This window comes from Nicotiana tabacum, chromosome 8 (assembly GCF_000715075.1).
Source record: "Nicotiana tabacum cultivar K326 chromosome 8, ASM71507v2, whole genome shotgun sequence".
Classification (NCBI taxonomy): Eukaryota; Viridiplantae; Streptophyta; class Magnoliopsida; order Solanales; family Solanaceae; genus Nicotiana; species Nicotiana tabacum.
In genome coordinates, this window is record NC_134087.1 from 201,041,193 (window position 1) to 201,156,794 (window position 115,602).

At 38.7% G+C, this 115,602-nt stretch overlaps 2 protein-coding genes across 10 annotated transcripts; both read right to left on the reverse strand.

Moving 5' to 3' along the window:
• Positions 1-49,058: 49,058 nt before the first annotated feature.
• On the reverse strand, positions 49,059-51,198 carry LOC107775481 (transcription factor MYBS3-like). Its single transcript, XM_016595215.2, has 3 exons — positions 50,766-51,198; positions 50,086-50,282; positions 49,059-49,525 (listed from the first exon to the last, which is right to left on the reverse strand). The coding sequence occupies exons 1-3, from the start codon at positions 51,061-51,063 to the stop codon at positions 49,211-49,213; spliced, it is 810 nt and encodes a 269-aa protein (XP_016450701.1). The 5' UTR covers positions 51,064-51,198; the 3' UTR covers positions 49,059-49,210.
• Positions 51,199-60,248: 9,050 nt separating this feature from the next.
• LOC107775482 (putative acyl-[acyl-carrier-protein]--UDP-N-acetylglucosamine O-acyltransferase, mitochondrial) lies at positions 60,249-80,206 on the reverse strand. Of its 9 annotated transcripts, none has more exons than XM_075220045.1 (11): positions 80,075-80,206; positions 79,866-79,963; positions 78,230-78,354; positions 78,039-78,147; positions 77,641-77,733; positions 77,436-77,552; positions 77,253-77,336; positions 76,821-76,925; positions 75,297-75,383; positions 75,089-75,220; positions 60,249-60,797 (listed from the first exon to the last, which is right to left on the reverse strand). In XM_075220045.1, the coding sequence occupies exons 1-10, from the start codon at positions 80,160-80,162 to the stop codon at positions 75,101-75,103; spliced, it is 1,026 nt and encodes a 341-aa protein (XP_075076146.1). In that variant the 5' UTR covers positions 80,163-80,206; the 3' UTR covers positions 60,249-60,797; positions 75,089-75,100. The 9 variants fall into 9 exon arrangements, 5 of the variants coding, with proteins under 5 accessions (XP_075076146.1, XP_075076142.1, XP_075076143.1 ...); XM_075220041.1 differs by having other exon boundaries at positions 80,069-80,173; XM_075220042.1 differs by lacking the exon at positions 60,249-60,797 and adding an exon at positions 60,827-63,139 and having other exon boundaries at positions 80,069-80,173.
• Between the last annotated feature and the right edge of the window lie 35,396 nt (positions 80,207-115,602).

A 115,602-nucleotide genomic window follows, 5' to 3' on the forward strand; every position in this document is an offset into this window, starting at 1 on the left:
TCTTCCTCCAATAGGCCTCTCTCTGAGTAACGGGGAGAAACTTCTCCAGAAAAAATGCTGAAACCTACTCCCATGACAAAGATGGCGACTCGGTTGGCCTGGCTAAGCAATAATACCTCCACCAAGTCTTGGCGGATCCAGATAGGGGAAATGCAACAAAATCGACCCCATTGGTCTCAACAATGCCCATGTTCATAAGAACCTCATGACAGCTGTCTAGATAATCTTGGGGATCCTTAGAAGTTGCATCGCTAAAAGTGTTAGTGAAGAGCTTGGTAAACCTGTCCAATCTCCACAAGGCATCTGCAGACATAGTCGCTCCATCGCCGGGCTGAGCCACTACACCCGGCTGAACCACCATAGCTGGTTGAACCAATGGAACCTGAACCTGGGGAGCTACTGGCTCCGGAGTGCACGTAGCAGGAGTCTGGGCCCCTCCTCCAGCTTGAGAAGTGGCTGGTGCTACTGGAAGAAACCCGTTTGGGTGACAGTCTCCATGAGGCCCACCAATCGGACCAGAGTGTCCTGAAGAACTGGGGTGGCAATGAATCCCTCTGGGACCTGAGCTGGGCCCACCGAAATTGCCTGGGGTGGAACCTCATCATCAAAGTCAACCTGAGGCTCCACCGCTGGTACTGCTTCTCTGGGATGAGCTTTGCCCCTACATCGGCCTCTAGTACGGCCTCGGCCTCACCCTCTGCCCCTCATAGAAGCTGCTGCTGGGGGCTCAAGCTGCTGAGCGGTAGATGAGGAAGTACGTGTTCTCGCCATCTGCGAAAGAACAGAGTAGAAATTCAATTAGCATTGAGAAACAAAACCGCACGACAAGAAAGAACAATGTGAAGCTTTTCCTAACTCTGTAGCCCTTGGGGGATAAATACAGACTCCTCCATACCAATCCTTCAGACTCTACTAAGCTTGTCCGTGAGTTGTGAGACCTATGTAGCCTAGAGCTCTGATACCAACTTGTCACGACCCAGATTTCCCACCCTTGGGAGTCGTGATGGCACCTACTAATGAAAATTAGGCAAGCCAACTCTTAACTATCTTTTATAAATTATTTCTTTTATCAAATATTAGTAATCGCATAAAAAGAATGACTGAATTAAATAAATATGTGAAAGACTTAATTTAAAGTGACTGAATGTAAATGTGGAATCCAACATAAATCTCTACCCAAGAACTGGTGTCACATTACTCACAAACTTCTAAGAATACTGAATACAATCGTCTAAAAGAAAATAATAAATTGTTTGTCTCGAATACAATAAGATAACAGACTAAAATAAAAGATAGAGGAGACGACGGGCCTACGGACGCCTGCAAGGATACCTCGATGTCTCACTAGTCTGACTGCTCACACCCGCGCTACTGCTGCTGTTGTCCGAAACCTGTATCTGTGCAAGAGAGCACAGAGTGTAGTATCAGCACAACCGACCCCATGTGCTGGTAAGTGTCTAGCCTAACCCCGGCGAAGTAGTGACGAGGCTAGGACCAGACAATCAAATAAACCTGTGCAGTTCAAGTATATATATATAGACAACAAAGGAAGTACTACTTGTGCAGTTCATGTGTAGTTCAAGTATATATACATACAACAAAGAAAGTACTAGAAGCAACCAATCAATGTGGGAGGGGAAACATGCTGTGGGGAGGTAACAGTTTCAAATAGAAATATTCAATAAAAGAAGGAGACAACAAAGTCATAATATCAACAAGTATCAAAAGGAATCGACAATTTGCATGGCATCACCCTTCATGCTTTTACTCTCTTCCTCACCCAAGCAATATATAAAATAAAACTGTACACGACATCACCCTTCGTGCTTTTACTCTCATCCTCACCATATCAAACAATACACGGCATCACCCTTCGTGCTTTATCACTTTTCCTCACCCAAACAACAATCACAGATAAGGGGCAAGGAAGTAAATTGGATAATAATCGGGATTCCAATAAGGGCACAACAATTAACAATAAAATTCCCGGCAAGGAATATATCAACAATTCCACAATTATCTCGGTAAGGGAATAATTCGATAATTCTTTCTCTTTCTTTCATTTATTACTTAGTAATTCATTTTATAACTTGAGCCAATGCTCCTCTAATATTAAATATCACCATTTCTTTCACATGCATTTCACAACATATAGAAGTCATCATTTAATCATGGAAGATATAACCAAATTCGAACATTCGTGATATAAGTACTTACGGTCATGCTAGACACCAACGTATAGATACTTGTCACCATGTCTATACGTTGTACTCGACAAATAGCAAGTAGCAATTAAGACTCAGCTCTTATTCCCTCAAGCTAAGGTTAGACCAAACACTTACCTTGCTTTGCAACCAATTCAAAATTTCAACAAGCCTTTGCCTCGCGAATTCGTGCCCGAAATTCTCAAATCTAGTCATAAACAATTCGATTAAGTCAAAAATTATAGGAATTAATTCCATATGAAATTCTACATTTTCCATTTAAAATCCGAAATTGCACTAAAAATTCGCCAGTGGAGCCCACGTCTCGGAACCCAACAAAAATTACGGAATATGAAACCTCATCCAACCACGAGTCCAACCATACCAATTTTACCAAAATCCGACATCAACTCGATCATCAAATCTTCAAATTAAACCAAGACGGTTTTCAAGATTTTCCCAACTAAAATCACCAATTAAATGCCAAAACTAGTAATAGATTCGGGTAATCTAACCAAAATTAAGTTAAGAACACTTACCTCGTAGTTTTCTCTAAAAATATCTCGAAAATCGCCTCTCCCCGAGCTCCAATCTGCCCAGAATGTTTTCGGGGTTACTGTTTGTCACACCTCCTTTTTACCCACGCCACCGCAAAGGGGCGCGGAGGGAGTTTTTTCCAATTAAATGACAATTGAAACGGGATTTATTATTAAAGGATCAGAGTCGCCACTAGGGAGATTTATGGTGTCCCAAGTCACCGGTTGAATCCCGAATCGAGGAAAATATTGACTCTGTTTAACAGTCCGCGCACCAGAAATCCGAGTAAGGAATTCTGTTAACCTGGGAGAAGGTGTTAGGCATTCCCGAGTTCCGTGGTTCTAGCACGGTCACTTAACTGTCATATTCAGCTTATTTATCTAATTTTAATACATGTTGAACCTATGTGCAAATTTAAACTCTTTACCGCTTTTATTATTATTATTTTTAATAAGAATTGTGACGTCGCAAAAATACATCTCGAACCACGTCACATCAATGCACCCGTGGTTATCGACACATTTTGACTCCGTCAAGATTTGGATTTGGGTCACATAAATGTGCACCCGAGTTTCAGAAAGTAAATTATTAAAAGCGCGCCTAAAGTGACTAGCGCGTTATTATTTTGGGAAAGCCATGAAATTCGCTAAATGGCTCGTCCCAAAATCTAAGCAATCAATATATACATTTAACGAGGGCCCCGTGATTTATTTATTTTGTTCGGCGAGGCTCGTCTCATTTTTATTTTAAAAGGGCAAACCTAAAACAATCTATAATTTTCTACTTTATTTGTCTCTAAAAAATAAAAATAAAAAGAAAAAGTCCTAATTAATTAATATTACAAAATCGGGCCTCAAGTTCAAGTCCGGATCCAAATGAAAGGACGAACCTTTTAATTTGAATCCACTACCTAACTTAAAAGCCCAGTCCATCCTTAAGTACTAACGTGCCAATTGCCATATTAGTCTTGGGCCCAAAGAGCCCAAGCCATAAAATTCGTGCGGGCCAACCGTGAATTTTCAGTGGCCCGAAGTGGGCCTAGGACTAGCGTAGTTCAAATAAACAGGATTAGGCCGAGAAGATCGCGGGATAAGCATTTGCACACCACAATTACTCCAACTCTCCAGAGTGTGTTTACCAAATAGTAATAAAATACTACAACGTACGCTCATTCAAATTAACTACTTACTCATATCCAATTATCATGACCAATTTGTTTGGTCAGTGCTAATGGTGCCTGCTTATTTTAAACAAGTTACTGATGATGCCTAATGATATTACTAGGCTAAACTGTTGATGCCTACTGATATTAAGTTTAACTCGAAATCAAACTTGATGACCTATCATACATTTGCAACCCCAATCATGTTCCTGAATTTGATTTTTTAACAGAATAGTGCTATACTAAAGTGAGAACTATCTATACTAAAGCAGTTGCTAGAAAACCATGAATTCAAGTAGTCCCAAAACAAACCAGCGCACATTCGAATATTCTGATGCTTCTGTTTCTAAATAAATTATTGTCCCTAACTAGTTTCCCACTTTGACATGAATCACTTATAGCAGAACAAATCAAGAGTTCAAATAACTTCATCTAGTACTAATTGTTATGGTAAAGCAAACTGACAACCTAGCAGCTCAAATTTGGAAACTAACAGCATGTCAACATGAGCATAGTAGTTCAGTAGCTCTTAATTACAATCCGTGTGTATCCACTATTCACATTATACAGACACATAATAAATATCAACTAGGTATAAATAACTGACAATTCATCCAATTGTAAACAACAGGCAGCCTACAAATGAACACAAATCTGTGAATATTTCCATTTTTCAACTCCAAGGAGCTACATCAAGGCGATTCGAAAACTGTACCTGGAATTGGAACAGAAATAAAGTAGAAGAGAGATCAGCAACAGCAGTAATACGAGCAGCAATACAACAGCAGTTCAACAACAGCAGTTGGGAGTTCCAAACAACTACCGACACAGCCCAGAAAGTTTGTAAAAGACCAAACAGCAGCAACCAATATCACCACAAACAAACTCAACCAAGCATATATTAAACCCGAAACTGAACCAGTAGACCATTGAACCACTTAAGCAATCAAAGGGAATCGGATTCACTGTCCAGAATTCAAGTTACTCCTACAGATGCAATGAAACAGTATCTTTCTTTTTTGTTTTCTCTTTTTAAACTCTCCAGCCCTCTCTTAAGATTTTCAGCCCCCCTCCCCCCTCTTTATAGCCAAACTTCAGCCCCTCTCCAACTCTAAGGAGCACTTGGCTCATTAAGAAAATATTTTCTGCCCATTATCTTCTCTAAGACTCCACTAAGGTCTATTTTTGTCCCCCATTAACCCTTGTCTTTCCATTATTTTATTCAATGGTTATGGGTAGTGCATACTTTAATTAAATCCCCATTAGGTCTCCCCATGTTATTATGTTTTGTTCTCCACTAATACTAAATAATTCATTAGTTTAATGGCACTTTAGTACCCTACTGTCAGACCATTCAATTTAAACCCATTTCAAACCTTTTAAAACCCCAAAATACCCCCTTAAACCCTTGTGTATTACTGCCATGCCCTAAGCTTCATCGATCTGTTTTCTAAGTTACAAACCTAATAAAAGACTTTTAACTGATCACTAAATACTACAGCTATAACCAATTCACAATCAAATTCAAACAATGATTCAATCAGAATTGAAGCAGTATGAATCAAAATATTATCAGGTTATACTAACATTCAAGCATGTAAAACTAATCGACGACACTTACCCAATCGACTATATGAATTACAGCACATACAATTAGTAGCAAATCAGAACCGAACAGCCACACAGGTGATTCGAATCGTATTGATAGAAACAGGGATTCATAATAAAACTTAGATAATCGACGACACTCATTCAAATCGATTATATAGTTTTATCACATTTATTGACCATGACCAGAAAAAGTTCGACCAAATAAAGGGTCATTGAAGGCGGACAAAATCAATCGACAAAAGAAATGAAAAGTCAATAAAACTAAACTAAACAAATAAACAGATATAAACACATACAAAATGGAACCAACAGGACAAGAAAATACCTCAAGAACTCGGACACTATATGATCCTGACTTGTACTCTGACTCAGACCTTTTTTGAGGTTGAACGGACCTTAATCGAGTGTTCTCAACTGAGAACACTTCGACTAAGGTCCAATGGACACCCAAATTCCTTTTCTTCGGACAAACCTCAACCTTTGGTTTTCTAGGGTTCTTGGGGGTTCGATTTGGGGTTCGAGCGGTTCTGGTCTGATTCGAACCAAACCAACGATGGTTTGGTCATGATGGAGGTCAAGGGGCACCAGGGTGTGAGTTCAGGGCGGATTGGGGTAGGTCCAGGTTTTGCTCGAATCTTCAAATGAAGATTCGAGAAGTTTGAGGATGATTCGAAGCAAACGGGTACTGGATTTGGATTGGGGTGGTTAGATGTTCTAGGGGTGTTAATTTGGGAGTCATTGGACGAACTAGGGTTCTAGACTAATTCTTTGATCTGATATTCGAAGCAGACGGTGATGATTTGAGGACAATGGAGGGTAGATTTGGAAAGAGGAGGGCGTGGTGGTTCAGGGGTGTGAAGATGGGGGTCATTGGACCACCGGAACCGCCGTGAGGCGATTTCCAGTGGGAGGAGATCGGTTGGGAAAGGTTGTTAGAGACGAGCTCGTCTCTGAGCTGTTAGAGATGTTGGAGGGTGGGGTTTGGTTTGGGGGGGCTGGGTAGGATTTAGGAATATATACGATGTGAGGGATTTAATCCCGACCGTTAGATCAAATAAGATCAACGGCTAGGATCAAGGAGCTAATCAAATACGGTGTCGTTTGGTTTTAGTAGGGGATGGGGTGGGTATAGGAACAGGTAAGGGAAATGGTTTGGGACCGTTGATCAGTTTAAATCAACGGCCCTGATCAGGGCTTCCCCAAAACAATTCTGTTTGGGGTGCCTTTGAGATGGACTGGACCGAGGTCGTTTGGGCCTATTGGAACGGGAAAAACGGGGTGGGTCTAGGCCCAATCCGACTTTTTTTCTTTTTTCTTGTTTTATTTGTTTCTTTTTCTTCTCAAACTAATTTTCCAAATTGAAAACCAAAATCCTACATTGATTTATAAATCAAATTAACTTATAAAAATGCTAATTAATTATCACACATAATTGATTAACAAATGGGAAAACAAAATCGCACAATCGGACATCAAATGCTAAAAATGCACAGTACATCATTTTTGTGATTTTCGTTCTCGCAAAGACAAAATTGTTTTAATTAATTCCTAATTGTAACATTAAATCCTAAATGCACAGGCAATATATATTTTTGTATTTTTCTTAACTAAAGTAGAAATAAACATGCACAGACAAAAAATACAAATAAATCACAAAAAACACAAAACTATTTTATTTTGAATTTTTGGGAGTAGTTCTCATAGAGCAAAAATCACGTGCTCACAGCTGCCCCTCTTTGTTCGAAAACACAAAGAGTTTTTGTGCAAAGATAAAGTGAGCCGATACGAGCAAATTTTGCCCGTTGGAATACTCCGTGTGAAGCATTTTTGAAAAGATTTAACCGAACCTTTGCTTCAAAGGTTTCCTACATATCCCTGGCTAGAAGGGAATCAGGTTAATGTAGTTCGGGACGTTTTGGTAGCTGGGACTACCATGGGACTGCATCTTTGCTGTTACTGTTGCTGCACGCTGTTGCTACTGCTTTTCGATCTCCTTATTACACCATTGCTATAAAGAAAACAAAAAGCTAGACTAGACTAATGATTACAGAATCTTATCTATCTTCGACTTGCTCTTGTAGTCTTCTTTCAGATTTCTGGAATGGGATTCATGTTGGAGGTATTTTTGTTGTAACCCTCCGCATTACTGACTTCTGGCTTGATCTTGAAATGTATTCCTCTGTTCTGCAGGCGGGTTCCTGACTTCAAACTCGAAATTTATTCCTCTGTTCTACAGGCGGGCTCCTGACTCCAACTTGACTTTAAAAGATAATACGGCCTCCATTCTCCAGGAGGACTCCTGACTTCTTCAACTTCAAATATGACAACCTTCGTTCTAACAGGCGGGCTCCTGACTTCTTCAACTTAAAATATAACAACCTCCGTTCTACAGGCGGGCTCCTGACTTCGACTTGAAATTGTAACAACCTCCGTTCTAACAGGCGGGCTCCTGACTTCAACCACAACTTGAAAGTATAACAACCTTCGTTCTACAGGAGGGCTTCTGACTTCAACAACTTCTTAAAATGTAACACATCCGTTCTTAAGACGGGCTCCTGACTTTAACGACTTTAAAAGATAATACGGCCTCCATTCTCCTGGCGGGCTCCTGACTTCAACAGCAACTTTTAAAATAAAAACCTTCGTTCTACAGGCGGGCTCCTGACTCCTTTAACTTTAAAATATGACAACCTCCATTCTACAGGTGGGCTCATGACTTCTTCGACTTAAAATTAACAACCTCCATTCTACAGGCAGGCTCCTGACCTCAACTACGACTCAAAACGTAATACCTCCATTCTCCAGGCGGGCTCCTGACCTCAACTACTTCTTAAAAATATAGCACCTCCATTCTCCAGGCGGGTTCCTGACTTCGATAAATAATTTAAAGATAATACCTCCATTCTCCAGGCGGGCTCCTGACTTCAACTACGACTTAAAAGATAATACCTAACTTCAATTACAATTTGAAAATATAACACCTCCATTCTCCAGGCGGGCTCCTGACTTCAACAAATTCTTAAAATGTAACACCTCCGTTCTTCAAGCGGGGTCCTGACTTTGACCACAACTCAAAAAATATAACACCTCCATTCTCCAGGCGGGCTCCTGACTTCAACGAACCTTAAAATTTTAACACCTCCGTTCTTCAGGCGGGCTCCTGACTCCAACAACAACTTTGAAAGTAAATCAGCCTCCATTCTCCAGGCGGGCTCCTGACTTCCTCAGCAACTTTGAAAATAAATCAGCCTCCATTCTACAGGCGGGCTCCTGACTCCAACAGCAATTTTGAAAGTAAATCAGCCTCCATTCTCCAGGCGGGCTCCTGACTTCAACAGCTTCTTAAAATGTAACTCCTCTATTTTTCAGGCGGGCTCCTGATTTCAATAACAACTTAAAAATGTAAATCCTCTATTTTTCAGGCGGGCTCCTGATTTCAATAACAACTTAAAAATGTAAATCCTCTATTTTTCAGGCGGGCTCCTGATTTCAACAATTTCTTAAAGATATAACACCTCCATTTTTTAGGCGGGCTCCTGACTTCAATTTATGACTTAAAATGTAACACTTCCGTTCTCCAGGCGGGCTCCTGACTTCGGCTTGAAATTGTAACAACCTCCGTTCTACAGGCGGGCTCCTGACTTCAACTACAACTCAAAAATGTAATACCTCCATTCTCCAGGCGGGTTCCTGACTTCAATAAACTTTAAAATATAGCACCTCTAATCTCCAGGTGGGCTCCTGACTTCTTCAACTTAAAACATAACAACCTCCGTTCTACAGACGGGCTCTTGACTCCTTCAACTTTAATTATCTTCTTTCAGAACTGCTTCCCTCAAAGCTGGTGTTTCGTTCCTCTGAAAACTATTGGGGATAACACTGGTGTTTTATTCAAAAATATGTTATTTTCCTTCTTCAAAGACTACTTCCTTTAAAGCTGGTGCTTTCCTGCCACTGGAACTACTTCCCTCAAAATGGTGTTTTCACTTCTCTGAAACCTGTCGGGGATAACACTACTGGGGAATTATCTTCCTTCTTTAAGACTAGTTACTTTCCTCCTTTTAACAATGGTGGGGATGGCACTAATTCAAAAATCACTGCCCTTAAAACTTGGGTTATCTTGCTTCTTCCAAGATTGCCTTCTTTAAAACTTGTATTGCCGTCTCCCGTATACTGCTGGGGATTCCACTTCCTTCAAAACTTGTGTTATCTTCCATTTTCCACAAGTGGGTATCTGATTTCAAGAAAATTTTAGCAATGAGAGAAAATTTTCTGCCCCAGTTTGATAATCTTCTTTGTGGCCATGTCTTCCCGCTGTCAATAACATTTCCTTTCCCTGCTTCAAATCAAAAAAAATTTGTTAGTTTAAAACGTGGTGAGTGGTCGTGCCACTCCTGCTGGGGATGGTTTTTCCCTTCTTCCTTTCCCTGCTTTGCGTTTTATTACAAAACTTGCTAGGGATGATATATTTGCTGGGGATGATAATCCTGCTGGGGATGGTTTTTCTTTTCTCTTCCTTCCCCGCTTTGGGTTGTCCGACCATCGCGGAACTTGGTCGATAATCTGTCAGAGTTGTTCCTGCATCTCGCAAATCTGCTAGGGATCCTCTTGGAATCTAGACCCATTCATCATTTGGTCTTGCGACAAACTTCTTTTCGCTTTGTCGCCTTATCTTTGGCCTGTCCTATCCACATTATGTTTTTTGCCCCATCTTGGCAACTGGTAATAAGCTCTGAAAATCCTTTTAAAAAATAAACTGCTGGGGAGATAAAGTCTTTAAACCAAGAAATGAAAAAATGATGATTTCAAAAGATAGAAAAAGAAGAAGTCTTTCTGAACAAATGTTGGGGAAAAGGAAAGAAAAGAACTTATCTAAATGATATAACTGATCCCAACGATCATGTCGTGCATTTCGGATTAATCAACCCAGTCTATTTGTATCAATCAATCTTTTGGGACGGCCTCATCCTGTTGGGGATAAACAGGCACTCAACTTTTTGCCAACTGCGGATCCTTTCCGCCAATCTTGTCTTGTCGCCTCATAGTGTCCTTCGAGGGGTTTTCACTAATAAGACTCTCTCATTTCTCTCAACTCCCGTCGTCATATGGTGCCTGTGAAGGTTTTCACCGATAAGACTCTCTCATTTTATTTTTCTCAACTTCCGTCGTCTTAAGGTGCCTGTAGAGGTTTTCACCGATAAGACTCTCTCATTTTATTTTATTTTTCAGCTGGGGATTGGAGTGTTACCGATATGACTCTCTCTGCTGGGGATTCTTTCGGCTATCAATTCATTTCCAGTTTATGATCCTCTTCTCTGTTGGGGATCAGAGTGTTATTCCTGGCTTCCGTTTGCATGACTTGGCACTTCTCGGATACTGATCGGGAGGTCTTTTTTGGACATCAATATGGGGTTTTGTGTATGGCTAAAAGAAAAAGGGTAAAAGGTTCGAAATAATTTTGATGGGTAAAATATTACAACTCTTGGAATCAACTTTCTTTCCCAAAATTATAAACACAACTTCTGCCCCAGTTTTTCTTGCTTGGGGATTTTTTTTGTTTTTGTTACACTGTGACCGAGCCGTGAGGCGCCTACGTATCCTTCTTTGAGGAATCAGGTCTAACATAGTTCCCAATTCCTTTGTTTTTCTTGTGACTTTTCTTTTGTCTTTATTATCATTATTTTTCTCTTCTTTTTTTCTTTCGTTTTCATTACTGATTCCAAAAGAGGGGTATGAAAGAATAAATAAGACTCAAAAGGGGAAGCAAAGGTTAAAGCGTTTGGATAGAAGAAAGAATTGCCTCCGTCATTTCATTCTCCGATAAATGCCAAGTACAAACAAACAAACATCAATTGCAATCAAAGGAATTACACATAATATCTCTTGACTGCATCAGAATTGATAGCCATGTCGATGCATCTTCCCCCGACATATGTTAAACACAGAGCATCATTGGACAACACTCTGGTTACAATTAATGGCCCTTGCCAATTCGGGGCGAACTTGCCCTTTGCCTCAGCTTAATATGGGAGGATGTGTTTCAGCACTTGCTGGCCCACTTCAAACTTCCGGGGGACCTTTTTGTTGTATGCTCTTGCCATTCTCTTTTGATATAACTGGCCATGACACACAGCTGCCAATCTCTTTTCATCAATCAAGTTCAACTACTCCAAACGGGTTTTGACCCACTCGTCATCATCAATCTCAGCCTCAGCGACAATCCGAAGGGACAAAATTTCTACTTCTGCCGGTATCACTGCTTCAGTTCCGTATACCAACAAATAAGGAGTTGCACCTACTAAAGTACGAACAGTAGTGCGATAACCCAACAATGCAAATGGTAATTTTTCATGCCATTGCCTTGAACCTTCTACCATCTTCTGAAGCATATTCTTTATGTTTTGTTGGCTGCCTCAACTGCTCCATTCACCTTGGGACAATATGGGGTGGAATTGCGGTGTGTAATCTTAAACTGTTGACATACCTCTTTCATCAAATTGTTGTTAAGATTAGCATCATTATCCGTGATGATCACCTTTGGGATTCCAAATCTACAGATGATATGGGAGTGAACAAAATCTATCACTGCCTTCTTGGATACTGACTTGAAAGTTTTAGCTTCAACCCACTTAGTGAAATAATCGATGGTCACCAGAATGAACCTATGACCGTTGGTAGCTGCCGGCTCAATAGGTCCAATGACATCCATCCAGGCAACAAATGGCCATGGTGCTGACATTGTATGCAATTCTGTCGGCGAAGAATGAATCATATCTCCGTGTATCTGACACTAATGGCATTTCCGCACGAAACTGATACAATCACGCTCCATAGTGAGCCAATAGTACCCTGCTCAAAGAATCTTCTTCGCCAATACATATCCGCTCATATGTGGCCCACAAACTCTAGCATGTACCTCTGTCATAACTGTCGTGGCTTGACTAGCATCTATACATCTCAGCCATCCCAAATCTGGGGTTCTTTTGTACAACACTCCTCCATTAAGGAAAAATCCATTTGCCAATCGCCGAATGGCTCTCTTTTGATCTCCGGTGGCCTGCTCCGGGTATATCCCCATCCTGAGGTATTCCTTGACATCATAAAAGCATGGCTCGCCATCCATTTCTTCCTCTATCATGTTGCAATAAGCATGCTGATCACGAACCTGGATATGCAATGGGTCAACATGAATTTTGTCTGGGTGGTGCAACATCGATGCTAAAGTGGCCAAAGCATCGGCAACCTCATTATGAACTCTTGGGAAGTGTCTGAACTCCACTGATCGAAATCGTTTACTCAGATCAAGCAAGCATTGTCGATATGGTATGAGTTTCAAGTCTCGCATTTCCCATTCACCCTGAATCTGATGCACCAGGAGGTCCGAGTCTCCCAAGACCAAGACGTCCTGGACATCCATGTCTGCAGCTAACCGTAAGCCTAAAATGCATGCCTCATATTCAGCCATGCTATTGGTACAATAGAAACGCAGTTGTGCCGTAACTGGATAATAATGTCCTGTTTCAGAAATAAGTATCGCTCCTATTCCAACTCCTTTCGCATTTGCGGCTCCATCAAAGAAGAGCTTCCAACCTGGTTCCTCAGATAATTCCAACTCATCTACATGCATCACTTCTTCATCAGGAAAATAGGTCCTCAATGGCTCGTATTCTTCATCAACAGGATTCTCAGCCAAGTGATCGGCCAATGCTTGGGCTTTCATGGTCGTCCTTATCACATAGACGATGTCGAATTCTGTGAGTAATATCTGTCATTTCACCAATCTTCCTGTGGGCATAGGCTTCTGAAAAATATACTTCAGTAGATCAAAGCGTGAAATGAGATAAGTAGTATATGATGACAGACAATGCTTCAATTTCTGGGCCACCCACGTTAGGGCGCAACATGTCTTTTCGAGTTGAGTGTGCTTAACCTCAAAACCTGTAAACTTCTTGCTGAGATAATAGATGGCTTGCTCCTTCCTTCCTGTAATGTCGTGTTGCCCCAGTACGCAGCCAAGCGAATTCTCCAGGACCGTTAGATAAAGAATTAACGGTCTTTCCGGCTCAGGTGGAACCAACACAGGTGGATTTGATAAATATCCTTTGATTTGGTCAAATGCTTCCTAACATTCTACCGTCCATTCTACCGCAACATCTTTCTTCAGTAGTCAAAAAATGGGTTCACAAGTTGCTGTGAGTTGAGCAATAAACCTGCTGATATAATTCAACCTTCCCAACAGACTCATTACTTTTGTCTTGTTCTTCGGTGGTGGCAAATCTTGGATGGATTTGATCTTCGACGGGTCCAACTCAATGCCTCGCCGACTGACGATGAATCCCAATAGCTTTCCAGATGGAACTCCAAATGCACATTTGGCCGGGTTGAGCTTAATATCATACCTTCGAAGTCTTTGGAAAAACTTCCTTAGGTCTGCTACATGGTCTTCCTAATGCTTGGATTTTATGATCACATCGTCCACTTACACCTCAATCTCTTTGTGTATCATGTCATGAAACACAGTAGTAATTGCTCTCATGTACGTTGCCCCAGCATTCTTCAAACCAAATGGCATTACCCGGTAGAAATAAGTCCCCCACGGCGTGATGAAAGTCGTCCTTTCCGCGTCTTCTTCATCCATTAGAATCTGATGATACCCAGCATAGCAATCCACAAAAGACCCGATCTCGCGTCCGGCACAATTATCGATCAAGATATGGATATTGGGTAATGAAAAGTTATCCTTTGGGCTTGCCCTATTCAGATTGCGGTAATCGACACACACCCTGATCTTCCTATCTTTCTTCGGTACTGGCACCACATTGGCCAACCAATCAGGATATCGAGTGACCCGAATAACCTTTGCTTGCAGCTGCTTGGTTGCTTCCTCTTTAATCTTCACACTCATGTCTGTTTTGAACTTCCTCAATTCCTGCTTGACGGGAGGGCATACTGGGTTAATGGGCAATTTGTGAACCACTAAATCCATGCTTAACCCCGGCATGTCATCATACGACCATGCAAAAACATCTTTGAACTCAATAAGTGCTTTGATTAGTTCTTTCCTGATATTCGGTGCAATTTGGATGCTTATTTTAGTTTCCCTGATATCATCTGCATCCCCTAAATTGATGGCTTCTATGTCATTTAAGTTGGGCTTGGATTTCTCTTCAAACTGGCTTAACTCTCTGTTTATCTCTTCGAAGGCTTCATCCTCATCGTATTCTGATTCATCATCATAATCGACCTTTTGTACAATTAGTTCGGAATCAGATTGATTTTTTAGACTAGGTTGAAGATCCGTTGTGCATGCCATGTCATTAGAACCAATATAAAGAGAACTGTTCAGAAAGAGAAAAGAAGAAAACAAAATTAGAACAAAATAAGAGGAGAAAAACTTTCACTTTATAAAAATACGGGATAACAGAGTTTCACACTTTGTCGAATACAAAACAAAACTGGATTACAACCCTGGAATAATCCAAAAACAAGAAAGAAAAATCAGAGCCCACTACCAAGACTCCCTCCGGGTAGGAAGGGGAGTAGCCATCCAATTGTTGATATTTGCCCTAGGCCCCACAAACTGTACATCTAACCTACTGGACCCTTCTCCAGCTTCTATCATGTTGACATCGGCGAACAGCCTTTCAAAGCCCTCATTCAAATCTCCATCTGGCCCAATCAGTGGTCCGAGAACTTTCGGGACCGACAACTTTCTGATACCTGCTCTGACAAATGATCTGGATAGGCACGGGATTGGCTTGGGAAGGACCCAGACTCTTTTCTTCAACTTTCGGGCCTGTCTCACATCCGCCGTTGTAGGCTTGAACCCTAACCCAAAAGGTATCCAGATTTTTGGGGAAAGAAACCGGCTGAACAATACCTTGAAGATCAGTCCCTAAACCTTTGCCTAGCACAAACCCGTTCTTCAACATCTCCGAGGCTACTATGACAGTTGTAGCTGCTATTTTGGGAAGTGGGATGCTTTCACCCTCGGGAACTTTGTCCACTGAAGCCGTATCGAAAACCTGGTAAACCCACGGTCCCTTATCACCATCAGTCTCTATGAAAGGTATGATTTCATCACTTACGGCGCTTGTATTGTCTTCCCCATGTACTATGATCTCTCGCCTATCCCACTTGAATTTGACCATCTGATGTAATGTAGAAGGCACTGCTTTGGCGGCGTGGATCCAGGGTCACCGCAACAGAAGATTATATGACATCGCCACGTCTAACACTTGAAACTCCATAGTGAACTCGACTGGACCAATTGTTAATTCAAGTATGATGTCACCCACTGTGTTTGTACCACCACCATCAAACCCTCGAACATAGATGTTGTTCTTGTGAATCCTGTCACTATCGACCTTCAGTTTGTTCAATGTGGTCAAAGGATAGATATTGGCACTGGACCCATTATCAATCAGTACTCAAGTGACTACCGAGTCTTCGCACTTTACGGTCAAATAAAGGGCTCTATTATATTTTGTACCCTCCACTGGCAACTCGTCATCTGAAAAAGTGACCCTGTTGACTCGAAAATCTTGTTTGCTATTTTCTCCAGATGATTCACAGAGATCTTATCCGAAACATGGGCTTCGTTCAGAATTTTCATCAATACCTAGTGATGCTCATCTGAATGGATCAACAACGATAACAATGAGATCTGTGTCGGGGTCTTCCTCAACTGCTCCACAATGGAGTAATCTTGCGCCTTCATTTTCTTTAAAAATTCTTCTGCCTCTTCCTCGGTAACTGGATTCTTTGTCGCTACTGGATTGGCCCTTCTTAACTCTGCGGGAGAGAAACACCTTCCCGAACGAGTTAACCCCTGTGCCTCACATATTTCTTCCACGACCTCCTTCCCCTTATGCATTACCCTTACTTGACTGTAGCTCCATGGCACAGCTTTCTCGCTGATTATCGGCAACTGCATTACTGGCCTGATAACAACTGGTCCTGTACATGCCCTCTTCACAGCTACTGGCTTGCTTGATATCCCTTGCACCGTTACTTTGACCGGCTCTGGATTCTTGGCAACATCCGACGAACTCTTCCCCATCACCAACACTGGCTTGCCTTCTACCTTTTCCGACTGTACTACTGTTTTTCCACTGATCGACTTTTCTTTCGAGCTGGCACGGATCATTATTACCGTTTGTGAGGGCTTCTTGAGCTTCCCTCCTTCGTGCACTAGTTCGATCGTGTGGGCTTCATGGTGTGCCGGCAACGGGTTCTGATTTATGTTAGGTGCCTCTGGCTCCTAGACCTCGATCCTATTTGTGTCAATAAGATCTTGTACGGCAGTCTTCAACTTCCAACACTTCTCAGTATCATGCCCGAGAGCCCCCGAACAATATTCACAACTTACTGAGTGGTCCAGATTTTTGGGAAGGGGATTTGGCAATTTGGGCTCCACAGGACTCAATAGGCTTAACTGCCTCAATTTGTGGAACAGATTAGTATAGGTTTCTCCCAGCGGAGTGAATGTTCTCGGCCTCTGCACCCTTTTATTCCTGAAAGTCTGATTCCCACGAAAACCCGCTCCCGAATGATTCCTATAGGCCCTTGGTGGTGGATATGTGTATTGTGGAGGTGGATATGTGTTTTGTGGAGGTGGATATGTATTTTGGGGAGCCAACGCGCACCATTGCGGGCGAGCCGTAGGCTGGGTGTAAGTTTGGGCGTAATGGACAGAGAAGTGTGGCTCTTGTGGTGGGTAGTAGGGCTGTGAAGGGCTGTATGGAATGTGTGGGTAATTTGAGTGATGGGGTCTAGGTTGGTAGTGAGGGGGGAACCTCTGGATCTGGACCAAGCACCTGCCTCGACAGTTGCGACATCTTCCCTTTTCTTCTTTCCGAGCGCATCTCCCGTGCCGCTCTAGATGGCCTGAGTGGTTGTTTTAATCGCCGAATAGCTCAGGATTTTATTGGACTTAAGTCCCTCTTCAATCATACCGCCCATTTTCACAACTTCGTTGAAAGATTTTCCAACTAATGTCACCAGGTGACCGAAGTAAGTTGGCTCCAAAGTTTGCAGAAAGTAGTCCACCATTTCCCCCTCTCTCATCGGAGGATCAACTCTTGCTACCTGTTCTCTCCACCGGAACCCAAATTCTCTAAAGCTCTCTCCCGGCTTCTTCTCAAGTTTCAGCAATGTGAGACGGTCAGGGACGATCTCAAGGTTGTACTGAAAGTGACCTACAAATGCTTGTGCTAAATCGTCCTAGGTGTACCACCTGCTCAGATCCTGTCTTGTGTACCATTCCAGTGCAGAACCGCTCAGACTCTGAACAAAGTAAGCTATCGGCAGCTCGTCTTTTCCCCCGGCCCCTCTCATCTTACTGCAAAACCCTCGCAGATGTGCCATTGGATCACCGTTCCCCTCGTACATATCAAACTTTGGCATCTTGAACCCTGCCGGCAATTGAATGTCGGGGACCGGGCACAGATCTTTGTAGGCCACACTGACTTGGTTGCCTAACCAATGGATATTCATGAAGGACTGCTCCAGGCTTTTAAACTTTCGAAGCACTTCGTCTTGCTCTGGGCTCTTAGCCGGCTTTTCAATCTCTACTGGGATCTCGAAGTGAGTATTATAAGTATGAGGCCCGGGTGCTTTGAAGGTTGGTTCAGGGGGTAATATTGGTTATCGTGAGCCTGAAACAACGGCTCGCTGGATGATCTTTGAAGCATGGCTGGTGGGGGTGCCACGAAAACAGGAATATTTGGTGGAGGAGGGTTCTGATTGGGTTGTGAAGCTTGGGGATCATAAGCATTTCTTCCCTGATAGTATTGGTGATTGGGGAAGCTTGTCAAAGGGCCGGGGGGAGGGTATTCCGGCGTGTGTCCTGGTGGGAGAGTGGGAGTAACGGGAGGGCCAGGCACTTTTTGTACCCTAGATAAGGCCAACTGCATTTCTTTCATCTCCTGTCTCATCTTATCCATTTCCTCCTTCAGCATTTGATTCTTCGTCCTTTCATCCTCGACACTTTGGTGTGAACTAGTCATGATTTTTAGTACGGGCCCTTTGGATCTTGTTTGGTAATGGTAATCTGCTAGAACATTCTAACAAACTAACTGGTTCGAAATCTCTGAATAAACAACAAACTTGTTAGCGTTAGAGTTTAACACATATTGCAATTTCACATTGGGGAATGCAATGTTCCTAGGCAGTTTAACCATTTCTAACATGTCTTTGCTTCGACTGCATGCGTCATTCCGGCTTACTTTGTTTGTGCCTCGTTTAAGTGTTTCCGAAACTTTCTTTATCTCTCTTTTTATTTCTTTCTTTTCCTTTCTTTTATTCACTTTGCCTTTTTTTCTTTTCTTTTTTTTTAGTGGTGGTCGAATCTTATGTGGATTGCCTACGTATCATGTCCCCGCATGAATCAGACTGTGCGTAGTTCTGCCCTATAAGTGCGAAAAACAAAAAGATAATTTTTTGGAAATTTTCGATTTTTCATTAATAGACATTCTATTACAAACCAAATGCTTTTTGGAAAGGAAAATAACATACACGAAACCAAACCAAGTACGAACTCAATAACTACTGACATACTCTGATGCAAAATAATGACAGACTCTAACAGACGACAGACTCTAAGAAAAAGAAAATGCAGATTCAAACTATGAACACATTAAAGTTTTAAATTTAGGTGTCCGCGGGGCGTCATTCGGCCTCACCGCGGGTTTAGGTGCAAGGTTCCTTTACAGCTGTTCCAATTCATACATGAAGTGCTTCACAATTATCATCACCGCCGAGAAGAAGGTAGTACGGGTCATGTTTTCACACTCCCAACATTTCCTGGTAATAGCACGAGCAATAGTCAGAATCTTGTTCCTGGTTCTGTCTTTCTCTAGGAGTAGGCGTTCCATCTGATCCACTCTAGCCTTCAAAAACCGAGAATCGTGCATATGTTGTTTCCGTAATTGCTGTATTTCATCTTCCATCGAGGCCATCAGATTATAGCAGTGTTTACTCTCGGTTTCAAAAGCCTTAGTTTGTTTAGTTGTCTCGCCCTCTAGGGTGGTCACCTTCCTTTTTAGACTAACAATGGTCTTTTCATAATCTTTCCTTGCCTGCTGTAAGTATTGTGTGCGCTCTTTTGTTCTCTTCGCCCATTGTGCCTGGAGTTGTGCTATGGTATCCTCAGATTTCTTCAAATCATCCCGGCACTCACCGATTTCCTTTTTTAACCCTTTTATTAACCGTTCATCCGACCGGCTCCTTTGTTGTTTGTCAGCATCTCTCCTCATATGTCGGATTTGGGCTTTCAGCGCCTTGTTTTCTTGGGCCAATTTGCTCTTTTCTCCCCGATCGACTTCAACTCGCAGACTATTTTCAAATTCCAGGTCTCTAATCTGTTGCCTCAGCTTGCCTATTTCTGCCCTGTAACACTCTTCTTTAGCTAACCAATCCCTCTGTTCTTGCGACGCCTGGACGAACTCCTGGAGATGGGGCCTTTTGGCCGGTCTTCCAAACTCAATTTCTTTCCTAAACCAAGCAAGGTATCCCAGCGAAACTTCACACTTGGTCCGATCACGTACACATGTATTGGCCGTTAAGTATTGACACTCGCTCCAAATTTGTCGGACTGCTACTTCAGGAAACTATCCATTGGGCCCGATGTCGACTACTTGGTCACTAAGATCTTTATCTTTTGGAACTATTTGGCATCTCCCCAACTGTCTCAAGACTCGATATGGGGCATAGGGTTGAATACTCCGGAGTCCCATCAAAAGGAAATGGGGTCCAGTGGCTGGCATATATATGATTTCATCCACAAGCAACCATCCTAGTGTCCACTGTATTTGGCTGGCGGTGAGGGTCCGAAAGAATGATGTTCGCGCCGTAACTTCCTCGGGTAGACTGACCCCCTTGATTTTTGTATAGAACTCTTCTATGCAAGTTTTCTTCGAGGAACCATAACTCAAGAGCTGGGAACGGTGGTAGAGATGCTCAGTCATCCATATTTGTAGCAACAAGTTACACCTCTCGAAAAGGTTCCCTCTAGCTTTGCAGGCTGTGAAAGCTCGGAAGATATCAGATACTATCATAGGTGTAAGAGTGGTTTTATCTGGAGTGAGCAAGATACTGGTGACCTCGGCTATTTTCACATCAATGTTTCCATATTTCCTTGGAAATACCAAAAGGCCCAAAAAGGTTATCATAAAAGCCACTCGTCTATGCTCGTCCCATTTCTGACAGCTACTTTTGCTGCATAACTTGTTACCCGGGTTGTTGAATCCTCCGACATGACCGTATCTATCGTATATGAAGCGCGGATTACAAAAACCTACGGCCAAATCTAGGTTATGGACCGTCCTGGGTATCTTTAACGAATCTAAAAACTGATGCATAGTGAGAGCTCTTGGAGCAACCAGGTACTTTTGCCTCAACGGAACTTCAGCATTTCCGATGTACCCGGCTATTTCCTCCAAAGTCGGAGTGAGTTCGAAATCAGAGAAGTGGAAGACATTGTGTGTCGGGTCCCAGCAGGTGACCAAAGCTCTTATGATATCCCCCCGAGGCTGAATTTCCAATAAACCCATAAGACCTTTTAGATATTTCTTGACCTCATCTTGCCCTTCGCCACCTAAATCATCCCACCATAGCCATAACTTGAAAGGGATTTTAGTCATTATTGAAAAGGGTTCATTTTGCATCGTGCTCGTCCTGCACATTTATTAAGGTGATTAAGAAATAAAATTTGACTCAAGAAATTGACTATTTTTTCATTTTTCACAGCTTAAGAGGAAGATCTGGTTCCGCACACGGCTTTTCAACACTTCGGGTACGAAGATTTTAAAGTTAGGTGAATCAATCAGTCAAAAATCCAAAAATGACTACAAGTAGCCGTTTATGCAAAGTCAGCCTTCCGGCGTCTCTGTCGGGAACATTCGGCTATTCGTGCCAAAAACGGCATCACCCGACTTATTTATGTTGACAATTAAAATTTGACATTTTTTGGCTATTTTTGCAAAAGGGGAGGTTGGACCCGATGAGGGTTTCCTACGTATCTCGCACCCTGTGAGAACCAAACCGGCATAGTTTGGGTAGATAAAACAAACTTCTTTTGAAATCAAGACTCTTTTTAATGGCAAATAAAACCATTTTTCATAAACAAAACCCCCTTCTTTTTTTTCATTTTCTCAAAAATTCGACAGAGTTTCGACGCTATTTGGACATTGATGATTTTTTCAAAATAGGCGATTAGCTACCTCTATCTCTCTTTCCTCAAAGTATTCAAGAGCCGGTCAGCATGCAAGTCCGAAACAACAAATGCACAGGTAGCAAGTTGGATGCATCAGGATGGTCTTTTGTCGCTTTGGTATACCTGTCCTAGACAGACCCAACCCTTGTGTTGAGCCTCCAAAGTTAAATGCACATGATGCAAACAAACGTTCCTCCTAGGGATCCGGCATGGAGCTGAGTTATTCTAGGTTCATAACCTGGGTATTTGTTCTAGACTGTGTACCCGAGCGGACAACTCGAGTCGAGGAGGGGGCTACGTACCGGGAACCAAAAGGCCATCCGGATTAGTAACTTGTCCGGCCCTCTTTCTTATTTCAGGTATTGACACTAACAGAATAGGGAGTCTCGACCAGCAAGCTCATCCCCGAAGGTAAGAAAATAAGGGTTTCGGCACAGTTTATATACAGTTCAGATAATATCAAAGCGGTAAAAGCAGCATTTAGCACATTAGGCCCAAACATGTAACAAAATCAGATAAAGCCAAATATAACAATTTATCTAAGCTCGAATTCTGAACCCTGAACCAGAGATTCTGGGTTATTTCCCGAGCAGAGTCGCCAGAGCTGTCACACCTCCTTTTTACACGCACCACCGCAAAGGGGCGCGGAGGGAGTTTTTTCCAAATAAAGGACAATCGAAACGGGATTTATTATTAAAGGATCAGAGTCGCCACTTGGGAGATTTATGGTATCCCAAGTCACCGGTTGAATCCCGAATCGAGGAAAATATTGACTCTGTTTAACAGTCTGTGCACCAGAAATCCGAGTAAGGAATTCTGTTAACCCGGGAGAAAGTGTTAGGCATTCCCGAGTTCCGTGGTTCTAGCACGGTCGCTCAACTGTCATATTCGGCTTATTTATCTAATTTTAATACATGTTGAACCTATGTGCAAATTTAAACTCTTTACCGCTTTTATTATTATTATTTTTAATTAGAATTGCGACGTCGCAAAAATACATCTCGAACCACGTCACATCAATGCACCCGTGGTTATCGACACATTTCGACTACGTCGAGATTTGGATTTGGGTCACATAAATGTGCACCCGAGTTTCAGAAAGTAAATTATTAAAAGCGCGCCTAAAGTGACTAGCGCGTTATTATTTTTAGAAAGCCATGAAATTCGTTAAATGGTCCGTCCCAAAATCTAAGCAATCAATATATACATTTAACGAGGGCCCCGTGATTTATTTATTTTGTTCGGCGAGGCTCGTCTCATTTTTATTTTAAAAGGGAAAACCTAAAGCAATCTATAATTTTCTACTTTATTTGTCTCTAAAAAATAAAAAATAAAAAGAAAAAGTCCTAATTAATTAATATTACAAAATCGGGCCTCAAGTTCAAGTCCGAATCCAAACAAAAGGACGAACCTTTTAATTTGAATCCACTACCTAACTTAAAAGCCCAGTCCATCCTTAAGTGCTAACGTGCCAATTGCCATATCAGTCTTGGGCCCAGAGAGCCCAAGCCATAAAATTCGTGCAGGCCAACCGCGAATTTTTAGTGGGCCTAGGACTAGCCTAGTTCAAATGAACAGGATCAGGCCGAGAAGATCGCGGGATAAGCATTTGCACACCACAATTACTCCAACTCTCCAGAGTGTGTTTACCAAATAGTAATAAAATACTACGACGTACGCTCGTTCAAATTAACTACTTATTCATATCCAATTATCATGACCAATTTGTTTAGTCAGTGCTAATGGTGCCTGCTTATTTTAAACAAGTTACTGATGATGCCTACTGATATTACTAGCCTAAACTGTTGATGCCTACTGATATTAAGTTTAACTCGAAATCAAACTTGATGACCCATCATACACTTGCAACCCCAATCATGTTTCTGAATTTGATTTTTTAACAGAATAGTGCTATACTAAAGTGAGCACTATCTATACTAAAGTGGTTGCTAGATAACCATGAATTCAAGTAGTCCCAAAACAAATCAACGCACATTCGAACATTCTGATGCTTCTGTTTCTAATTAAATTATTGTCCCTAACTAGTTGCCCACTTTGACATGAATCACTTATAGCAGAACAAATCAAGAGTTCAAATAACTTCATCTAGTACTAATTGTTATGGTAAAGCAAATTGACAACCTAGCAGCTCAAATTTGTAAACTAACAACATGTCAACATGAGCATAGCAGTTCAGTAGCTCTTAATTACAATCCGTGTGTATCCACTATTCACATAATACAAAACACATAATAAATATCAACTAGGTATAATTAACTGACAATTCATCCAATTGTAAACAACAGGCAACCTACAAATGAACACAAATCTGTGAATATTTCCATTTTTCAACTTCAAGGAGCTACATCAAGGTGATTCGAAAAGTGTACCTGGAATTGGAACAGAAATAAAGTAGAAGAGAGATCAGCAACAGCAGTAATACGAGCAGCAATACAACAGCAGTTCAACAACAGCAGTTGGGAGTTCCAAACAGCTACCGACACAGCCCAAAAAGTTTGTAAAAGACCAAACAGCAGCAACCAATATCACCACAAACAAACTCAACCAAGCGAATATTAAACCTGAAACTGAACCAGTAGACCATTGAACCACTTAAGCAATCAAAGGGAATCGGATTCACTGTCCAGAATTCGAGTTACTCCTACAGATGCAATGAAACAGTATCTTTCTTTTTTGTTTTCTCTTTTTAAACTCTCCAGCCCTCTCTTAAGATTTTCAGCCCCCTCCCCCCTCTTTATAGCCAAACTTCAGCCCCTCTCCAACTCTAAGGAGCACTTGGCTCATTAAGAAAATATTTTCTGCCCATCATCTTCTCTAAGACTCCACTAAGGTCTGTTTTAGTCCCTCATTAACCCTTGTCTTTCCTTTATTTTATTCAATGGTTATGGGTAGTGCATACTTTAATTAAATCCCCATTAGGTCTCCCCATGCTATTATGTTTTGTTCCCCACTAATACTAAACAATTCATTAGTTTAATGGCACTTTAGTACCCTACTGTCAGACCATTCAATTTAAACCCATTTCAAACCTTTTAAAACCCCAAAATACCCCCTTAAACCCCTGTGTATTACTGCCATGCCCTAAGCTTCATCGATCTATTTTCTAAGTTACAAACCTAATAACTGACTTTTAACTGATCACTAAAGTACTACAGCTATAACCAATTCACAATCAAATTCAAACAATGATTCAATCAGAATTGAAGCAGTATGAATCAAAATATTATCAGGTTATACTAACATTCAAGCATGTAAAACTAATCGACGACACTTACCCAATCGACTATACGAATTACAGCACATACAATTAGTAGCAAATCAGAACCGAATAGGCACACAGGTGATTCGAATCGTATTGATAGAAACAGGAATTCATAATAAAACTTAGCTAATCGACAACACTCATTCAAATCGATTATATAGTTTTATCACATTTATTGACCATGACCAGAAAAAGTTCGACCAAATAAAGGGTCATTGAAGACGGACAGAATCAATCGACAAAAGAAATGAAAAGTCAATAAAACTAAACTAAACAAATAAACAGATATAAACACATACAAAATGGAACCAACAAGACAGGAAAAATACCTCAAGAACTCGGACACTAGACGATCCTGACTTGGACTCTGACTTGGATCTTTTTTGTGGTTGAACGGACCTTAATCGAGTGTTCTCAACTGAGAACACTTCGACTAAGGTCCACTGGACACCCAAATTCCTTTTCTTCGGACAAACCTCAACCTTTGGTTTTCTAGGGTTCTTGGGGGTTCGATTTGGGGTTCGAGCGGTTCTGGTCTGATTCGAACCAAACCAAAGGTGGTTTGGTCATGAGGGAGGTCAAGGGGCGCCAGGGTGTGAGTTTAGGGTGGATTGGGGTAGGTCCAGGTTTTGCTCGAATCTTCAAATGAAGATTCGAGAAGTTTGAGGATAATTCGAAGCAAACGGGTACTGGATTTGGATTGGGGGTGGTTAGATGTTCTAGGGGTGTTAATTTGGGGGTCATTGGACGAACTAAGGTTCTAGACTGATTCTTCGATCTGATATTCGAAGCAGACGGTGATGATTCGAGGACAATGGAGGGTAGATTTGGAAAGAGGAGGGCGTGTGGTTCAGGGGTGTAAAGATGGGGGTCATTGGACCACCGGAACCGCCGTGAGACGATTTCCGGTGGGAGGAGCATGGTGGGGGAAGGTTGTTAGAGACGAGCTCGTCTCTGAGCTGTTAGAGACGAGGGAGGGTGGGGTTTGGTTTGGGGGGGCTGGGTAGGATTTAGGAATATATACGATGTGAGGGATTTAATCCCGGCTGTTAGATCAATTAAGATCAATGGCTAGGATCAAGGAGCTAATCAAATACGGTGTCGTTTGGTTTTAGTAGTGGATAGGGCGGGTATTGGAACAAGTAAGGGAAATGGTTTTGGACCGTTGATCAATTTAAATCAACGGCCCTGATCAGGGCTTCCCCAAAACGATGTCGTTTGGGGTGTCTTTGAGATGGACTGGACCGGGGTCGTTTGGGCCTGTTTGAACGGGCAAACCGGGGTGGGTCTAGGCCCAATAAGACTTTATTTTTCTTTTTTCTTGTTTTATTTGTTTCTTTTTCTTCTCAAACTAATTTTCCAAATTGAAAACCAAAATCCTACATTGATTTATAAATCAAATTAACTTATAAAAATGCTAATTAATTATCACACATAATTGACTAACAAATGGGAAAACAAAATCGCACAATCGGACATCAAATGCTAAAAATGCACAATACATCATTTTTGTGATTTTCATTCTCGCAAAGCCAAAATTGTTTTAATTAATTCCTAATTGTAACATTAAATCCTAAATGCACAGGCAACACATATTTTTGTATTTTCTTAACTAAAGTAGAAATAAACATGTACAGACAAAAAATACAAATAAATCAAAAACAACACAAAACCATTTTATTTTGAATTTTTGGGAGTAGTTCTCATAGAGCAAAAATCACGTGCTCACACTGTTCACGCATTTTTACTGTTCACGGGGTACTGTTCATGGCTACTGTTCACGGGGGTACTATTCATGGCTACTGTTCACGGGTACTATTTCTGCAATTTTTCTAAGTCCGAAATCACTCTAAGACACCTACGAAACACTCCCGAGCCCTCGGGGCTTCTAACCAAACACATACACTAACTCAACAATATCCTACGAACTTAACAGTGCGATCAAATCGCCAAAATAACGTCATATACCACGAATTAAGCTTTAAAATCCAAGAATTCTTTCAAATTTCATAAAACATCAAATTTTCCATTTTGAGTCCGAAACACGTTAAACAACGTCTGTTTTCAACCAAACTTTACAAAAAGTGCTTAAACCATATATAAGACCTGTACCAGGTACCAGAACCAAAATATGGGCCCGATACCATCACTTTTTAATCAAATTTCATTTCCATTTTCCTTAAATATTTTCAGAAAATAATTTTACTCAAAAATTCATTTCTCGGGCCTGGGACCTCGGAATTCGATTCCGAGCATAAGCTCAAGTCCCATATTTTCCGACGGACCTCCCGTGACTGTCAAAGCACGGGTCCGGGTCCGTTTACCCAAAATGTTGACAGAAGTCAAATTTATTCATTTTAATATCAAAACTTAGCAAATGTTCAGAGAATTTCATATTTGATCTTCCGGCTACGTGCCCGAACTGTGCACGCAAATTGAGGTGACTATAAATGAGATTTTTAAGGCCTCAGAAGCTCAGAATAGATAAGAAAACAGGTGATGACCCTTTGGGTCGTCACAAAAATGTACCAATTTACATACAAAAACAACTAAAACATAACAATATGAGTTTTTGTAGATCAACTGTGTATACAACACAAAGTTATGACAAAAATGAATATAGAAAGAAGAAATATAGAAAATATAAACCTCGATACAACAAGGGATACAACAGAAAAAATTACTATCTTAGAAAATCATCAGCTAGAAAACCCTACCTAGATAGGGATAGACATGTTAGAAAGTATAGAATAGATTGGAACTATAAAAACAAACTAGAATGTTTTACTTGTAGTAGTGTAGAACACTTAGCAAATACGTGCCCAAAAAGAATTAATAATAAAATAAGAAATTCACAGTTAATAGAAGATTTTAAAGAAACCCTAATAAATGTAAATGAATATATGTTAGATAACGAAAGTATATACTCTATAGTAAGCGTAGATATAGAAGAAAAAACACAAATAATACCTCAGAATCAGAAGAGGAAGAATTAATAAATGAGATAGGATTAGAAAAATTAGATTTAGAAGAAAATACCTTTGTAAACATATCAGAGGAATGTACCAATAAAGTTGAAAGAAATAAAGGATTAGATAGAATTAGTGTTTTATATGCAAATGGTACCCTAGTAGAAATAAAAGAACTAAATGTAATTTATGCTATCTAGAAGGATGTATTTCATGTATAGAAAAAGATTTTGAAACAAAAATAAATAAAGAAGAAAAATACCAAGAAGTAAATGATCATACCATAAATTTGAGAATAATGACATTAGAAGCTAGAATAAATGAACTAGAAAAAAAAATACAGAAAATGGAAAAGGGAAAAGAGAAATTAGAAGATATAAAAGAATACATAATAACAATAGAAGAAGAACTAATGAGTATAGAAAATTATAATACACTAATATGTAATGAAGATAAAAAAATTAAGTACAATAAAGATTTTAGCAAGAATCAAAATAGAAGATTATGAAATAGAAACGTTAGCCCTAGTAGATTCCGGGTGCACAAGATGTATAATAAATAAAAAGATAGTTCTCCCAAATCTAATCAAAACCTTAGATAAGCCAGTTGCAGCTATACAAATGGATGGAACCCATAATATATACAGGCATTATATAGATAAATCACATATTAGCTTTATAAATACATGTTTAGATTTCTATAAACCTAGCTACAAGGTAGACAAAATATCGATAAGAGACTTAAACATAAATGTAGACTTTGTACTAGGATTAAGTTTTATATTACATAATGATGGTAGTTGTCTACTCAGTAAAGATGGAGTAATATTCTTTAAAAATATTACACAACAAACAATAGAAACTGCAACCAGGATAAGAACACGACTGAACGCAAGCCAGAAAAACCTGCAAGAAAATCAAAAAGAATGTTGTAAAGAGTGTAAAGATAAAAATACATGCTATAAGATTAAAGAAGAATCTAAAACCTTAATGCTAGAAGAAAATGAAGATAGAGATATATTAGAAAAAGACTATACTTTAATAGATATTGAAACAGAATTATACAATTTTAAAACAGGACTACAAAAAATAGGAATAATAAAGAATGAAAAGGATCTAGATAATATAATAAAAATATTAGATGAAATAAAAATAATTGGAGAAAAACCTTTAAAACATTGGGAAAACAATAAAGATATGTGTAAACTAGATATAATTAATCCAGAATATATAATTAAAACAGCCTCAATAGAAGCTACAAATCAAGATCTAGAAGACTTCAAAATTCAAATTAAAGAACTTATAAATTTAGGAGTAATAAGAAGATCCACTTCTAAACACAGGCCAGCAGCCTTTATTGTTAGAAACCATAGTGAGATAGTAAGAGGAAAAGCAATAATGGTAATAAACTATAAAAGACTTAATGATAACACTAGAACAGATGGATATAAGTTACCTGATAAAACAGAACTAATAAATATAATACAAGGAAAAAGGATATTCAGCAAGTTTGACTGTAAATCAGGGTATTGGCAAGTAAAAATGCATGAAGAAAGCATTGAGTGGACTGCATTTACTTGTCCAGAAGGACACTTCAAATGGTTTGTAATGTCGTTCGGACTAAAAATAGCTCCACCAATTTTCAACGAAAAATGGATAGTATATTTGGAGAATATAAGAGATTTGTTTTAGTATATGTAGATGATATATTAGTATTTAGTAAAGATATTAAAGAACATTTACAGACAGTATTTTTGTAGATAATGGAATAATAATTAGTAAAAAGAAAATGGAACTACGTAAAAATTATATAAATTTTCTAGGAGTAATCTTAGGGGATGGAAAAATTAAATTACAACCCCATATAGCTAAAAAGGCCCTAGAAATGACAGATAAATTAGATAGTACCAAAGAGCTACAAAAGTTTTTGGGTATAGTAAATTATGCGAGAAATTTTATAAAAGACTTAGGAAAAATAGCAGGACCATTATATGCTAAGACAGGATCTACAGGATAAAAATATTTTAACACAGAAGATATTAAATAAGTACAAAATATTAAAGAAAGAATAAAAAATATTCCTGATTTAAATATGCCACTAGAAACAGACTACTTGATAATAGAAACAAACGGTAGTTTTGAAGGATGGAGAGCAGTTCTAAAAGCAAAACCAAATAAATATAGTGATAAGAGCACAGAAAAAATATGTGCTTATCAAAGTGGTAAATATAAAGAAAAAGGAAATATGAGTAGTATAGATGCAGAGATATTAGTTGTAATCTACAGATTAAATAGTTTTAAATTATATATATTAAATAAACAAGAAGTAACAATTAGAACTAATTGCGAAGCCATAGTTAAATTTCACCAGAAGATAAACGCAAAGAATAGTAGTAGAAGAAGATGGTTAAATTTTTTTGATATTATACCAATATATAATCTGGTTTTTGAACATATTAAAGGAAAAGATAATAATTTAGCAGATCAGTTAAGTAGGCTTAAAATTACTGTCAATTAATAAACAAGTATTTTACATGTACAGCATGAGACCAACAATTTCCAAGACTGATGACAAAGGAAAGGGCATTCAAGCCTCACCCTCAGATAGATACTTGCAGACAGTATTAGGTAATCTTCATTTTAAGCCACATCCTTTGGGAGAACAGACTAATATGGAAAGAATAAATTTTGGAAAACATAACTTAATATTTTTTCCACCATCAAACATGTCATTTAGAGTCCTACCAGAATGTGTCATAGACAGACCTCAACGGTGTTTAATTGATAACTTATGGATAGCATATAACAAGAAAGACACTAAATATTTTATAGCGTCTCTTAATGCCTTAGGACAATATTTTACGGATAAAATCCAAGACAAAAGATTTAAGTATTATGTGGTTATACATGGTAAGATAAATGGTATTTTTCAGACATGGTTAGAAGTACTAGATTCCATTAAAGATATAGAAAAACCACTTTTTAAAGGTTTTAATGATTTTACTGAAGTATTAGATTATGCAAGAGGAATACTAGGACCAAACTACTATATCTCCCTAGCACTCAGACAAAACCCAGAAAAAACTCCGCAATACAACATCCGAAAAGACAATGACAAGATAATATTCTGTGATCATTGCTCATCAATGACAGAAGCCTTTAAACGAATAAACCAGGAAAATGAAACCCTGGCACATGAGAAGACAAAGCTTATGGAGCAGGTAAAGGTATTAGAACACAGGGTATAAGCGTTGAGATTTGAATTATCCCAGACTCAAGTTATTTCTCAACAAGACACAGAGATGAACAGCCTAAAACTGAGTTCTCCATCTCAAACAAAAATGGATGAGAAGGGTGTGGATTCCCCAATGAATGTAGCAAGATCCACTGTATCGGATAATGATACAGCTAGTCCGGTTCAAACGGTAACCGGTAAAGACACATCAAATCCGTTTATGGCTGTCACTTTGCCAAAAAATGAAGATGAAGGTCCATTGAGAAGAAGACTACCCAGAACATTAACACAGGGAGAAGTGTTAAAAAAGAAGAGTATAATTTCAAAAAGGAAAAAAAATAAAAAAATAGAAAATATAATCAAACAGACATTAGAAAACTTTTTTCAAGAAAAGGAAGAACAAGACAAACACATGGTTAAGAATCCAAGTCCAAGTCCAAATCCAAATCCAAGTCCAAATCCAAAAAGGATCCAAAGTTCAGGAGAAGATGATAACTATGAAGACAACCTAAATTATCAAGATGCTCAAGATCCATATGAAGATGAGTCAGAAATGAGTTTTGATTCAATAGTTATACATAATTTAGACACATAAAAACAAAGTCTCAGTTAAACAGCAATTAAAGAGCACCAAAGACAAAGGAAAAGTAACAAAGCTGGTATACAGAGCAATAACGTTAGCGTACCAATAAGAAAAACAAGAAGGTAAAGAAGATGTGACAAGAAGAAATGCTAGTTGTGCTAAAAGACAAAAGTGACAAGTGACATAAAGTAGAGAAGATGCGACAAGAAGTAATGTTAGTTATGCTAAAAGACAGGTTAAAATTTTGAGTGGAATAAAAAGTTACAAACACGGAAGGAATCTCCGACCAAGCCATGTGAAGATGGGGCCCAATGAAGTACCCAGGCTGGACAAGATAGATTTCGGAAGAGTTTGGAATCCATTTTTCAAATCTGTTCAAAAATTTAGCTATAATGTCACGACCCCAAACCGGCCCAGTCGTGATGGCGCCTGAAGACAAGGTCAGCCGACACAACACTCACCTTAACCCTTTAAGCATTAAGAGTCATTTTTAAGTCTTTATATTAAACAATGTTTCATAATAAAATCCTAGAATAACAGTGCGGAATAAAATACCATCCCGACATCGGGGTGTCACTAGTCATGAGCAACTATCAAGGCCTGAATACAACAAAAGTCTAAAAATGTACTAAATACAGTAACAACAATGAGGGGAAGGAAGCGGTGCTGCGAACGTCATGCAGCCACCTTGCTAACTCTGATGACTCCGCGGCTGAGCTATCAACACCCGCTACCGGGTTCCGATATACCTGAATCTGTACATGAGGTGCAGGGAGTAATGTGAGTACTCCAACCCAGTAAGTAATAAGAGTAAATAAAGGCTAAGCAGTAGGAAACAATGAATCCACATTTACGCTGGGTTCAATAAACACAACAGGCTTTCAAATCATAATACGAGTCAATCTTCCCTTTTAAAATCCAGCTTTTAGTAAAAATCATCTTTGAAATACCTTCCAACAGTTTCAGTAGGGGTTCAATACCATTTAAAATAATAATAGAGATTAAAGTCATAATTGGCCCATCGGGCAAAGCATAGTTCGTAAAACAGCCCCTTGGGCAAAACAGTAATCACAAACACTTCATAACTTGAAAATCTCAGTGGAAATAACCAATGTTAAATCAGTGATTAATTTCTGAACATCTCATAAACCCCAGTTTAAATAAAAGTTATTTTAAAATATTTGTGCAACTTTTCGACAGAGGCTCAATATAAAGATGAGTGAAAACAGTCAATAAATCAACATATTCGATAGAAACCCATTTTAAGAGGAGTGAAATCAATTAGTCCATAAACAGGCCTCTCAGGCAAAACACCACTCATATGCATGTATATATCTATCGCCTCTCGGGATAGCCTCTCTGTCACTCGTGACTCAACTTTTACCAATCAGTACTCGTACTCAGCATTCACGCTCAATTGGTACCATATAGTAACCGCTGCGGCGTGCAGCCCGATCCGTATATCTCTCACAATAACTGAAATCAAAGTAACCACTGCGGCGTACAGCCCGATCCATGCATCGCTGTGGTGCACAACCCGATCCATATAAATAGTCGACTGCGCTCACTGGGGGTGTGCAGACTCCGGAAGGGGCTCCTACAGCCCAAGCGCTATATTGCTGCGGCGCGCAACCCGATCCATATAAGTATCGCTGCGGCGTGCAGCCCGATCCATATACATACATATATATATATATACATTGTTGCGGCGTGCAGCCCGATCCATAGATATATAATCCTCACAACTAGGCCCTCGGCCTCTCTCAGTCATTAACCTCACCATCAAACTCTCAGTCTATCTCAGTCATCAATCTCACAATCAGACCCTCGGTCTATCTCAGTAAAACAGGGAACTCAGCCCAAAACAATTTCCACATGTTAAGAATATAGTGATAAAGCCAGATTTGAGCAATAAACAGGTAAAACATGATTGAGAATATGCTTTCAAACAAATAGAGTGAGGAAAGATAGTAAAAATGCCCCTAAGGGTCTCAATAAGTCGGCACAAGGCCCCAAACATGGCATACAGCCCAAATATATAATAATGTCAAACAATTAACTATCAAATACGCATTAAAATATTCGTTCGGGATGGACTAGGTCATAATCCCCAGCGGTGCTCTACCCCACGCTCGTCATCCAGCGTGCAAGTCACCTCAAAGTAACACAACGACGTATAATCCGGGGTTTCAAACCCTCAAAACAGTATTTACAATCATTACTTACCTCGATCCGGTCCAAAATCTAGCCCGCGATGCCTCGCCCGCACGAATCAACCTCCGGATGCTCCAAATCTAGCCACAATCAGTACATAATCATTAAAATATGCTAAGAGAGCGAAGCCCACTCGAAAATATCCAATTTAACATCAAAATCCTAAAATTGCTCAAACCCGACCCCTAGGCCCACGTTTCGGAATTCGATGAAACTCACAAAATCTGACAACCCATTCAACCACGAGTCCAACCATACCAAAATTACTAAATTCCGATAACAATTCGGCCTCCAAATCTTCAAATCTTATTTTCAAATCCCTAGGTCCAAATCCCCAATTTACACCTCAAAAACATGTAATCTAGTCGGATTATTCGATGATAATTCAATATTATGGAGTAGAAATGATCACAAGTGACTTACCTCAAGATTTCCCATGATTTCTTGCTCAAAAATCGCCCCAAGCCGTGTTCTTTCACCAAAAAAAAAGGTCAAAATGAGTAGAAAAATGCAACAGCTTTAATAAACATATTCTAGTCGCTAAAAGAGCCATTCTTGTCGCTAAAAGTGACAAATCTGGTCGCTAAAGGTGCACACCAGATCCTGATGCACCAGCAATGTTTAATTTCACTAAAAAGGCTCTAACTCCATCATACGAACTCGGAATTCGATGATTCTTGTTCCTATGAGTCACAAATAATGATACGAACATAGTCCTTCAATCGAAACTCAATTCGGAGCTCGTTTGCTCAGTGCGATATCCATTTCGCTCGTTAAACAATTAACTCATGATTCGCGTCAAAACTCCAATCGCGACTTGATGAAATTAGACCAAACTTTCCAAATCACACCTATAATTCATTATTGAAATTTTGGAAGTCTCAAAATCAAATTTCGATCTCTAGAACTAAAAATGGACCTTTGGATCATTACATGCTTATGCCCAAAATGGCAAAAATCTTCCAAAAACTCTTACAAAACTTATCCTAGCCTCATGAGACCCCGACCAAACTTGCCAACATAATTCATAACATCATTAAAACCTGTTCCAATCATCAAAACACCTCAAAAAACATCAGAATACCCAAAACTCATCGAATTCAAGCCTAAGTTTCCAAAACCTTTCGAAATACACTTTCGATCAAAAACCTGACCAAACGATGTCTGAATAACCTGAAATTCTGCACACATATCACAAATGACATAACGAAACTACAGCAACTCTCGGAATTCCATTCCGACCCTCGGGTCAAAATCTCACCTATCAACCGGAATTCGCCAAAATACTAACTTTGCCAATTCGAGCCAAATCCTTCCACGAACTTCCAAAATGCATTCCGATCGCGCTCCTAAGTCATAAATTACCTAACGGAGCTAACCAAATCATAAAAAAATCTGATCCGAGATCATATACAAACAAGTCAACTCTTGGTCAAACCTTTCAAATTCAAAGCTTTCATTTAAGACTGTTCTTTCAAATTCCTTCTGATTTTCCTGAAAACCAAAACCATCGATCTACATCAGTCATAATACATCATACGGGGTAAGTCATGACCGAGAACTGGCGATCAAAGTACAAAAGCTCAAAATGACCAGTCGGGTCGTTACATCCTCCCCCACTTAAATACACGTTCATCCTCGAACGTACTCAGAGTTGTTCTAAAAGCCAACCAATAGTTGAATAACTTTACCATACATAACCCGGGGGTGATCCCACATCACCCTATCTCATATAGGTGTGATAACACATAGAAGCTGAAATTACACAACCCAATCTAGCCCATGAATCATAGAACCAATTTTCACTTCTGAAACCATCAATACGATCAAAACTTCACACTCATACACTGAATAGGCCCGAGCTAGCTGTAATAGCCCATGTCTGCAACCTCAGGGGCAATTATATGATATACCACATAACTCAAACACTCATAGCGATAACTTCTATTCACAGCAGCTGCACATAACAACCGAATACCGACAGAAAACCTCTTATCAACTAAAGTCTCATTCTAACACTTCCATATACTGCCAATGATAAATGAAACACGCAATAAACCATAACCATTTCTCAGATCAACCACTCATAAGGCCACTTCTCCTTTGGCAAGGACCATAGCAAATTTTTAAGCCGAACCTCAATATTTATCCTCCCGACATGCTGAAATCGAATCTGTTTGTATTCATTAAAGATCCCAACGATCTTCTCTAATCCAACACACTACTCTGGTGACATGACACATCCGTACAGGCCTAAAACACCACTTGCATAATACACGCATCAATAAGCAATGGTCCGAACATACTCAAATCATGAAAATGACTCAATTGAAAGAGTTGTACCTCAAGCTCACCAGTACCGCCACAATACAAGGCTGAGAACCCGTCTCGCATTGTAGGAACATAACACACGAATCTAACCCGCAAGGTCATACCTCCACATAACTTCGTTGTGATGCGCGATCCTATCCAACATTGTTCCACATGAAACACCTCAAGTCATTATGCTTGAAATCGAAAGCCACACATAATTTGATGTCTAGAACCAAAGAAATCATTACACCCATGGTGAAACAAATAACATATACCACGCACACCCGATAGGACATAACCAGTACGCCATTCACCGAGCAACACCAAATTACTCTTCCCGCTCGACTTCCACTATGAAACCCTAATAGAACTGCACCATATGTGCCTATAACCAACAAATCATAATGCCTCGCAACACAGAAAGGTAACTTATAGGTCTCCCTAGATTACTAATAATCTCAATAACAGACGAATAAACACACACCTCACCATTGGCAACTCGAAGTCAACCAAGCCGTCGTGATACAGAACACACATCTATATAGGTCTACTAATGACGGAATCATAGTACATACTAATATCTGAATAACTTACCCACATCTTGCCATTCACAACCACAAGCTAACCTGTATATGAGAACTCCCAGTCTCCAAGTCCATAAAAAACACGAATTACCATATTTGATCCCAATTCCGCCACTCTCATATATAACTCACCTCTAGTACCCAATCATCACATGAGAGATACTCTAAGATTTTCTGTGCTGCCAAGCAAATTCGAATATCAGCAGCCGATCTGACGAAAAGTGTTGCAATACTACCGAAGTACCATCAACTTAATTACATTGCCTCTTACGGGAACATATACCCTCGTCAATCACCTCAATTAGCATTATCATTTCCCTAATCATCTTCAGATCATTTCTCAAATCATCTGAAGCTCATTTCTCTAATTATCTGAAATTGCCCACGAAACACCCGTAGAAACTCAATATCTCATAAGCATCCAAAGAGTTAATCATATCCTCACCATACCAACTCGGCCTACTACCAAGATACCCCAGCTATATGAATTCCCTTCTGATTTACCTTCAACTCGATACTCATTCTTGCTATAACATTACAATTCTTTCAACCCAAACTTACCACACGGAACCCAAGCGTAAAGCCACATCGTCTAAGGCTCATAAGCTGCCGAATACTTTCTCAGATATTCCCACGAGCACCACGATCAAAATACTTTATCCTGAAGAGACTTTATGCGAATCTAAATCCGCTACCTTTACCTTCATGATACTGATACATAGAATCCCATAATTACATAGAAGTTCCACAAGTCTTGAACCCTTCCAATGAAAACTCGATTTCTAGCCACATATACTACTTTGAGATACCTAATTGTTACATGTAGAACACATTAGAACCTTTCTCGAGAGTCATTCACACTATTCCAACTGCAATTAGCCTGATCAAATGAACAGACCACTCGTACCTCATTAGCAATCTGACACCGCAAGATGTAGCCTTATCTCAATACAACCAAGCAACCTCCTGCTCTATGCACCGAGCAGCCTTTACCAATGATAACTCAAGACATCCCGTGATTTTCTTTCTCCATAAAGCATAGTATAACCTTTGTCAAAATCTTCCTTTACTCGATCCATTCTCGGTCTCAATTTTCGCAAGTCATAGCTAATTCACTCGCACGCCTCAAACTGAAACCAACATAGCACCTAACCGTGCAATCAACTGCTCACAGTAGACTCCCCTACTTGGCTCGAAGCCATAGATCAAGATACCCTCAATAACTCATAACACTTTTACTCTATTGATGCCACAATACCATAATGAGATTAAACTCAAATCATTTGTAAGCTTGTGAAAACACAGATCATCCAGTACTATAAACCTTCTGCAAATCTCGTATTCATCCCCACAACAGTTAAGCTCACTCTCTTAAGCGACCCGAAATTTCAAATTTCAACACGTACTTTTCACTTACACATGAGATCTTCTAACATACACATAAGGATCACACCACTTCAGAACACTCCGCAGGAGATAACCCGCCTGCTTCGCCTCAATATAACATTTCTGTATACCGTCCACCGTCATACACATTACACAATCGCTTAGTCTTCCTGAGTCTGAACTCATACCGCAACATGAAATTTACTTTACTCCAACTAGGGGACATGAAAAGATTCTTCACACGCCCATAACTCGGGGCTACACATCCAATCACAATGAAAATCAAACACTTAATAGTTCATCTATCATCCAGCAGACCTTCTTTGTCACTTCTGTATAGTTTTATGTTTCATGTTCATATGATCGATTATTAGATATCACTTTTAGTATATGGTTAGCTTCCCAATTTCTTAACAATTATGATGGATTAACCTGTAAATTCCTAGGAGAAACTGGTTAAGTAAAACCCGAAGACAATTAAGAAGGGTATAAGTGGTTAACCATGGTCGGGGTGAGGTTAAAGAAATAAGAGTTAAGGAAAGTGTTAAAATCTTTAAAAGATTGAGAAGAAGAGATGAACAGAGAAAAAAAAGTAGTAAAGGGGTAATCTCAGTTCACAATTTAGATAATATGGTAACTATACAAGTCTATAGAATAAGAGAGAGAGTACCGAGTAGGATTTTCACAACATAAGAGTTTAATCGCAAAAAAAAATTATTGTTAATGTCCAATAATCGTAATAACTATACAAATCCAGAAAGCTTTGCTAGGAGCCTTAATCTCATTTCATAATTTAGATAATATGGTAATTATACAAGTCTATAGAATAAGAGAGAGAGAGAGAGAGAGAGAGAGAGAGAGTACCGAGTAGGATTTTCATAACATAAGAGTTTAATCGCAAAAAATAATTTTATTGTTAATGTCCAATAATCGTAATAACTATACAAATTCAAAAAGCTTTGCTAGGAGCCTTACTCAAATTTTGGAAGAATTCATATTAGACATAGAAACCGGATTTTATTCGATAGTAGATTTGGTCGTACATTTTATATATATACACAATACAATAGTAGTATCTGTTCAAATATATATAGAAAACAACTGCATTTGATATTGGTTAATATTATCATACCATCAATCATATCATCTATACCATCTAAGAAGACGATTTTAATCATATCATCTATACCATCTAAGAAGACGATTTTAATTATCATCTATACCATCTTAGAAGACGATTTTAATTTTTAACCTTAACTTTTTAGACAACTTTAACTCTATACCCCCTCTTATATTTAACCGTAACTTTTTAGACGACTTTAACTCTATTCCCCTCATATATATAGAGTTTGGCTTGTTCATTTTTTTTCTTCAATACCATTTGTAATAATTTCCCTGCGATATATATATCATTTGTAATCTTTCCTTCTTTGCTAAGCCGTGGTGGATAGAGTTATTCGGTAACTGAACTTACGTAGAGTTGTCTAGTAACTGTGTTGCTTCCATTTAGCATTAGAAATACGCGTAATCGGACCTACCTTTATATCTATTGGAACCATATTCACCTCTTTAAGTAAATCGTAAATGTTATTCTAACTACTTTTTTCGATCCTTATCAACATTTCATATAAAAGTTATTGTCTCAGTAATAGTATACCTGTCCATGATAAACTAAAATTATTGTATCCTAAGGTCCCAAGTTAAGACCAATGAAATTATTTCCAACTTCACAACTTAAACATAATTAGAGCTTTGAATATGTGTGCCTTTATTGCTCACATAATGTATAGTCCCAAAGACCAAATCCTTAACCCCTATGCCTTTCATTGTGGGGGAAGGTGGACCTAATAGAAAGTTTCTAGTCTCTTCTGTGGTCCTATGCTTTATTAATTAAATGAATCCAAATCACAAGTGACAAAAAGAATGGCTTATGAATATATTGATGAAGACAGAAGAAAAGCCAGTGAAAAAAATAATTTGTTTTGTCTGTAGCATGCTACTAGATCTATTTCTCAGAATGATATATTAGACCATATTCCTAAGGAACTTACTTTTTTTCATTGAGGAAAGGATGGGCAACAGCTAGGGCAAGTCGTGTTGTTTGAGTCTTGTTGGACAAAGTTATCTGATACTTATACATGCTAGTGAGAGATAACAAATACACCCGTGAATTAGTCATGTATTTGTCTGAATGATGAAGCAGTGGCAGTTGACGACTGACCATATGCAACTCTTGATTGGGCCAGAGGGTATACCGCACAATGACTAGTGCAATTTACGCATTTGTTGGTAGAGGGTTCAGATAAAGTAAGTAGATCGCAAAGAGACCCAACATGCATTTTTTTTATATTGGGTTCTTTCATTAACTGATATAAGTTCTTTCATTTTCTTTTTATGCACACACTGATCCGAACACTACAATTTAAAAAAAAAAAAGGGGGGGGGAGGGGGGAGGAAGGAGGGGGAGTTGTGGTGTCAGTGCATAAAGAAAGAGACTAATCAAGCAATTCGAAAACAAGCAACATAGTTACATTATGGAGTTTGAAGACGAAATTTATTGGATAATGAACAGTGATTGACAAAAATACAAAGAAAAAATAGTGGAAATATTAATCATTTTGACAAACTTAACTTTTTTTCAAAATATTTAACATTTTAGCAACAAAAGAAGCATTTAGTCCTTCTCTTTTTTTGAATATGATGGAAAACAACATCTGGTTAGAATAGATAGATTTATAATGTGCATGGTGGTAGGATTGTCGTTAAGGGGATTCAAAAAAAAGTTAAAAAATTAAAAGAGGCAGTGATCAGTGGGAATGGAACGAGTAACCTTACAAAAGTTTTATACCCTCTTGACTACTGAGCTATGTTGTTGGGTTGTGTCAAGGAAATTCAAATTATAATATATATAAATACAAAATAAATTTTTGTCTTATGGGTACAATATAATTTTCCAGTGAAGGGCGAACTCCTCCCGCCCCTAAATCCCCCGTGCATGATATTGAGTATGATTTAAGAAAGAATATTCACATGCATGCAAATATTTCTGTAAACAGTATATGTATATATATTATCTGCCCTAAACTTTAAATCAGTGACATCACAAATGTGTAATTGGAGGTAGCTAGGGAAAAGGGGAAAGTTTTTTATCCTCTAAAGCAAACATATGTATAATGTAAATTTAGATATCTTGAGGGTTTTGTGACTATTTCCTATTCGATCGTATTTTCTTTCTTTAGTAGTCTAAACTTTACATATATATCATTATTAATACGAAGGTGACGAGAAGGACCAAAGTGTATTTCCTTAATTCTTAATAAAAGGTTTCAAACTCATATCCTAAATGCCGCAAGAATTCAAATTTAATCGGACCTCGATATAAATATCTACCCCACATTGTATTTCTTGACAACTCATTGATAGTAATAGGTATTTAACACAGTGATTCATGTTGGTTCCAAAGTCACTATCTCTAAAAAGTGAATGTACGACCTCATGACAAACGACAGGTATTTAAGCAGACACAAGATTTATTGCAAATGCTAAAATATGCCCCCCCCCCCCACACCCACCCCACCCCAACCCACACAAGAAAATGCAAAAAATATAAAGATGTGTGTGTGTTTTATATGTTTCAACGATTTTACTGATTAATTCTGCTCGAATTAGATACTAGAAACCATGAAAAAACTTGTACTCCATTTGACCGTTCTTTTAAAATCAGCTTATTTTAAAAATTATTTTCCTAAAATATACTTATGTAAGAAGCCGTTTGTATTTGGTTAATCATTTGAGAAGCACTTTTGTTAGGACCGAAAAAAATCAGGTGTCATGCGGAAGCTAGCAAAGCAAACCTTGAGCAACGATAAATCCAACAACAAAGAGAAATATACAAAAAGAGACACAAACATATAACGGACGAATCTTCAATTTATAGAACTCCAAACATTTTCCAGCAAGAAAAGGGACTAGTCAAACATGGAAGAATTATAATTTCTTTTTATAAAAAGGAAAACGCAATTATGGTAAATATGTTGTCCTTTCATTCAAAAGATAGGAAAATCAAATATGATAAGAAAATCTGGACAAACATCTAACAACGACAACCTTTTATATATGATATCAATCAATACTTATTAAATGGGGTTATATATAATCACTTTCTAAGTGATCTGATTGGATAATTATTTTTTACACATACATATAATTAACTTAAACACATTTCTAAGAAGCAAAGGAAAAATAAGTGTAGAGAGAGGGAAAAAAGCAATAACAAATTGCAAGCAATGAGATAGGTTGAACAACCGACAAGTCTTTGAATCTGGTTCATATATTATTCCTTCTACTAGTTAATACTTAGGTCCAAACCAGTCTTGAACATAAGATACAGGATCCATAATTTTGTAAAATTAATATTATAGTGGTCCATTGGCCTTTATCAAGTAATGTCAAATTATTTTATCTGTATTTTGTAGGCAGATATGGTACAATTATTCATTGTTTCCAATTTATACACGTTTCAGGAATGTGGTTTTTTGTTTTTTCTCCAATTGCTTTATCGTATTAAATCTGGAGTAAAGGTGATGTATGGACCCTTTGTGTAGGTAAAAGTTGACCCCATAAAATCCAAGTATATCTTATTTTTAGATATCATATCATATAATAGCAGACTTGAAAAGTAAGAGATGTTGTTTTAACCTAAAATATCTCCTTCCTGTAAAGCTTCAAAATGTTTATAGGCCATTCGTTTTATTTTATAAGACATTATTGATTAAGTACGATATTTAACAAAGTAAATATACGAGGGTCTATCGGAAATAACCTCTAATGACATATATAGTATTCATTTGACGGGTTCAATTAAATCCATAACTTTTTATGCGGAATATAAATTGATGTGTAAACATTTAGTAAAACTATAAAAATAGTAGATATGAATTTATAACTTTAAAAATATAATGAGTTTAAATTTTGAAAATATTAAAAATTGAACCAATATAATTTAAATCTTAAATCTGCCTCTGTCTCTAGCCTCACAAGGTAGAGGTAAGGTATACGTACACTGTACGGGGGGCGGATCCAGCACATTAACTAGCAGTTCCCGTGAACGCAGTAACTTTTGTCAAGATCCTGTATTGATATTGAAAAATCCATTAAACGTATAAGAATATTTAGCTTGGAACTCAGTCCGCAAATCCAGTTATTATATATTATATGTTAACTTGAGATTTCTTTAGGAACCCATAAACTTACAATTCTGGATCCGCCTCTGCACTCTACCTTTTCCAAACATCACTTGTGAGATTATACATTTATACTGGGTTTGTTTTTGTTGTTGTTATAGTTGTTGTATTAACGTCAGAATTTATGATCCTATTTCATGACCTTTTTATAACTATAAAAGAATATCATTAAAAATAAAATAAAATAAAAGTATAATGGTATGATCTTTCAAAAATAAAGAAGTGTCATTCTTCAAACTTTCGACATTTTTGAAGGAATAAACAAACAAATTAAAAAGCCAGAAGAATGAGAAGAAGAAGAAGAAAGAAATCTAGTTATGTTTGAATTACTTGAAACAATTATTTTTCAATTATTAAGAGATAATTGATATAGGCTTTTTATTTTGGTGTGTCGGATATCAAAATCCTAAAGGGATAATGAAACCTTTACAACAACAACAACAACCCAGTATAATCCCACAAGTGGGGTCTGGGGAGGGTAATATGTACGCAGACCTTACCCCTACCCCGAAGGGTAGAGAGGCTGTTTCCAGGAGACCCTCGGCTCAAAAAAGCAATAGGAGATGATATATTAGTACCATAAAAATGCGTAATAAAAATAACAACAATATATAAGAGATATGAAATATGAAATACAGGATACGAAATACGAAATACGAAATAGATGGCTGGTATAGTACAACTAGAAGGTAAAGCCCTGCATCAATAGACGACCAATGGCATTCCTAGTCTAACTCCTAACTAGATAGTCTCCCTCTATTGTGCTGTAAAAATATTCACACTCTCCCCTAACCTACAACCTTAATGCTCGACCTCCATAATTCCCTATCAAGGGTCATGTCCTCAGTAATCCTAAGTCGCGCAATGTCATGTCTGATCACCTCTCCCCAATACGTCTTAGGTCTCCCTCTACCTCTCCGCGTGCCCACTACAGCCAGTCGCTCACACCTCCTCACCGGTGCATCAGTGCTCCTCCTCTGAATGTGCCCGAACCATCTGAGTCTTACTTCCCGCATCTTGTCCTCCATGGGGGCCACACTCACCTTCTCTCGAATATCTTCATTCCTAATCTTATCCATCCTTGTATGCCCGCACATCCACCTCAACATCCTCATCTCTGCTACTTTCATCTTCTGGGTGTGTGAGTTCTTTACCGGCCAACATTCAGTTCCATACAACATGGCAGGCCTAACCACTGCTCTATAAAACTTACCTTTTAGTAACGGTGGCACTTTCTTGTCACACAGACTCCCGACGCTAACCTCCACTTCATCCACCCCACCCCTATACGGTGTGTGACATCCTCGTCAATCTCCCCGATCCCCTGAATAACCGATCCAAGTTACTTGAAACTACCTTTCTTGGGAATGACTTGAGAGTCAAGCCTCACTTCAACTCCCGCTTCCGTCGGCTCAACTCCAAATTTGCACTCGAGGTATTCCGTCTTCGTCCTACTCAACTTGAAACCTTTAGACTCAAGAGCATGTCTCCAAATCTCTAGCCTCTCGTTGACGCCGCCTCTTGTCTCGTCAATTAGAATAATGTCATCAGCAAATAGCATGCACCATGGAACCTCCCCTTGAATATGATGAGTCAGCGCATCCATCACCAGGGCAAATAGGAATGGGCTGAGCGCAGACCCTTGGTGCAACCCCGTAATAACTAGAAAGTGTTCAGAGTCGCCTCCTACTGTCCTAACCCGAGTCTTAGATCCATCATACATGTCTTTAATCGCCCTAATATAGTTACTCGGGACCTCTTTATCCTCTAAGCAGCTCCATAAAACCTTCCTAGGAACCTTATCGTACGCTTTCTCCAGATCAATAAACACCATGTGGAGATCCTTCTTCTTATCTCTGTACTGTTCCACCATCCTCCTAATAAGGTGGATAGCTTCTGTAGTAGATCGTCCCGGCATGAACCCAAACTGGTTGTCTGAAATAGACATCGTCCTTCGCACTCTCATTTCTACCACTCTCTCCCAAACTTTCATGGTATGACTTAGTAATTTGATGCCCTTATAGTTGTTACAGCTCTGGACATCACCTTTGTTCTTATACAACGGGATCATTGTACTCCACCTCCACTCTTCAGGCATTCTATTAGTCTTGAATATAACACTAAACAATGCAGTAAGCCATTCCAAGCCTGCTCTACCCACACACATCCACAGTTCAACCGGAATTTCGCCTGGCCCGGTAGCTCTGCCCCTTCTCATCTTCCGCATTGCCTCCATGACTTCATCGATCTCAATGTCCCTACAATTACTTAATTCATGGGTACTGTCGGCATTCCTTAATTCCCCAAGTATAATATCCTGATCCCCTTCTTCACTTAGAAGTTTATGAAAGTAGGTCTGCCACCTCCTCTTAATCTGGTCATCTCCCATCAAAACTTTGCCGTCATCATCTTTTATGCACCTCACTTGGTCCAGATCCCGAGTTGTCCTCTCTCTCTCCTTAGCGAGTCGGAATAACTTCTTCTCCCCACCTTTGTTCCTTAGCTCCTCATACAGACGAGCAAAAGATGTCGTCTTAGCCTCCGTCACTGCCATCTTCGCCTCCTTCCTAGATACCTTATACCTTTGACTGTTCTCTCTCTTCTCCTCCTCGTCAGTGCTCCCTACTAACATTAGATAAGCCGCCTTCTTTGCTTCCACTTTACCTTGTACAACTGCATTCCACCACCAATCTCCTTTGTGTCCACCATAGTGACCCGTAGATATCTCTAACACCTCTCTTGCCGCCTTTCTTATACAGTCCGCCGTCGTCGACCACATTGTGTTCGCGTCCCCACTACTTCTCCAAGCTCCCATTGCCGATAACCTTCCTTCCAACTCTTTATCTTTATCCTTAGTTAAGGCGCCCCACCTAATCCTGGGGCGTCCTTGTACTGACCTCTTCTTCCTCCTTATCCTAATACAAATGTCCATCACCAAAAGCCTATGATGCGTTGAGAGGGTCTCACATGAGATAACCTTGCTGTCCTCGCACAACCTTCTGTCGCATCTCCTGAGGAGTAGATAGTCAATCTGAGTCTTCTCCACCGAACTTTGGTAAGTAACCAAATGTTCATCCCGCTTCGTAAAACTCGAGTTTGCAATGACTAGATCGAAAGCCTTGGCAAAGTCCAACAGCGCAATGCCCCCTCCGTTCCGCTCTCCGAAACCAAATCTGCCATGCACCTCAGTGTACCCACCTGCAAATAACCCAATATGACCATTGAAATCTCCTCCTATGAACAACCTCTCAGAAGGCGGTATACTACGAACAGTCTCATCCAACCCCTCCCAAAATTGCCTTTTAATATCCTCATCCAAGCCTGCTTGTGGTGCGTACGCGCTAACGACATTTAAAGTACCCTCACCCACCACCAACTTAATAGTCATTAGCCTATCATTCACCCGCCTGACCTCTACCACGGACTCCCTAAGATGGCTATCTACCAGGATACCCACTCCATTCTTACCCCTCAGGACACCAGAGTACCACAACTTATACCCATCCACGTTTTTCGCCCTCAATCCGACCCACCTAGTCTCCTGGACACACGCTATATTAATCTTCCTCTTCTGCAGGATTTTTGCTAACTCTATGGATTTACTCGTTAGTGAACCTATGTTCCATGACCCGATTCTCAACCTATAGGCTCCCTTTCCCCCTTTACCTCCCCTGCTACCTGACCCACCCCCTGAACCCCACCCCACACTCTGCCCCACCCGAGGACATGCCCTTATTCTATCATCCCAGACTGCAGCCACTACACCTACAACAATCTAGAGAAGACTCGCTAGTGCACAACGTACACAAATCAAACTAGAAGAAAACACGTGGTAACTAGTATCCTAGTTTAAAGGTTTAACTATTGCGAAGTAAAGTAACAATAATTTAGCTAACACCAAAAAGGAAACAGTAAAACAGGAGGTACCAACTCCCGATAACAAAACTTGTGGCTGATTTGCTGTGCTCGATGTATTTGTACGCTCCCGCCCACTTCCTACCACCCTTGCTGACACTCGCCCAGGTTGCTCTCCTTTGTCAGTGCTCGTGCGCCCAACTTGTCTCCAATACTCCGAGAATTCCTGAAAACACAGAAAATACCACGACCCAAAAACCAGAAGGAGTTATCACCGCTACCACTGGTAAGCAAAGAAGCAGAGCAAAACGATTGCTCTTTTTCAATTGAAACAGATGCACCACTTGCAATATGAACAAAGACAACCCAGCGAAGCAGCCGCAGATTCAGCAATCAACTATCAATCAGTGGAATGTTGGCAGAGGAATTGTTGTGTCTTACTCCTTAACAGATAAAAATGAAGTCTTTTTACAGAAAGCAAGAACTTAACCCCCAAAATGAAAAGAAAAGGATACCTTTGGACAGAAAGCAGGAAATGAGCTTTCCGTTTGCAATGCCTTTATAAATCTCAAAACAAAATCAAGATTCTTAATTCCCCCAACCCAAGATCTGATCTTTCCACCCTTTTAACAAGAAAATGAGCTTCAAAAACTCGCAAGGAAGAAAAAACCCAAAATTTCTGACGAGAAATTTGGTAGAAAAAGAGTTTTTTTTTTTTTATCTGGGAGAAAATTTTAGGGACAGTAGAAAGGCCAGCCAAAATACAATTATTTTGACCCTTTCCCCCAATCTGTATTAAATTGTTTGAATTGACAACTCTTTTATTGTGGAAATAAAGTGCTCTTTAAGATGATAAGCAAGATTAATTTGTCTCATTTGTCTAGTGGAATTCCATTATTTAGAAGAGTTTTCATCTCGTTATTACCTAGTACTAAAAGTTGAACTAATTAAATACATAAAAATCATGCCTTGATAATGTGTAACAGCCCATCCCGCTAGTGATATTATCCGCTAGCGGGATAAGCTGTTACAGATGGTATCAGAGTCACTCTTGTGTCAGCCTTGCCGATGGTGGGTCAGAGTTCAATTGAGTTTAGGCAAATCCCGGTTAGGCAGGGCAAACCTCAGTGCTGAGTCTAGACGAATCCCATACGGTGGGGGAAAACCTCAGCGAGGACGCTGAATCCATAAGAGGGGGTGTATGTAACACCCCAGACTTTAGACAGTATCACACATCGGCAAAACACAAGAGGCATGCTTGGTATATAAGTTAACAAGCCTTAGAACCTATTGACGCGTTTTAAATTCGTGAGGGCCTAGGCCCGGAGCGGACAATATCACTAGCGGGATGGGCTGTTACATAATCGATATTAATACTAGCTAGAAAGCCAATATTTCTTGCTAGTTGAAAATTTCGCATGTCTATTTTTGCAAATTTAATATATTCAAAATGTAAAAGGAATTGAGAATATTCCCTCTTTCCTCAACTTTGATTTTTAGAGGTATTGGTCTCTCTTTACTCTTTGTATTTTTCTATTTCTTGATAAGTTTTAGTTATAAAACTAATTAAAGACCAAATGTACGTAGAGGTGATTGTATCAAATCTACAAAAATACTTTGTTCTTGAAAATTAGCAAAAATAATTGAAGCTAGAGATGGAGAATTAGAGGTGTAACCTATACTAGTAATACCATGATCCTGAAAATTCATACATTATTTACCTAGGGAAAAAAAGGGTAAGAATACATCCATTGTACTAATCACTTAATAATTAATTTTACTTTTAAATAGAGGAAATAATTAGGAGTACAAGTAATTAGGTAACTGTAATTGGTCCAATATTTCTTGGAGCTGAGAGACTTAGCTCCAAATCAAGAGCTCCAAATGAAGAAATTGACTTATTTGGCACTGAATAAATCTCTTCAGGTTGTTGAGGATATTCACTCCTTTGATTATCTTTGCCAATTGGCATATCTTCTCCAAATGAATTTAAGTCTAATAATGATGCTCTAATTTCTTGATAATCTTTTTTTGGTACGATTTTTGTGTCAAGACAATTACCAAAATTATCTGCACGCTTGAACTTCATGGTTATGGCATCAACATGCATCTTGTTGTTGTTGCTCCTTGCCTATCATGTTTATAAATAAGAGTTAATTCTTGTACTGACAAATAATAATTACATCTCAATATAATCCGAAATAAATTATGGTCGGTGCATTATATGAATTCTCACAGACCATATTACTTCACTTAAACTTATCCTAAGCCAATATTATGCAAAAATCTCTATAAGGTCATCTTGCACTATGGTATAAAAAGAATTATTTGCATGATCATGTCACCTATAAGTCAATTACAAGTAAGTCTCTATAATAAACATTTGCTAATAAACTCGTAAATTTGGTAACTAAACAATTATGACAAGTTAAACTGCACTAATTCTATAAAGAAAAAATAATTATCACTGCATGTAACTTAAATGTTATGTTGCTCGGATCCTCCAAAGATGGGGTCGCACTCATGTTAGATGCTTCAAATGCATTATTTCTTGAGAATATCATACACAAGTATGGCGGTAATTTTTGAAAGCTTCAAATAACATAGCTTAAATATTTCTTGAGAATATCATACATAATTTTTGAAATTATGGATAAAAATAGTTGGTGTCATTAAAGCAAAAATATTTACCATGTCAAATAGGCTGGAACGTCGTTTCTTTTTGTTGAGACTTGAATGTCTTAGAAAATACTTTTGAGCATGACTTGCAACTTGAGTTGGTGTCCTTGTTGTCACAAAGTTTCTTGAAATTCCTCTCCAATCTCCTTTTCCTAGCTTTTCTAGTCCAATTAAGAATTTTCTGTGTTCCTCCTCTGTCCATGGCGCTCCTGTTTATCCAATATAAATGAGTATCAATAATCACATTATCACTATATGAATCATCACTATCATGCCGTTCCATTTAAGTTATAAATAGATCTCGTCCTCCTAGATTTCCCGAAGGTAATGCCAATGTGAATTTGCTCACATTGTCAATCCAAATATAAAAAAGGTGGGTCGTGATAGATTGACAGCAAACCTAAAACTAGTCAATTTATGAAAAATTCTCACGGTTCATAAAAAATGCATGTCTTTGTGACACTACGCAAATAGGAGAAATACGAGTGAAAGCTGATGATTCTCGGTCACTCACCCCCAAGTGATGAAGCCAAAAATTCAATAACCTTTGGCCATACATGCCCCTCCCCTCCCACACACACCCAACACCCAACACCCCCCCCCCCCCCCAAAAAAAAAAGAAAATATTTTGGATATGACCTTAATTTTGAACCAAAGGCAAATAAAATTACAAGTATGAAAGTATTACATACCTTTCTTTCTTTTCTCAACACGAACTACAAGACCATCAGAGAGATAACCATTATTAATTGAAGTACTCTTTTCACAACTTTCATTAACAGAAGGAGATAAACAATCCAAACTAAAACTTTTCTTCAAGTGAATAGAAGAAGAAGAAGATGATGAAGCATTATTAGGGATATCAAGTTGCACTCCAAAAAGCTTTAATCCACCAATAAAACTACCAGTATTAGCACATTTCAATGTGCTACAAGTTCTTGAATTATGACCAGTGTTACCACAATGTGAACATTTTCTCCCCATTTTCATCGGACAAAACGCCTCGTCTCCAGTTTTGTTCCTCAGAAAAACGCGTGTTTTTAGAAATATATCAACACCAAAGACTCAAAATCCACAATGGGGGGGAGTGTGGGGGGGGGGGGGGTTCTTCTTCTTTTGGTTGTTGAAAGGGGAGGAGGGAAGAGAGTTGTATATCAACAACTATTTAGTTAGTTGGTTTATATGATGATATGTTGTAGTACAAGGTAGGGTTAAGGAAAATAGGATGTAAGGCCAAGAGAAAGATGATTGGATGGACAATAATGTTTTTTGGTTGGATATATTATCCAACTTGGGTTCTTATAGTAGAAAGCAACAACTTTTGGTATCTCTATAAACGACAAAATAAAGCAAGATGTAATTATTGTACGAAATGATAAAAGGTTTATCTCACAAAATATTAGAATTACAGTATTATTATGGGTGAATCCAAAATATATGAGTTTACAATATAGTTTTGATATTTTATTATATGTATATTTCGATTTTTTTCATATGTAAACATATATTTCGAGATGTATTTGCCATGCAGATTTTTTGGTCCCCCACCCTTTGGAATAAATCGTTCCCTATTAAAGATGACCTCATTCTGGCTCGAATAATTAAATTTCTGATTAAGAATGAAAGAGCATTAATTACCGGCCTAGCACAACTTTTGGTGGTCATGTAAAACATTAACTAAAATTCAAAAGGTAACCTTGATACCTCCTTTGAATTTTTAGTCTCTCCGTTATCTCAACTATTAATTTATATTGAAAAGAAATGGTCAACAAGGTCATCTTCGTAAACATCTTTTATTAAGTACGTACCCTTTATTGGTCATCTTGTCCATAAAAATATATGTTTTTAGATATTTTTAGTTAAATACTGTAAGTACGTAAAACAAGATCAATACATCAATTTAAATTTTTTTAATAGCGATAGCGTCCCAGCCAACTTGTATGCGCTTCAATTAACCAACTTAATTAGTTAAGCATGTACTAAGCTATTAATTCGCCAGATTTGAGAATCATCCAAAGGACGCCTATCAGTCTCCAATAGATGAAAGGGATTGATCAATTTGACAGGAAGGACTTAGTAGGATAATAGTGAAAAAGAGAATATTGATATTGATCTATCAAGAGTTTTTCGGAATATGCCTTTCTTTTCCTTTTTATTTTTTCCTGGGGGAGGCTGGTGCCTCGTTAGAGAGACTTGGTTCGTAGAGTAGAAGCCTTTCCCGAAGATATTGGTTTTAAGCTCCTGTGGGTGACTTTTTGTCTTACGACACGACGTGGTAATTGATCGAATGCGTTTTCCTTTCTCCTACTCCCACTTCGTGAAGGGAAATGCTAAAGGGTGGGCATGCTCGACTGAAAGGAGAGGAAAGCTTCTTCACTTTCGGTACGGGCGCGGACTCCGCGATCTCTGGATCGCTGAGGTTCCTTTTCCTATAAATCAAGCCTGTGTAGAATACTTGACTTTTCCATGTGCAAGACCACACAAAGTATTCCCTCCCCCCCCCCCCTCCCCCTAAAGCTTAGCTCTGTAAAGGCCTTTCGGAGATTGACCTTTCTTTCTCTTCTTCCCGTCTGATCGGTCGAGCTCTCGTAATAGATCGCTCATATGTCCATTTCGTTTTGGCTAGCGCTCATCTCCAGCTTTGTTTCCAACCTTTCATTTAATATATCATTCATGTATGCAATACCTCTTATTTAATCTTGCTATACGTCCAAACCTTCTCCTATCGGTAGTTGGGGGGAAGGAGGCAGTGGCGGATCAATGGTGCAACCTATGGAATTTATAAGTATTTAATTGTGAACCTAGCTATTATTGTATATTGACGTGAAATCACTGTAAAAAATCAATATACTTTAAATTTTGAATCCGCCTTCTAGATTCAAGGGCTAGCAAGTTAGGATTCGAAATTCAATGGATAATGAACTCATCTGTCACACCTCCTTTTCTACCCCTCAAAATAATAATAATATGTGTATGGGCCAAAGAGTTTTTCTAATTAAAGTGACAAAATTTGAATAGGGATTATTTTATTGTTCAGAGTCGCCACTTAGAATTGATTTTTTCGGTGTTCCAAGTCATCATTTATTCGAATCCTTATTCAAAGGAAGGTTTGACTCTATTATTATTGGTATGCGAAAACAAAGTCCGGGTAAGGAATTCTGTTGACCGGGGAGAAGGTGTAAGTCATTCCCTGAGTCCCGTGGTTCTAGCACGGTCGCTTTATTGACTACATTTGGCTTGAATTAAACTTGGATAAACTGTGATTTATTTAATTTTTATGCTTTTCTTATGTCCGTTTTTATTTATTTTAAAAACAAATTAAAGAAAAGATTTGAATAATAATCTACAACTTAACTAATGAGAGAAAATTATTGTTATGAGTACTAATTTAAAAGATGAGAGTAATGAGAGAAAATTATCAATTGACATTGCTTAAAACTAGTAAGATGTGGGCTTGTCTTGACATTGAATGAGGCAGCCCACTATTGGGTTGATGGAGTCAAATGGGCTCATGTCCAAGACAAAATCCAAAAGCCCATATGCTTTTGGACTTTAAATCTGCAGATATGGCCTTTTAAAGCTATGTTACAGATTTGGCCATATCTTGCTATTTGCAATCCGTAGCCAACTATTTATAAAAATAAGTTTACAGATTGTCTTTCTAATCTACAACTTAACTACCTTACTAAATAAGTATTTTTTAAGAGATAAAAAAAGATTATTGGGACTCTAAAATATAATAATAATAATAATAATAATAATAATAATAATAATAATAATAATAATAATAATAATAATAATAATAATAATAATAATAATAATAATAATAATAAAAACTTAGCTTGGTGACAACAAAGGGACAAACATGGCTACAAGGGTTCAAATTTTAATATATATGCTCCTTTCAGACAACCAAATGCCAGTGGAATTATATCTAATGCTTTGCAAAAATAAAAATAATTAAAGATGCTTAACACAATTTAATTAACTAACATATCGTTATAACATTATCAAACATTCAAGAGCATATAAAAATGAATTACAATAGAAGGATAAAGCTACTAATATTTCTCAGCGTCATTATCTTTCATTCCAACTCGATTTTATGAGTTTACATGGTCCGAAAATTACCTGGACAGCAGAAAGAAGAACAAATACCGCAGAGTCAGCTCTTTCCAAAATCAACAGTAGAACAATTAAACGGGCAGCAACAACAGCAAAAGACAGCGACAACGGGCAGATTCAAACCCAAGAAAATAAACTAGAAATACCCCAGCAAAACAGTACAATTATGTAACTCCAGAAAAATCTTTCAAGACTACTCTATTTTCCTTAAATAAGTTTTTCACTTAAGAATCAACTCACAAAAGCTGTTAAGGGATATTATAGCTACTGATTTTTTTTCTCTTTTTTGTGTGTAGAGCTCTCTCAGTAAGATGGAGTGTCCTCCTATATATCAAAACAATCAGCTATTTCAAAAAAAATTAAAAAATCAATCTTTTTGACAGATTTTTCTACAAATTCTGCTCTTAAATTCAAAATGCCAGACTTTCTGGTTCAAATCTTGTCAAGTATTTCAAACAAAATCTGCTCTCCACTATTCAAAGACAGACTTTTATTCAAACACTGTCCAAAGATCTACATTTTCTTACCAAACAATTTGACTTTTAAGTGTTGTACTTAAAGAGTCTTGAAGCAGTAAATAAACAACCAAACAAGTACCATATACTCTTAAGTATTTTTCACTACCTCACTTTTATCAACACAAAACTATTTTACTACTTCAACATGTGCAAAAAATAGAAAATTTAACATTTCAAACTTCAAAAACTATAATTAATAATAGACAAAAATAAAATCTGAAAAAATAAAATAGAAAAAACAGCCACAAAAGAATAGGATTTTTACCATTTTATAATTCAAGTGGCTGAAAAAATGGTGGTATGCCCAAAGAGGGTGTTCAGGGAGGTCGCCGGAATTTGGCCGGATTTTGGTCGCCGGATTTTCAGGGTAAAATTGGCATCAATAGCTAGGTCTTGGGGAGCTCTATCCATTGATGTAGGTATTGTGGTGCGGTAGTGGTTGGAGCTTCAAGAATTTGGGTTAAAAAGTGACGGGAAAGTTTCCTAGATCTAAGATTCAAGGAGTTTGAGGATTTTTGAAGGATTTGGTTTGGAGATATGGAAAGAGGAAGTTGTGGAGATTACATGGTGTGAATTTGGAGGTGTTTGGAGGTGGTCCGCCGGCGGCGGCGATTTCCGGCCGACGGCGGTGGGCGGAGCTGGGGCGACGTAGAGAGAGTGAAGAGAGAGAGAAGAGAGAAGAAGGAAAAAAGAATTATGGGTGAAAATGAGGACAATTTTCAGATTTTTGACGCTTTAAATACCTAAGCCAAGAGTGAATGAGATCCATTGGATCAAGATGGAATGGATGGGTATGATTTGATCTTGTTTCATTTAGTGAAACGACGTAGTTTTGAGGCAAAACTACGTAGTTTCAAACCCTTTCAATGGCAGCCCTTTATCTTGCACTCTTGGACACTTTTTCTTTCAAATTTGGCCAAATTTCTTCCTTAATCCTACTTATTAAACTAATTTTACACAAATAAATTAATTAAATAACTTATTCTAATGATCAATTAACTAGATTAATTCACCAACTGAACAGCTAGTTAATTCTTAAAATGCACAAATGAAGAAAGGACTATTTTTTTTTTAGTATTTTATGATAGGAAATATGCAATTAAAGTCACAAAAATTGAGAAAAATAATTAAAAATAACAAAACACTAATAACTTTAGGAGGTGTTAAAATAATGCAAAAATTAGGTGTTCACATCATCCATCTTTCTCTGCTTAAATACCAAAATTTTATCTACGACACGATTTAAACTTGTGATGTGCGCCTAACACACATGATAAGTTGTGCTCTTACCTAGACCAAAGGTCTGGAGTAGTACTAGTACTTTATTGCAAATGGGAAGAAACTCTTACTAAAGATGTATTATTATTTTTTTGCTAGTAAAATCTGTGATAAAAAAAAAACTTAGTTTTTTAAGGGGATTGTCTCTATCCTATATAGAAAATATCCACATATTTATATTATCATCATTGTACTTGCACCCCCTCATGATTTGGCATTGTTATCCCAAGAAGGGATCTTAATTTCAAGAACAAAGATAAACAAAATATCTCTCTTCCTAACTTTTCCTCCTGAGTCCTGACTTATATCTCTGGCATGCCACATGTTGTTGAGGTTACTAATGCAATAAAATATCGAGTCTAATGCGGGTATCGAACAGTGACGGAATCACCTTATAGCAAGGGGTATCAGTCGATATCCCTTCGTGGAAAAAATACATTGTCTACATAGGTAACAAAAAATTATATGTATATATATACTATATGTTAACTCCCCTTGATCTTGTGTATGTTTACTTTTATATATTTTGATACTTTTTAATGAAAATCTTGGCTTTGTCACTGATACTGAATACCGGATGTAAAGCCAAAGAAAATGCAAATATAATACAAGAGTTGTGTTCTATCTTTTCATCATTGGATGTACTAGCTAAACACCGTTTCTTCTTCAAATCTGCAATAACACTATAACATCCCATACAATCGAGCATCTTTCACAAGACATAGGAAATGGGACTTTCAATTTCGATATGTTCATAAAGCACTATCTTTTGGTAGTAATTAGTCATTTATAGATGTCATTTGCTATATTACGGATTATAGATACCTTTTGTGTGGTTATAAGATGTATTTGATGTATTTAAGCTATTGTATTCATGAATACAGTAACAAAAATAGGCGTGAATCTGGGAAGTCCAGCTAATCAGCTGTTGTATTCGAGTGTATTCGACTGTATTCATAGAGTGAAACATGGAATTACAGCTGGACAGATTATTGTATTCAACTGTATTCTACTGTATTCACGGCGTGAAATAAGGGATTACACTGTTTTTAAAACAAAAATTGAATCAATTAACATAATAGACTCCTAATATAACTCAACAAACTCAATTATAACACACAAATTGTATTTTCAGTTATAAAGAAGATTCTCAACCAAAAAATACCCCAAAAACATAACAATCTTCAGAGAAATTATATAATACATCTGAATACATAAATTATATTAATTAAAAAAAACATATGAATACATTCATGGCATATAGCGAGACAGTGAATATAATGAAATACATATAATGCAGCGGGATACATTGAAATACAATGAAAAAAAAGATAGTGCATACAATGAAATACATGGAATACAACGAGATACATTGAATTACAATGAAAAAAAAGGCAATGAAATACATGAAAAATACATTGAAATATATTAATAGAAAATCAAGTTGCTCAGCCCCAAACTCCGTCGTCTTTGTTCAAGAACAAGCCCTAATTTCCCGTGAATCCGCCGTTCACCGAAAGCCGGTAGTGAAAACACGACCCAATGGAGATTGTGGAGAGTGTGAGGATGGGTTGCTATTAACCATGATATCAAGGAAAACATTGTTTGGTTGCCGGTGTTACAAATAAAACACGACCCAAATTCTTATTGCACAATTTGAGAACTAAGAAATTGATTCAGAATGATGGGTTACTATTAACCACGAAATCAAGGAAAACATTGTTTGGTTGCCGGTGTTCGACTGCTGAAGACATAACGTGGATAGTGGTTGCCGGTGTTCGACTGCTGAAGACATAACGTGGATAGTGGTTGTCGATGTTCGATTGAGAAATACTGCCGTTAAGAGAGAGAGGGGGGGTGGAGAAAAATTTGAAAGAATGAGAGAGAAAAATAATACAAAGAGTATTTTATGGCTTAAGAGTAGGAGGTAACCATAAATAGATATTTGGCTATAAAAATCAAAAGGTATCTATAGAATATAATTTTTTAAAAGGGTATTTATTTAAAATAAATAAGGTATTAACCTTTGTTATAGGAGGTAAAAATTCCTTGTTTAAAATAAATTCACAGTTTATAACGTATTTAAAGATTAGTCAATTCGCTCAAAACCTCAAAAATTAGTTGTTTAGAAAAAACCAGTTCAAAAATTCAAAACACTAAGTCCTGAAGTTTGGGTGAATTGGCTAAGTTTTATATACCTTACAAATTATGGACATATTTTAAACAGCAAGCTTAAAAGTGGCTACTCGTGCACTTCGCCTATTCTTTTCCACTTAAATATCAGGCTAAGTTCACGTCATACAAGGCTCGAACCTGTGACCTAAGTCAAAAGTCCCTCAACCTTTGCCACTTAAACTAACTTCTATAAAAGGTTTAGCACTCATTTTTCTGAAATCGACATCCTCTAATAGTCAAGTCCACTCTGATATAGGCAGTAAATAAGCCCATTAAAAAGTGGTAAAAATTGCACGGGGCACCCTATTTTTTTGCCCCCATTTAACCTATACCCATTTTTTTTAATAACTTTTAACTTATACCCACTTTTTAAATAACTTGATCCCCCTTTCTCCTCCTTCGTTTTCTTCTTCTTTCTTTCTTCGTTCTCATCGTCCAATTCATAATCTTTGTTAAAAAAATGACTTTCTTATACCAAACACAGTACACAATCCCATGGTTGGTTCATATCCATTTGCATAATTCATTAATGAAAGGAGTTACACTATCTATTATAGTAGGTCTGACTCTGCGCTCTGCTTTAAGGCTAAAAAGTCAAAAACCTAAATACAATATAGTAGTAAGTGCTGAAGCAAAGCATCTAATTCGTAGCTTACTTCAGTGAAAACATAAGAAAAAAGTAAATATAACAAATAGTGCCAATTTGTTATACAGTGGTTGAAGTTTTTACAAATGAATTAAATAACTTCAGCTCTAGAGCTGAAGTTCGACAGTTACAAAACAAAAACTTCAGCTCTAGAGCTAAAGTTTGTCAGTTACAAAAACAAAAACTTCAGCTCTAGAGCTGAAGTTCGCCAGTTACAAAACAAAAACTTCAGCTCTAGAGCTGAACTTCAGGCCCGTCTTTTAGAAATGCTAAAGTTTTATGTGATTGTCTTTGTTACTTCAGCCCCGTATGCTGAAGTTATGCGAAAAAGCGGGTACACTTTGCAATTTTTTTTGCAAAGCGGGCATAAGTTAAAACGTGACACAAAAAGCGGGTATAGATGCAAATGCTCCTAAAAAGTGCAATCACAAAGTTAACCTGATTGTCCAAAGGATAGTTAACTTTCCAAGAAATAAAAATCAGGTAAAAATTGCACGGGGCACCCTGTTTGGTCGCCCCCATTTAACCTATACCCATTTTTTTTTAACTTTTAACTTGTACCCACTTTTTAAATAACTTCTGCCCCCTTTCTCCTCCTCCTTCTCCTTCTCCTCCCCCTTTCTCCTCCTCTTCTTCTTCTTCTTTTTCTTCTTCTTCTTCTTTCTTCGTTCTCAACGTCCAATTCATTATCTTATACAGAATCGAAGGAATCATCTAGACTTATTCTTTTTACTTTCTCATGTACATAATATGATGTGAATGCTTGAATTAGTCAAAAAATGAATTAAGTTGACAATGTTGAGCATATACCATGCTATAAATATCACCATTGCTGTTGTCAGTTTCCTCACCAAGAAATCCAAAAGGAAAACAAGCTAGATATGGTTAAATACACAGCCTTCGTTGTCCTTCTCTTCTGTCTTCTCCTTGTCGCTGCTACTGGTGAGTCAAATTAAGTAGCTTTTTTTTTTAATCAAATTAAAGGATTGGGATGTTCAGGATTGTCCCAAGATACAAAACAAAAACTTCCTTCAATAAAAACTTCAGTTCTAGAGCTGAAGTTCGACAGTTCCAAAATAAAAACTTACAAAACAAAAACGCCAGTTACAAAAACAAAAACTTCAGCTCTAGAGCTGAAGTTCACCAGTTACAAAACAAAAACTTCAGCTCTAGAGCTGAACTTCAGGCTCGGCTACTAGAATGTGAAGTTTTGCGTGATTGTCTTTGCTACTTCAGCCCCGTATGCTGAAGTTATGCGAAAAAGTGGGTACGCTTGCAATTTTTTTTGCAAAGCGGACACAAGTTAAAACGTGACACAAAAGGCGGGTATAGATGCAAATGCCCCAAAAATCAGTCACATTCTAAGTATCTGGGAGATCAGACATGCTTATGCCAGATTTCAGATTAATTGGAATTGTAAATCCAAGCAGTAATTGAAGTATAGTTGGTGACTATCGAAAAAGATTGTTCATCCACATTCCACACTAATGACTGTCTTCCATCAAACGAGACCAAGCAAAGAACTACAGATACAGAGTAACAGAGATCGGAATTGGTTGAAAACTAGTATAAAAGCGGGAACTTGGTTGCAAATATTGATGCGTATCATTACAAGGAGATAAAGAAGCGGTATTGCTGTTGGAATCCACAAACAGCTGGTCAATATGATCACGACGAGAGCAAAGTTTTTACCGGAGAGGCAGAATAACTCAATGAACTGCTACACTCGACGACAAGAATCTGGAAGATTCAACTTTGAGATATACAAACTTGACATGATAAGCCTCATATAGCCCATTCAGACGGATTTCTTCTCAATTCATCACTCCTCCATAATGAGCTTAAATAATGAATATGGTCCTTGTACAGGATTGTTCACCTTATAAAAACTTTCATAAGACCAGCAGCATTTCTTTGCTTGTTTACATTTTGGTGTAGTACGAGATCAAGGACCATGATAGAGGTGAAACTCGGAATTCTTGCTGAAAAGTAGAAGAAAAAAAATTGGTTTTTATCCATATTTATAAGCGCAGAAAGAATCTGTGAAATAATGTACATTCTTAATTCACCGCCTAATTATAGCAGCACTAAATAGCAAATGCAAGTACCCAGTGAGTTCAGATGAGATGCATAAATGTCAAGTACCGCAAACCAGGTATTCAGTAAATGCTTTGCAATCAACACATACATAGTTGTCACTAATTCTAAATATAGAAGAGATTTACTCAATCACGAATGTTATTAAGTAGAATGAAGAAGGGTCAAATATATCCCTGTACTATTCAAAAAGGTTTAGAAATATCCTCCGTTATACTATTTGGTCATCGCAACCCTACACGCCTACCGTTATACTACCATCTAAATATACCCCTCATTTGGAAGGACTGCCACGTGGCACCTCAAAATTAAAGAGACCCACCTCAAATTAAGATACCTAGTTCATTACTAACCCGACCCCAATTAGACCCATACCGGCCACTTCAAAAACAGCCCTATCCAATTAAACCCCTCATTTCACTATAATGATTTTCGTTAAAAGCCAAACCAACCCCCCCTTGTTCATCAAATACTTTGAATAGGCCACTATGTTCATGTAAAAATAGGCATTAATCTTCATATGTTTTTTATCTGCAGCTTCAGACATAAACTTGCGTCTATGTGAGTATTTTTGGCAACTTTTTGAGTAATAGATGCAGTGATGATTTTCAATTTCTATGCTGACAAAGTTAAGCATTGAGACAATCACAGGTGATTTTGCAGACATGACGTGGTTGCCTTCTATTTGTCTGATAAAAATGCAGACTGAGCCTTAAAATTCTGATAATCGAACTCGAATCCTCTTGTTCATAGAAAATGCATTTATGTTTGGTTCAAATCTTCCCTCAAACTTCTTGCCAAAGAATGAGATGTCAGAGAAAATGGGTGTCTTTTCTTCTTCGGTAAGGCCCTGATTTCAAAAATCAAAACCAAAATACTTTGCTCTCTCATTGGATGTGGTTGATAGATATATGGATAGAAAATTTTCTTTCTTTTTGAAATTGGTAACATTTGTATTAGGTATAAACATGACTACACTAATTCAGTGTAGTCATCCACAATTACAAAAGGGAGTACAAAGAGAGCCAAACTAAGTCTCTATAAAGTTCATAAGAGGTCTAAAACATCAAAAATACTTTCACTCTCTTCTAAGCACTCTTGTTTACACCAAAAATAAAAGAGCGTAAGGCAGCTCATTTTCAACTTTTGTATTGAACTATGTGTATCTTCAAAACATCTTAGGTTCCTTTCTTTCCAAATTGTCCACCATATACATGCAGGGACAATCTTTCATCTCTCCTTCTGGCCAGACTGCATTCCATCTCTTTTCCAACTTGTTAGGACTTCCCTGATTCTCCCTGGCATAACCCATTTAATTCCCCTCAGGTTGATGAATATCTTCCAAATTTGATCTGTGACACTGCAGTGCAAGAAAAGATGGTTGACTGTCTCCTCCTGAGCTTTACATAAGTAACATCTGGACCCCAACTGATATCCTCTCTTAGTGAGATTATCTTGGGTTAGGACAGCTTCTCTTGCTAGAAGCCAAACAAAACATGACACTTTGTAAGGTATTTTAACTTCCAGATCATTTTCCAAGGCCAGCAACCAATCTGATTATTAGAATGGTTGTACTCCTTGTAAGCTGATCTAACAGAGAAAATTCCTCTTATCCCCCCTTGCCAGAACAACCTATCTTCATTGTTGGTGGTCCCTCTAAACTGTTCCAGAGTATCATAGAGATTTGTCAGCCTCTCAATTTCCCAGTCATATAGAAATCTTCTAAATGTAAGGTTTCATCCTTGACATGTCCAAAGTTCTCCAACAGAAGCTCTTTGTTGTTGATTCAGATTGTAGATGTCCGGGAATAGTTGCTTTAAAGTTCTCTGTCCAAGCCATTTATCTTCCCAGAAGGATGTTTTCATTCCATTTCCAACTCTGAGACTGAAATTGTTTCTGAACCTTGGCCATGTGTTTCTGATAGACCTCCACAGACTCACCCCATAAGGAGTACAAACTGTTTTTGTTGTCCAACTACCTTCCATCCCATACCTTTCTTGAATTACCTTCTTCCATAAAGATTGCTCTGTTGTGGCAAACCTCCATAACCACTTCATCATCAATGCTTGATTCTGAGTTTTCAAATTTCTGATCCCCATTCCCCCTTCTTTCTTGCTGGTAATAAGCACTTCCCACCTGACCAGATGAAACTTACTCTTATCACTGGTGCCTTGCCATAGAAAGTTTCTTCTCAGTGCATCTTTTCTTTTAACTACACTGGTCGGAACTGGAAATAAAGACATCATGTAAGTAGGCATGGCATCCAAAACACTATTGATGAGGATTAGTCTACCTCCCAAAGATAGGTATTTTTTTTTTTGGCAATCCGCTAGGCAAGCGCCTAGGGCTAGTTTTTTATTAATAACAGAAAAGAAAAATACAACAATTAGGAAAAGTAGAAATAAGGGGGGATAATAGCACCGGTATTGTTACCCATATAACACAAACCGGGCTAAACCTTACCTTACTAATCCTATTGAGGCATAAAATAGTCTCACTAGCAAGCATGTAAAAAGAAAGAACTAGCTACAATCAAATATTCAGTGATCACCACAAAGTTTATAACATACTCTGTGATGATATTACAAATCAGAATACTAACATAATGGTAGAATAAAATGATGAAGGAATTAAAATGTTGTCCCTTCTTGTCCAAACTCTTCTTCAATTTGTAATTCTTTTTCATCACACTCCCAATTCTTCAAGAAGTATTCAAAAATCATGATTTCTTTTTAGAACGATTGGACCTTGTTGATGTAGTTGAGGCGACCTGCTTTTGTTTTGCATTTCTCATTGGAGGTCGCTTAACATTTAAAAAATCACTAACCTTGTCGTCCCAACTATTTTTCCTTGTACGAGTCTTTTTACCTTTGCCGTTATGCCTTGGTAATAGATCCCCTTTTCTTGATGCATGTGCACGACATTCTTGTAACATTGCTTCTTCTTCTCCTTGTTCAAAAAATTCACTCCCCAAATTAACAGGTTGTGGAGAACTTTGAACGATATTGAGTGTCGCTAAGGCATCTCCTCCTTGTGTCGTTGTCACGATTGTCTTACTTTGTTGTTGTCCTATGTTTTGCATTTTTTTCTTGCTCTTACTTACAGGACCAGTGCTAAGCGTAGCAGGATTTAAGGATTTTAAAGGAGTAGAGCTTACCATTGCATCCAAAAGTTTCCTCTCCTCCAATGAAATGAGTGGCTCAGTTGTTACAATTTGACTCTGCCCAGATTTTGGCACTACTGTTGCTTTTCGATCACCAGCAGAATTTTCGCCTGAGCATTGTTGTTGTTGCACATTATCTCATGTTGCCTTTTGACCCAGGTTTGTTGCTTCTGCGTTTGCAGAAATTCTTGGAACAAAAGCTGGAGCATATGGTTCAACTTGCTGTTGGGACTTGCTGCAGGTGCCGTAAGTGCATGACAATTCAAATTGTTCTTGGGTGCTGCAAATTTCCCCTGAAACTTTGGCTTGACTGGAGCATCAATGTCCTCTCCTGCACTATCCTGTTCATCCTCTTGGTCATCTTCTTCAGATGAAAAACCAGCAATTCCGTCACCCCAGCCCTCCTCATTATCATACTCTCGTTGGTCGTTCCACATTTTCGAGTTAATAACCATCTCCCTCACCTTTGCTTGAATTATTTCTTTGTTATTGCAATTGGAGATTGATGGTTGCCCAGGTTCACCCCATGCTCACCAATTGACTCACAAGATTGAGAGGGAATATTATACATCGATGTGTTCAAGGTGACCAACGATTGCTTGAACATAGGGTTGGCATCCAACATCATTTTAATCTGACTCTTTGATAATTTTCTCCACATGTGGACCGGAGAAATGTATCGTAGGAGTTACCTTCCCTTCATTTTGATCATGGGCCAGCAGTTGCATATTTGGATCAGTAGTCTTACCTTCATTCTGATTCACAGTAACAAGAGCTTTATTCAATGTCGCTGGAGTCGATGAGCTATTTTGATCCAATTTCTGGTCCTTATAACTCTCAACCAGCTGTAAATTCTCTCCAGTCAACTTCCCATCATCATCATTCACATTGCCAAGAGCAGTAAATGAGTTTGAATTTTTTGGTACACCTGGACTCTTTTTTGCGATCTGCATTAGTTTTTTGCTGTTTGGAGTCCTTTTTTTGCTGGAAACCGATGTCCGGTTATCCTTAGTAATATGTTGTCCAGCTTCCCTTGTATGTTGTCTAGCATCAGTAGGTTTTGATCGCTCAGATTCAGCCCCTTCTAAAGCAAACTCAGCTTGAACTAAGGCAGCATTAGAGACATCTACAGCAGCTGTACCTATAGAAACAGTCACACCACCTTGTTGTTGAACCATATCAGGCTGGTTAGAGGTATCTGCTCGGACTGCCTTCAATGCAACATTAGTATCCATAGGATTTGCTTGTTCTTTCAAGAAGATCAATCACAGCATCATGTTTATCACTCCTAGATACAGCTCGATCAACAGGAGATTGCAAAGCAACAGTACAATCCAGCTTCGAAACAATAGTAGCTGCAGCAGCTGCTTCAATAGCTACTGTCCAGTTGTTACTCTTATTACCCTTTGTATCAGATGTTGCAAACTCCAATTCCATAACATCTACATGATGTTCCTCATTAGTAGCATCAACATTTGTTGCTTTATCAGTTAATTCAACAAAAGTATCCTTAGGTTCTGCACTACCATTTGCTTTCCCAGTAGTTTTGGTCTCCACTTTTTCTTGCACAGCATTTTTCAAACTCCCACAAGCATCTTGTTCTGCTCCAGCTGACATTTGGGAACCTGTAGTTGCACACTCCGAAACCACAACTTCACTTTGAATCCTAGATGGCCCAGGGACATGTTTAAACATATCAAGGTTGTTTGAATTATCAGCTCGATTAGCAACTGCCTTTAAAGAAACAGCAGTAGCTTCATACATCCTTGAAAATACTGTGGAAGCAGGGATATCACTCAACTTTGTATTCAATGCAACAACATTTTTCAATGCAACATTAGTAGATTGAACAAATGGTGGTTTTCCAATTATTTCACGCGCAGCTGTAGTATCTCGGTCATTCTGTAGTTGGCCCTTAACAACAGCTGGTCGTGGACCATCAGTCAATGCAGACTGAGTCAATGCAGACTGAGTTGCTGCGATATTCTGCTTATTTACATTCGCTCCTTGATGATAAACAAGGGAATTATTTTCAAAATTGTTATCTGGATCCACACTTTTGCCTTCTAAAACCTGTTGCATCTTTCTTGCATTCAACAATTGCCTTAAATCTCCTTGATATTGTTCTACAGGACCTTGATCAATTGGTTCTTGAAAAACTTCTACATCTTCAATCTCATCATTTTTGTGTGCCCTTTTAGATATATATCGACATGTTTTCTCATGGTGGCCCTGATGTTTACAGCAATTACAATACAAAGGTAGATTATCATACACAATTTCCTGAAAAACTTCAACAATTTTTCCAGAATTTTTATCCAAACTTTGGATTCTCACTCGTTTGGGATGCTTGTTCATCAGGTCCAAAATTACCTTCACCCTCGCTGTGCTTGGTCTGGATTTAATTTGTGTCACTTTATCAATGGCTATAGGTTTTCCAGTAGCAGAAGCAATTGATAGCAACGAACGCATAGCAAATAACTCCGGCGACAGATTCGGCAACGAAATCCAAACTACTGCCATTGTAGTTTCTTCGTTTGGATTAAATCCAATTGTCCATGGAAAGACTCTATACTGGTGTTCTTTGCCATTCCATGATAGGTAATTTACTGCACGAGCTAAGGCCTGTACATAATCTTCATTTTGATCGAACCTTAACAGAATTTGCCTTGGTGCGAGTGAACCTACGAGGCATCGACCTTTTGTTCCTAGATGTTTGGGCAGTAAATTTCTTAGCTCTTTGAGATCTGGTGCACCTGAAGATAGTTTAAAAACAACAGATTGGTGTAACCCCTCCATTGCAAATTCACGCCTTTCTTCCATGGTAAAACAAACAGTTGGTTCGTCATGTACATATTGAATCGATTTCAACACTGTTTTTGTTGCAATTTGTGTTGGTGATTTGGTTTGGATCTGAGCAGCATATGTTGGTTTAATAGATGGCTCTCCCACAGCCAAAGGCTGGGGAGAGGACGCAGCAGACATGAAACTCTTCAACACTCCATTAACGTGAAGAATCAGAAGAAGTTAATGAAAAATGCCTGGTTGCTACAGTAACCGCAAAATGAAATTTAAGATCCTTACCAATTGGTTACAGATTTGAGTATGAAATCAATTGGGGATTGTGCGCAAAGAGAAATGCTTCTTTTGACACCAAGTTTGCGACAATCCGCCACCGGATGCCGGAATTATGGCCGGAAAATGGTGACGAAAATACGACTAAATTAGGTAAAGGCAGCATCTAAGAAGCTAGGTGGTGGCGGGGGTGGTGCCTTCCCGTCATCGAGGCCTGATACATGTCCGTCATGTGTTGTCTCAACATCCTTACCTCATCAGCCAAACCAGTGTCCTGTTCAACCAACTGCTTTCGGGCACCGGTATCAACCAACCCAGTTTTGTTGTTGTCCGTCATTGCCTTTTATGTTGTAGAGAGGAGTTACTACTTTGACAACCACAAACCAACCACATTTCTGCTATGAATATAACAAAATGAGGTCATCACGTTAGCGTTAGGGCATTTAACAACAAAAATATCACATTGCGTGCAATGCACCTAGCCACAATTAACGGTTCTAGAATGACTTCGAGGGTCATAAGGTCACTTGGCATCATCCCAATTTGTTCATTTCAACCTCCCTTTTCTTTGCTTTTCTAGCACTTGCTTGATCATTTTCCTTCCTTTTTTTTTTCCAATTATCACTCTTTTCTTTCCTCTCATTTCTCACGTCCCATAATTTCATCCTTTTTTCTTTTCTTTTTTCCCCTTTTTTTTCCTTCTTTTTTTTCTTTTTTAAAAAAATAAAATGATTCGATCGAACCGTATGTAGGTTGCCTACGTATCATGACGCCGCATGAATCAGATCTTTGCGTAGTTCTGGATGATCGAGAGTAAAGCACATAAACTAACATTTTCTTTTTCATTCTCTTCTTTTTTTTTTTTACCTCCACAACTACTCTGATGAGAAAAGATAAATAAAACTAGCAAATCCTTTTTTTTTGAATTTCTAGACTTAACGTTCTATGACCTATTCTAAACTCAAGCTTAACGGGCATGCTTTATTTTATCCTTTTGAAACAAATATTCTATTAAGGAAATATCCTAGAAGAGAAAAATATTTTTTTTATTCTTTTTTTTAGGAAGAAAATCTAAAGAATAAACCTTTTGAAACAAATATTCTATTAAGGAAATATCCTAGAAGAGAAAAATTTTTTTTTTATTCTTTTTTTTTTAGGAAGAAAATCTAAAGAATAAACCACAGAAAATTATTTTGAATTTTCCTTTGATATCTTGACGCAAGATTTTGAAACAAGCAAAAAAAATATTTTTGGGTTTCAATTTTGATTGCCTAAAAGAGAAACTCTGAAAATAAATCAAAGATAAAGTATGTTGTCTTTTTTTCTTCTATGTACAATATCCTAAAGTTCTAATGAAAAGAATTTTTTTTCATTTTTTACTAATTTCCCAAAGAAACTTCTCAAAAGAAAATCTTTTTGGATTTTGAATTAACACCTTAAATAAAGCTTTAAAGAAATACTAAAAGAAAATTCTCTTCTTTTTTTTGAATTTTGGTCCTACTATACTTAAAGGAAACATAAAAACAATTCATTTTAAGTCCTAGATATTTATTGCCTAAAGGAAAAACAACCTCAGAAATTTTTCTTTTTTTTCATTTCTAGAATTAGTAATCTAAAGAAAACTTATAACGGAAATATAAAATGAAATATCTCTTTTTTTGGATTTTTGAGTTACAACACATTTTTTCAAATATAAAGAAGAAAATACAATAATAAAAGACTTGACATTACTGTACAAAACTAGAAAGTAAAAGACGACATAAAATGAAGAACGGACTCAAAACATAAAAATAAAACAAATCTCCTTAAGCAACTCCTGATTGAGCGATCCTGACTGGATGGTCACGAGGTGTCTGTCATGCTCAAACTCCGGTAAATAAATCCACACCTTTATGAGAAAATTTTAAACCAACACTATGTGAGACAATAACACTCCCTACTTGACACATGCAAGACATGATCGAGGCTATTTTTGCAAAATGGCTTATTTGGCCAAAAGGTGGCTAGAAGTGCAAAATTTGGCTAAGACCCAGCAAAGCCAAGAACATAATATTTACTAGTAAGACCGGACCCTATATGGGTTGCCTACGTATCATGTCCCGAAAGACGAGAATCAGGTATGCGTAGTTCGGGCAGATTGGATACGGGCGAGAAACGAAAATGGCTTTATTTTCCATTTTTACTGGTTATCTTCACACTTCACCCTCTCTTTTTTTTCTTTTTTTTTTCTTTTTTTTCATTTTTCATTTGCCCTCAACTATCATTAGTCCGCCAAATGACCATTTTACCCTCGAAGAAATGCAACATGTAGCACATATGATGCATCAAGATGGTCTGTTATTTTGGGTACACCTGTAGTAGACGGACCCAACCCCTGTGTTGAGTCCCCAAAGTCAAAATGCACATGATGCAAACAAGTGTTCCCACTAGGGGTAGAGCTCCTATCTTCCCCCAGTATTCTAGCCAAACTATGCATCTCCATTACTTCATTAACTGTATAGATGAAACTCTTGTTCAAGTTAATGTGTAGTCCAGATATAGCTTCAAAAAGAATGAATACCATTCTCAGGAAAAGCAACTGTTCTCTGCTAGCATCACAAAACACCAAAGTATCATCTGCATATTGTAGATGGGTGATTTTCAAGTTGGTTGGCTCCCTAGAGTTTACCCTGAACCCCTTGATCCTATAATTTGCTTTGGCAGTTTTAAACAGATTGTTTAAACCTTCCATAGCCAGAATAAATAGAAAAGGGGAGATTGGATCTCCCTGTCTCAAGCCTCTCTGAGAGGAAAAGAAACCAACAAGTGAACCATTGACTAAGATAGAGAATTTGACAGTACTAATGCAGAATTTGATCCAACTAATCCATCTTTCATCAAAGCCCATCTTCGAAAGTATTCCCAACAAAAAATTCCAGTTAAGGTGATCATACGCCTTTTCTATGTCCAACTTGCACAGGATACCAGGTTCTTTGCTCTTCATTCTAGCATCTACACTCTCATTTGCAATGAGAATAACATCCATTATTTGCCTACCTTTGATGAAGGTCATCTGTTGATTGTCCACCAACTTGCCCATTACTTTCTTGATTCTTTCTGTTAGGATTTTTGAGATTATTTTGTAGACACTACTTATCAGACTGATAAGTCTGAAATCTTTCAGTTCTTTAGCTCCAACTTTCTTAGGAATCAAAGCCACCAAAGTAACATTGAAGCTTTTTTCAAAGACCCCAGTAACTTGAAAATTCTGGACTGCAGCTATCACATCTTGACTAATCACTTCCCATCATTGAATGTAGAAAGCCATAGTATACTCATCTAGACCAGGAGTTTTGTCCCCTGCACATGCTTTGACATTCTCCCAGATTTCAGGAGGCTCAAAAGGGCTCAATAACATCTGATTATCCTCTGAGCTAATAGTTTGGCAGTCCCTTAGGCTGCATTGTGGTCTCCACTCCTCAGCTTCTATGTATAATTTTTGGTAGAAAGAGATTATCTCCCTCGTGATATCTTCAAGATTCTCCACAGTTTCCCTGTTGACTTGTAGCTTGTCAATATTGTTATATCTTTTATGGGCATTTGCAGTTCTGTGAAAGAACTTAGTATTTCTGTCACCTTCTTTCAACCACAAGACCCTGGACCGTTGCCTCCAAGCTATCTCCTCCTTCCGAGCATTTTCCTCAAATTCTAGCATTAGAGAGGTTTTTTTGTGTGTCTCTTCCTCATTCAAGCTCCTCAGTTCTTGTATATCCTCAATTTCAGCAAGTTGGTCCAATATATGTTGTTTCTGTATCTTCAGATTGCCTTGAATTGTCTTGCTCCATTCTTTGAGTTTTTCCTTCAAAGCTTTCAGCTTGAAAGCCAGGATGTAATCAGGTCTGCCAGTACATGAAAAGGACTCCCACCATGTTTTAATTCTATTCTTGAAACCTTCAGTCAGCAGCCACCAATTCTCGAATTTGAAAAAAAAATTCACTGGTTCCTAATTGCCACACTGAATCATGACAGGTGAATGGTCAGAGGTAACCCTGTGAAGGATTGACTGTTTAATGTTTCTAAATCCTTCATCCCATTCTTCAGAGACTAGAAACCTGTCCAGTCTAGCAGCAATGTTGAAATTTGTTCCTTTCTTCCATGTGAACTTGCCTCCTAGTAGTTGCAGATCAACTAAACCCATGTCCTCAATGAAATCTGAGAATTCTGCCATTGATCTGGTATACCTAACACAGTTCTTCTTCTCTGAGGGATATCTAACAGTGTTAAAATCCCCACACACAACCCAAGGCCCAGTGAATAGACCCCTAGCAGCTCCTATCTCCCACCATACTTCTTTTCTTTCAACCCTATCATTAGCAGCATAAATACTGGTTAAATGCCAAACAAATTCTTGGGCTTTGTCGCTGAACTTATATGTGATGGAATATCTACCCACACTACTGACTTCCCCTTCCCATGCCCTACTGTCCCACATAATGAGAATACCCCCACTAGTTCCACTTGCTTCCAACTGGACATATTTCACATCTATTTGCCCATAATTCTCTAACTATCTCCCTGATTTCCCCTTCTACCTTGGTTTCTTGAAAGCAATAGACTTCTGCCTTCCAGCTACTCACCATATTTTTTATCAACTCCCTCTTCCTAGCTCTGTTAAGTCCCCTAACATTCCAAGATACTATTTTAATCATCATTGACTATCGATGACAATATACCCTCCCCTGCTTCTTGTGCCATTGCTTTTGAAACTGCTACCAAGATCTAAGTTTTTCAATTCTTTGCTTCCTTTCTTCTTTGGTGTGACAGCTTCCATCATCAGTGATGTTGACTCTGTTAAATTCTTCCTCTTTCCATCAATTTTCATGAGTAATTGGAGTGCTTCCTTTTCGCACCCTTTGAATTCCACCCCAAACTCTTTGCTCAACCTAATGATATTTTGGTGCACCCAAATTGATGCCTGAAACTCTGGATCCTCTTCATTATCTAGAGAATTTAAGGGGAGAACTTCTTCAATTGTCCACTCTCCAAACATTTTCTCCTCTTCCGGTTGCATGTGCTCTTTTTGCTGCATGTCAGAGGTTGATTGTTCCTTGTTTTTGATTAATACCAAGGCCTTTTCCTTGTTCTCTTCAGTTTGAGCTTCCTCCTCGAGTGTATCATCTGAATTGTCGATCTCAATGGCCTTCTCTGCTTTCTTCGACTTTTTTTCCAAAGGGAGGAACACTGTATTTGCCTGGACCTCTATTAGGATGGGGTCTTTTAATTCCTCCAACTGGGCTATGATTTTTGGCCTTTTATTACAGAGGGTTAGAGAATGGTCTATCAATCTTGGGCCCAGAGATTTATTTGGGCCCAATTCATCAGAAATTGAGTCTGGTCCTTTGTCACGTGAGACTGGCACACGTGCAGTACTTTTAAAAGCCTCTCCATTGTTCGATGTACCCACATGACCATAGTACAGTGGAGCCGTTACAATCTCCTTCCCCAGGTGGATACTATTATTGACCATCGGTTCATTTCTCCCTCTATTACCCTGCAGTCCTTGTCCTTCATCATCTTCCTCCCTCGGACACCCCGCCGCTGTAATCGTTATTACAGTCACCAGAATTTCACACCGGATGGGGATTTTGTATAAAAATCCGTCACTTTCCATTTGTATCTCTCTCGGAACCCTACTCCCATCTCCCTTCACTTTTATTCTTGCCCATCGGAGGTGGTTTTTGAGGTTTGTTTCCTCCTCTGTTTCTAGTCATCCCCCACATTGGTCTCCTATGGTTCTGAGAACTTTATCTGACCATAGATTAACAGGTAAACCCAATAGTCTTACCCATACCCAGTCTCGTTTCACCTTTTCCGGCCAGCAACCAGTGGTAGGTTTCCACCAGTCGAGGCTTACTTTGGACTTCTGTCACCGCCATTCTCCCCTTAGCACATGTTCTGCCTCCTTTCTTGTGGGAAATTCGAACAGAAATTGGGAATCATTCATCTCATGAACATTTATGCTGATGGTGGAATTCCACGTGTTGTTTGCCCATCTTCTGATATCGTTCAAAGTTGGAGATTCCTTCAAAGAAATCATCACCTTGCCTACTATGCATCTACTCAACACATCCCTCTCTGATAATTCTGAACTTCCTGGGACCATAATTTTGGAGCTGTTGATTTTTATTGGGGATGATTTTGTGCCTTCAGTGGACCATCTATTTGTTCTGACCGCTTCAGTGTATGAGGACTCCATCTTTGAGATTCTCACTGTCTGGGGCTGCTCCTCTTTCTCTGAAGAATTAACGAGTCTTATAATTTTTCTAGCTATGTCTCCCCACCCAGCATTTAATGAGATTTCCGGTGTAATAATGATAGATCTACTTTCCCCTTGTATAGCAATAAAACTGATGTACCTACCATATTCATTGAATTTAAGGTTACAAAAGTATTCTGTGCAATGTTCTTTCATGTTCCATCTTCTTATTGCCCCGCTATGTTCCTTTGACGCCACATTAAATATCTCTGTCACCCATTTCATGACTTTACTGCTGACATTTACTGTTCTCATCAATTTTCTGCTACGTTCTACCCGTTCAAACCGTGTTCCAGACTTAGAACTAATTTTTGTGATATCAAAAGACTTGAAGCAAGCATTGTAATAAATTCTGTCACTGTCCATATTTAACTGATGAAGTAAAACGAATCTGATTTTGAGGGGAAAATCTGAGAAGGAGAGAAAGAGAAAGAAAGGAAGGAGTCTAGAGGAGAGGAAAGGGAAGAAATCCGGTGAAAGATCCCACCGGAAAGGTGGTTCTACCCTCCTAGGAAGTAGGAGAGAGAGTATCTAGGGAAAGTCTAAGAGAGAGTACTGCTGCCCCAAAAAAAGAAGTGGTGAGATCTGTCCGGAAAAACCTCAAAGGTTAGAGATATTAGCAGTCAGAACGGGTGAAAAACAGAATGAAGCAAAGGAAGGAATTCTGCAATCTTAAGAAGGAGGAGAAAGATGTTTTTTTTTTTGGCAACTGACTGAAAAGTGATTGAAAACTGGCCGGAAAAATGCTTCCCGTCGCCGGAAAAAAGAAAAATGGTCGGAATCTAAAACTTCATGGATTGGTGGGGTCGGAATAAGGGGACGAAGAGGCTGTCCAAAAGAAAGAAAAAAAATTTGTGTTATACATGTAAATTTCTGATTCCATGTAAACCCAAAATCAATCTATGGACTATACATAATTGTTTGTGTTATAACGGGTAAGGATTAAGAAAGAAAAAAAAAATAGCAGAAATTAAAGAAAAGGAAATGGAAAAGAAAAGAGAAAAAAGTAGAGAAGATATTTATGGAAGTTGATTCCACTGTTTAGGGTTTTTTTTGACTTGGGTCGGGTTATGGATAGAGGGAAAAAGAATCAGGTAAAAAAAAGGCTGGGTCTCTTTAATCCTGAGGTGCCACGTGGCAGTCCGTCCAATTGAGGGGTATATTTGGATGATAGTATAACGGTAGGGGTTGAGATGACCCCATAGTATAACGGAGGGTATTTTTAAACCTTTTTGGATAGTACAGGGATATATTTGACCCTTTTCCGTAAGTAGAAAAAGATGTTATCACATTCCTTCATAAGGATACTGTGTATGCTCATAAAACGCTTCTCCATTAGAATGAATTCACTACTTGAAGTCAATCTTCAACTCAGCAAGAAATAGCTGTGAAGTATTTCTATTGCCAGTTTACATCAGATGGCAAAATTACAAGCACCACCATGAAATGTGGCTAAGGTAGAAATCCGGAAACAATGCAACCAAGTAAAAGATTGGTTCGGAAAACTTAAAAATGGTTGGCTTGAAAAATCAGGCAATCAATCTTCAGTCAAACTCAAGGTACAGAGTACAGGAAGTAACAAGCAGATATTTTAATATATGTATAGGACAGCATATGAAAAATGAAATAAAGAGCAGACTTACGAAGAAAAGCAGCTAAGATCCACTCCAACTTCTAAATTTGCAAATTCCACGGCGATTTTCAGCGAAAGAATCTCGTATTGACTGTACCATGGAACAGACAGCTGGAAATAGACCAAGCTCTTTATGTTGCTCCTGAAAATCACGGTGCCCTTTACATCATTTTAGAAGAGAGCTAATGTCAATCAAAATATTCAAAGCAACTTTATACCACTTGAGCTAGTCGATCTTCAATATTCCCAGAACTCATATCAGTGGGCATAAATATCTCTCTATAAGCTGCTCTCAGGCTCTTTATCTGGATACTTGCCAAGAAAACATTAAACTAAAATCAGGAATAAAAAAGTTAAGGATAAAACTAGAGCAATTTAACGTATTGAAATTGATAGCAGACCAATCTTTCAATAGCTTGTAATGGAAAAGGAAATAAAGATCTACAATTCTTTCTTTTTAATATCGGAGGAATCCCCTGTGGGCTGCTTGCTCAACTCGAGTTGGCACACAGGTTCAGAACTCCGGGAACCCCTCTTCCCACCTCCCAACTTAAATACCAGGCTTTGTCCGTGACAAAGTTCGTATATGTGACGTGCGCCTAATCCACATATCACATGTTTCATCTTTACAACTGAACCAAAGCCTTGGGGGAAAAATGATCTACAGAATTCATCTTATCAGACCACATTAATCTCTTTGAAACCATTTTTGATTTACGGGGAAAAGACAACTGAGACACAAATCAGTGAAGGCTTGTAACGTATTCTTTATTTCAAAACTTAAGAAAAAAGCTCACATAAGGTATTAAATCTTAATCTCCATCTCAACAAATTTTCCAAAACGGTTTATTTGGTGCTGGCTGCAGAGTGGCTTCCATAAAGCAAGACGTTTTGATGGAAAGATCTTATGCATAATACTTAAGTCTTAACATCCTCTAATTAATTTAACAATTTGTTTTCTTTAAAGGAAAAAAGGAACAAAATTTTAAAGTAATTAGAAAGTTTCAAGGCATAACACCCCCTAATTTGCGCTTTTAAAGATTAACAGTATTGCAGAAAGCAAAATAAATTGAAATGGTAAAACGTATAAATCTCTTAAACAACATCTGACACCATAACTTCCATTAAAACAGCATACGCGCATCCAATTTTAAAAAGGTTCAAAATTCTAATTAAACCCCCAAGGTGTTACTTAAGAAAAACTTTAAATAACCTTAAGAAGATAATGAGAAACGTTTCAACTTACCAGATTATGCAATATGTCTCATATGTGAACCTTTAGGATCTGTATTTAAATATTTCAAAGAATTTCTTCCACATTGCGAGTATTCTTACTTAGCACATGTTCAATATATGCAGCAGCATGTCCTTTCTCCCGAATGAACAGCACAGAACAGAAGAAGCTTTTTCTTATTGAATCAAAACAGTACCAAGTTGAAAACAAGTCATAGCAAAGGTTAGGGCAGAGGATTTCGGATTTCAGCCGCTGAGACACTATGATTACAGTAGGCAAAAAAGTTAAATACAAACCAATAATATTAGCTGGAACTGGCTCATGATAAAGCAGATGCTGCTAAATACATTCCGCTTACAAAATTACATGACCAGTGCAGTGAAGATACAGGACCAATTTAAAACCTCGAGAGGATCCATATCACATATATGGTTTTCCACTTATCAAAATTTAAATTCCTACATCTATTCGCTAGAAATATAGAGCAATGTTTTCAAAAGAAACGAACCTCTGTAGCAGAGAATCCACGACGTCTTAGGCCTTCAAGATTCAACCCACGAAGCTCAGCTCTTTCCCCCGACACCATCGTGTACTTTGGAACATCTTGAGAAACCTGGAGAACAAAAAGATTGAGATCCCAACAGGAAACACACACGTGATCTAAAAGATCGCAGTTAGCGTGCTGCACTTTGAATATCTGTGCTTTAGATTTGCCAGTGCAGAAGAAACAATTTGAAGATCTTCCACTTAAACTAAGTGGTTAGAAGCTAAGCTATCATGAGGTGCAAATTATAGATGCTTAGCTAACTATGAAACTATTGCTCTAATAGTTTATCATGAGCAAAAGATTTAAGTTTTGGAAAAGAAACTATTCTTCTGTTTGATTGGAGTAAAACACCGGAAAAAACAGCAAACAATTTGAATAAGGAAAGAATCTTACCACTGAACCACCACCAATGAAAGAAAAAGAACCAATATGGCAAAATTGATGAACTACAATACCTCCTCCAGTGTGAGCATAGTCCTGTATGTGAAGAATTTAAACCATCATATATCCGTTAGATTAAATTTTCCAGAAAAGGCCATGCTTCACAAAAATGACTAAAAAGGAATAGTCAATAACCTCCACCAAAACATGGCCAGCGAGAAGTGTATTGTTTGCCAAAATATTGTTGTTGCGCACTTTGCAGTCATGAGCTATATGGCAAGAGCCCATAATAAGATTGTTATCACCAATAACCTGTTTATGTAAGCTCATTTCAGATAACCATGTACTAAAATTTATAGTTTTCTGCACCGCGGAAAGATTAAATGAGCTAGTTTCTTACGGTTTTATCACTTGGACTTGAAGATCGATGGATGGATACATGTTCTCTGATCTCATTGTTGTCACCAATCTCGAGAAAGCACTCATTCCCAAGCTGAGATGGTTAAAATTACAGACAAGATAATCATTATCTTCATTCTCAAATAAGCACCACCTACTTATATTTGAAGGTGGGAAGAAAGTGATCATGATGAAGAGATGGATCATCATATTGATGGAGACCAATCTGAGCTCAGAAGCCAAACCAAAATGCTTCTTAATTCGACTGCAACGCACATTTAAATATATATGTTGTCATAAGATGATCTAGTACAGTACTGCATAAATTTAGGTGTGAATGAATCATGATGTTTTTCAAACTTTTATTTTCAGTAATGAGTTTAACATCAGGATACCGACCTTATATTTCATGTCTTGGCACTTGACACCAATTACAGCATGATGCCCAAAAATATTGTTTCTCCCGATGACTGTATGACCAGGAAGATCATCTCCAATTACAGCACCACTGTTAAAAATACACTCCCTAAACGGCAATGGAGAGAACGGAAAGGAAGTACATCGAAATAGAATAAAAAAAATTAACTCACGTCATCAGAGTGCAATTGTCCCCCAGTTCAGTATTTCCAAAGATGTGGCTCCCAGGGTACAGTTGACAAGCCCTCCCCAACTTTGCAAAAGGCCCAATGGTACAGAAGGGACCAATTGAAACACCCTACATGGAGAGAAAGCTCCTTCAAGTATCGGCAAAATGCTAATTCAGCTAAGGCCGTAACATATAAAGCTTAACATCTCCAGTAAACCAGCTGAAATGAGTCAAAGGAAGAAATGTGACAATTTCTGATAGAACAATCAATCAACCAACCAACTATGCATCGATCCCAACTAGGTGAAATTGGCTATATGAATCCTGTGCATTCATTTTGCTATATTCCGCATATTTCAGCCCAAAGTACGGCACATTAGAGGTTCTCTAACACTAAAATTCTCTATATCTCGCACTATCTCTATGCTAAGATACATTTTTAACTGGAATTAAAGGATTCACAGCAGACATCGAACCTAATATAAGTGCAATATCAACTAAACCTTAATCCCAACAAGTCGGATTTACCTAAATGGATTTTTTTCTAATAACAGTGGTGTCTGGACCAATTTGCGTGTACTTCATTATTTCATCATGTACTCGTTACCTCTGACCAACACAGGTATTGGGTAAGTCTAACCACCAAAGCTTAGGCAGATGGGAAGAAATCGTTTATTACTTTTTGTCTTTGCCGGGATTTGAACCGTAGTCGCCCATGATTTTCACTTCACTGACTACTAGGCTATACCTTTTGGTGCAATTACCCAATGGACCTTTTACCTCCACTTCATTCTCCTGCTAAATCCAAGAAAAAGAGTTACATGAAGTACCTCCAATATTAAAAAAAAAAAAAAGGGGGTAGAGAGAAATACAAAACCAATTCTAGATTAAGACTGCACACTAAAAAGTTTCCTTGGAGAAAATTTCTTCAACATTTCTATTCTCAAATCTTCACTAGCTAATCTGTAATTAGAAGTTATATGGCATTGAATGTGGACGACAATGACTTATTATTCCCTATGCAGCTACAAGTTTGAAACTTTTTCCTTACTTTCCCAACTTACTTCCTCTGTTCCATTTTATGCGTCTTAGTTTGACTAGGCATAGAGGTTAAGAAAGTAAGGGAGACTTTTGAATTTTGTGGTCCTAAACTAAAGATGTGTATAGTGTACTAAAATGCCCTTTGAATCTTGCGTCTAAAATATACCTTGTGGGATATTGGAATTAAAAGGTTAACAAAATATAGAAAGCGGCATGCTTTACAAACGGACTAAAAAAGAAAGCAAGACATAAGAATTGAAATAGAGGGAGTAATTTGACAAGACACCCTGTAAGTTTACAATCAGAGGTTACAACCTTAATCAAATGCAGTGAAGCCAAAAAAAAAAAAAATACCACAATTTTAAAGCAAACAAAAAACTTCACCTATGTGCAAAAATTAGAATGTGATAAGTCTGGCAAATGGGTTACAGAGAATTCATATAACCGACCCCACCTAGTTCGGAATTGAAGCATAGTCCATTGATTAACTATTGAATCAAAAAATAAATACTGCTCCTCAAACCGACATTAAAAAATGGCAAAAACTTCAAATTTTCATGAGTAAAAAGGCATAAAGAGACAAAAGAATGTAACTTTACATCACCCAAAATGGCATTGGGATGAACAACTGAAGAGGGGTGAATGAATCTTGAATCTTCTTCAGTTGCATCAGTGACTTTCTCTTCTTCTGAAGCATCTGCATAAAATCAAAAGAATTAAAATTAAAAAATTAAAAAAGAGCATAAATATTTGAAATATCCGGTGCTTAAATAGTAAACGAGAAAAGTGGGAGTTTAAGGACTTTTACTCCAAGTGACTGTGGAAGAAAATCTGCGCAGAGTAAACACTCTGAGAGCAACAGAGAAGCGACTGCGAGTGTAGAGAAGTGAAGACATGACTTAGCAAAATTTGGGGGTCTCTTTCGAATTTTCATGTATTTATTGGACCAGTCCGAGAAATAATGGGCAATTGCACTAATAGCCACTTTTACAACACTATTTAAAACATACTCTGAATATTTAAAATATGTTCAAACTTTACGGTAGTATCTTAAAGTTTAGTTCTGACAGTTCAAATTTCAGTTTAGTGTACTGAAGTTCGAACTGCAATTTTGTGATAAACCATAAAAAATAATGCAACAACGGGTGCATAATATATATATATATATATATATATATATATATATACATTTTTCGACTATTATTTTGAGAACAGCTATACAATGTCATTTTTCCATCAATTTTCTTTGTAATAATAATTTAAGCTTTTATAGGATTTTGACTCGGTGAGTTAGATAAATTAAGATACGTTGATATTTGAATTTTATAAAAGATTGGCATAATTCTAGGTATTCATGAGATCGATGTTTGAATTAGAAGAGGAGGAGGAGGAGGTAACAAGAGATGACTAAACTTTTAATACATTATAAAATATGATTATGTTTTAAATAGTAACATTAAAAGTGGCTACTTGGTACGATTTCAACATATTAATAATTTTGTTATGAATATGTTAAAGTGGATATCCATTGAATACTCGTAGACATCCCTATTCCATGAACTATTTGAGTTCATGTATTTAGTTAATTCATTACTTAATATTTGTAACCTTTAGGTGTATTCTTGTAACCTTCCATGTATCTCATATCCTATAAATAGAGTATTCTTTATCCTATGAAGGACACACAAGAAACACATTTGAATAAAATAACTTCTACATTCTCCTCCTATATAATTTGTCTTTATTACTATATTGTTCTATTTTGCTCTCATTTCTTAACACGTTATCAGCACGAGTTGCTCAAATCATAGTTACTTAATTGCCTGCTCCATGGGGCTCTAATTTCATTCTTGTCCTTTGAAGTTGAGTTTACTTTTTTCATCTGGTATGTATTTACAGTTTTATTCTTAGCAATGTTTTAATATATATATATATGTATTTACACTTTTATTTTTAGCAACATTTTAATATATATAAGCTATACGGTAGAAGGCTATTAACTTTGATTTTGTGCCAGTTTCAATTTTGAATGTATGTTCCACTAATTTCTATCTGATCCTAGTTTTGTAACGACCCGACCGGTCGTTTCAAGCTCTAGCGCGTCGTTCAGCAGTTTGAGGCCATGAGCAGCTTCACTTCAGGTATTATGACTTGAGCGCACAGTCGGAATTGAATTTCGGGAAGTTCGGAGTTGATTTGGAAAGAGAATTCTCATTTCGGAAGCTTTAAGTTGAAAGAATTAGCTAAGATTGGATTTTTGAGTAAACGACCTCGGAATCGGTATTCGAAGGTTCCAACAGGTTCGTATGATGATTTCGGACTTGGGCATATGTCCGGATCGGGTTATGGAAGACCCGGGGAGCGTTTTGGCGCCTATTGTGGAAGTTAGCATTTTGGAAGAAATTTCATAAGTTTGGGTTGAAGTGCATTTCAGTGTTGTCGATGTCCGTTTGGGATTCCGAGTCTGGGAGTAGCTTTGTATGGTAATTCTAGAGTTGGGAGCGTCGGAAGTGAATTTGGAGGTCCGTAGGTCATTTTGGAGTCATTTGGCTAAAGATAGAAATTTAAGGTTTTTGAGAAGTTTGACCGAGAGTTGATTTTTTGATATCGAGGTCGGATTCTGATTCCGAAAGTTGGAGTAGGTCCGTAATGTCGAATATGACTTGCGTGCAAAATTTGAGGTCAATCGGACGTGATTTGATAGGTTTAAACATCGAAAGTAGAAGTTTGAAATTCTAAAGTTCATAAGGCTTGGATTGGAGGTCGATTCGTGGTTTTAGTGATGTTTGATGTGATTTGAGACCTCGAACAAGTCCGTAATGTGTTTATGGGACTGGTTGGTATGATTGGATGGGTTCTCGGGGGCCTCGGGTGAATTCTGGGTGGTTAACGGAGCGAAAATGGAATTTACAAAGGGCTGAAGTTGTTGGTTGTTGGTGTAACTGCACCTGCGAAACTAGGGCCACAGGTGCAGAGCCGCAGAAGCGGCCTTCGTGCCGCAGAAGCGGAAATGGACGGCTAGGCTGGGACCGCAGATGCGGTCATTTGCCACAGATGCGGGACCACATCTGCGGAGGAGAGGGCGCAAAAGCGGAATGGGCTGGGAGCCCTGGACCACAGAAGTGGCGTTTGGTTCGCACCTACGAGACCGCAGAAGCGGTCAAGAGACCGCAGGTGCGGAAATGCTGGAGGCAGTGAGGTTCTTTTAAATCGGGGGTTGGGTTCATTTCAACCCCATTTCTTCCATTGGAGCCGATTTTGGAGCAACTTTGAGGTGTCATTTTCACCACCAAGCATGAGGTAAGTAATTTATGCTAGTTTTTAGTTAGATACATGATTATATACGGATTTGGACATGGAAATTGGTAGAAACTTGGGGTTTGAGGGAAGACCTAGAAAATTCGTATCCTTGGATTTTGACCACGATTTTGGGTATGGAATTAAGAGAAAATCATATATTTGAGTTCGTGAGTTCATGGGTAAACTTTATCTTCGAGAAATTTCGGAATCCGGGTACGTGGGCCCGAGGGCATTATTGTCAACTTTTCGATCGGGGTTAGGAATTGTTATAAATTGGATTATAATGAGTATCTTAGCATATATTAATGGGTTTACATAATTATTTGCTAGTTTTGGAGCATTAGAGCATCTGTTTGAGTCGTCGGAAGGGTTTGGAAGCCGGTTTTGGAGCTTTGGAGCGAGGTGAGTCTCCTTTCTAACCTTGTAAGAGGGAATTGTCCCCATAGGTGATATAATTGGTTATGTGCTTCTATTTGTGGGGGCTACATACGCACGAGGTGATGAGAGTCCGTGCATAGCTACTATTATGTTTAAGTCCGGGTAGTCTAGGACCCAAAAGCATGCTATACTTGGGACTATTGTAATCTTATTGACAACTTGAATTGCTTAAATCACATCGAATTAGTAAATGAATTTCTAAAAAGATTTAAACTTCATTTTCTTAAATTGTTAAAAGAGAATTGGCTTTTCTTTTGATAATTGTTCCATGTTGACTTCTTGATTGACTGTCTGTGTGTGTTTATTTTTTGAACGGGCCAAATACCTCGGTAGATTAAATAGATGCATCTATGGTTCGTATCATTCGACCCTCGGTAGTGCACAGTTTAAATATTGTTGGATCGAGCCGTACGACCTCGGAATGATATGTGCATGCTTGTATTGCTTGCCTGAGAATGTTATGTGATAATATTTGCATTCCCTGGCCAGACATAGTTGATAAGCATAATGAAAAGTAAACCTTGGAAATCCATAGTTATTTGAGATGTTGTTTACCTGCTATCTGGTTTTACGAGTTTATAATTGCTTTATAAAAATCCATGATTTCCTCACATTTTCACTATATTATTATTGGACCACTAGTAAATGTCAAAGTCGACCTCTCGTCTCTACTTTTTTGAGATTAGACGGGATACTCATTGGGTACACGTTATTTTCATACTCATACTACACTTGTTGTGCATTTTTGTTGCACAGGCACATGCATCTCTAGTGGCCTAGTGGGCGTAGCGGCACGGTTGATACGGAGACTTAGGTGAGCTGCACTTCCCTAGACGACCCGCAACCAGTAGTGTCTCTTTCAAATTACTGTATTTACTTTTTGTCCAATATTGTATTCCGGACGGTTGTTGTACTATATTATTTCCTAGAAATTGTTCATGTACTTGTGACACCGGGTTCTAGGATGATCACGGAATTTTTCAGTAGTTAAATTTTGTAAAGACATCCTCATTTATCCAGCGGAGTTTATTATTTATTATTTATTTGTTTAAAGAGAATGATTTCAAAATAATTAAAATGAAAAACTGTTAGTAAATTGTGGTTGGCTTGTTTGACACTGACAGTGGTGTCCGGCGCCATCACTAATTTCTATCTAATCCTTGTTTAGTACTCTTTGGTAAAGATAAAGTATACAATCATCTGTTAAATATTTAATGTAAAGAATTAGCATATTAGTTAGAATAAAGATGATTTTTTTTTCTCTCCATGTAACCATGACTATATATACTATTGAATTAATACTCGTTTCTTCATTTTCTATTTCAAAAATTTTATTTTATTTTGTGTAACTGGCACTATCACGACCCAATCCCCGAACCCGGTCATGATGACGCCTCTCGTGAAGACAAGGTCAGCCAAACCAAAACGGAACACCTCTTTAAAATAGTTATGTCATCATAAATGGTAATAACATATAATATAATACTCATAAATTGCAGAATTTAACGATAATAACCGCAAGAACCATCCCGACACATGCCCAATCCGGGGTGCCACAAGTCATGAGCTACTACAAAATCTGCTATAACTCTACAAAGTACGGAATCCGATACAACAGTCTGAAGAAAACATAAATAATAGAGGATAAGAGAGACAAGGGGCTGCGAACATCAACAACTACCTCGTAACTCCAAATCACTGCCTAGCCTGGAAGGAATCAGCGCTCAAGTGCGAACTCTGCTATGCCTGAATTTGCACACACGGTGCAGGGAGTAATGTGAGTACTCCGACTCAGTGAGTAATAATTATAAATACTGGCTGAAAGTATGAAAACACGTAAAGGCATAAAGCAATTCCATATCAAGCAGTAAAATCACTTAAAGCAGTAAATCAGTGAAGAAATCAAATGATATTCCTTTTAAAACAAGTAAAACCGATAATTTAACAGGTAAATAACAAGTGGAAATCCGCCTCTCGGGCACAGTATCAATCGCTCAGCATAGTATCAGCCCCTCAGGCTCACTCTCAGTACAGTATCAGCCCCTCAGGCTCAGTATCAATTACTCAGAACAGTATCATCCCCTCGGGCTCACTCTCAGAAGAGTATCAGCCCCTCGGGCTACCTCACAATCACTCATATCAGCCCCTCGGGCATAGCATCAATCACTCAGAACAATGGGTACCCGCGCTCACTATGGGTGTGCAGACTCCGGAGGGGCCCCTTACGGCCCAAGCGCTATATCAAGCCACCTCGTGGCATCATCACTCAGCATATCTTCACATCACTCAAGCCACCACGTGGCATATAAAGTATCTCAGGCCCTCAGCCTCATATCACTCGGCCTCACATCACTCAAGCCACCGCGTGACATAAATATTAACTCAGGCCCTCGGCCTCATATCACTCAGCATATCCTCACATATGGCCCTCGGCCTTACTCAGTCCGGAAATCATCATAAGCCCCTTGGGCATTTGTAAAACAGTAGTTCTCAGCCCAAAATATCATTTAGAAATATCATTTAAGTTTCAAATCTGTATAAAAGTGGCTGAGTTTGTAAAACAATAAGTATCAACAGGACTGAGTGCAAGTACAAGTCAAAACAGTGAGGAAGTAGTGATAAAAATTCCCGAAGGATTCAAATAATTGGCACGAAGCCCAAGTATGCCAATCAACCCAAAATCATGATGATAACAAATAAGTTTCAATCAAATATGCGGTAAAATCATCAATCGGGATGGACCAAGTCATAATCTCCAGTAGTAAAAGACCTCACGCTCATTATCCAGCGCGTATATTTCCTTAATATAGCACTACGATGTGCAATCCGGGGTTTCAAACCCTCAGGACATCATTTACAACCATTACTCACCTCGAACTGGCTAATTCTCTAGCTCGCGACGCATTTGCCCTTCGAATTGGCCTTCGCGCGCGTCGAATCTATCCAAAATCAGAACGAATACGTTGTCACACCTCCTTTTTCCGCCCCCGCGAGGGGCGTAGGAGTTTTTTCCAATTAAAGGACAATCGAAACGGGATTTGTTTATTTATTTCAGAGTCGCCACTTGGGAGATTTAGGGTGTCCCAAGTCACTAATTTTAATCCCGAATCGAGGAAAAGAATGACTCCATATTACAGTCTGCGTACCAGAAATCCGGATAAGGAATTCTGTTAACCCGGGAGAAGGTGTTAGGCATTCCCGAGTTCTGTGGTTCTAGCACGGTCGCTCAACTGTCATATTTGGCTTGATTATCTGATTTAATACATGTTGAACCTATGTGAAAAATTTAACTTTTAACCGCTTTTATCACTTACTGTTATTTTTATCAAGAATTGCAACATCGTGGAAAACATATCTCGAACCACGTCACAATCAATGTACCCGTGGTTAGAGCTACATTTCAACTCTGTTGAGATTGGGATTTGGGTCACATAAATGTGCACCCGAGTTTAGGAAGATAACATTATTAAATACACGCCTACAGTGACTAGCGTATCATTTACTTTGGGTAGGGCCGTGGAATTTTGCTAAACGGTCCATCCCGAAGTCTAAGAAATTTTTAAGCCAATATTTACTGAGGGCCCCGCAATTTTGTATTTTTATTCGGCGAGGCTCATCCCATTCTTATTTTTTAAAAGAATTTGCAACGTCGTGGACATGCATCTCGAACCACGTCACAATCAATGTACCCGTGATTAGAGACACATTTCGACTCCACTGAGATTTGGATTTGGGTCACATAAATGTGCACCCGAGTTTAAGAAAGTAATTTAATTAAATCGCGTCTAAAGAGGCTAACGCGTTATTATCTTTGGGGAAGGCAGTGAAATTCACTAAATAGTCCATCCCAAATTCTAAGTATTTATTATGACTAATTATTGAGGGCCCCGCGATTTGCATTTTTATTTGGCGAGGCTCGTCTCATTGTTTTTAAAAGGATAATCTTAGCATGACTACATTTTCTATTTTTTTGTTTTCTAAATAAATGAAGAAAAGATCCTACTTTATTTACATACTTTCGAGTTATTATAGTCAAGTTTCAAAAGTGAGTCATTTAAAGAGTTTACATGGACAATGGATATAATGTTCTATATACAGACAGTAAAAGAAAGAAAGGACTACATTAAACTACAACTTCAAATCTTTCTCATTTTTGCATTCATGCTTCGAGTAGCTTACAAGATGAACCAGTGTATCAGTTTGTGTACCTGGTATTTGGAAAGAAAGGAAAGAAGATGAAGATCAGTAGAAGCAGCAGTAGTGTAAATACGCATCAACAGCAAGTTCAGCAACACCGCAAAACCAGTAACGACCAGTAGAATAACCCGGCAACGGATTGAAAAATCAGCAATACCAAAGTGCAATCGCAGTCAAAGCAGAAGAGAGACGGATACAAGATGCAGTAGTTTACTGATTTTTGAATAACACTCGAGGAAAGACAAACGGAAATTATTCAAGTGAAAGTTCAAATTGTCTTTCTCTTTTCAAAACTCTACCACACTTCTTCAGATTTTCAGAATGTATTACTCTCAAAAATATTCTCCCCAAAAATCTCTCTAGAAAATAATCCTCCTAATAATAATCTCATCCTTTTTTTTAAAAGCTCTCCAGTGTAAAAGTCTGTCTTGTAAAAGTCTGTCCGTTTTCTTTCTCTCCTCCGCTCTCAAGTGTAAAAAGTCCCTCTATAATGTGTCAAATGACCCTATATATAACAAGACTCTTGTCTTGAATCCCCAACCCGAAATATTCCCCTCAAAGCATGCTTTGTTACCCACTTTCTTAAACAAATGAATTATTCCCCACTATTTTGTGTCTTGTCCCCCATTATATTAAATAATTATTACCAACCCTACCCCATTACATCTTGTCCCCCATGCTTAACATAAAGAATTATTCAAAATGTTCAATTACCAAACTACCCCTCCGACCTTATTGCAATTACCAATTTACCCCTGAACGTACTACAATTTACCAAACTACCCCATCAGCTATAACCAATTCACCTAATCAATCTCAAACAAAATATAGCCAATATGACCAATTTCTAAACAATTTCAACAACAAATCATATGAACACAGATGAATCAAACAACTTCACATTAATGGAAATAAATTAACCATATTGGGAACCAATCCTGGTTAACTTAGACCAAAAATGAATGAGCAAAGAGACAACAATACAAACAACAAAATACATGATTCAAATTAAATCAACAAATCAAAAACCAAAACAAACTCAAATTAAATTACTGGATGAACTTCAAACAAAGAATAAACATGCATTAAAATCTATTTTAAACAACAAAACATGACGGATTCAAACGATTTAAGCAACGTTAACAATTTCTGAAAAAATACATAAAACACATGAAACAAATTGAAGAAATAATTAATTAAATTTCAATTTGAATCTAACAAATATTAAACTAATAATTTCACATGAACAAACTGAAAAATTAACAAAACAATGAACATGAACAAAACAAAAATCAAATATTTACCGATTTTAGATTTGAGAATATCAAAAACAAAATACGGGCAAAACAACAACAACAACAACAACAACCCAGTATAATCCCACCTAGTGGGGTCTGGGGAGAGGGTAGTGTGTACGCAGACCTTACCCCTACCCTAGGGTAGAGAGGTTGTTTCCAAATAGACCCCCGACATCCTTCCCTCCAAGAACTTCTCACCTTGCTCTTGGGGAGACTCGAACTCACAACCTCTTGGTTGGAAGTGGAGGTTGCTTACCATCCTTCCCTCCAAAATCTACTAACCGGATCGAAACGACGAACAACGACTGACCAACGACGAACTCGAACTATGTATGGACTATTTTGATGACCCCCAACCAAACTCGAACAAATGATGACGCCATTGTGGATACAGCAGCAGCGACGCTACTGGATGAGGGCAACCATGGTTGTTTTGGACGTGACGCCGACAAAGGTGAAGCAGCGGGGTCATTGGTTGCTGCTGGAGCAACAGGCGTTGGACGGTAGGCTGCTGTAGGATGGTTGACGACGAAGACAAAGAAGAAGATGAAGCAGCAGCAGCAACGCTGCGTTGTGGATGTTGGTCGTAAGGTGGTGGTTTGGGCGGAGAAGATGAAGCAGAAGGCAGAAACAGCTGGGTCATGTTTGGAGAAGGTCGACGAGCTGTTCGTCATCGATGGAGTAGTGGAAACGCAACAGCAATGGCGGACTGAGCTTGAGCTTGGAGTGTTGCTGCTTGCTCGCTCATGGCTGGAGCTCGAAGCAATGGTAGCAAATGCTCGTCGTCGTTCAGGTCGTCGACTGTGGCTACATCGTTCAGTAGCTATAACCAATCAGCCATGGGTCGTTCTGTCATGGTGAAGCAGCCATGACTGCTTGAGGACGACGATGGAGATAGGGTGGTCGATGGAGGGGCTGTGCGTGTGTGCGAAGGTGAGGCAGAGGGGGAAAGGGCAGCCATGGATGTGTGTTTTTGGAGTTTGGAGAAGATGGAGAGAATGAGAGGGGGGCGGATCTCTTTAGGTTTTTTAGGGTTTTTTGTTTTGTTTTGTTTTTTTGAAATGCAAGATAGGGGGTGTTGGGTCTTTGGGGTTATGAACCGGGTCATGGGGAAGGTTGGGTACTTTTGGGCTTGTAGCTTGAATTAGAAGAAGAGCCCAATTCCGATTTTTTGTATTTTTGCTCTCTTTTCTTGTTTTATTTTTCCAAAACTAAATTCTAAAAATCCTTAAATTATTATTAAGAACTAAATTAAGTTATAAAAACGCAAATTAATTCCCATAACAATTAACGCACAATTAAGTAATAATTAAGCATAAAATTATACAATTGGACATTAAATGCTAAAAATGCAAAAAGATGCCTATTTTTGTAATTTTCAATTTTTGTAAATCAAACTTAATTACTAACAATTGTAGAATTAAATCCTACATGCAAAATGCGACATATTTTTGTATTTTTATTAATTTAACAAATAAACATGCACAGACAAATACAAATAATTATCCAAAAATGTCACAAAAATTCTCAAAATTGCACACCAAAGAAAAATTATTTTATTTTGACTTTTTTGGGAGTAATTCTCATATAGGGCAAAAATCACGTGCTTACATACGTCACAATATGCTAAGGGAACAAAGCCCAAGTGAAAACATTCGAAAAGTATCAAAAATCCTTAAATTAGCAAATCCCGAGCCCCGGGCCCACGTCTCGGAATCGGGTAAAATTTACATTTTCAGAATCCTCATACCGTCACGAGTCTAACCATACTAAAATTATCCAATTCCGATAGCATTTGGTCCTTCAAATCATCATTTTATATTTTTGAAAGGTTTCACAATTTATTTCCCAAATTCCATCCCAAATCACGAATTAAATGATGAATTCAGTGATAGATTCATGTATTCTAGCAAAATCTGAGTTAAAATCACTTACCCCGATGAATTTCTTGAAAAACCTTCGAAAAATCGCCAAAAATTGAGCTCTCTAGGTCAAAATATTAAATAAAACCCAAAACCTCGTATTTATAGGGTACCCTCAGGTTCCAGCCTCCGCGGGCCGTACCAAAACGACCGCGGTCCGTGCAAATACAACCGCGGCCGCACATGCCTTCCTCTACAGTGACAGGCATTTGTATTTTGGCCATAACGTTTGCTACAGATGTCCAAATTGCAATATCTTTACCTTTATGGAAACTAGACACGAAGGGCTACAACTTTCCTTTTTGAATCATCTCAAAATACCTTGTGGATCAAAAGATATGAGCTTCCGGATTTGGACCGACGATCTGTAGATCTTCATGACCGCGGTCGCGGTCACTTTTACGCGTCCAGCACTAAGCTAGCGCGCCCAGCACTAATTCTACCGCGGCCAGTGCTAACAATTCTGCCCCCATCCATTTTCTAAGTTCTGAAATGTCCGTACTCGCTCAAAACTCACCCGAAACACACCCGGAGCCATCAGACCTCAACTCAAACATACCAATACCTCCCATAACATCATTAACACCTAGCCGAGTTTTCGAATCACTCCGAACAACATCAAAACAAAAAATCAACTTCGGATTCAAGCCTAAGAACTCCAAGAACTCTTAAATTATGCTTTCGATCAAAAAGTCTATCAAATCTTGTCCGTATGACCTGAAATTTTGCACGCACATCCCAAATGACATAACAAAACTAGTGGAACTCTCGGAATTCCATTCCGACCCCTATATCAATATCTCACCTATCGACCGGAAAGCGCCGAAATCTCGATTTCGCCAATCCAAGCCTAAACCTTCCACGGACTTCTAAAATACATTCCGATCACGCTCCTAAGTATCAAATCACCTAACGGAGCTAACCAAATCCTAAAAATTCTCATCCGAGATCAAATACACATAAGTCAAATTTTGGTCAACCCTTTCAAATTTTAATCTTTCAACTGAGACTGTTCTTCCAAATTCATTCTGATTAACCTGAAACCCAACACAAACAATTTACATAAGTCACAATACACCACACGAGGCAAGTCATGCCCGAGAACTGGCGGGCGAAATGCAAAAGCTCAAAGCGACCGATCAGGTCATTACATCCTCCCCTACTTAAACATACGTTCGTCCTCGAACGTGACAAGAGTTGTTCCAAAAGCCAACCAATTGCTGAATAACTTCACCATGCACATGTCCGGGGGTGATCCCATGTCACCCTATCTCTCATAGGTTCGATAACACAATATAATGGAATTTCACAATCCATCCTAGTCCATGAACTATGGAACCACATTTCCTCTTCTAAAATCATCGACACGATCAGAATTTCACATTTATACTGTGAATAAGTCCGAACAAGCGGTAACAAACCATATATGCTATCTCCGGTGCAATCACATGATATACCACATAACTCAACACTTGTAGTGATAACTTCTAACCACAGCAGTTGCACACAACATCCGCATACCGATAGAAAAACTCTTATCAACTAAAGTCTCATCCCAACACTTTCATATACTGCCAATGATCACTAAGACACGCGGTAAGCCATAACCATTTTCCAGATCAACCATTCATGAAGCCACTTCTTCCTTGGCAAATACCACAACAAATTTCTGAATCGAAGCTCGATACTATCCTTCCAACATGCTGAAATCACATCCGTTCGTATTTATTAATGATCCCCAATGATCTCCTCTAATCCAACACATTACTCTGGTGACATGACACATCCATACAGGCCTAAGCCACAACTTGCACAATACACGCATCAATACGCAACAGTCCGGACATACTCAAATCATGAAAATGACTCAAATGAAAGAGTTGTACCTCAAGCTCACCGGTACCACCACAACACAAGGCTGAGAACCCATCTCACATTATAGGAACAAAACACACGAGTCTAACCCGCAAGGTCATACCTCCACATAACTTCGCTACGATGTGTGATCCTATCCAATACTGCCCCACATGAACCACCTTAAGTCACTAGCTCGAAATCGACAACCACGCACAATTTGATATCTGGAACCAAAGCAATTCATCATACTCACGGTGAAGTAAATAACATACACCATGCAAACCCGAAAGGACATAACCGATACGCCATTCACCAAGCAACACCCAATTACTCTTCCCGCTCAACTTCCACTACAAGACCCCAATAGAACCGCACCACATGTACCTATAACCAACAAATCATAACATCTCACAACACAGAAAGGTAACTCATGGATCTCCCCAGATTACTAATAAGCTCAATATCAATCAAATCAATACATCCCTCAACAGTACAATTCAGAGCCAACCAAGCCGACTCAAATTAAGACACGCATCCACATTGACCTACAACAAGCTCCTTATCACGAAAATCCTGGAGATGCTCTTCAACTCCTTTAACTCTGCCGGTGCCATACGATATAGTGCCCGACATCAAATCAATACCGAAATCAACAACCTTGCCCGGCGACATGCCCGACCACAAGAAACATATCCGAAAAGTCCCTCACCACCGGAACTAAATCAATGGTAGGAGCCTCTACACTAACATCCGTCACGAAAGCCCAAATAAGGAAGATAATCCTTCCCAGCCGTCCGCTAGGCCTTCGAAATATAAAACCACTCCACTAGGGCATAATCCTACGAACCTTGCCACTCAATCCGTGGAATTTTCGGCATAGCCAACAAGGTCGCCTTAGTGCAATAGTCCAGAATGACACAATATGGAGACAACCAGTTTGAACCAAATATCACATCCAAAATCTAACCTACCAAGCAACAAAAGATCCGCTCGGGTCTCCAAATCTCGATAGTCACTAAACAGTGCCGATACACACGACTCACAACCTCCACATAGCCTGAATATGAGAACTTTCCATCTCCAACTCCATATGGCCCATGAATTCACATATATGGTTCCAATTCCGCCGTCTGAATGCATACCATACCTCGAATACTCAATCATTCCACGAGAGATAATCAAGAATTCTTCTGTGCCACCAAGCAAACACGAGTATCAGCAGTCGTTCTAACCAGAAAATGCCGCAATACTACCAAAGTATCACCAACTTAATCACATTGTCCTTTCTGAAACATATGCCCTCATCTAATCACCCCAAATTAGCAATACCATTTCCTTAATCATCCGAAGACCCTTCCTCTAATTATCTGAAGCTCGTTCCTCTAATTATCTGAAACTCGTTCCTCTAATTATCTGAAACTGCCCGTGCTGCCTAAGAATTATATGACTTTCCGTTCAAAATTGAACCGCAACCTCACGCACACAATTCTCAATCATTTACAACATACTGCATAACCCATACCATTCTAGGATAACCATGAGAACTTCATATCCCTTCCGAACCGCAAGACACTATGCATTCCACTAGCCAAGAACTTTCCATTGATCCCATCTAGCAAAGAACCACTATACATCCCATGCTCCTCATGCCCATAGAAAATATACATCTCCAACCAAGGTAGAAACCATCAAGGACTCTCCGAGTTCCCTTTGCACAAACCAGACCTGCCAGGACTGAATCTTCTAACTCGGCCAAGCTACGCAAGCCATCAAAACCTAAGAGCATTGCCGTGAAATACCTGTAGGAACTCTTTACCCCGTACACACCCAAGGAACTAATCATATCCTTGCCATACTGATCCAGCCTACTATCAAGCTACCCCATCTATCTAAATTTCCTTCTGATTCATTTTCAACTTGATATTCTCTCTTAAATATTCCCAAAAGCACTACATTCGAAATACTTCGCTCTAAAGAACTTCCTGCGGATCTAAATCCATTACCTCCTAATATTAGTACATAGAATCCCACAATTAATATAGAAAATACCACAAGTCTTGACGTCTTCCAAGGAAAACTCAGTTCCTAACAACACATACAACTTGAAAATATCCAATTGTTACATGCAAAATTTTGAACACAATAGGACCATTCTCTAGAGGCATCCCTACTTAAACCGTAGTTAGATTGATTAAATGAACCGAACAACCTGTGCTTCATTTGTGCTCCGACATTGCAGAATATGACCTCATTTCGATATAACCAAGCAACTTCCTGCCCTATGCACCGAGCATTCCTTACCAACCACAACTCAAGTCATTCCCCGATTCTCGAACACCCATAAAACATAACATAACCTTTATTGAAATTTCCTTTACTCGAGCCATAACTGATTCACAAATACGCCTCAAACTGGAACCATTAGAGCACATAACCGTGCAATCAACTATTCAATAGCGGACTCCCCCACTTGGCTCAAAGCCATAGATCAAAACACGCACCATAACTTATAACGCATATACTTTATTGCTTCCATAATACCATAGTGAGATTAGACTCAGTCCTTCATAAGCTCTTGAAACACCGACCATCGGGTACTTTAACTCTATGTAAATCTCGCATTCACTCTCGTAACAGTTAATCCCACTCTATCAAGTGACCCAAATTTAAATTTCAACACATATGTTTCACTTGTGAATGAGATCTTCTAACAGACAGCATAAGGATCACACAATCTCAGAACACCGCAGGAGACAACCCGCCTACTTCGCCTAAATATAACATTTCTATATACCTTCCACTGTCATACACATTACACAGTCACTTAATTTTTCCTGAGTCTGAACTCATACCGCAACATGAAATTTACTTCACTCCAACTAGGAGACATGAAAAGATTCTTCACGCGCCCATAACTCGGGGCTACACATCCAACCACAATGGAAATCAAACACTTAATAGTTTATCTATCATCCATCAGACCTTCCTCGTCACTTCCAAGTCATATAGATACCTCTCGCAGTACCAACATACTCATCACATAGTTGTCAGCCATCACTTCTACTAATAGGGACAATACCGCATATATAAGTTCAAAACACTTGCTCACACAATCAGCACCTCGGTGCTCAAGCCATAGGCAAAGATCTGGCCTCAAGTCCTCTAGACAGGCCCAACATCAAGCTCACAGAGATCATATCTCGCCCCTCGATCAGGGAATCACAAGCCATCAAGGCATATCTGATACTGAGCGCTCATGCGCACATACGAACACGTGGAAGGAATTTCAAGAGTTACTTTTCAAGCTGAATCAAGGTCGCATGATAAGAATTCAAGAATGCAAAGTTTTCCTAAAGGTTCTGCAGCCTCTCGAGGATAAATACAGACGTCTCCATACCGATCCGCGAGACTCTATTAAACCTGCTCATGACTCGTGAGACCTATGTAACCTAGGCTCTGATACCAACTTGTCACGACCCAATCCCCGAACCCGATCGTGATGGCGCCTCTCATAAAGACAAGGCCAGCCAAACCAAAACGGAACACCTCTTTTAAACAGTTAATCATCATAAACGATAATAACATATAATATAATACTCATAAATTGCAGAATTTAACGATAATAACCGCAAGAACCATCCCGACACATGCCTAATCCGGGGTGCCACAAGTCATGAGCTACTATAGAATTTGCTATAGGTCTACAAAGTATGGAATCCGATACAACGGTCTGAAGAAAACATAAATGATAGAGGATAAGAGAGACAAGGGGCTGCGGACGTCAACAACTACCTCGTAACTCCAAATCACTGCCTAGCCTGGAAGGAATCAACGCTCAGGTGCGGACTCTGCTATGCTTGAATCTGCACACACGGTGTAGGGAGTAATATGAGTACTCCGACTCAGTGAGTAATAATTATAAATACTGGCTGAAAGTATGAAAACACGTAAAGGCACAAAACAATTCCATATCAAGCAGTAAAATCACTTAAAGCAGTAAATCAATGAAGAAATCAAATGATATTCCTTATAAAACAAGTAAAATCGGTAATTTAACAGGTAAATAACAAGTAGAAATCCGCCTCTCGGGCACAGTATCAATCGCTCATCATAGTATCAGCCCCTCGGGCTCACTTTCAGTATAGTATCAGCCCCTCGGGCTCAGTATCAATCACTCAGAATAGTATCAGCCCCTCGGGCTCACTCTCAGAATAGTATCAGCCCCTCGGGCTACCTCACAATCACTCATATCAGCCCCTCGGGCATAGCATCAATCACTCAGAACAATGGGTACCCGCGCTCACTGTGGGTGTGCAGACTCCGGAGGGGCCCCTTACGGCCCAAGCGCTATATCAATCCACCTCGTGGCATCATCACTCAGCATATCCTCACATCACTCCATCCACCACGTGGCATATAAAGTATCTCAGGCCCTCGACCTCATATCACTCGGCCTCACATCACTCAAGCCACCGCGTGGCATAAATAGTAACTCAGGCCCTCGACCTCATATCACTCAGCATATCCTCACATATGGCCCTCGGCCTCACTCAGTCCGGAAATCATCATAAGCTCCTCGGGCATTTGTAAAACAGTAGTTCTCAGCCCAAAATATCATTTAAGTTTCAAATCTGTATAAAAGTGGCTGAGTTTGTAAAATAATAAGTATCAACAGGACTGAGTTCAAGTACAAGTCGAAATAGTGAGGAAATAGTGATAAAAATCCCTGAAGGATTCAAATAATTGGCACGAAGCCCAAGTATGGCAATCAACCCAAAATCATGATGATAACAAATAAGTTTCAATCAAATATGTGGTAAAATCATCAATCGGGATGGACCAAGTCACAATCTTAGTAGTAAAAGACCCCATGCTCATCATCCAGCGTGTATCTTGCCTCAATATAGCACTACGATGTGCAATCCGGGGTTTCAAACCCTCAGGACATCACTTACAACCATTACTCACCTCGAACTGGCTAATTCTCTAGGTCGTTATGCCTTTGCCCTTCGAATTGGCCTCCACGCGCGTCGAATCTATCCAAAATCAGAACGAATACGTCACAATATGCTAAGGGAACAAAGCCCAAGTGAAAACATTCGAAAAATATAAAAAATCCCGAAATTAGCAAATCCCGAGCCCCGAGCCCACGTCTCGGAATCGGGTAAAATTTATATTTTCAGAATCCTCATACCCTCATGAGTCTAACCATACCAAAATTATCCAATTCTGATACCATTTGGTCCTTCAAATCATCATTTTACCTTTTTGAAAGGTTTCACAATTTTCTTCCCAAATTCCATCCCAAATCACGAATTAAATAATGAATTCAGTGATAGATTCATGTATTCTAGCCAAATCTGAGTTAAAATCACTTACCCCGATAAATTTCTTGAAAAACCTTCGAAAAATCGCCAAAATCCGAGCTCTCTAGGTCAAAATATTAAATAAAACCCAAAACCTCGTATTTATAGGGTAACCCTTAGGTTCCAGCCTCCGCGGGCCGCACCAAAATGACCGAGGTCCACACAAGCCAGTGCGGTCCGCGCAAACACAACCGCGGCCGCACAGGCCTTCCTCTGCAGTGATAGGCTTTCGTATTTTGGCCATAACTTTTTCTACATATGTCCAAATTGTGATATGTTTACCTTTCTAGAAACTAGACACGAAGGTCTACAACTTCTGTTTTTGAATCATCTCAAAATTCCTTGTGGATCAAAAGATATGAGCTTCCGAAGTTGGACCGACGATCTGCAAATCTTCATAACCGCGGCCGCGGTCACTTTTACGCGCCCAACACTAAGCCAGCGTGCCCAGCGCTAATTCTACCGCGGTCAGCGCTAACAATTCTGCCCCCATCCATTTTCTAAGTTCCAAAATGTCTGTACTCGCTCAAAACTCACCCGAAACACACCCGGAGCCATCAGACCTCAATCCAAACATACCAACACCTCCCATAACATCATTAACACCTAGTCGAGTTTTCGAATCACTCCGAACAACATCAAAACACAAAATCAACTTCGGATTCAAGCCTAAGAACTCCAAGAACTCTTAAATTATGCTTTTGATCAAAAAGTCTATCAAATCTCGTCTGAATGACCTGAAATTTTGCACGCACATCCCAAATGACACAACGAAACTAGTGGAACTCTCAGAATTCCATTCTGACCCCTATATCAAAATCTCACATATCGATCGGAAAGCGCCAAAATCTCGATTTCGCCAATCCAAGTCTAAACCTTCCACGGACTTCTAAAATGCATTCCGATCACGCTCCTAAGTCCCAAATCACCTAACGTAGCTAACTAAATTATAAAAATTCCCATCTGAGATCAAATACACATAAGTCAAATTTTGGTCAACCTTTTCAAATTTTAAGCTTTCAACTGAGACTGTTCTTCCAAATTCATTCTGATTAACCTGAAATCCAACACAAATGATTTACATAAGTCATAATATACCACACGGGGCAAGTCATGTCCGAGAACTAGCGAGCAAAATGCAAAAGCTCAAAGCGACCGGTCGGGTCATTACAGGCACGTTGTGAGGATATTTATCGTATTAGTTTCTCCTTACAATGTTATATGTTTTAGTAGACTATGTAATCGACATAAAATGATGCTTTATTAATTAAGCTTATTGAGGTTTATAATTATACGATTGCATTTAGTATACATAGTATAATGAAAAATTATGCATTAATTTAGTATGATAGATAATGAAGTAATAACACATGTTCTCTTAATTTTACGATTTAGAATACTGACGTATAACTATAAATGGTATGCATTGAAACTAATTCTTATTATTCAATATACTTATTTTCTATGATAGTTAGCATTATGTCAAATTTGTCAAAGCTTGACTTCGTGGCACTTGGCATTTCTGGGAATAACTATTTGCCATGGGTACTTGATGCTGAAATTCACCTTGACGCTAAAGGCCTTGGTGACATTATTAAAGAAGGAAATGAAGCATCAAGTCAGATAAGGCGAAAGCCATGTTTTTCCTTTGCCATCATCTCGATGAAGGGTTAAAAAGTGAATATTTAACCTTGAAAGATTCATTTCAATTATAGACTAGTTTGAAGGAACGACATGACCACCTAAAGGCCACGGTTTGCCAAGAGCTCGTCGTGAGTGGATGCACTTACGACTACAAGATTATAAGACCATAAGTGAATATAATTCTGTTGTATATAAAATAATTTCCTAACTAAAATTATGTGAAAAACCTATGAGAACATGTTGGAAAAGATTCTTTCCACTTTTCATGCCTCAAATATGGTGTTACAGCAGCAATACCGTGAAAAAGGCTTTAAGAAAGATTCTGAGTTAATTTCATGCCTTTTGGTGGCTGAACAATATAATGCCTTTTAATGAAAAATCATAAAGCCCGCCCCACTGGATCAGCTCCATTTTCTGAAGTGAATCTGGGAACGATAGATCCAACGTCTGAAAGAAGACAAAATTATCGTGGCCGTATAAATATACGTGGGCGTGGCAAGGGGAGAAATAATAATCGCCATGGTGGTGGTCATTATAAACAAGAGAATAATAAGGTTCTCAGAGTAATCCTTCAAAAGGCAAAGGTAATATATGCCACCGATGTGGTATAAAAAATCATTGGGCACGAATTTGTCGTCACCTGAATATTTTGTCAAATTTTATCAAGCATCTATAAGAGGGAAACAAAATAAAGTTGAGATTCACTTGACCTTTCAAAATGATGTTGAGGCAAATCCTATGAATAATCATGATAGTTGAAGCAAACTTTGCCTATAAAGATGATATTTTTGAAGGCCTTACAAATATTACTCATTTAGAAGCTGGAGGCTTCTTTGAGCATCATAACTGAAGACTTATTATTGGGAAAAATTATAAGAATAAATATATTTTTTATGAAGTTCATATTTTGAATAAAGCTTTTTATGTTGTCAGTATTTACTTTTCCAAATATAGTTTCCTTTATTCTTTAATTTTTCAATATTACTTATGATGTATATTTTTTCTTTATGAAGAATATAAAAACTTCTAGTCTTCAGTTGGCCGTACGAATAATAAAGAAAAAATATGTCTTCTGGATAGTGCTACGATGCACACCATATTAAAATACAAGAGATATTTCTCTTATTTTATTTATGAAAGAAGCCAATATCATAACAATATCTGGTAGTACAAAATTAATTGAGGGCTCTGGAAGAGCGACTGTATTACTACCAGGAGGAACTATATTGGTTGTTAATGATGCATTATATTGTAGTAGGTCTCAAAGAAACTTGTTGAGTTTCAAAGATATTCGCCAAAATGGCTATCATATTGAGACCACCAATGAAGGAAAGGTTGAATACCTTTATATTACTACAATAAAAGCGGAAAAGAAGTATGTGCCTGAAAAGCTTCCCGCATTTTCCTCCGGATTATACTACACTAGTATTAGTGTAGTCGAATCACATATCATAGTAAACAAGGAGTTTACTAATGATTTTATTATTTGGCATGACCGGTTGGGCCATCCCAGTTATAATATGATGTGCAAAATAATTATAAATTCACATGGTCATTCATTGAAGAACCAGAAGATTCTTCAAACTAAATCATTCTTTTGTACTGCATATTCTCAAGGCAAACTGATTATTAGACCATCAGTAATTAAAGTTGGAGTTGAATCTCCTGCATTTTTGGAACGTATACAGGGTGATATATGTGGGCCCATACACCATCCATGTGGACCATTAATATATTATATGGTTTTGATAGATGCATCTACAAGATGGTCACATGTGTGCTTGTTATCAACCCGCAGTTTGGACTTTGCGAGGTTACTAGCTCAATTAATAAGATTAAGGGCACAGTTTCTAGATTATGAAATTAAAACACTTCGTCTTGACAATGCTGGTGAATTTACGTCCCAAGCCTTTCATGATTATTGCATATCAACTGGGATAACAATTGAGCATCAAGTTGCTCATGTTCATACTCAAAATGGTCTAGTGGAATCATTTATCAAACGCCTCCAATTAATTACTAGACCAATGCTTATAAGAACAAAAGTTTTCATCTCGGCATAGGGGCCATGCTATTTTGCATGCAACAGCTCTTGTGCGGATCAGACCCATAAGTTATCATAAAGTCTCCCCAATACAATTGGCTTTTGGTTAGGAGCCAAATATTTTCCATCTTAGAATATTCGGATTTGTAGTATACCTTTCAATTGCTCCACCAGAACGCACAAAGATTAGACCCCAAAGAAGGTTGGGGATATATGTTGGGTATGAATCTCCTTCTATTATAAAATATTTGGAACCTATGACTGGAGATTTATTTACGACAAAATTTGTTGAGTGCCATTTTGATGAATCAGTATATCCAATACTAGGGGGAGAAAATAAGTATTTGCAAAAAGAGATAGATTGGAATGCATTATCACTTCTCATATAGATCCTCGAACAAATCAATATGAACTGGAGGTTCAAAAGATAATTTATTTGCAAAATATTGCGAATCAACTGCATATGCATTCACTAACCTACCAAGGGTGACTAAGTCACATATTCCAGCTGCCTACTAATGCTCCTATTCGAATTGATGTCCTAGTTGGACAATCTATAAATGCAAACGAGTCTAAGCCACGCTTAAAACGTGGTAGACCAATTGGTTCCAAAGATAAAAATCCTCAAAAGCGAAAAGGAGCAAATTGTCTAGGAGATCATAATATGGAGGCAATTGCTCAAAAAGATCCCCGTGACATAACAAATGATAAGACCTCAGAGGAGGTCCATGTACCTGAAAATAATAAGAATGAATAGATCTCAATAAGTTATGTGATCACGCCCAACTATGCCTTATAAAAAGGACAAGCGGTTGTTACAAATATAATCCGAGTATTTAGCCCAGTTTGAATCCCACAGGGAATTAACCTACTAATTACTCTTGTCAGACTCACTGAATTCTTCGTAATCAACTTTTCAGATATTTTGAATAACAATTGGTGATATTTTTACTAACTATAACTGAATAAAAGTAAGTAAACTAAAAGCTAACTATGATTGGGTTATAAACAAATAAGAGAAGGATCTAAGGTTGTGATTTCCCCTATTGATGGAATCCCTTCCTGTTATGTTTCGCATAGAATTGCCTAATCGTCTCTATCGATCATGAGCACTCTTACTACCGTAAATCTCTCCCGAGTAATTACGATAATTTACTAGACGCACACTCCCGAGTTACGCTAGTTGGCTTCTATTACAGCTCACTTTAGATCGCACCCAAGGTTTCATTATCCCTAATCCCACCTTTAAACACTTGGTTATTGATTTCTCATATACTTTGGGAGTGGTGTTGTTCAACAATTACCTAAATATGCACTCTCTCCCGAGTAATACATACTAAATAGGCACAGCTAATTGAGGATCCTATCAATTAACTACAATAAGAACGTAGTTGAACAAATAGAGATTAAACTGGGCAAACTATATTAACATAACACGAAGTTCATCCTTCAACAGGTTCCATCAAAACCCTAGACTAAATATTTAGCTAGTCATAATCTTATTCATACTAACAACAACAAAATTCATCATAAATGATAAATATAAAAGGAAGAAAGGTAGAACTCGATGTTGAATTATTCTCCTTGCCTCTCTTTTTTTTCCTTTTTTTAAGTGGTTCTTATTCTTTTATTTTTTTTTCCAAAATACTGCACCTTTTCTATATTTCATTGGTTCTACTCAAAAACCAAATCACCACCCCACACTTTAACTTTTGCATATTTCATAACCATTCAAGTGCTCATGGGAGGTAAAGGGGTTCAAACAGATGGGCCGTCCAAACAATTGGGTAAGATTTGTAATGTGATTGCCAAAGAAATAGGCTTATAGGCTCAATGGGATTAACTACAATGTATCGCATTTAGGTGGGTCTACTTTATATATTTGGCTTAACAAAGAAATGCATATATCTCTTCTAAGACTGAATAAAGCTACTATTTCGCTTTGCAAACACATGGGACAAGTTCTAGGCATCAAATGCAAAGCATAGAATATAGTACAACTCACACACATGTGGCACATGACTCCCTCCAGATTGGCTTATCAAGACACTGTCGTTTGAGTACTCAAGTCAGTTACAAACATATAATTTAAGGCACTCTAATAAGAATCAACCACTGAGACTAAGCATCACACTCTAATGTCTACTGTGTTCAGGTGTATCAACGCCAAGGGGCTTCTCTTTCTATTTCAGCTCATAGCCCATCAATACTAACTAAAAACTAGAAACAAAATAAATAAAAACTAACTACACCTAGTTCAAGCAAAACCCTTGGAAAGGAACCGTGACCCAAAGAAAAACCAAGGGGGAGTTACTACACTACCTAAAAAAAATAAAAAAAAATCCTTTTGGTATTTTCTTTAGACTTACTTCCCTCAAGAAAACTGTCTAGAAGATCTGTCATCAGGAAGAGTCCAACATATTTTTGTTTTTTTTTCTCCAGATTTTCACGTTGACTTAGACCCCCAAGAACCCCGTCGAAAGAGATCCGTCGTTGGGACAAGTCAACTTACCTAATTTGACTACTACTCAAGACCGCAAAAACAATCAAGAAAAACAAAGAAAACATAAAACATTCAAGTTGTTACATATACACACATACATTGAAATATCCCCCACCCCACACTTAAAAGGAAAACATGTCCTCATGGCAAACAAAGTTAAGAACAGTGAGGTAAAGGAATTTTCCTGAGTGATCACTCTTGATCGGAGACCGTCTTCAGGTTCAGATTGCATGCACAACCCAAAGCTCGCAGATAGCCCAATATTTTCTTCTTCGATTTCACCTACTGGGCAGCCATCGCATCAACACGTGTACCTAAGTCAGCGACCGCGGTACGCAATCCTGCCACCTCTTGCTCTAAAGTTGTGAACCGAGTAACCCGGGTCGCCCTAGATGGTCCTGCAGCCTCTGCAATCTACGCATGGGCTGGTGACTCGGCCCTTACTTCCTCTTGTTCATCCTCCCCTTCCTCAAAGTCATCGGATTCAGCACTATTATCACCACTAGCTGCCACATGTTCCTTTCCAGTAGTTACCATATCAGCTCGAAACTTGGAGTCTTTTGGCACTATCCCACCCACATTCAAATTTTTCGACACCCGAAACTGCTCGACAAATCCTAGTGACTAAGGAAGGGAAGAAGAACCCATACCTCTTCACCGGACAACGGGTGAACATCTCCTCGTGAATCAGCTTGGCCACGTTAAAGTTGTGACCATTTATAAAGCACCAAATTAGAGCAGCTCGAGGAGCATTTACCTCCGTGGTGTTGGAAGACGGGATCAGGCGGTTGTTGATGACATACAACCAACACTTCCCTTCAAAGTTGAGTGTCGCAGAGTGAAACTTCTTTCCATACTTCATCCATATAATTTCATTGCCAGGTACACAAATGGTTTCAAAGAACATCTCCCACTGGGTGTATTTTCTTCCATACATTTCATAATAGTCATCATACTCATCCACAGGAGGGGGTAGCTGGTATATCCTCCGAATAGCCTCAATAGAGGCATCCACGGCCTTCCTACGCACTGTTACTATGCCACTTACATGTTCTTTTACATTGGCATAGAATTTACGAACAACCATCAAATTCCACTCGTCCAGCTTTTCAAAGAAAATTTGTAGCCCCCGCCTGACCAGCTCATAATACAAGTTAAAGCAGCCAAGTTGGAGCGACCCTATATCCATGCCCCTCTCCGGTATTGGTTTCTTAGGGACCTTCTCAGTGAAGTGGTCCTGAGCCTTGGCGGAGATGAATCTGTTACTATCAAAGGGACGAGCAGGAGCTAACCCGCATGCCTTGGAAGATCCAGCTTGACAGCTGGACGAGGCACTGGTGGTACGGCATTTCCTAGATGGAGCCATAGTACCTGGAAGAATAATAACATTAGCACAACATAAAATGTGTGACTCAATTGCAGTTACTCAGACTTCACTCGCACAATTGGTCACAATTACCCATTTACACTCACTGTGGCATTTAAACAAACACCTTGTGGACGTTATATACCCAACCTCCAATTTAAACATGTTGGAACCCCATGACCACCACAATTACCCCAAATTCACCCAATAAGTTAAGAGACAACCTCCACTAACATCACCACCCACAAACACTACACAAACACTACATATTACTACTAAGAAAAGAAAAGAAAAAGCTACTACATAATTAAAACAAATTAAAATGAAAATTTGCAAATAAAGAAAAATGGTAAAAAAAAAACCCTACTTGTAGTGAGTGAAGATGGTGAGAAGTGAAGAAGAGTAGGGGAGGGTGTGGCTTGAACCTTGGGAAATTTGGGTGGGGATTAGTTGGGGAAGAAGGGAATTTGAAGAAGAAGGGAGTTAGGGTTGGGGGGTTTTCTGCGTTGGGGAATGAAGAAGAGAAGGGGAATAGTTAGGGAAGTGGGGGTGAAATAAAAACTAACAATTAAACATACAAAATAAAAAAAATTGTTAAGTTAAATAAAGTGTCAGGCGGGTGGGACTAGCGCGGTCGTAGCGCGGTTCGAGCGCGACCGCGCTAGTTGAGACAGTGTACTTGGCCATATGCACGGTCACTAGCTCGGCCATTAGCGCGGGCGCACTACTGGGTGAGATGCTGAGGCAGAATATTTGCCCATATGTGTGGCCTGTAGCGCGAGCGCGCTCATGGGCTCAAAGTTTTTCCATTTTTTTTACATGTTCCTTCCGCTTCTGATGGACTTATCACTTGCCCAAGCTCACCTGCATTGGTTAGTACTTACAAAAATCAAAATTAACAAATACTAACTATACTAAAGTCACTATGCATTGGGTTGCCTCCCAACCAACTCCTTGGTTAATGTCGTGGCATGACAATTACAACAAATTCAATGGGTTGTCTCCCATGCAGCGCCTGATTTAACATCGTGGCACGATGTAGATAAGTGCATTTAAGGCTCGCTCGACCTCTGAGGTTCAGTCAGATGGATCACTGACACTTCTTTTGGTTCATCCATGCCCACATATGGTTTCAATCTTTGCCCACTGACTCTAAATGTATAAGAGTCTTTCTCTGAGGCAATCTCTAGGGCACCTGAAGGGAATACTTCGACCACTCGAAATGGTCCAAACCATCGTGACTTGAGTTTGCCCGGAAATAGCCTTAGTCGTGAGTTATAAAGCAATACCATGTCTCCAGGATTGAAATTTCGCTCAATAATGTTCTTGTTGTGCAACCTCTTCATTCCCTCCTTGTACAACCCCATGCTCTCGAAAGCAAGTCGGAACTTGTCTAGCTCATGCAATTATGTGACTCTATTTGTTCCCACAGCCTCTATGTCCAGATTTAGCTATTTTATTGCCCACCAAGCTTTATGTTCGAGTTCCACTGGCAAGTGACAGGCCTTCCCGAACACCAACTTATATGGTGACATACCAATTGGTGTTTTGAAAGCGGTTATGTAGGCCCAGAGTGCATCATCTAGCTTTTTCTCCCAATCAGTACTTGTGGCGTTCATAGTCTTGGTTAGCACACTCTTTATCTCTCTATTCGACACTTCGACCTGTCCACTGGTCTGAGGATGATATGGGGTTGCCACCTTATGGCTCACATCGTACTTTGCTAGCAATTTCTCGAAGGCTCAATTGCAGCTGTGAGTGCCTCCGTCATTGATAATAGCTCTCGGGATCCCAAAACAGGTGAATATATTCTTCTTCAGAAACCCCACCACCACTCTTGCATCATTGGTGGGTAGTGCTGCAACTTCCACCCATTTGGACACGTAATCCATAGCAACAAGTATGTACTTATTGCCAAAGGATCTGACAAAGGGGCCCATGAAGCCTATCCCTCATACATCGAACACTTCAACCTCTTAAATTGTGTTCATGGGCATATCATGGCAACGAGAAATGTTCCCGGTTTGCTGACATTCATCACAGCCCTTCACCCATTGATGTGCATCCTTAAACACTGTTGGCCAGTAGAACCCGACTTCTAGAATTTTTGTTGTCGTCTTGACTCCTCCAAAATGTCCGCCATATGCCGATATGTGACATGCCTGCAAAACAGAAGATTGTTCTATCTCGGGAACACATCTCCGGATCATATTGTCAACACATATTCTAAACAGATAAGGTTCATCCCAGTAATGTGGCAGTCACGATAAAACTTTTTCTTTTGCATAGAGGAAAGGTCATAAGGAACTATACCGCTTGCCAGGTAATTTGAAAAGTATGCATACCATGGCACTTCCTCAAGGCTTGTGGCGAGTAACTGCTCGTCTGGAAAGGTTTCCAGAATATCCTCTACCTCAATTGAGTTTTCAGCTCCTTCAAGTCATGATAGATGATCAACGACTTGGTTTTCTGTGCCCTTACGGTCACGAATCTCCAAGTCGAACTCTTTCAGTAACAGCACCCAACAAATCAGGCGCGGTTTGGACTCCTTCTTCTCAATCAAGTACCTGAAAGTTGTATGATCAGTATATACAATTACCTTATAGCCAATCAGGTATGATCTGAACTTGTCGAATGCAAATACCACATCAATATCTCCTTTTCAGTCACAGTGTAGTTCAGCTGGGCTCCACTCAACATTCTACTAGCATAGTAGATTGGATGCATTAGCTTGTCTTTCCGCTATCCCAGTACTGCCCCCACTACATAGTCACTGGCGTCACACATGAGTTCGAATGGTTGGTCCCAGTCGGGGGCAACAATGATGGGTAATGTGACTAGCCTCTTTTTCAACTCCTCGAATGCTACCCTGCAATCATCAGAAAACATGAAAGGGTGATCTTTTTCTAACAACTTACAGATAGGGTTGGCAATTTTTGAGAAATCTTTGATGAATCTTCGGTAAAAACCGACATGCCCGAGGAAGCTCCTGATTGCCTTGACTGATGTGGAGGGTGGTAGTTTTGCTATCACATCAACTTTAGCACGATCCACCTCGATTCCCTTGCTTGACACCCGGTGTCCCAAGACTATGCCCTCTTGTACCATGAAATGGCACTTTTCCCAATTAAGCACCAAATTAGTCTCAATACATCTTTTCAACACTCGGGTCAGATTTGTAAGGCACTCGTCGAATGAATTTCCCACCACTGAGAAATCATCCATGAACACCTCCATTATGTCTTCAACCATGTCAGTAAATATGGCCATCATGCACCTTTGGAATGTGGCGGGTGCATTGCATAGGCCAAAGGGCATCCTCCGAAAAGCATAAATTCCATATGGGCATGTGAAGGAGGTCTTCTCTCTGTCCTTTGGTGCAATGGATCTTTGATTGTACCCTATGTACCCATCCAGAAAACATAAGTGGGACCTCCCTGCCAATTTGTCAAGCATCTGATCAATGAAGGAAAGTGGGAAGTGGTCTTTCCGGGTGGCCAGATTTAATTTCCTGTAGTCCATACAAATTCTGCGGCTTGTGACGGTTCTTGTAAAGATCAGCTCATTATTATTATTATTTTTGACCACCGTTATACCACCCTTCTTAGGAACACATTGCACCGGGCTAACCAAGTTGCTGTCAGAGATGGGGAAAATAATTCTTGCATCCAACCACTTAATCACCTCTTTCTTCACCACTTCCTTCATGTTGGGGTTCAGCCTTCTTTGGTTCTCCTTAGAAGGTTTGTGCCCCTCTTCCAGCAGAATTTTATGCATACAATATGACGGACTGATCCCCTTAATGTCTTCCATGGTCCACCCAATGGAAGTCTTGCACTCCTTGAGTACCTGCAAAGTGCCTGCACATCTAACAAACTAGATGAGATAATAACAGGTAATGTGGATTTAAGTCCTAGGAACTCATACCCAAGATAGGCGGGCAATGGCTTCAACTCCAGCTTTGGTGGTTCTTCTATGGATGGTTTGGCTGGAGGAGTTTCTCTGTTTTCTAAATGTAGGGGCTCGAATTCAAGTGTTCTATCCCAAAACCCTCTACTCTAAAGCCAGTACCCATTCTGCCAATTCTTCCCCATTCACCTCATCTAAATTTACAAGATTAGCAGTAAGAGGGTCCTCAATAGTCAACGTCTCATCATCTGTTTCTACGATTACATCCACGACATCAATAAGAGAGCAATTGGCCAATTCACTTGGTCGCCTCATAGATTTCTACACATTGAATGTTATATCCTCATCGTTCAACCTCATCTTGAGATCCCCGGTTTCACAATCAATGAGAGCTCTCCCTGTGGACAAGAACGACCTTCCCAAAATTATGGGAATTTCTTTATCCACCTTGCAATCCAAAATCACAAAATCTGCAGGGAACACAAATTTCCCTACCTAAATCAACATGTCATCCAAGATACCAGAAGGTCTTTTCACGATCATGTCAGCTAGCTGCAACAACATATATGTGTTCTAGCTCTTCCAATCCCTAACCTCTTATAGATCGCCAGGGGCATAAGATTTATGCTAGCGCCCAAATCACAAAGCGCATTGGCAAAAGCAAAGATACCAATGATACATGGAATTGTGAAACTTCATGGGTCAGATAACTTCTCAGCAACTGGTCTAGTCACCACAGCATTGCAGGTTTGAGTTAGAGTCACTGTGGCCAAGTCTTGGAAATCGAATTTTCGGGACATGAAGTCCTTCATCATTTTTGCATAACCAGGCATCTCTTTCAAAGCATCAATCAATGGAATATTTACCTGGATTTGTTTCAGCATCTCTAAAAATTTTTTGTATTGTTCCTCTTTCTAGTATTTGGCTAGTCTCTGTGGGAATGGTGTTGGAGGTTGATAACTAGGGATTTTGATATATTTTATACTCCTTCATTCTTACGTTGAAATGCGTATAAAATAGTCCCAAAGGCTCACAAGTTGTGTTTGATTGCAGGTTTGATCAATAAGGTGACAAGATGTCAAAGATCAGCTCAAAAAAGGAGTGAAACTTGCACAAGTATCAAGACAAAACAAAGCTCAGGCAAAACGGGGTCAGTGCGGTCACACACCATTATGTGCGGCCCGCACAAGTGAGGTTCAGAGAGGCTGCTATTCAGGCAAAAATGCAATGCGACTGCATGAGGTTTTGTGCGGTTCGCACTGGGATCAATGCAGCCGCACTCGATTTAGTGCGGTCCGCAGAGCCAAGGTTTAGAGAGTAGCCAGTTCCAAGTTTGAAGCCCAATGTGGTCCGCACTCCATTTCATGCGGACCGCACTAGAAGCCATCGCGGCCGCACTTGATTCTGTATGGTCCACATTGCCCAAGTTCAGAGAGCCGTTTATTCAAGTTCAGATCCCTAGTGCGGCCGCACGTGATTTTGTGCGGTCCGCACTAACCCCGTAGGGGTATTTTTGTCCAAATTTTTTAGCTTAGTATAAATAGCTTCTTTTCCCATTTTTAGGTCATCAGATAGTTTGTACTGAAGGCTGCGCTCGTGACTTCGATATTTTTAACTATTTTGAGTAATTTTAGCTTCATTTCAACATTAAATCTTCAAGTTTAATTTAGCAATTAATTAATATGAGTTTTTCTTCATCTATTTCTTTGTTTTCTTCTCTAATTATGTGTAGCTAGACCCATAAGCTAGGGTTGTAGTTCAACCCTAGTATGAGTAATTGATGGGTCTTGTGTTTTAGGGCTTGATTGACCATGAGTGTTTGATATTTGGACTAATTTCATGTTTGATTGCTAAATTAGTGGTTGCAAACACTAGTTTGTGTTTAGTTGATTTTGGCTCTTCTTGAGAAAGAGAGCCTAAGTGTCTGAAATTGGTCCAACAAGGAATTGGGGCATACTCAAGAGATTGATAGCCCTAATTAAAGGGTTAAACCTATAGATAGTAATACCCGACTTGAACCTTGATTGCTTGTGCAAATTTGCATACCCAATTGGTCTTGAGAAAGTCAATTCGGGCAAAATCACTCGAACTACTGAGAGGTGTAGAGTGAGTAGAATCATGCAATGGTTATATCATACTCCCTAAATGTTATAACCATGCCTTAGACTCAAGTATTCGTCAATTGACCACCTAGGCGAAAGTCACTACCCTAGTGCATTTTATCCATTTGAACAACTCGCAATAGTTTAATCTTAGCTTATTTTAGTTTAATCGATCATTGTAGTTCTATACAATTAGAAATGTAAATCAAAACCCAAAATGTTTAGAAGTGCAATTAAGAGAAAATACACATTTCCACTTTAGGTAGACACCCGACTTCAACTTCTAGCTCCCTGTGGAAATCGATCCCGACCTTAATCGGGTAAAAGCTGCTTCGACCTCTCTCGCTACTCAATAGTAGTGCAGGGTTGGCTTCGATCAGAGGTCTCTTTTTCCTAATGATTTGGGTTTTCTCTCTGTCAGACACCACCTCAACTACCGGTTCCTGGGCTACCTCAGCTTCTTTCTCCGCCTCAATTTGTGTGTTGGATTCTTCCTGGGCAGGTTGTACTGTCACCTCTGTCAGTTTCAGTGAATTATCTAGCTTAATGGGCACTGGTACAAGTGTCTCAGCCTGTCTGCTTTCTTGATCCCTCTCTTGCTCCAAGTCTAGTCTCTGCCATTTCGTAGACTTACTGCCATCAGCTGCTTCGGGCCTTGATCTTTTGGATTTACCTGCGTGTCTGCAGGCAATGTCCCATAAGGACGATTATTCAAAGACATCGAAATCTGGCACATCTGCACTTTAATATTCTTTATAGCTGACTCATGTGCATCTACCCTTTCACTCATTTTTGCATTTGACCCAATAACCTGCTGCATCATTTCCTCGAGTCTAGCAAACCCATCTTTTTGTCTCCCACCATGTTGCTGCTGAGGAGGATGAAAACCCTGCTGTTGATTTTGATTGTTGTATCCCTGTGGCTGTTGGTAGGGTGCCACATTATTGTGAGGTTGCATGGCTCCCATATTTCCACTGTTGTGTTGTGGCTGGACTGGCCTGTATGGTTGATTCTGTTGGCCCCAATTCTAACCACCCTGCCTCTGGCCCTCATAATTAGACACATAATTCATGTCCTCAGGGTAATAATAATGATTATCACTTTCTGCATTCCACTGGCTACCAATTGGCTGACTAATGCAAGATGTGCCTAAGCCCCCATTGGTTGTATCAACAATGTGCACCTGCTGCTTCTGCCCTGACTCTTCCACCTTTTTGGTGAGTATACTCATTTGTGTCATTAAGGTGGCCATATTTTCAGCAAGAGTGTTGGACGTATCTAAGGGCACTGAGTGAACTACTGGAGTGATAGGTGCATTCCTGGTTATCCACCCCGAATTCTGTGCTATTTTGTCAAGCAGGCTCTGGCTTTCTCTCCATGTTTTGCTCAAGAATGCTCTACCAGCTGAAGCATCAACATTAGCCTTCATGCTATCTGTCAAACCCATGTAAAACCGCCGCCCCAACATCTGATCTGGAATACCGTGGTGCGGACATATAACCAACATCCCTTTGAACCGTTCCTATGTTTCTTGCAGTGTCTCCATTGATTTATGTTTGAAGCTCAAAATTTCATCAATTTGCTGAGCAGTCTTGTTGGGTGGATGAAACTTATTCACAAATTGCTTGACTAACTCCTCCCAAGTCGTGATGGAACTGATGGAGAGTGAATTTAGCCAATTCTGGGCAGCTCTTGTCACTGAGAATGGAAACAACAACAGCTTTATTGCTTCCTGAGTTACGTTGGGCTGCCTTTGAGTTTTGCAGATTGATAGGAAATTCTTCAAGTGCTGCTGAGGATCTTCAATATATGACCCCAAAAATAGTCCTTTGTTTTGCAAAAAGTGCAACATGTTGTTCGTGATTTGAAAAGATTCGGCCTGTATCTGCGGGACTAATATGGTTGTGGCCAAATTCTCTATTGTGGGTTGTGCCTAGTCATATAGAGCAGCCTCTGGAACAAGAAGTTCTACAGGTGCTACTGGCGCAACTGGGTCTAACACGTTATCCCCCATGTCTAGTTCGAGTTGTTCAATTGATTGTTGTTGTTTGTTTTTCCGGTTGGCCCGATTCAAGGCCTTGAAAACTTTCTCGGGATCTGATAATGTGTCAAATACTTCACTAGTTCTCGATGAATTTCTAGTCATGCACTTGTACAACCAAGTCAACAAACGTTAAAATTTCAATGTATTGATTGAAAATAAAGAAAACTGACTGCACTAAGAATTTTGTATTTCTTCAGCTGTAATTGATAACACCATTAATTTCCCAGCAACGGTGCCAAAATTTGATCATGCCCAACTATGCCTTATAAAAAGGATACGCGATCGTTACAAATATAATCCGAGTATTTAGCCCAGAGTCGAATCCCACAGGGAATTAACCTACCAATTATTGTTGTCAAACTCACTAAATTTTTTGTAATCAATGTAGACATGTGATTTTTGACCCTCCCCAAGATTTTTTATATTTTAGCATGTAAATATTTAGTTTAAGTTTAATATCGTTATTTTAAATGATTTTGACTCTTTGCTTTATTTTATCATAAAAAAATAAAAATTACAAAAAAAAAATCATCTTTAGGTTAAAGTCAATTAGTATATTTATATTTATAGTATTATAACATTTGAAAATACAAAAAAATTAGTTTCACTCGTAGTATCTAGTTTTATATTAGTTTATTTTAATTTAGAGTGATTTTTTCATTTTTATAGATACATTGTATTATTTGGTCTTTTTAGCCTAAGTTCAAACCCAAAAGACATGGTCCAACCCAATTACCCTTAGCTCATTCTTCCCAACCCATTAGCCCACTTAAGTGCAAGATTCAATCCTAGTCATCTATTTTCTTCTAATCCAATGGTCATCATCCCTTCCTACCTCCATATAAAATACCCAATTATAGAAACTCTACCTTAAGTTTTCAAGACCTAGGACCTAGACTAAAAGCTAGGCAGCTTCTTCCATTGAGATACATCGTTTTTAGTCCTTTACTGTATATGTAATCCAGTATTAGGTCTATTCGTTGTTTCTCAAATGTAATTAGACTTACATATAATAACTTTAAAAGGTGAAGTAGCTATTAATGACCAGGTGGGGTTGAAGCAATTTGCAAAACATGTGGCATCTCCTCTTTCAAAATTTCTCTTCACCAATCATTACTTTTACGGTGAAGACATCTTCATTGGGGAAAAGAGAAAGGGGAAGGAATTTTTGGAAAAGAGATAACAAAACTGAAGAAAACAAAACAAAGAAGTTGAGAGGAACCAGAAGGAAAATAACATTGAAAAGAGTAAAGAAAAGACTTTTTCAAAAGAAAGAGGAAAGATTGTTTTAAAAGGAAAAAATTCTGGTGAGATTAAGAAAAGGAGTTTTTCGTTCGTGGCTTTCGATTCGAGGTTCCAGTTTGTAATTTCGGTGTTTCGGTCCAAGGATTGTTGCTTTGTTTAGCCCGATTGACTTGCAATTTTCAGCTTTGTTCATCAATAAAAGGTCCATTTCTTAATTTTTATTTTTATTTCGTTGTGTTATGATAGCTTGGTGCGCGTGTTGGTTGATTTGTGATTCTACGTTATTTGAGTAACATCTCTTAGTTTTCATTTAAATTGTCTTAATTAGTTTTTATTTTGATTGTGATATATATTGTCTTGGTTCTTGAATAAATGCTTTTAATTGGGTAGATGAAAATTGGAGTTGTTTTTTTCTGGGTAAGAAAATAAGAATGGGCCATAAAGTGGGTCTTGAACTATAAGGAATTTAGGCCAAGTAATATCATGTTAGCTAGCCTATTTACTCCCCCAATAATATCTTGTTCATAAATTTGGCATCGCAATAATCTTGAAGTAGTTTGGGAAAATAACTCATAAATATTGTAGCTTGCTTTAGGCTCATTAATTAAATAAATCATCACGACTATGGGTACAATTCATGTGGCATGGTCGTGATACCTAATCCCCAAAATCGGGTGTGCATTTCATGTGACCCGATCATAACAACTTTGAATATTAATAAAATAAACATATCGCGAATCACGGGTGCATTTCATATTGCATGGTTTGTGGTATGTTCCAAAGCAGCAAGTGTACGACAATCGTAACTTGTTCAAGAAATAATTCCATAAATCCTAAAAAGCGGTTTAAAATAATTAAGCGGTTATAAAGTTAAATGCACAGTACGTTTTAAAACATGTATAAATCAGATAATAGGCCAATCTTTAATAGTTTAAACGACCGTGCTAGAACCACGGAACCCGGGAATGCCTAACACCTTCTTCCGGATTAACAGAATTTCTTATCTAGAATTTTTGGTTTGCAGACTTTTAAATAAAGTCAAATTTCCTCGACTTGGGATTTTAAAATAAACTATTCCAAGTGGCGACTCTGAAAAATAAA

What these genes read in the sequence shown, in the direction of transcription:
- LOC107775481 (XM_016595215.2), bottom strand. Translation starts at nt 51,063, where the DNA reads ATGAAAATGGGGAGAAAATGTTCACATTGTGGTAACACTGGTCATAAT. An exon ending in TGTTGAGAAAAGAAAGAAAG is followed by an intron (nt 50,283 to 50,765) that starts GTATGTAATACT and finishes TTGGATAAACAG; the next exon opens with GAGCGCCATGGACAGAGGAG. An exon ending in GTTCCAGCCTATTTGACATG is followed by an intron (nt 49,526 to 50,085) that starts GTAAATATTTTT and finishes TAAACATGATAG; the next exon opens with GCAAGGAGCAACAACAACAA.
- LOC107775482 (XM_075220041.1), bottom strand. Translation starts at nt 80,162, where the DNA reads ATGTCTTCACTTCTCTACACTCGCAGTCGCTTCTCTGTTGCTCTCAGA. An exon ending in GACAATTGCACTCTGATGAC is followed by an intron (nt 78,148 to 78,229) that starts GTGAGTTAATTT and finishes TATTTTTAACAG; the next exon opens with TGGTGCTGTAATTGGAGATG. An exon ending in GTGGATTCTCTGCTACAGAG is followed by an intron (nt 75,384 to 76,820) that starts GTTCGTTTCTTT and finishes GCAAGTATCCAG; the next exon opens with ATAAAGAGCCTGAGAGCAGC.